Below are 144,179 nucleotides of genomic sequence, written 5' to 3' on the forward strand. Positions count from 1 at the left end.
CTGTAGCCCTAGCTTCTTTTTTCAGCACCCACCACAGTCGCACACACACATATGCAAACACCAAAAACACCCACCCTAAAACTCTAAACATTTGAGCACACTGTAGGCTCCTTTAATAACCTAAGCTGGATGCATTTAGGTAGACCCAATTATCGAATGTGTCTCATTAGAAAAGTGTAATCACACAGCGGCAAGCCATGATTTAGGATGCTTGTTAGGATGTTGATGTCAAGACAAGCTCATCTCGAGCCGTAAGTTCATTGCACCCGGTCTATGACCTCCAACTTAATCAGCTAGGCTATTTCACTGGCTCCGCTGTTCATTTGCCTTCAGCTAATAAGGCCCTAGAAAGACCTCCTGGCGGTGTGCGAATGCTGCCTTCGCTTTAGAAGCAGATGTGCTTTTAAATTATATTCACTTGTGGGGAGATTTTGACATTTTAAGATGAATAGAATTTCATTTCATTGCATGGGCTGTAGACAGCTCTATTTACCAATCAAGGTTATGCTAGACCGTGCTAGACTGTCTGTGTCGACATCATTATTGAGAACTTATTGAGGCAACATAGCCTGGCTGAATAGCTGCCAAACCCAGAAGCAGATTGTGGTCCTAAGGCTAGATCCTTGAAGTTTTCAGAGGACTGGGAAAGACAAAAGGAGCAAAAGTGCAAAGGACAAAAGTATTAAACTACTACAGACCTCAAAAGCTGCTTTAGACGAGGCATTTCTGTGCCAATTGCACTGCACATATTCATGTTTCCTGCTCTAATGGACCTGATTGAGGTCCAGAAGGGCTTAATCATTAGCTAATGATGTGACTCAAGTGAACAGAAAAACTGTGCAAGTGGGCTAAAGGCGTTACTCCCACTGGGCAATGCAGTATGGTTGGGTTACTAAGCTGAATCCAGGACCAGTCACACAATGGACCCGTGAAAGCAGACAGATCACACAAATTCTCCTCATTAGATCAGTGGCCTCAATCCTACTGGTTTGCTGTATATGTTACCCCAGCAAGATACAGCAAGAGCCCAAATAATGAGGAGGGATATTTTGGCAGTGGGAAGTACAAAAGTATTATCTACTGCCCAGGCAAGGCTTTCTGCTAGATTTTGGAGCATTGCTGTAAGGATTTGATTGCATTCAGCAACAAGTCAGGATGTTGGATGATCAGCACTCTACCTCATCCCCAACTCATCCCAAAAGCATTAAATGTCCATCATTCCAGAGTTCCACAGCTCAGTGCTGGAGAGGCCTGGCATGATGCATGGTGCCAACAGGTTCATGTTAATCACCAGAGAGTCCTGCATACATTCTATATAAGGAGTGTCCACAAACATTCGGACATATTGTGTATGTTTTTCATAAAGCAAACTCAAGCCAAAATGTAAGAGTTGTCCCTTAGCTCTCCTCCTATGGGTGAATTTTTCCTTAAAAAAGTAGTGCGGACAGGCGGCTTTGAAAGGTTGAAGCACTGTGTGTAACTGTAAGAGCGAGGAGTTACCGAAGACAATTTGCTGTACTTTGTTTCTGCATGTCTTCAGTGCCCCCCCGTGCAAATGATGCCAATTGCCCTATTCAGACAGGATTCAGCTTACATTGGGTCCTGAGGCTCTTCTCTCTTTCTCTTTCCATCTGGAGTAACCATGTCTGTTTTTCTCCCTCCTCCTCTGAGAAAGTTACAGACACAGTTACCTGCCATTTTCCTCAGAACTCATCATTTTAGTCCCATTGAGTTTCGCTCTCCATATTTTTCCAGGCAGATGTCACCTTACATCACGAAAAAAATGTTCTTGGCTGTTGCATCGTGTCGCTCCACATACATATTAAATACATATTCTACACCGAGATTCAGTACATATCAAGCACTTTCCAAATCGTGACAATAAAATGTTTCAAACTATTCAAATTGCGAAACGCTTATGAAATCAAATTGTTGTTGAAACTTGGCTTCGTACCAATCTGAAATAAGAGCCAGAGTCTCTTTGAAAGAGTGGACAGTTTTCCCAATGGGAATGGGAATGTTGGGAACGTGATCATGTGATGCTAAATGTGGTTCTAAATTTGCTTGCACTAGGTTTTTGATTGCCCTCCAGATGTGATCACAGGTTTTTTTTTAATAAATGCCAAATAGTAAACGTAACAGAATTATGAAGGTTATGAAGGTTTTATTGTGTGACAGCAACGATTTGCAAGCTTTGACATGCAAGGCATGAATATTCGCGGGCAAAGCTGTAATTTTTTACAAATACAGACATTCTCCTTGCTAAAAAAAAAAAGCCCAGTTGATTACAAATGGCTTGATTTTTCTGACCTCTTAATGCAGTAAGGTGTATTACTTAGGGGGCAGCGGTTAGAGCGCTGGGCTATCGATAACAAGGTTGTGGGTTCGATTCCCGGGCTCTGCAAGCTGCCACTGTTGGGCCCTTGAGCAAGGCCCTTTTCCCTCTCTGCTCCCCGGGCGCTGGAGTTGGCTGCCCACCGCTCTCTGTGTGTGTACTCACTGCCTCTAGTTCACTAGTGTGTGTGTGTGTGTTCACTACCACAGATGGGTTAAATGCAGAGGACACATTTCGCTGTATAGTGACAAATACATGCACCTTTTAACTACAGGGACCGCTGTGCAAACTAGTGGGGCTATTCTTTGGGTAATAGAAGTTTGTAATAACACTTTCGGCCTGCTGATAGGCCCACATAGGCTGTTAAAGGGGTTAAATCATCTAGTTAACTGAGGACCACTGCTTTGTGACATTCCTTTAGAACAGACATATTGAAAATCTGTCAACTTTACAGAGGGAAACCCTGTTTTAACGTTTAATGGAAGACAACGTAAAAAAAAAAGTCATTTGTGGGCTCTGACACTGAATATAAACAACAAGTACCGTTTATCTGAAGACAAAAGGTGTAAGAACTGAAGTACAGTGCAGGTAGACTCCGAACTTCAGACAGACACACAGCACAGCATTACTCAGGACCGGCGAGCTTTGTATGGCTCTCTCCGCTGTCAATCACAATCACCGTCCAATCAGAGCGCGGATGTGACGAACGCCTCTCATTCCATTGGATAAACGTTTTGCTTTGGGATTGGAGGATCTGGTCCTATTTTGTCTCGTTGTGTCTCGCGGTGCTCGGCGGTGTGTTCCGCTTCTCGCAGCGCTACAGCGGGCAGTGGTGTGTGTGTGTATGTGTGTGTATGTGTGTGTGTGTGAGAGAGAGAGAGAGAGAGTGTGTGAGCTTTCATTCCGGCGTTGTTGGCTGGGGTGGAAGGGACGTCGTTTTTCCTCTCTCCGGTGAAGTGCAGCCTCCGGTTTCCTGGCCTTCCACGCTGCTGTCTGCTCCTCAGGGCTCTTAGGAACAGCCCAGTGCTTCACTGCAGAGGTGAGTGGAAGCGGCTCTCAGCGCTCCAGTGTTTTTGTGGGCTCTCCTGTTTGTACTCTCAGGGCTAACACGTCGACAGTGCACACTGCCTTTGAGCTGGCATCGTTGCTCTCCCACACCTTCACCGCTGCCTGCTATCTCTAACTAACCGAAGTCGCAGATGAATCCAGCGCCGGTTGTTTATAAACAGCACCCCGGGGCTCTGTCGCCCAGGCTCAGTCGTCCTAGTCTAAGGGCTTTACTTCACAGCTTCAGACAAACTCTCGGAAAAGGCAGAACACCCCGTGTATGGAAGCCACATAGGACTAAACCAGAGGTCTGACATTAATATCAGCCTCGTATTTGTCGAGGAGGAGACGCTCCTCGTCCTCCCTCCATCCCTCCATTCAGTGTTTGCCAACAGTGACTGTCTGGTATTAGTATTGGGGGAACTTTGTGTGTGTTTGGCTTTCCAGATTCTCCCTGAACACTAAAAGACACTAAAAAAACACTTTCTGTGGGACAACAAGGGTAATAGTCAGGTTTCTGCACCCCTTTGAGGTTTTACTGCAAGTTACTGCAAGTCAAGTAACCAGTCTGCGTTAACCTCCTGTGTGTTGATGGCCTGTCTGCTGTAGTGGTGTTTGTTTTGATGGGTTTTAAAGACCTTAAAATATACAAGGAAATGTCTGAGCCCTTAAAAAAATACACTAGAGCCATAGCCTTGGCATGGTAAGCATGATCTGTCCGAAAGTATCCAGACGCACCTTCTGGTTTGGGCACCCATTGCTGACCGGAGCATTAAGTTAACCAGTCTGCATTGACCTCCTTCATCTTTGGGGTGAATATGGCCTGCCTGTCATAGTGGTGCTCGTTGGGGTGATTTTTTTTAATAAGGCTAGCGGTCCGAGCGCTCTGAGAACGTACTAAAGCCATTGATTTGTGAAGATATATATATATATATATATATATATACACACACATGTCCAAAAGTATCTAGACACACTCTCTCATTTGTGCATTAACTCCTCATACTGCTCATATGACCTCTGAAGCAAAGCTGCCGTACATTAGCCTCCATAAGATCACCATCCCCACTGCCAGCCCATGAGAGGGTGTATAGAGGGGGTAGAGAAACCCCCTGCTCTACTGTGGAGCAGTGTAGCTGTCTTCTTTGGAGTGATGGAGCTTCATCCAGTACCCTTAGGAAGGACAGCTGTGCAGTGTGTGTGATTGACATCCTTAAAACCTGTTAATACCGTAGTTTATGTAAGATAAGTAGGTGTCTGCAAGCCTTGGCATGTGTCTTACCTCTATATGTCATATTTATGAGAGATGCAAGCCGTTATGTTGCCGGTGTGTGTGTGAATGCCTCTCTCTTTTTTGCACACAGTGAAAAAGAAGCTAAAAGCAGTCACCCAGAACAAATGAGGCAAACCCAATGATAAAGTCTCCCTTTGTATCGGTTGTCCTGTGGCCAAAAATGTGACCTGTTCTGCATAATGATCAGAGTATTTAACGCTGTCAGGACTTGGCACAGAGATCTGGTCTCAGTGAATGTGATGAATGTTTGACTTTCCACAAATTGCACCGTTCAGGTCACCTCTGGATTGGAGAAAGTAGTTTTGCATAGGAATGAAAGGTCCATGAAAGTTTTAGCCACAATTATAGACAACCACTGCATCTCTAATGCCGGACTGGAACTGCGCAGTGGAGATTAGGTCTTGTCCAGCACATAGATTAGGCTGAGAGCCACCCGGAATACACAGGTCTTGCGCGGTTGCTGGGATCAGGTGCTTCCGGGAGGCAGTAGATTCATCATCTTGGAACAGCAGGGAAAATTGCCCACCATCGTTTGTTCTGCTGATAGAGCCTCAATCCTCAGACAAGCTGAGATACTACATAGTACTGAGTGTTACTGAAACAGCATTCCCTTTACTTTCGGTACCGTTGCATTGTCAGCGCATTGTTGGTTTTGTGCTCTCGATAATAGAACTCTAAGAGCTATATACTGGAAGCCCTACGGCTTCAGGAACGGTTAAACAGATGCGAACAACTTCTGCATTCATAGTGCTGACACTGACTAACTGATCATCAGTGTGATCCCGAGAATCAGCAATCAACTGCAAATCAGCCTCCATTGTGTTAGAAGGTGGCGGAAACTTCACTGTTCACGTCAAGGACGTTGAAGGAAGCTGATTTCTTCTTTCCTTTATCAGTGCAGCGTATGAGTGCGATGGAGCACCACAACTCTAGCGTGAGGAGCGCTTGGTACTCTGCAAAAATTAAATGCTTATTATGCTAATAAGAAGAATATTTAAAATATAAAATTGTTAAATATTGTAAAAACAGTACTCAACAATATATCATTGTCATCATGCTGCTAGCCATCGGCAGCCTGGGCCCCCGGAGAGCGCAATTGGCCTTGTTCTCTCTTGAGTGAGTAGATGGCCTTCTCCCCCACATCACACTAGTGCAGTGCTGGCCGTCACTGGCGTCTGCTAGCCGGTGTGTCAGAGCCAGGTATACAGCGCTTCCCTCCAGGTGCATTGGTTTTCTGGTGATATCGCATCGGCGGTAGTTCTAAAAGATGTGTGACTGGGGGGAATTTGTATGAGTTGGGTATTTCTAAAGTTCTAAATTGGGGAGAAAATTGGTAAAAATCTGAAATAAATTTATAAAAAGAAAATTGTCACGCAAAAACCTTAGTATGTCTATTGTAGTTTGTCTGAAATGTCAGTCAAATCTATACATCTATCTGATATTCCTATTTTTAGCAATAGTCTGCAGATACTGACATGATACTGATATCATTGCACATTGAGTTTTAAGCATCCACTCTAGATTCGTACCGTGTAGCGGTGGCACACTATGCCTATTTAGCCTAATTGCAGTGAAAATGAGGTCTCGCAGGCGTTTGGTAGAGTTCCACAAGTTGCCATTATGTGTTTATTTATTCATGCATGTATGTGGGCTCCTGAAAGCTGGGATATTTAAGTGGGCTGTGAAAATAAACGGTTAACATCTCTGCTACAGGCTGCCATCTTTAGCCCTGTCTACCATTACATCCATATAAGAGGATATATGATATATAATATATTGTTTGTTACAACATGAAAATATCAACAAAACCCCCAATACATCATAGTTGACTATAGCACCTCCCTGGCAATGTTCACAACCTTTATCTCCTCTGAATGGTAAGTAAAATGTGCAAAATCTTAACAAGCTCAGCAAGACAGTGTCAGCAATCTTATATTCATTACATTCTACAGCGAATGATCATCATATGATGCCTAGGTTGCACACACGTTGTGTTCGACACTGCCTGTAACCTATAGTTAGCTACCTAAGCTAACTAGCTACCTACCTGTCGTACCAATGTCTTACAAGACTTCATTTGTGTAGCTTTGACACGCTGTCTTTTGAACGTTTTCCTTTAGAAGCAGTGACTCCTTGACATTGAGTAAGAATTTGGTTTGCTGAAGTTACGTTAGCTTAGTGTCCTATCGTTGAATTGTAAGAAAATATGGTAAGGCTTGATGTTAAGAGGGTACCTAGCGTATAATCGTATTGCTTCAGTTATGATGCTCTTGTAAAAAGAAAGCACAACAGGTGGTAGGAAGCCGTGGGTCTAGACATGCCACAAACAAATAGGAACAACACCGGTAGCTGACGTGCATGTATCGCGATGTCTGATTGGTACTTTGGCAGACCTAACGTCACCTGTGCCAAGTTAAGTCCCACCCAACTCAAATCCAGTTGAATCCTGTGCCAGAAAACCATGAGCATGAATGGACGGAGACTTTATTGAGAGATTCAAGAGATGCAGACTACATTGATTCCAGCAAGGAAGCAGAAGTCTGTGCATGATTTTTCCCTCAAGACCATAATGCCACACAGAAGTTGTGGCCGTATAGGATAGTTTAGCTGAACCTGCCTTTCTTTGTTTTGGATGATCTGTAGAAAAGTCCTCCTTCTTGCGATAGCTGCAGTCTTTTGAAACGGCCATTCCTTGTTCGTCTAAACTCTCCAACCCCGAACCAACCTCGTGTTCAGTTTTAATAAACGTTCATCATGCCTTACTTTGTATTTACTGCTGTGCCAACTCTACTGTCTGCAGACAAAAACAGATGGTCAGTCCAGGCTGCTCGTCTCCAGCCTCTTCAGCTGCAGATAACGGGAAATCCTCTTTGCCTCCTCTTCAGAGTCTCAGCGGTGGAGCCCAAGGGTTAAATAGCTCAAAATGTCTCGGAACAGACTGTAACGTGTAGTAGTGTTGGGTGGTCGTTTTTGAGTTTTTTCAAGCCGGGGGATGATTTGTCCTCCAGTGTTTGACTGTTTGAGAGAAATAACTATCAGTTTTTATATACACCCATTTGTGGATTTTTAGGGAGTGCACAGAATAAATAATTGCTGAGATCAATGTTAGGACCTTGGTCCTGACTAACTTATTGGGCAAATCTGCCAGGGACAAATGAGTAATGAGTAAGCCATCTCCCAATCAGTCAGTCTTCATGTCATCTTAAATGGGTTGAGTAACACATTTAAACCATGCTCTGAAAGTTCCCTCATATCAGAAACCTTTGTCTTAAGGTGGTGTTCTTTACCTCCCTGTCATTTATTGACGTTTATCGTTGCTGTGGGGACTTGGCTGCCAATCGAGAGGTAGTTATTAAGAGGTAGGCTATATGACGGCTGCAGCAGTAATTATGGTGAGAGGTGCTTGGGAAATTTCCGATTGAGTTTGTCCATGGAGAAGTTTGAAGAGACTATAAGGACTAAGGAGACTAAATTGGTCCTTGTGTGAGCTCTTGATGAGGCCTGGGTTTAAACAGGACATTGAGAGCAGGGCTGTAATGAGCTTGTGCTGGTGGGGATACTGATGTGTAAAATGATCATGAGTGAAATAATGATGAACGCCATGTTCCCTGGTACTGTTAAACCAATAGACTATTACAGGGCATTAATGTTGATGACAATAATACTAATAATAATAATAATAATTATGCTGCACCAATAAAGACACTGTAGTAGTGTCTGCATCTGAGTATAGTACTGGTATTGACAGTACAGAACACCAATACCATGAAATACATTTTGACATGAGCAGCATGTTGCTGTTCTGGGGTTATGTTATGGTAAGCAGTAGCAAAACCTCCTGCTCCACAGTCTGTAACAGCAGTATTTTGAGAGGTGACCGACCTGCAAATGCCTGTTAAACAACTGCAGCCATATGCAGAAACCAGATGGAACGTTGTTTTGCATGTTTTGAAAGTTATCGAACAAAACCACTCAGTAAACAGCAGGTAAAACACCACTTATTGAAGTTTATCACCTGAATCCCTACAGGCGTGGACTTGAATGTTAAATTGCTTCATAAGCAAGGATTATGGATGAGTCGGTATCTTCGTTCACCATCTTCAACATGCTGTAAACAAACCTCAACCTGCTATTTCCGTAGTGTACTCTTTGCATCCTGCTTTGCCTCCTGCACTCGGCACACGGGCGACACACCATTGCCTAAACCGTGTGGAACATTTCCTGTAGTGGGAACGCATTATTACTCCAGATAATGTCCGCACCTGATTCTCTGGGCTTTTCATATGGGAGTTCATATGTGAGAACTGCTTTAGATCACATGCTTTTTTGATCACATGGTTGTGGTTTCAGTACCTACATCTGCTACGTATCCACTGTTTGGCCCTTAAGCAAGTCCCTTAACCCTCTTTCCTTCAGGGGGGCTGTACGTAGCATGGCAGATCTTGTGCTCTGACCCCTGCCTCCCAAGCTGGGATATGCAAAGAGAGAAATTTTCTCGTAGTGTACATGTATAATTACCATAAATTATTGACTTCATTAAAATTGTACCATTATTAAGAATTTCACTAACAATAAAAGGCACCTTGTAATGTCTAAGGGATGTTGCTTTCTCCAGCATGGGGATGCTGTTAGAGTCTTGGTCAAAGACGGGAGTTGAAACGGCTGTAAATATGCTATATGGCCAAATGTTTGTGGACACCCCATTTAAGAAACCTCATTCAGCTACTTTAAGTTAAGCATCGATTGCGGACACAGGTGTGCATATGCACGCACACACATACAGCTTGTCTAGTCCCTGTAGAGACGTACTGCCAATAGAATAGGACTTTCTGGAACAGATGTGATATCCTGAACCGATTGGCACCATGCCTAAAGCCAGATGTGGGCTAGAGGGGTATAAAGCACCCCCAGCATTGAACTGTGGAGCAGTGGAACTGTGTTCACTGGAATGATGGTGCTTCACCCATTACTTTTGGGATAAATGCAATCAAATCCTCACAGCAATGTTCCAACATGTAGTAGAAAGCCTTCACTGGATAGTGGAGACAGTTACTCCTACAAAAGCACAATAAACCATGAATGAGCAAGTGTCCCAGTACTTTTGTCTATATACTGTAGTATGCTAGTATGAATTGGTTTTAGACAGCCCTAGTTTGACAGTATGTGTTTCAAAATACTGAGGCAATCCTGGCTTTCGAAGGTATGGCTCCTTTAAGGACAGATGTAGACCTTTCATCCACAGCCAAGCGATAGAGCGCTTTTGGCTTGCTGTGAGTGTTTAAGCGGAGGTAGGTGCGTTGGACCGCTGTCAGCCAGTGGTCCTGTTTGTGTCTGCTTCTGCCCTACTTCTCGAGCTGCTTGAGTCAACTCAAACTGGGGAGGGGGGCGTTGTGTACAATCCTGGCACTGTAGCTCCGAGCCAAGGCCTCCTGAGGGGACTAATAATAGTCAAATGCAGGAAGTCCGTCTCGCCTGGCCCTTAGCTGGACACTTCCTGGAGCCCTTGGACACAGAAGCCACTCTGGTAATTTGGATCACTTGGATGCCCTCGATGACTGAAGAGCCAGCCAGGGAGCAGCGCTGGCAGGCCCTCCGCCAACACTGCTAATCCACTGCTGCTGCTCTTTCGCCTCTACACAGTTGTGTTTAAAGGAAACATGAGAGAGAACTTGCTGTATCCTAGCGGGGACACAAAGCACTATGAATGTAAAGGGCGCTAATGGATTTTGGGCGTCCGAGATCAATAAAACCTGGAGACAGCAAAGGTTTATGGCGTCCTTGTAATCAATATGCCAGCTGTGTAGCAGGCTTTCTTTTCTTTTTTTTTTTGGGGGGGGGTGCGAGACTGAGGACTGGTGGTTTGAGAAGGAAAGAGACTAATGTACGTTGCTGCACCAGGCAGATGTGTTTTATCTGTTAAAAGAAATTTGTCTTGCATAATGGATATTATTTGCGGCCACAATTTATCAGGGGGACAACTTTTGAAAAGGTGACCTCATTTTGCTTCAGTTCCTGAAGTTAATAGCACTGTAGCGCACAAGTGGAGTGGTGTATTAAATGGATGGCACACAGCGAGCTCTAGGAGTGTTTAGACTGTGACACTTGTGGATATGAAGCACCTCACGAACATCGCTTGTGACATGCTCAATTACCTGCTCGGTCATGTTTAACTGGCTCACAGGAGCTGGGAGTTTATCCCTCCAAAACTGGCTAATTTCTCCCCCCTAGCAGTAAAATTCTGTTAATTGAAAATTTAGAATTTTCTTTTTCACTACATTTTAAATGTACTTTATCTTTCGCATTAAGAAATATTGAATAAATATTGTTACACCACCAGATTTGTAGCACTTTTTTGTTTAGGTGCCTTGCTTAGAACTGGGCTTGGACTACAGATGTAAACTGTAGCTCATTTGGGGTATTTTTCTTTTTTGTCCTTTTTTTGGACATTTTAACACTACTTTTAACACCAAATTTAACTTGTAAACACAATTAATATAGCAATGTTAGCACTATTAGTCCTTAGGCCCTGTTGGAATGGTCCATATATGGTAGCTAAGCTATAGAAAGGTCTCATTTTAAATGTTTATTTTTGTAATAAACAACAAGTCTACCTGTCCACCTATTTGGCCTGTAGTAGTTTAACACCACCCATTCACATTAGTCCCATTACAGACTAGCCAATCAGAAACAAGCTTGCATATGTCAATCTTGAAGAAATAATACATTAATAAAGACAGCTTGTTCAATTCTGGCAGATTAGGGTTGCATTCCACTTTAACTGGGATGTCGGAATGTCCGAGTTCCAATAAGGGAATTAACTTGAATCCACACGTCTGGAAAGTCGTGAGAGCCTAACCAACCAGGAGTTCAAAATCCAAGATGGCCACACTGTACAGTAATAAAAACAGCAGTGTTATACAGTTTATTAGCATGTCTGTTATCCATCTGTGTCTCATTAAATCAGTCCTGTCCAACTACTGTCTGTGGACATGTTTTCATGGTATTTGGATGCGCAAACAGGTGGTTTCTTCTTTCTTTTTTTTCTGCGATTATATACAGCGATATTTATTGATTAAATATTAATGCAAGAATTTTCACCTGTTTTCAGTAGAAGTCAATGATCCAGCATATGATCTCAATTATGCACTCAGTGCCGGCTGGAAATAACGTGGCACGAGGACACCAGATGGTGCTCTGAACACCGTGGCTCCAACAACTTAACATTTAACTGGGTTGGGATTCAAATATTTGATACCAAAGCCATTAAAATAGTCCTGGATTGACTCTAATCCCGATTCACTGGATCAGATTGGGAAATCTCTACTTTTATTTATGAGGTTTAATGGCTTACTGATTAACTATGTTAAATTATGCTGCTTGCAGAAACGAAAAGTAAGTGAATTATGTGATTGGGAACCTAAACTGACTTTAATATGTAATTAATGAACTAAATGTTTGTTTACATTTAAGGCATTTAGCAAACGCTCTTATCCAGAGCGACTTACAAAAGTGCTTTGCTATTTACCCAAGAAAAACCTTAGCTAGTTAGAATAGTGTGGTTGGTGTGGCGCAACAGAGAACACCCCTACCTGCCAGTGAGCTACCACACCATGTGGGAGACTGGGGTTCGATTCCCGGTCTGGGTGACTATGCTGCGCTACACCAATAAGAGTCCTTGGGCAAGACTCCTAACACTACATTGGCCCTCCTCTGTAATACCAGTAACCTTGTAAGTCGCTCTGGATAAGAGCGTCAGCTAAATGCCATAAATGTAAATGTAAATAGACTAATAGTTCAAAGATACCTCTAAACTAAATGTTGGTCTGGTTTATGCTGTTCAGGACAAACAAACAAACATCCTGTAGCTGATTCTCAAAACGGTGCTACAACCTTATAGTTGGTTATATCGGTTTATATCAGTTGGTTATAATGGTTTCCCAGTAACATGCATACATGTACAAAGCTGCGTGTGTACACAATAATCAGCACAGTTTGTGTTGTGTTGTGTGTGTGTGTGTGTAAGCTGTGCATTTGTGTGTTTATTTATGATGAGTGATTGTATTACTTGACTTGGCAGTTTACCCTGTGAAACTTCTAGCCATTAGCAGTAAATCTAAAATTTCTGAAGTTCGTAGACAACATAGTCTTCAGTATTTGACGGATATTGTGATCTGCCTGCCTAATGGTGCTAAAAAAGCCTAAAGAAAAGTAGAAGCATCATCAAATAGTAATCCATGTAGATGAGATGGGAATAAAATGGCAGCATTATTCCTCTACTGCAGGGCATGTAAATTTATGATTATAGGCATTTTAAGGATAACAAAATGTGTTTGCTTCATTGGGTCCTAGAAAATACTTCCAGTACTGAATGAGCAAGATCACAAACCATTCTCAGTGCCTGTGTTAGGCTGCTTACAGTAAATGCTTTATGTGTCACTGCTGTAAAGCTGGGAAAACGCTCTTTAGGAAGTGTTTGAACAAGTTTCTGCAGTGAACTTCACTGTAAACCACTTCACACACACTAGACTTTCAAAACATGGTGTTGCAAAATTTAACCCCAGTATATGCTTATGAATTCGAATACTGCTGCTTTCCAGCAATATGCTGTTTGGCAATATCATATTTATTAGATGAGTGCACATGAATGCCAACACAGTGTCGTTTTTACGAGGGAGGAAATTGCATGCAGTGAGTCCTGACTTTCTGAAGTAAGGATATGTCTTTTAAAAACTTTTAGTTTATTCAGATGAACTACACAAACAAGCCAGACAATAAACATGCAACAATTTAATGGCATCCTGATGCTTTTCTCTGGATAAAAACATCTCTCCTAATTTTATTATTTTGTTGTGGTAATGGCTGTTCTCGTTCAATTTTTTTTGTTAAATTTTTATTTTTAATTTTGCTTTTTAATTTATCTGATTTTCACTTTTTCCTCCCATTTTGGTACTGCCAATTAACCCACCCCTAGCAATGCTCCTAACAATAGGAGTTAACACGACTCCTTTGTTACATGCATAGCCAGCCTCCTCTTTTTGAACTTCTGACGCGTTATTGCACCGGGGCCAATTCGGACACCTGTGCCGGCCAATGTTGCTTTAAGAGTAATGAGGGACGAAAGCGATGGCTACCCATCCGGAGAGAGCACGACCGATTGCGCTCTCTTGGACTCCAACCGCTGATGGCAATGCGGATTTGATCTAGTGACCCCTGGGCCTTAGTGGCAGTGCATTAGACCGAGGCTGAGGCTGAAGAATAGAATTTACTTACCTAGATGAGTCCAAGGGAGCGTGGGGGAACCCGTAAAGGGGTAAGAAATGTCTACACGAGATTTGAAAATGCATCGTCGGTGGCGATTATTTGATGCTGTATGTACTGTTGCATCAGGAGACTATCTTTGTTTTTTACAGGGTTGGTTGTTCTTGGGAGGAACTACCTCCCCCTGTATAGTGATCTCAGCAGCGGTTCAAGAGGGAATCTTCTACTCTGACGTAGTGAGTGACGAGCTGTACTTTTACACATAGAGAAGATAAAGTGAATTATTGATCCATATGACTTTCATTGGGTCACTGATCACAGCCCACTGTTAGTCAAGTGAATATTTGTTGTTTACTTTCAGGTCCACCGACCTTTCTATCACAGAACTTCCAGGGAGGAATTAAAGGCAGCACATGTATCAAACAGCTTAACCATGTCCAGAGCTCTCCGTAATTAGTACTATATGTCTAACACTATTGTCTCAGAAATGATGCTATGGGCTTTTTTTACCCTTCCTAATTTGCCTTTTTTGAAGCATCTTGTCTATAAGTATCTTGTGTGCTCATCATTGAGTATGCCTAAGTTCTGGAGAGCCGTCACAATGTTGCCTTTGTTTCCAAGCTGAAAGGATTGTTTGGACCACCAGTATAAAGGCCTTCCTAGATGTACCTTCCTTGACTGTATCATTCTCCATTACTTTTCATCTTCTGATCAATGCACCACTTGATTTTGACATGGCTAATTGTGACTGTTTTAGCATTGTGGATGGCTTGCCTTACTTGTGACCTATTTGGCTTTCCAGCTGTCAGACACCACCAACAGAATGTAGTAGAAGTGCAAATATGCAGAGGTGTTTCAACTCAGATACAGTAGAGATACACTGAGTGGTCATGACTGGTAATTGATCAGTCTAATATAACCAATATACACATTCTCTAAGGCTGTGGCCAAAAAGGCTCCTTATAGACCTTTCTTACAGTCGCTGTGTTGTCCGTCTGCACTCGCCGGCCGTTAGCATTCCTCAAAAATCTTGATGGTCTTCAGCACATGTCTGGAAGTCCCTCCAACATGGACAAAGGGCTGGTTCAAAGCATGTGTAACCCTGCACGTCTGTCTCAGCCTGTTGTTTACTGCTGCGTGGTTCTCTGCAGCAGGATCATTAAACAGTAAAATTTGGCGGGTTTAATTCTTCTACCATGTCTGTGTAAATATGAGCAAAGTTTCTGTCCCACTGTTCAGCCCTGTGTTAACCCCGATTTAGTTTCACTCTCATTTTGTTGGTTGCCTTGCTAAAAGTAGAAACAATTGATCATTCTTGGAAAGAAAGAAATTGGAATCTGCCACAATCTGAATCTGCTGGTCAAATGAAATCTGAACCAGCCAAGAAAATGAGCTCATTTCTAATCTACAGTCCCATGCAGAAGTTTCAAGTCCCAAAGTAAATAAGAATGCATCTCAGCAATAAGAGGGTTTTGGTTGTAAAAACTCCAGATCACATTAGAACAGATGCAGGTGATTTATAAATGTAGAAAAGGGGAACACGAATTCTCATTTTGGAGAAAGTTTGGAGAACAAAGCTTGTATCCAGATTTATTCGGACGTCCCTAATTTAGTTCTATTCACTAAGCACTAATTTACCAAACTGAGTGTGGGATGATGACTATTATAATACTAGACTCCCATGAGGACAGCTTATGAGATGCTTTAATGAACACAGTGATGTAAAACCACGACTCTTAGTGTGAGTGTTTTTTTTAGTATTTATTCTAATACTGGTGTTTTATTAAGGAGCTTTTCATTCTAATTCTCACAGGAGCCTAAAATGCCCAAAGTACTGCACCTTCACTTGACTCTTTTGAGCCGTGATGGAGCAAGCATCTGCTCTACAGTGGGACCTTTCTAGACGGCACTAGTCCTTCACCAATGTCACTTTAATGTCCCCTTTTCAAGTATGTATTGGTGGCTCTTGATCTGAGCACTTCTTTGCACAAAGCTCTGTCTGTTGAGTGCCCTGGCTTTGGGGCCACTTTGTCACCCTGTTACCACAGCTCTGCTCTCTGAAAGCTCCGGTGCCCTGCCAGCAACAGCTTCTAGAAACCTCCTTGCTGCTTGACAAATTACGTTCCTCGTCTGGGAGATTGTGTTCTGTCTGATTCTTAAGTCTGGTGTTCGCTGGCTGGTAATTGCTTTGTTTTAGGAGTGCTCCTCGTGTTTTACCGCAGAGTGGTTTCTGGGAGAAGCACTGATTTTCCTTGTTCAGTGCAGCTTCTGCATTTAAGGCATGTTTTGGTAGTTCATCCACTGTGCACTCTTTTGTTCCCTCGTGGGTGAATCGGTGTCATGGTCCGCTTACACAGTGTTATGAGGTCCGTGGGGGTCCTCACCGCTCAGGCTGTCTGGGATTGTTTGTCCTGGTGGTTGAGCCCCTCACTGTGTCACCCCCAAGGGCACCTCCAGCTATGGCCCAGTTCTCTCTGATGAGAACTCTGACACACACACATTTAACACACTCAGTCGTGTCAACACTGCTGCCTGCCTAATCCTACCTCAAAAGTGCAAAGCCCACCAGCCCCCTAGAAAAAAAAATCATCCTGTCCCTCCACTGGGGGAGCAAGACAAGCACGTATAATTGTGATGGTCATATACCCCCCCCAACCCCCCCCTCCCCTCCAGTAGTCTATTATCTAGTGAATGCACAAAGACAATGCTGCCCCCCCCCCCCCGCACCCCAACCTTTGCTGTTATTATTTGGCAGTTCAGCAACTGGCCAGACTTTTTTGGTGCCTGCCAGCTTTGTGAAGCAGCCAGGGAGTTGGTGATCAGACTTTGCAGACTTGGTTCTTAGAGAGAGAGGTGGGCTTCTTTCATGAGCCTGCTGTGCTCCCTGCTGTCCAATAAGCTGCCAGACATTTGACATGACTGTTGGACGTGTCTCACCCCACCTGCTCTCTTCTCGTGCCCAGCTGAGATCAGGTCTGCAAGGTTCTGGATCAGTCCCAAACCTTTCATTTTAGCACTGTTTACTGATTCATAGAACCCTCAGTGTTCTCCTTAAGAAGTTTCCCTTTTCCACATTTATCAGAGGAGAGCTCAGATGAAACGTCAAACTCAGAAGTTAAGCTTGAAGAGCAGTCGAGTCTGGAAGCCAGGTTGTCTGTCATGACAAGCAATGGAGTTGCCTTCCCCCAGTGCCCGTCCACATTCTTTGAGCCGGTGTTTGAGTCTGGACTAGTTGTTGCATTCCACAGCAATAACCATCTTCTGTTTTTTGACAAGTTTCACAGAAATAATGATGGAATTTTCTGTCATCATAACTCCTAATTATCATCACTCATGATAAAACATTGGCTGTTGAAATTCTCAGAACGCCTCAAGCTGTTATATTGATGTCTGCAGCTGTTGGCCTTTGCCTTGACCCATGCTGGGTCCTGTGGTTGTCGAAGACAGTTATCTAGAACCTTCTCAACTTCACCAAGCTTGTCACATGATGGACCCAGTGCCGCAGATTCGCCTCACGATCAGATACGACCTTGTGGATTCAGCCGTACAAAATATTCTGCAAATCCATAGTGGAATTTTAATTGTCCCATTTTTTAACTGAAAAGACTTTTTATATAACCCACACTCTCTGGTGAGCTTGTGACTATTGCTCGGCAGTGTGGTGGTTTGGTTGCTGGTCATTTATAGACAGTGTTTTATTGTTATGTTGCTGTTCTTCCTGCAGAAATGTGTTTGACAGGGGGTTTACCCTGAGCAGATCTGGAACCCATGATGTGTCCTATTTTAACTTCATTGAAAGCTAGCTCTTAGCAGGCTGGTCTTAAGCTTTCAGTTGTAGTCATACTTGATTGTTTTTCATTAGGAAACTTGGACAGCGGTTTTAACTACAGTGTTGGTGGTTTTATTTCCAGATTGTCAAATCAAAAAGTAGCCTCTTCTGCACCACAGTGCAAAATCAATGTCTGCTTCTTTTCCTCAAATGCCAACTACTCGAAAAAAACAGAGACCGTCAATCCCAACTCGACTTTGAGTCGTCAGATCAACCAGCTAGCTTTGTTAATGGGCCAAGAATTTCTTCTGATCTGCTTTGGAGACTACTGAGAGAGATAAGCACAGTCATCCCTGGAGTCTGGTGAGGTTAATGCTGCCCAGGCATGTCCAAAACACACCCTGTGTGGGTTCCTACACCTGACGTCTTGTTGCCACAGGAGCACAACCGCAAGGTCTTTGGGTTTGAGGGATCAGCTTTTGTGTTTGTCCGTTGACTTTTTGCTTGGTAACTTTAATGCTAGCCACTGAAGAGATGATTCTTCTGCAGCTACACAGGTTTGAGGTTTAAAGCCAGCTGAACGAACTTCTCTGCCTTTAAAGAAACGAGGGCATCGCCACAGTTCGGTCCTGGTAATTTGGCACCTGGTGATCGAGTTGTTAGCCTGAATGGTGGACTGTCTAGATAGGCGCTCATGGTGGTCATATCAAAGGAGAGCTTACTGGGTTGAACCTGGAGGGTTTTTTTTTTTTTTAATGACTGTGGCGCTGTGTTAGCTACGCCGAAGTCTTGACTGCTAGGCGCTATGGGCTGGTGGATTGAAAAAGGAGATTCTAAGGACTGCTTGGAGATGTGCACCCCTGGTAGGGCACGGAAATGAATGTTTGAAAGACAATGTTAACCTTTCATTCTGCTGGCTAAGCCAGCGTTCAGAGTTCTGGTGTGGAGGAGGTGTGGGGGAGATGTCCCCTGTGAAGATGTCACTGTAGTAAATGGCAGGCTGAGGAATGTTCCTTTTCTATGTGATTTTGTGCTAGCAAATTTTATACTATTACATAACCCGTGTACCCTTGCTGTCTGTCTTTTCCAATTCAGGTTATGAAGCTTGAAAAAATGCTCATTTCCTTAAACCAGGCAAGAGCCACACATGCATAAAGCTTCTGTATCTGCATTTGTTCCTTTCATATTATTGAGTCATTAGTTATGAGTGGCACATGAATACGTTAAGAGTTTTTAAATGTATTATAAAAATGTACGGTGTAAGTGCAGTTTATTGAAATAGATGCAGTCAGTATAAGCGTTCATGGGGAGGGGGGGAAACAAATGTCAACACCTAATTTCATTCTTTAAAACCATTTGTCTCTGCAAAACACCAGATCTCATTAGGAAAGCTGCAGGTAAACATAAATACATTAAAACGTATCTGGAATTTTATATTTGGGAAGTTAAATAGATCTTGTGAGCTAGTTTAAAGAAAAAGGCATGGTTCCAGATTTCTCCTGGATGCCCCCGGCCAGTTCCATCAGCAGATCACCTGATTTACTCTAATATTAATTATTTATTCTAATATTAGTGTTTTAATGAGCTGATAAGTTAAGGGACTTTTAGGTTTTATCATGGGTGCTTAAAACTTTTAATATTATAATATTAAAAAAGGTCAATTCTGCAGAAGTAGTGCAAAAACCATGGTCATTTGGTTAACAGTACAGTGGTGACCATTACCCATTTAATTATTTCTTTATTTATTATTTAATTTGCTTCACATTTAGACGTAGTGTCTAGAAAGTTTGTTTTTCAGGTAATTTACATGAATATTGAGTCAGATATCAAAATTCAGAAACTCTCAGAAAACGTTTTATTTCATAAGTTCCCGACAATTAGGCGTATTCCTGAGGGATAAGGAGATCCTCTCATGTGGAATCAGTCCTCCGTTTTCGTCCACTGGAAGAACAAACACGGGCTGGAGAGCTTTGTCCCCTGAACAGTAAAAGTGTGAGGTGGATTTCTAAGTGGCGTTCAGGAGCAGCCTGAAGAGTGTCCTCCCAGGGTGCTGCTCAATCATCTGTGTTCACTTCCCCGTCTCTCCAGCCGCAAAGCGGCCTGCTTCCCAGCAGCCTTTGTGCTTCTCAAACTCTTCACATTGATGAAGCACTTTGAGGTCAGGAGGTGCACCATTTGTCACTACTTCCACAAAAAACCTCGGGGAATAATTCCCTGCTAGTCCAACTTTCAGCTGGCGTGGAGCTTGGCCTTTCAAAGAGGAGTGTCTTTCTGCAAGAAGTATGGTAGTTAGATGGACGGAGAGATGCACGGACCTACTTTATTGATCTCCAAAGGGAACTTTACAGTATTTTCAGAGTATTTTAGCAGCAGTGCAGAGTGTAAAGTGCATAAAACCCTTAAAATAAAAAAACAAAACTTGGGTGCATGGTCCCTCACAGTCGCTGCTTACTCCCTACATAGTGCACTTTGTAGTTCTTACGAAATAAAACCTTTTACATAGTGCCATTTATATTCCGCCCTAGATAGCCTTTCTCTCTAGAAGCCATAGTGTCCTGAGTGCGCTATGTAGGGAATAGGGAGCCATTTGAGATTGACCTACACAACCACCATATCACACTCACTAGAACAAACCACTTCCACACGTGACATTTATGACTTGGTCTATTATTAACCCTGTCTATGCTCTGTCAAAGTGCTGCAGAGTCAGAATTTTGAAGAAAAGGTCATGGATAGGCTAAGGTCAGATCATTTTAAAATATATATGATCTACAAGTCGAGGATTGCACTATACACCAATCACATGTTCTTAGACTTCTTAGAGTCTTGCATGCTCTGCTCTTTTAAGGCCTATCCACAATGGACCGTGAGGGTCATGGCAAAACCTTCAGCTTTTGCCTCTTGAAGTAGTCCGTTGTGGATTTTGAGGTGTGTGTAGGTTCATTATTGTGCTGTGGAAGCAATCCTCTTTTTATATTAAGGTTACTGTGGCCTCTGTCAGAGACGACCGGGTCAGATCCTCTCCAAAACATCAGGCAGGCCTTTTGGGGTGTTCTTGGACTGCAGTGGTCAGTACCTACCAAAAGTGATCTAAGAAAGGAATGCCCATGGCTCACTGATCTACTCCATGGAGGCCCCTCCTCACAACTTACAAGACTTAAGGAATCTGTGGCTAACGTATTGGTGCCAGATACCACAGGACACCTTCAGAGGTCTTGTGGAGTTATGTTCTGGTTGATCAGTGTATGTGCTCCTGTTCTTACTTGGAAGAGATGTAGTATATTTATCTGGGCTGTAACTGATTCAGCAGTGGGGTTTGGTCCCATGTTCTTGTGTTTGTGTTTGGTTTCCTTTTTCTTTTTTCTTTTATGTATTTGTTTGAGAAACGAAGTTGTCGAGGAAACATGATTTAAGGAAGCCTTTTGCTGACAGGTTTGAAATAAAACCATCAAGAGGAGCGAGTCTCGTTCCCTGTTGTTGGTTTTCTACACACACAAGCACACAGCAGACAGTTTATTTATATATTTATTTGTTCAGTGGAATCAAATATAGTTGTTTCTGGTTGATTGTAATGAGTTCTGTTGCATGTCTTTAAAGGCCTGGCAAACCCTCTTAGAAACAGCTCAGTCTAAAATAAGCCTATGTTTGTGAGCTGCGGTAATTTTATTATTCACGTAGTAACGGCATCTGCTATGACTGAATAGTATATTTATTGCAATGTAAACATTATTAAGGGCTACAGTAAAATGACTCTCGTGGTGAGCGAGTGACCATTCAGTTGAATTGCCGTACTGTAACCTGTAGACGTAATGACTGTGTGGAAATGTGTGCAGCTGTAAAGGCAATGTTCCTCCTCTATTTTAAATTAGCCCAACCCACATTTAATGCTCCAGACACTGGGAGGGTGAAGACTGACACATGCCTTCTCCGATGCAGTGTTACCAGGCAACCAACACGCTCTGAGGAAAACGTCGGGCACCCAGCTCTGATTTATTGGCTAATACATGCCCATGCCAGTTATGTGGAGAGAGAGTACCCACTGTGTACCCATCTTTAGAGAGCAAGGCAAATTGTGCTCTCTCGGGCTTCGGCTGCTGATGAAAGGCAGCATGACCAAGGTTGCGAATCAGTGATCCTCAGATTATATTGGCAGTGCCTTAGATTGCTCTTTTGAGGTCTATCCACAGGTTTCCGATGTTTGGGTCTGGGAATTATGAGGGCCATGGCAAACAAAACCATCAGGTAGTCCAAGCCCAAAGCATCATCCATGCATCCAAGTTCACCACAGGGTCCACAGGGTCCTTAGGCTTGGAACTATATTCCATGAGGGATCTGTCTGTGCAGGTGGTCTCTGCGCAGTGGAATAGAGCATTGTCCCTCAAGAAGAATGGCTTATTCCACAGTGGTGGGTCGTGGGAGTTCACACAATATAGCATAGTCTGGGAATTCAAGGCTAATGCCAGGCTTACCCACAGAACCAGTGTACACCCACATAACTACACATGCTTGTATGCCCACACACATATGCACACACATGCGTGGTACAACAAACAAGTGCGCATTAGCACTCCCCTGCTCTCCTGTCAACTCACAATCTGGGGTTTGTTCTCACGGCATCAAAACAAGCCAAAAATGCCTACACGGCTCCTCCCACCACCCCCCATCTTCCCTTTGAAGAAGAGCAATGACTTAGCTATGTGCTAATTTAGAGCCTGCTCTGGAAACCTTCTAATTGGAGTGTGCAGGTTTTACACTGAAGAGCCGGCGAGATTTCCTTTCAATTACAGCAGTTCACATCAAAGTGTGCTCAGAAAGGTCTTTGAACGAAGGTCTCCATGGAGTCAGGCTGGTAATATCATGTTTGTGTTTACTTTATGGATTGGAGGCTCCTGGCCTGAGCTGCAGTGCCAATTGGCCTTAAATGCATAGCTGGGATTTTTCTGCCGAAGGTTCAGATGCAAGTCCAGGAGAGCCAAGATATGATCAGTGTTATAGGACTGTGGATATAGAATACTGCAGTCTTTTGTTTGTTTACTTCTTTGTTGCTTTGCATTTATTGAACCATTTCCTTTCTGCAATTATTCCAATCTACGGTTTGTTCAAAAATGTTTACAGAACAAGAGATTGGATTTAATTATGGCCTAAACAGAACATCAGCTAATAAACTACTTGTTCTTTTGTGACATTATTTGAACAAAAAAAGCCTGGTTTGAACTAATAAGTGTGGTTAACCTTTTATTAATAATATAGTTCCTAGTTTTGATGTGGCACAACAGATAACACCACTACCTGCCAGTGAGCTACCACACTATATGGGAGACTGGGGTCCGATTCCCAGTTTGGGTGACTATGCTGCGCTACACTGATACATTGAGTCGTTGGGCAAGACTCTGAACACTTTTTTTGAGGGAATTTCTACTCAAGTTCAGTGTTTTCAGTGTATACAATTATAAAAAAAGGTATACAAAAGGACTAGTAGTAATAGCGATGGTCTATAATGATATAAGGACAGTGTGTCTATTCACAACCTTTTGTTACTTCAGCAGAAAGCAAGCACCTCGAAAGCTGAGGCAGATGGGCATCAAAGGCAGAGGAAATCGTGGGGTTTCATTTCTGTCAGCCAAGAACAGAAAGCTGAGGCTGCAGTGGGAACAGGCTCACCAAAACAGCTTAGTTGAAGACCAAAACATGGCCTGGTCTGATAAATCTTGATTTCTGCCGAGGCTCACAGGTGGTGGTCAGAATTCTATGGACCTAACCTGTCTTGTGTCAACAGTCCAGGCTTGGTGGAGATGGTGTAATGGTGCGGGGAGTGTTTTCTTGGAAGCATTTGTACTGTAAATACCAAGCGGTCGTCATTTGAGTGCTGCAGCCTATTGGAGTATAGTTGCTGACCTTGTCCGTCCCTTCCTGGCCATGATTTGTCATTCTCTACTTGTTGCATCCAGCCTAATAATGCACTACGTCACAAAGCAAAAGTTTTTTTTGGGAGTAGGTCCAGAGATTTGGAGGAACTGCACAGTTTTCAACAGAATTTTTTCTAGTATCTTATGGAATCCGTCCCACAAAAACCCTCCCAATAAATAACTTGCTGAGTGTGTGCTGGAGCACACTGACAACACTGTAGATTAGGCCAAAATTGCACACTGTAACTAGACAGACCTCTTTAGCTGGCTTTCAGCTACGAGAACATAATTCTTTGCTCAGTAATATGTTGACTTATTATCCACAGTGGAAATTAACCTCCATGTAAAAGCTCACGAGTCCTCACCATCTCCCACTTCCCTGGTTGTTGTCGTGTGAATGTAAGCTCATTAACTCAACTACAGACTGACTAACTGCTTATGGACCGTAAACAGGACCGGAGCGAGATCCGTCTAGTCTGCTTCGTTTGCTCCCTGCAGATTTCTCTTTTCCCCTGTGAAATATTCCAGCATTCGAGGCAGCATTGCAGTACTGTAAGCCCAGCTCGGTGCTCTCTGACTGGGACACAGAGTTATTCACGAGCCCCTTAAGAGGATTTTCTCCCTGACGACAGCGGTGCCAGGTAGAGAGGTCAGAGCTGGGTGAGCATTAAAAGAGCAGCTTTGCTAGAGTAGAGCACTAAGGGGAGAAAAAAGGTTGAGAGAAAGTGTGTGTGTGTGTGTGTGTGTGTGGCTCAATGTTACTCTGAAGACCAGCTGGGCAAAGAAACCTGTTGTTGTTGTCTTATTATTATTCTTATTTTTCTTCTTCTTATTATTATTGAACGTTTTTGATTTAAAAAGTATTATTTTTTTCACCCTCATATTTCAGATGAATATTCATGAGAACAGTCTGTTTTTTTTTTTTTAGGGCATCTCTCATTATTAATTAGGTGTAATCCGGAGCAGCGAAAGCGTATGGCGGGAGTTTATCAGGGATTTGGAAGCGGGGCCGCGTAGAAGCCGAACGCACGGCTGCAGATTTGGCCCGTGTTTCACTGTTAGCGTTCGCATTACTGCCAGTCGAATTCGCACTGTTGCTGCCACTCAAATTTGGCCTGTGCGAACTTGCCATATGCTGAAATCTAACAGCATAGCAGAGGCTTTATATAGACGCACAGTCTTTCGTTCATATGCATTCACATGCTTTCATATCCACACACCCCCCATCCCGTTTTTATTTACTTATTTCCTCAGTGAACCATGGACTCTCATTAACATTCTGATTATTAGTTTACATGTTAGCAATTTTCCAGTCCTCTGAGACATTATACATGACTGCAAATGTCATGTCCAAACATGGGACTATTAGGCAAATCACAGCGCTGCCTTTCTGGGAGGCTGCTCTGCACAGAAAACAACAACCAATGACGTTTGGGGAGAAAGAAATGGTCATCAGCGGGATGCCTTTGTCACAGCTGTGTTGCTTCTGTGGCTAAATACTGTCGCTTTTCCTCTCCAGCCTAAATGGAACGCCGTCTCCATCTTTTCCTTTCTGTTCAGCCACAGTAAGTATATTTAGACAATTAAAGCTTTGTTGTCTTCTGCTCCTCGTCACCGTGTGTTCAGCTGTTCTAATCAAACCACGGGAGCTTTCTTCTGAAGTTCTAACTGTGAATCCATCCCAGCTTCAGCATCTGTCTAGATGCAGTGATAAATCACGGCAGTCGCTCTTCTGCATTCTGTGGGATTAGATGTATTGGGGGTGTTGGTGTTGTCTGCTGGTTGGCACTTCTCTTGTTTTTGTCATTTTTCAAACACCAGGGTTTACGTTTAATGGAGCTTTCCAAATCACCGGTGCAGCACACGCCTTGCCGTCTTGCCAACTTGTTTGAAACTGGGGTTTTTGTTTTCTTTTATTTTACCCTCTCTTGCGTTCAGCCTTGAGGGAAGGTTTGGCATGAAACCTCATTGAGCTTGTTATTAAAGTAGGCCGCGTCAAGGCTGAGTCTCGATCACTGCATTATTTTTGCCACTGATGGTGTAAATTGAAGGAATGCCTCACGTTTAATGTCTTTTAGATCCGCTGAGATGTTTGACTAAATAGCCTGAAGTCCTGAAGTCGTCGTCTTACCCCGTTCCTTTTCTTCTCATTTAATTTCAAATGGCTTTCTAAATAATGCAGCTCGTCTCCTCAGCACTTCATCCGAGCTCATGGTGTGAAGGAGTGACCTGGATCATGAGCTTAAAACCAGTTTCTGTCACAAGCAGTGTCTTTATAAGGCACACAAACACAGATACGGGTCATATTCAGCTGGGTTCTGTTCTCAGTTGGCGCAGTTAGCAGATACCTTGAAAATCCAGTGCCTAAAGAAGGATTTTATGAAGCTTGCATGAACTGAATATCAAAAAAAAAAATAATTATGATAAATCAGTGCTTTAGTGTTTATGAACGACTTGTCTGCATTTGCAAGATGACCCAAGATGTTTCTGAAGGACCTTCAATTACATTGATAAAGGCCTGTATGCCAGCACTTCTGTACCTTCACTGTTGTGCTGAAACCTTATTGGCCATCTCCATTTGGGATGTTTTTTACTAGAATGTGAATCTGACAGTTGTTCTCTACATGTGTTAAAATGTCATAATGACCAATAAAAAATGATCCCAAATGACTTGGAATAAAATATTCTGCATTGACTTCCATTGAAAGTTAAGCAGGTTCTTCCTTACTGTTTTAAACTTGCCATTTTTTAAGAGCTTTTACAAGGTTTTTGTAAAAAAGAGGCAAAGGGCAGTATTGCAATGCTGACCTCACCTCTCAGGCATTTTATAGGAATGTGCACAGGCAGTTCAACAGCCTGTTCAACAGTCCGGTGCTAGAATACAGCCATCACTGTTTTATTATTGGTTACATTCCATCATGGACTGACATGAACAATTGCCCATTTTATCTCTTTTCTCAGGCCGTTATGGAAGGTGTCACTGGAGATAACTGAACGTTTGTGTTGCTCCATAATTTCTACCCATTCTGAACAGCTTCTGATATTTGCTTACAGAACGTAATCTGGTGGTGGTATTGGTGTAAACCTGCAGCTCGGTGATCATTTTGGTCTGGTTTTTGTGTTGGAAAAAGAAAAAGAAGAGGAGGATGAGGAAGGGCTTCCAAGGAGGAGAGCAGAGGAGGAGGAGAGGGGGAGGATTGTTCACTCGTATCTGAACTGGTAGTTTTGGTGGTGGTGTTCTGGTGATTCTGGTGTTGGCGGTGTCTTTTTTTTTTTTTTTTTTTTTTTTTTTTTTTCTTCCTCCCCTCCCTCTACTGTAACTGGATTTCTGTTCATTTTTAACTCCAGGAACAGCAGTTCATAAACATACAGATCCTGGATATATCTGAGGTGGTGTTTTTACTACAGTGTTCAGTTCTTCTACACGTGTCTCTTTGGAGGTGGCGTTTAAATAAAGTAGTACTGAAGATCCCTTTGCTGTTTTCTAATCTGCAATCGGCAGCTGATTTACAGTGTGTCGACTCCAAGTCTGCTAACATGCATTTGCAGCATGATGGCGGGGGGAAGATTGCAGGAGAGATTGATGGAAAGGCTTGGTTCCGGCTGCCTGCTGCAGATCATTGTCAGCCAGTGTTTCAGATGTGCAAGAGGAGTGATGGATGTCCTGAAACAGCCTCCTCCTGTTCCACTTTCTTCTTCCTCTCTCTCTCGCTCTCTCTCTCTCTCTCTCTCTCTCTCTCATATATATGCTCTCATCTTTGTGCCACTCTAAGCTTCAGCGTCTTTCACAGCTTCCATGCATCTCTCTCTCTCTCTCTCTCTCTCTCTCTCTCTCTCTCTCTCTCTCTCTCTCTCTCTCTCTCTTCTTGTGGAGCATGAATCATAAATCCTGATATGAAAGGGAAGCCTTTGATTAGTGAATAATATTTTGCGCATATGCGCAGTTCAGATACGGGTGAATAATCCTCCCCTCCCCTCCTCCTCTTCTCTCCTCCTTGGAAGCCCTTCCTCATCCTCCTCTTCTTTTTCGTACCCGGCCCTCAGTCTTATCAGCAGCTTCGCTGAGATAGCGTGATTACGCACTGAGGCTTTTGAAGCACTCGTCATTGAAAAGGCTTTTGATTTCACACATTGGCTGCTTAATATTCCCGGCTAGTTAGGAATCTTTTCAGAAACCAACAAGGTGCTAAGGATGCGGGCCTGGCCTTTTCTTCTCTGACAGCTATGCTGAGGGCCTCACTCTGAGACCTAACATGGGGTAGGGAGGGGTGCTGTTAAAAAACCTTCCCTTAATGGCTGTGTGTTTGTTTGTGTTTGATCTTGAAATATTGGCCCAGATGACACATTTGTCTGGCTTGATGGGACATAACTATTCGTCTCTGGTTCAGTGCGCTTTGGACATCATTTTTCAAATATCTGTTGATCTCATGTCAGGCTCATATTTCATGTTTTGGTTTCTTATAGCTACCCTTGAATCCTGCTTGCAAGCCCAGCATGTGAACAGTGTCTTCTGTAGCCTAAAGTTTATCCAAAGTAATTACTGGAGTAAAATCACTACCAAAAGATAATTGCTTTAACCCCTTGAACCCTAGGTTTATTATTCATTTGTTAATTATGCGAGTCCCACAGGGTTCTATTGTAGGGCCTTTGAAACGGATGATAATTGAGAGTAGTGTCGTTATGACTGAAGAAGAACTGAAGTACATGTGCTTACATATAGGGTTGAAGAAGTTAAAGGGTTCTACAATGTCAAACTTATCTTCCGTGATATACTTGTATAACGAGAGATCCATACATGGAACTGACGTATCGGTAACCTTTGGCGCTGTTGTCTCCTCCTTCAAAAGAAAATCCAGCAGAACCAAAACAGAGCTGTAAAGGCTAGCTCAATATACATAAACCCAGACCACTATCAAAAGCCGTAGTCAAAGCTGACAGATGGATAAAACACAACAGCCACTACAGGAAGAAACTGTTGTAGAAACTGGAGAGCAGCTAATTCTCACCACACTCTGCTAGCTATGGGAATACAGATTGCTACGCGAACCAGACCTGTTGACTGTGGCTTTTCCTGTGTCAGAGTCTGTAGAAGGGAAGCGCAAGCTTGACACAAGACTACGTGGACGGCATGGAGGCTAAACCAAACTGAGGCTGAACACACTTTTAAAAGGGAAGGCAAGAGCTTCATTTTTACCAGTAAAACTTGAGAAAGCCAAACCTGGGGAAGCGAGTGGGTGCAATCACATCCCACTGAGAGGACGCAACTAGATCAGCAATGCTTGTATATGTATGTATGTATATATATATATATATATATATATATATATATATAGCGAATTATTTTTCTTTCTTTTTAATAAAAAAAGTGTGAATGTTCCAATCGGAGACAAAATAACAGGGTTGTACAAATGCTTGTAACAGCACTAGGCTTGTCTGAGCTTTTTTCACCCAACCAAAGTCAAATACTTGTTCTACGTTTCATTTAACTCTGAAGTTCGATATCGAAGCTGGGAATTACGTCACACTCAAGTTGATTACATTCGAGGTAAACCAAAATATGTCCCACTTTTCATGTCCCAGTGTCAACCTGGGACTATGCTAACAGTATTAACATTGTTAGCAATACTAGTTGATAACACATTACACAGTGTTTGGCACTAAGAAACACCATGGAAACACATCCACAGATAGAAGGAGACACACATGGATACAAGTGCTGTATTTTTAATCTAGGCTGTACTTTTATCACTGTTGCTGTACAGTGCAGCCATCTTGGATTTTGAACTCTGGGTTGGTGAAGCTTTCCCCACTTGGTGCTTTAGATGGAATTGAGGGCTTTATTTGTGGAATTATGCTCCGCTTTAGCTTTGATTAACGCTCTAGACTGAACGTGTGTGTGCATATGTGAGAATGAGACAGCGAGGGTGTTGTGCTGTATATCTGCTATCGCACTGGGTGGTTGGGAATGAGTAACGTGCTCCCTGGACTCCCTGATGCGGCGTGGGTCTGCTCAGTGCCGTCACTGAAGTATTAGCCTATGTGAACCATGCGTTCATCATCAATGAATAATCACAAGCACGCCCGCAGCCAGGCGACAGCTTTCAGCCTGGCAGCCGCTTGACTGCACGGCAGCTTGTTTGGCTTCTTGAGTTGAAGGAGCACCGCCTTGTCCTCTTCAGCCATGGAGCTTTTGAAATCCCAGCCTCTGCTCGTCCGTTTTATGTGTCAGGGATTCCGGCTGTTTATGCATCGGGAGATGCAACCGCGAGTCCAGCCTCAACCAGCTTTCAACTCCTTCGCTTTTCATGTCTCTGAGCTCCAGGGCCCGCGTGCTGCTTTTTAAAGCCCAGCTGGGGCGGCTCTGACACGGCGGCCCTCTCGCCGAAACCTCCCAGAGCCTCCCTAGAGCCAGAGACCGTCCTGAGGGTTGCCGGAGCGGCCTTTTTTCTGAGGTAGCCTAGATAAGAAGAGATCCTTTAAAAAGACTTCATTTGCATCGACTTTCAGTGCACCACACGAGCATTCATTAGTGCTCCACGGGTTTGAAGTCATGGCTTCTCCACGAAAAGGTCTCCTTTTTTAAGCTTTCCGCGAGCTGCGCTTGCTTTGAATTGATTTGTACCTTTTTCGCACTGCTTTGAGGTCTGAATAGGCTAAAACGCAAGAGACTATGGAGAAAAGAAGGGGAGCTTTGCCTTTTGCATTCTTGTGCTTTTCGCAGTGCATTGAAACGCCTCGTTTCTCCGTTTGGCAGTGGTGTGGCGTGACACATTTGCAGCTGCGTTAGTCGAGGTAGAAAATGAGCAAGGAGGAAAAGAATGCAGAATAGAGATGTGGAGATCTAGTCTAGTCTGCTGAGAGAGAAAGAAGGGAGATGGACAGGTTGAGAGAAGAGCGAGAGGTATTGAGCAGTCATGAGCGCAAGAGAGAGTCGACAGTGAAAGAGCTGCTGGAGTCAGCAGCCTCAAATCCACAGTGGACACTTGAGGCTTATCTTCATGTCGACTCAGAGAGAGAGAGAGAGAGAGAAGGATGAGTGAAGGAGGAAAGGGAGAGAAGAGTGTGAGAAGGAGAGGGAGGGTAGAAGCGAGCTTGGCGCCCAAATGTATGCAAAGCCTCTCAGAGAAGCATAGGAATTTTCCAGCCGAGCCCCATATCCATGAGAGCCGGTGACAAGCCTGCCGCATCTCCCCGACCGCAACACTTCAGCCTTTCAGCCCCTTTTTGTTGCCCTAATCCAGTGTGACGGGGCAGGCCGCTTTTTCCAGGGTCGGAAGGACCAAGCAGGGGAGGGGCAGGCGCATCATGAAGGCCACTTTTAGGACCATTAAGTGTTCAGGGCACCAAGTGACATCCATACAGGATCGCACAAAGAGGCCTTTCTCCTGTTCCTACTTCAGCAGTGTCTGCGTTCCTTTTCCTTCAGCATTATTGATGGTTCCTTTTGGGGAGATGTTGAAGAAATCAGAGCTCTGGGCTACACTTGCCCTCAAGTGCTTCTTCATGCCGTCTGGGACCATTTAGCCAGTGTCTCCTCCCAGTTCTGCTTATTTCAGGGGTGATGTAGGCCTTTCTAGACCCTTCCATATGGCCAGATGGGCCCAAATCAGATGGCGTCTGCAAGATTAAGATTTCCTTTTTTCCTGACCATCCTCACAGGCACCATATCTGGCAGACTGTTATAAATCAAGAATGAGACAGATTCAGATTCCATTTTCCTTTCAAGTGCACATCTATTATTAAAGCAGCCATATTTTATGCAGAATGGAAATTAGCTGGGAAAGAGACACTTCTTCTCTGGCTTTATGTGTTGCCAGATTGAGGGAGTTCATCAGCTGCTTGTCTACAGAGGCCATGTTTATTCCGCCCCCCTCCCGTATTTTCCTCCACCTGTTCCACTTTTTTTTTTTTCTAGGGATCAACTGATATGATGATTTTGTCTGATCCTGGTATTTATGTTCTGTCATGCTGATAAATAAACATTTTAGAAAATGTAGCGATTGGGAAAGGTAAGGGAGTAGCGTAATCTGAGTTGTGCTAGTAGCGTAGATGGTCCAGCCTTGGCTTAGTTATCAGGATGACTTTCTGCTCCCCACAGAACGTGCTCAAGCCTGGTTGACAGAAACCCCAATTAGAAGCGTTCAGATGAGAGTGACTCCTATCGAGTTCCTGCTGTTTTTGACTCCTGTGGTTCTGGATCTGTAGCCCACTTGCCAAGATAGTCTTTTCTTAGCTAGTTTAGCTACCAATCCACCAAGTGTCAGACAGTCCAGTGAAGCGGCTATTTACATAAGTGTTGGCTCTAATAACGTGTGTGAGTGAGCGAACTCGTAGCTGGCTATCTAGACTTTGGAGAAGTTAGCTTGCAGGCTCAAATCACACCCGTTTATCTGAGAGCATACAGTCAAGTGAATGGTCTTAGGAGTGTTTTCGACTGTTCAGGATCAGGTTTCCTTTGCCTGGAAGGTATTTTAGTTAAACTCAGTGTTTCTAAACGCTCAACTACGGTGGGCTTGGTTGTTCATATCCCCACACCTGTTTTTAGAGCTTGACCTCAGGAAGTAGTGCCCCCACCCTGTGGCTCTCCTTAATGCCCTTGAAACAGTGAGCGTATTTAATCATGTGCTAGATAAGCCCAGAACAGAATTTGGACATGTAATTTGTACATAGACTATAAGTTCCGCGATGTGCGGTATTACCCACCCAACCTTAGTTCCAACTCCTGTTAAGTGCCAATTTGATGGTGATGCCACAGGCATTTGTGGTTGGGACTCCCGGACAGCCTAGCTGGTCCTGCCCTTTCTTTGTGTGAATAAGATGGTTCTTCATTGTTCCCTGTGTGATTGGGGAGCCCTGTTTCACCCTGTTTGGGTGAAAACAGTAAAAAAGATTTAAATGGGGAGAAATACCACAAATAAATGAGAGGCAATGCAGTTGCCCACTGTTACCTATTGGACTGCATAAAATACTGGTAACATTTCCTTCCAGTTCCTTCCAGTATCTGTCATTCCTGTTTCTTTCCTGTGATTACATTCATATAAATTCAGCAACATGATTGCATTACCTTGTTGACTGTATGCCCAAGCCTCCTCTCTGCCTCATGGCTAATCAGCTTTTCCAACAACACAGACCCCCCCCCCCCCCCCCCCCGTCTATCTGTCCGTCTCCTCAGCTGCGGAAACAGTTCCTGGGTATCGTTGTCTGGGCTGTAGTCGAAAAACCCCCATGAATCTTTAATGCTCTTGTCCTCTGGAATACAGAAATGGAAAGATGGAGTGTGAGGTGATTCGATGTGAATGTATTCATATCCTGAAATATCACAACTGAAACGTAGAGGATGCTTCAGTCCGAAGGACGGAATCTGTAGGGCTGAAACCAAGGATGCTTGGCTCGTCTTAATCGTTTTTTTATTTAGGGAATCGTTGTGTGAATCTTCTGAGCTGATGAGCACGTTTGTGTGTGGAGCCTTGGCCATATTAAAAGTAGTAAACACCATTTCTCTTTATCCTGTTGTTAAAAGCCGTCATTTTATAGCTTCATACTTTTTGCAGGTAGTTTTCACACTTGCTTTCAGGATTTGATGGATTTAAAAAAAAAATTTTTATTCATTCCTCCCACTTGCAGTATTGCCAGTGCCACTGGGGGCAACATGGCTCTATAGCATGATGCATCCACCCCCATGCTTCACAGTTGGCAAGGTGTTCTTTGCTCACAGTCCAGTTCCTTTGCCCCCACCTGACTATTCTTAATCACAACTGGTGACGCCTTATTTAAAATGTTGTAACTGTACATTAGCTATAGAGGCCTGCTTACTTCTTAAAAAAGGTAATTTGGTCAATGGTGCTCAAACTTTTGCATAAGATTGTATGCCCATACTGGTAATTGTCAATCTTCCACTTCATTTGTATCCAAAAGTGGTATAAGTGTGCGAGCATATGGATGGGGAGTGATTTCCTCAAAGTATGTTTTGGAGACAGTCCAGATGGCCCAGCGGGGGAGATTTAGTGAGATGTTCCTCTGCAGTCTGGAACTGCTTGGTCAGAACAGCTCAATCGACACTGATGTGCTTTGCTGAGAGAGACCTTCTTGCTGTTGTATCTTTCTTCCCCCTCCCCCTTTTATGTACTGCAGCCTCTGCTGTACCATATTAACCCCTTAAACTCTAAAGCCTGTGAGAGGATCAAGACTTGGGTTCCTCACTCGTATGACTACAGTTTTGTAGTGGATCCAGCTCTGACACACACACACACATTCCCCACATACACATTCCCCACATACACACATACACACATACACACAGTACATTCTGTATTAATGCAGCAGGTTATTGCAACCATAGCATGTTCATTAAATGTTTGTGTGCTGTGTTGCTCAGACACTACTGCCAACTGTTTTTTCAAAAGTACTGTTCACTCTCCACTCAAGCCATATAAGCAACCAGGGATGCATATTGCCACCTGATATATTATATTATTTGCAACAAATAGAAATGCACAGCTATTAATACTGGACCAATGGTTAATATGTATGGCCGGAATGTTGAATTTCCCTTCTTCAATACCCCAAAGTGCAATTGATGTTTTTATCCCCCCCCTCCCAGATATGGACAGCAACTCCATCAATTTTCCTATAAAGAATATCCCCCTTTTTTTATCACTTTTTACCGGTACCACATTTTCCTTTCCAATACCAGATTTTCATGTATCTGCTGATATAGGGTCCTGATACCACTGACTTAGATACTGGATAGATGTCTATAAAATAAATCCTGATATTTATAGTGTTTCCACTATATATAAATAAAAGTGGAACACTACAAATATCAGGATTTATTTTATATCCATCTATCCAAGTAACTAAGTCAGTGGTATCAGGACTGCTTTGTTTTTTTTTCTTTTTCTTTTTTTTCAAATTCTGGTATTGACTGGTTGTCTAAACAGTTTCATGGTATCTGTGCCCTCTGTTGCTGATTTTAAATGAGATCTGAAATAATGTAAAATAACGTTTTAAAGTGATTTAAACAATTAATTCATATATTTAAATTATTGTTTTATTATATTATGCGCTGCAACAGTGAGTGCGTTTACATACACCTTATAATCCAATAACTGCAGGAAATGTCAGGTAAGTTCTGCTTTGCAACCATCCAAAAATCTTGCCGAACAAGACCTAATATAAACCCAAACTACATGTTGTGGCTTTTTTATTATTTTACATGAGAAGATGAAATATCAGCGTTGCTAAACATGGTATCATGATGTGTTTTGTCAGCATTGTTTAACACTTGAGCAGACTGAGAAATCAGAGAACTTTCTGAGTACTGCAGGTTAAGAGTATACTTGCACCAAGAAATATGATTACAGGCTAAAATCCAGCTCTCTATCGCATTTCTTACTCAGATTTCTGGAGCTTCCTTCGATCTAAGAAATCAGAGTATGCTGTTTACATGACCACTTATAAAAACCAGATAACAGCAGTGAATTTCCCCACTGCGGGACTAATAAAGGACTATCTTAATCTTAAATCTGGTCATGAATGGATTTTTGACTGCATGCCAAGTTTAATGGGCTCAATAGACCCCAAATGTTTGGCCCTATAAGAACTAAATACTGCTACAAGTACAGTGTGCTGTTATATGTATAAATAATAAAAAAAAGAGCCTAAAAGGAGCCTAAACACAGCCCTCAGTCCCCGCCCCACCGCCCCCGTCTTTCTCTTGGAAATGGCCACAGTGCTTGTTAGGGGTCCCCTACCATTCCACCTCTGGACTTGATTACTACAGCATGTAAGGTCCTGTTAGTGTGGCCACATGCGGGTGCTCTTTTACAGCTGGGTTTAAGCTCCCTCTGTCCGTCCAGATGCACATACCAGAGGGAGAGCTAGTTATCCTCAGGGGAACTGCCACGTTAGCATGCAGAGCATGCTCTCTCTCTTTCTCTGTTCATACTTGCCTGCACTACATCATTCTCTTCTGACGATCAGCACAACTTCCTCCTAAAAGTCCTCCTAAAAGTACTTGCAGGGTTCGCTGCCTGATCACGTCTGTAGTGCTGAGATCAGCGAAACAATGTAAACTAACATTATAACATAGCAGATGTTGGCAGTGGGGCAGTGGTGGCTCAGCGGTTAGAGCGCCGGTTATTGATAACAGGGTTGTGGGTTCGATTCCCGGGCTCAGCAAGCTGCCACGGTTGGGCCCTTGAGCAAGGCCCTTTACCCTCTCTGCCCCCCGGGCGCTGGAGTTGGCTGCCCACCTCCCTCTCTCTCTCTCTCTCTCTCTCTCTCTCTCTCTCTCTCTCTCTCTGTGTGTGTGTTCACGTTCACTACCACAGATGGGTTAAATGCGGAGGACACATTTTGTATGTATTTATATATATATATATATTTTTTTTATTTTTTTTTTTTAATATCCTCAATTTCAGAAGAACCAATTAATGAGCAGGTGTCCCAGTACTGTTCGTCCATGTAGTGCATGTTTGGACAATTAAAGGAGGACCATTTCATGAAAAGAAAACCTTGACAACTGTGAAGCATAGGGTGAATGTGTCATGCTTCAGGGTTGTGTTGCTGCCAGTAGCATTGGCAATATTGCATAGATGGTTTTAAGATTTCAGCAAAATCCTGGAGACAAATTTCAAACCATCTGCGAAAAGGCTGAAGCTGCAAAGAGGCCGGCTTCTTCAACAGGATAGCGATCCCAAGTGTAAGTGGACCTGTGCTCATCCCTACATATGTCTGTGCAGATGCACATACCGGAGGGAGAGCTAGTTATCCTCAGGGAACTGCCACGTTAGCATGCAGAGTGCATTCTGTCTGTCTGTCTCTCTGTCTGTCTCTCTGTCTCTCTCTCTGTCTCTCTCTCTGTCTCTCTCTCTGTCTCTCTCTCTCTCTCTCTCTCTCTGTTCATGCTTGCCTGCACTACATCATTTTCCTCTGACGGTCAGCACCACTTTCTCCTAGCAGTCGAACTTGCAGTGTTCACTGCCTGATCGCATGTCTGTAGTGCTGGAGTGGAAAGTGCGTTGGCTTTAGAAACAAGCTGTTTTTGAAGAATTTCACACTTTGAATGGGATCACAGGGTTACCGTGACGGAAAAGGTGAGTGCCGAAGAGACGGGTTTCTTGCATCAGCCTTTCTAACAAATTTTCAGTTACTTTTTTTATTTTTTTATTTTTTTAAACTTGCGGCCTGACGCCTCATTTCCGAGCACACCGGGAGCTGTTTCTTGCCTCGCCTTGTAATACAACACGTTACACACCACTTACACACTTCTGAGTAATGGCTCAACTCCGTGTGTGTGTGTGTTAAGGATTCCGTCTTGCTGCTGCAGCTGGGGGACTTGCCGTGTTCGTTCACGATCCTGAAATGAGCTTTTCTAAAGCCCGCGTGATCTACTGAAGACAGCTGGGCCGATTGAAAAGCCTGTTTAATGTCACGCTTCTTGAGTGCGCTGCCCCCCATGCCCCCCCATCCCCTCCATCCCGCCTGGAGCTCCAGAGCTTAGCTGAGTGCGACCTGCAGGAATGCCTAAATAGCCCGGCTTACATTGGTGGCCTGCTTTAATTTGGATGCCAAAGAGGCAGCTGTGCTTTTAGGAAACTGTGGTAAGGAGAGGCTGCCACAGACAAGTGCAGGTAAATAAGGTGCTAATCAGTCGTGTGCTGAAATGGAAAACGCATTTACACACAAGTACTGCAGTACCTGTGTGCCTTCCTGATGCCATAAAATGATAACATAACATTGATGTCAAGCATCTTTCAGCTCTAACTCTCTGAAAGTCAATGTAGGAAGAATTTATTTTAAGTAACTGTGGAGCTCCGATTGGTCCCAACTTTACTCTCAATTTTGGAAGAAACAAAAAATGAGCAGGTGTCCCAATACTTTTGTCTATTTGGAAAATAAAAAGGAATACTATTTCATGAAATGAGAACCTTGACAACTGCAAGGCATGGGGGTGGATCTGATATGGCACCCCTGCTGGTTAAAAAAAAAAAAAAAAAAAAAAAAAAAAAGGATCTAACATGGGAATAGCTGATAGCCATGTCAATAAAATATGCCTGGATTGACCACCAGTCTCTCGTAAGTGGTGTAAATAGTGGCCATGGTCATGTTCAGTCCATGAGTTAAGCTATGTTTACTTTGACTGTGGAAATCAGATGTGAAATTTTAATATTTGCCAAGTTCAATGAAAAGAATGAATTCGAATATGAATGTCTAGATATTTAAAAGTTTTATTATTTTATTTTATTACAAAACATTTTATTACATCTTTAAATGTATAGAATGTATAAAAGCCACAATTAATAAATCTTTTAACAGTAACAGATGGCAGCAGTAAGCCAGTCTTGTTAGTTTTTTTTAGCTCTATGGTCTTTGGGAGATTTTTGTTGGCCTCTCGCGCTTTCATTCACACTGCCACTTGTGTTTCTCTGGCCTGGGGCACAGGATCATTGGCCTGGAGCAATTTATGTAAAATTCTCTCAAAAATAATATTATAAGCTTATTTTTGTATTATTTAGACACCCATCTTGTACCTCCAGGCTGAGAACAGTTAGGTCATGACATTGTGCACTTTTGGGCACTTGGTGTTTGTAAGTGCCAGTTTATGTATTGGGGCGTACAGCACTCTTTACAAAATGCCTTTTACTGCAGTTAGGTATCTGCTTGAAATTTGTGAGCGATGACGTGTATTATGTGTAGTAAAATATAGTAACTTTAATAATACAGAGAAAAAATATTAACTAATTAAGTTTTTTTTTTTTTTTTTTTTTGCAATGTTCTCATTGGATGTCTGTGTTTCATCGACAGCTCTTATTAATGTGCCCAAACACTTCTTTCATGGCCATGTCATGAATAGCCTCGTATCAGACCGAATGTTATAAACTTTTTAATACCAGATTTCACGTGATTGCTTTGTCAATATGCCTGTATTATATAAGAAAAGATCAATACACTGTTTGCGACATGATTAAGTGCCTTTTTGAGTTGTTTTATATTGTTTAACTGCCCTCTTCTTGTGTGCTGGTGGAAGGTTATATGGTGTAGATTAATTATGTGGTGAAGAGGCTCGGGCAGGGCAAATGCATTGCAACAGATGGATCGGCGGCACATTAATGACCTGGCTGTCAGTGAGCCTGTTAATTCATCATGGAGGCAATTACAAATATGTATTTGTTTTGCACCAATCGTTTATAGTCAATTTAAAGCCTCCAAGTCAGTGTGCACTGATGTAAAGACTCACTTTGACACCCGGTCAAGATCAATCATAAGCAATTATATTAATTTAGCTCACAGAAGTATTATAATGTGTAAGTTTGTAGGTTTGGACAGAGCTCTAACCCGTGACTTGTAATAACGAAGCACTGGACATAATCCTGAGCTCCTGTGTTGTGTGATCTCTGCCGTTGCTACATTGATAACCATAACATACGGTCATACTGCCCTGATGGACTCTTTTGTGTATGGATAAGGTGAAGTTGCGGTCAGACGTTTACACAACACTTCTCATGGACATTGAGATCATGGAAATATCAAGTTTTTATTGATCTCTTTGAACTGTTCTTTTCTCTGAAGCTCAGTGAGTGACGACATGCACTATATGTCCAAATGTTTGTGGACACCCTCTCTACATTGCCTGTAGAGAAGTATTGCCAGTAAAATGGGAATCTCTGGAGCAGATAAACATATCCTATTGTCCCCATGCCTAATGCCAGGTGTGGGCTAGAAGGGTGTAGAGCCACCAGCATTGAGCCGTGGAGCAGTGGAACTGTGCTCTCTGGAACAATGTTTGGTGCTCAATCGAGTACGTTTGGGATGAGGTGGGTGGTGATCATCCAACATCCTGACCTTAATAATGCTCTTGTTGCTGAATGCAATCAAATCACAGCAATGCCCCAAAATATTGTAGAATGGCTTACCTGGTCAGTAGACAGTCGCTTCAACAAAAGCAAGATGTTTTCTTTTTTTAATACCTTTTTGATTTTAGTAGAAACAATGAATAATCAGGTGTCCCAATACTTTTGTCCATATTAGTGTACTTCTTTAACAGGAAAAGGCTAGATTTGTGCAGGTTTTCTGAAATACATCAGAAACATATATGTAAAAAAAAAAAAAGGTCAGAACTATACATACATCCACTTTTTCCATCCATAATTAATTTATTGGTGCCGAAAGGCCTCTTAACTTACTAAAGCTCATAGCTCACTTAAAGTTTACTACATTAACAAAGAAAATGCCTCTAAGAGAAATGTTTTATGGTCGGATAAAAGAAAAAGTGGTATGGTTTCAGTGACCAGAGGAATATTTAGAGGTGTAAAGAAGAGTCATTTAACTCCAAGAACACTGTACGAGCTGTGAAGCATAGTGGTGGTAGAACCATGCTCTGGATCTGTTTTGCTTCCAGAGGTACATTGCACAAAGTGGATGGAATAATGAAGGAGGACTACTTTAGAATTGGCCAGCGTAACCTCAGTCAGTCATTTAGACGGTTGGGACCTGGACACAATTGGGAGTTCCAAGAGGACAATGACTCCAAACACATGAGAACAGGTTAATGCTAAGCAGAGTTTTAAATGTGGCCTTCTCAAAACTCTGACCTCCACCCTGTCCAGAATATGTACTGTGCTTGAACTTCAGGTTCCTCCCACAACTGTCAGTCACTGCACACTTTTCTGAGTACATCATTGGAGGTGCTGGGTGATGTGACCTCAAATTAGTATTCCGGTTAATTGAGCATTTTGCTTTGATTATGATTAATGAATGATTTATATAATCTGCTCAAGTTACTCACTTCGCTCGGTGTTGGGAGTCCTCCATGTTGCTTCCGTGTTGCGGACGGGAGTCATGTGACGGATACGTGTCGTAGTATGTTTTTAAGAAGACTTTATCATTGGTATCAATACTTCTAGATGTGTACACATGTGAATCACAGTAGCTGACTATGCTTAAGGCCCTTATTTATTTATTTATGTTACAAAATGTGATTTATATGGGATTCATGTTAATTCTTAAAGGGTTTGCAGTGGATAAATAAATTACACATTTCACTTCCCAGACTTCTACATCTTAAAGTGTGTGTTGTGAAAGTGTCTACAAGCATTATATTGTTATTTTCACTTTGTCATCAGCCCTGCTTTACATAATCTCTTATTCATTCTTGAGGGCAAACACCAGTTAACCCAATCACACAGTCCAGTAAACAGCCTGAGGTGGCTAAGAAGTGACATCTTGAGTTTGGGCCAATATCTGTGAGCATTCATTCAATGGAAAAGGTTTACAGTGTTGCAGGCCTGGGTGATGAGGCGATTTAATTTGATCTTGGTGACGACTGACTGTTAACATGATGATGATGATGCTTCATGAACAGTGGTCGCCTTGTTTTGAATGGCAGAAACACGTACAAGTAGGTTGTCGTCGTAGTGCAAATCTCATTCACCATGCTTCTACTGCCTCAGAGCTGAAGTCTCCATCTTTTTTACCCCCTGAGCCCAGAATAGTGAATCGAACAGTGGGTGGGTTGCTGGTTCCATTACACCTCTTTGGACACCACCTATAGTTCTGAACTAGCGCATGCCTCTGCTGGGGGTTGTATGCGTAATTACTTCAGTGTATGAAAACGTCTGTTTGCCTCATTGCAGGTTGGGAGGAAACTCTGTGGAGCACCTGTCCAGATGGTCTAGCACAGAAGACCGATTCAGCGGCACAGGAGATGATGAGGGCTCGTACAAGCATTCACTGGTGAATGGAGCAGGGTAAGGATGCTCTGTGGGCCGTAAGTCCTACTCCTGCATTACTGTACTCATTTTAGTTTGTGTGTGTCAACCTAGCCAACGAAGAAAAATGGTCGCGCATACAGCCTCGAGCCTAGCCCCAGTCCTCTTAATCTTTTATAGATTGAGGTTCTCCAAAGGGAGCAAAGCGAAAACGAGGACTAGCCAAGACTGGAAAAAGAAAAAACTCTGTTAATTAGTACAGATTGGTGCTTTGTTGGGTTTCTCCTGCTAGAAAATGACGGGGGCTGTAGAATGGTGTAGCCCATGTGATTAAAATATAATCCTCACACTCCCTGCAGGTCCAACATGTCATCTCTCGGAAACTATTATGAATCACCTCTCCGTGCTGGAGCTTTTTTCCTCAGTGCTTGTGTGTATCTCCTGGCCTTGAAGGGCTAAGAAACACTACGTTCAGAGCCCTCTGTTAGGCTAAGCCCGGCCGAAGCTTGATTTCTCTCTCAAGTCTTGATGCAGGCGGAAGTGAACTCGCTCAGACTGTTAGTAAATGGGGTGCGCTTCGTAATGGCTCCATCGGACAGTTTGTTTCTCTCTCGCCTCTCGTCTTCAGTTGATGAGAAATGTGTTTAATCCCTCCCAGGCCGTAATATCGTAAGCTTTTTGGTAATAACAGCTTTAATCCCCTGACTCCTGATGAATTGGATGAGGGGCATTAGCTTCAAAGCAATTTTCTTTGTCCGCCCCCTGCTTGAGAAGATATTAAAAACTGTTTCATTGTGCATTACTAATTTGAAGGGACTTTTGTGGATTTTCTTTTTGTTGTTTTTTGTTTGGCCTGTAATAAAAATTGTTTTGGGCCTTATTTAGGAAAGGGATTTTTTTTCTTTTTTTTTTTATATTGGGCTAATTAAAAGATAACCACATACTCTGTAAATGTCTGGCTGAAGGAAAAAACTTGAAGGAAGGCTTTGGGCTGGTTCACTCGTCAAGTAATGTATTACGAATACTGCGCCAATACTGGTGGGTCTCTTTGAACTGCTTTGCTTATTGGTGGCATGGAAAGTTGGTCACATTCCTTTAAGATTCTGGTCCATGTTAACATGATTGCGTCACAGTTCCTGTAGATTTTTCAGGAACACTTTCATGCTGTAAATCTCCTGTTCAAACACATCCCAAAGGCGTTCAGATCTGGTGACTATTGAAGAACATCTTTTGCTTTGTGAGGTGGTGCATTATCATTCTGGGAGAAGCCGTCAGAAGATTAGAGGAGTGAATTGTGGTCTTCATGGGATGGTCAGCAACAGTACTCAGATGAGATGTGACCTTCCAGTGAAAATTGCTTGTCACACTTTGGGCCATTAATACCAAAATCTAGCATTTGGAAGCGTTTGGCTCTCTTTAATGAAATTATTGCAGTTATTGGAATAGAAGATGTGTAGAGTCACACTGTGTAGAAAAATAAGCTGTCTGAATCGCCATCAAATCAGGAGGTGCCTAGAGATTAAATACCACTACCCACACCATTACACCACCTCCACCAGCCTCAACTGTTGACACCATGTCAGTTGGGTCCAAGGAATAATACTGTTGGCACCACATTCTGACCCTACCATCAATGTGCCTAATCAAAAATTAAGATTCATCAGACCAGACTATGTCTTTGTAGTCTTCAACTGTCCAGTTTAGCCTGTACCCACTGCAGCCTCACTGCAGCTCCCGGGATGAATTTTCTTCATTGCACTATTCAGAGTAAAACTCTAGAGGCTGCTGCGCTGGAAATCCCAGGAGATCCTCGGTTCTAAAAATACTCAAGCCAGCCCCTCTGGCACCAACAGTCATGCTGAGATCATGTGTGTTTTGATGGTTCCAGTCTGATGGTTGATCATTATGGTTGAACGTTTTCTGAATCTGCTGGCCCGTATCTGGATGCTGCCACGATATTGACTGATTGGGTAATTGCTAAAATACGTCCTTCTAATAAAGTACTCTGTGGGTGTATTTAGCCTTAGTAGCAGATTATTTTGAGTTCTACATTTTTACAATAAAATAAGAGTATTCTAGTTAGTAACTCTAAAGCATTGAATGCTGAACATGCTTTTTTGAAGTCCTCAAAGATTATCTAGAGTATCTCACACTATCTGACTGATTTCTGCAGATTTCTTTTCCTGAAGAAAATATTGGAGATCACACACTAAACGTCTTGGGAATACACACAACATAAATGAGTTATAGCAGGGAACAACTGCTGCTGCTGCTGCTGCTGCTGCTGCTGCTGTATTCACTTCTGTTTTCGCTGAAACCATAAACTAAAAATGTGTTAAGGGTGAGGGATGTGTATGCAAGGTGTGATCATTGTGTGAGTTGGGAGCTCATTTGTACTCTCACCATACCTACCTTATTTAAAAGCTCTGCCACACATGGATGTAAGCTGCTTTACCTTTTCTTTATTTACTGCTAATTGATGCATTTACTTTTCATGCTCTCTCCTCATTGGCTGTTTGTGGAATCTATTGTTGACCAGTATACAGAACAGGATTAGGCCCAGAACCATTGCTCTGGCGTGGCTCAAGGATCTTTCGTTTCCATAAGGAACCGTGTTTGTAATGGAGAGTTGTGGGTATCAAGAACCTTGTAATGGTCTGAATAACCTTCACTTGAGGTTTTTCACATTCTTTATGGATCCAAAAGTGGTTCTTCTATAAAAAAAAAAACGTTTGAAGCACCTTTATGTTAAGAGTGTCAGAGAGACAATATAGGAGTGTGCTATATTCAAGTACTCTTATTCTTAATCTAACTAATGAGAACACCATTTATAAAACTGCTCATGAAGATCTACAGTTAGCTCATTGCTTTTATAGATAGCCAGAAGGCCTCAACAAAATGAGCATTTATGTCTGAATTGAATAAATCCTATAGGAATTGCAGCCTATTTTTATATATGTGCTGCATACGTCTCAGAAGATTGTGAATAATTGGACAGTGGGCTGCTCAGTGGTTTCTTGGCCAGCTGTGTGTTATTGCATAATTAGTTTCTCAAGAGATCTAACTAAATGGTCTAGGGCTGCTTCTAGATGTGGCATTTGAGCCTGGATTTGTGACGACCACAGATTTGTCAGTAGCAGTAAGATGTCAACATCAACTGCTTGCTACATTGTTGACGTTATAGGATGGTGGAAAACCGAATGTAGCATATGGTTATCTATAATAAATGTGTGTAGCGTAGCTGCAAACCGTGGTAGCAGTAGCAATCTTCTTCAAGCCTAAATGTTGTCATAGAGGAAGTATAGCAAGACAATACTAGCAACCATTTCTGAACAACAGTGTGTGATTTAGGTGTGCAGTTTGCAGAGTGCTAGATGGAGGGTATAAGCGTCTAATGCTTGGTAGCTGTATTTAGATGCTGGGTATAGGTTTCTTTTTCTTGGTGGCTGTGTCTAGATGCTGGGTATAAGCGTCTATTGCTTGGTAGCTGTGTCTAGATGGTGGGTATGGGTTTCTATTGCTTGGGGACTGTATGTAGATGGAGGGTATAAGCGTCTATTGCTTGGTAGCTGTGTCTAGATGGTGGGTATGGGTTTTTATTGCTTGGGGACTGTATGTAGATGGAGGGTATAAGCGTCTATTGCTTGGTAGTTGTGTCTAGATGGTGGGTATGGGTTTTTATTGCTTGGTGGCTGTGTCTAGATGCTGGGTATAATCGTCTAGTGTATCTAGGCTGTGTCTAGATGTTGGGTATAAGCGTCTAATGCTTGATAGTTGTGTCTAGATAGTGAGCGTTGTTTCTGTTGCTTGGGGACTGTATCTAGACTTTGGTTATAGGTTTCCATTGCTTGGGGGATGTATCTAGATGCTGGGTACAATCGTCTATTGCTTGTGGACTGTATGTAGATGGTGGGTATGAGCGTATATTGCTTGTGGACTGTATTAGGATGGTGGGTACAAGCGTCTATTGCTTGTGGACTGTGTCTAGATGGTGGTTACACTCAGCCTGTCTAGTCTCTGTAGAGAATACTCGCCAATAGAACAGGACTCTCTGGAGCAGATAGAACATGAACCTGTTGGCACTATGCCTAATGGCAGTCATGGGATAGAGGGGTATTGTTGTTGGATTTTGAGTTGGGGTGGAGATCATCCAACATTCTGACCTCACTAATGCTTTTCTTACTGAATGCAATCAAAAACTCTGCAAAGCTTCTCCAAAATCTAGTAGAAAGTCTTGTTCCCTGGACCATAGAGACAGTTACTCCAACAAAAGCAGGATAAACTTTTCTTTTTTATAATTTTTTAAATTAGCTTTTTTGGATCTAAAAAGCAGGCTGTTGTTGCTGTTTATTGTCCATATATGGACTGTATGGACTGTGGAGTTAATTATGTGTATTGAAACTGATAAACAAATTGCAACTGATCATGGTCATCTGAGAAGGGAGGAGGGATGTCTCTGTAGAAAATATCTGTGGAATAATTGTAATTTAGTCAAAGTACGAATAACCTTGAGTTAATGCTGCAATTCTCTGCCTTAATACCAGTGTCATAGTTTCATTTTGAACTCCAGTCTATTCAACAATAACCCTGTTAAAACATCAGTTGCATAAAACATGAAAAATGTTTGCCTGACATATTTACCAGTACAAAGCCATCTCATCCCTACAGCATAATGATTGGCTGTATTTACAGTACGGATGTTTTAGTAACTGCATCGACCCTCTGCATGTCCTAGTATTGAGGGAGCATGCTAGTCTCCGTGGTAGTGTGTTGAAGGGTGTGTGTGTATCGGTGTGTGGCAGCGCATCTGTTAATTTAAATGGGTATGTTGATAAGGGAGCTCATCTGAACTGCCTTTCTAATGAATATTAGTCTAAATGACGTGCAGGCACTCAAAAGAGCATTATCAGTGTGTTCGCTGTGGGTATTGCAGTCTGCTTTGCGCCACAAAGGGAAACCAGTAATAGCTTCTTGTTGGCACGGTGCTGCCAGTATTAAATTTGCCTCTCTAATGAGTCTGGTAATGTTGTTTGTGTTACCAACAAACAGGAGATGGGAGAGATTTTCAACCTTATAGATTGCAGGACGTGTAAACAGGCCCACCGATAACCTTTAAAATAGTGATGTGTTCGACTTTTCTTTGTTTAGGTCGAGGAGGGTTGCCTCATCCGGCCCCCGCCTGGCTCTGAGTGATAACAAGCCTCAGAGCAGCAGCGGAAGACGCTGATTCTCTCTGTTCCACCCACCCCTACACCCCCCCACCCCCTCCACACTGAGTCAGAGAAGTGAAAATGTCAGGAGTTTAGTTAGAGCTGACACACCTGAGCTCCGACAGCCTGACTGCCGTCCGCCCTGAGGGCACCGCTGCACCACCGGAGTGTGCTTTCATACTCTGCTGCTCTTGCCGCTGCAGACCAGTCAAATAACAACTGAGAGGAGCCTGTGAGGACCTGCTCTTGTCCTTGGTGCCATCCAGTGACATTTCCACTAGTTGAGAGCTGCTGAAGCGTAGCAAGAAGCGCTTAGATTGAAACATTGAATTCTGTTCTATTAATTGTCAGTTCGGGAGAACGTAAGTAATGCACGTAGACTTGTTGCAGAGCATAATAGCTACCTCTAGGAAGAAGTTCTTCAGCGATTCTTTAATTGAGGCAGTGGTTCTGCATAGAACCATGACTACGTGTTCCAGGTCATAGCGGCTACCTTTACAAACGGGTTCTCTTCAAGGGTTGGGAAAGGCAGTGCTTCTATATAGAACCAGCACAACTCTGGACTCTGGTCACCTGTTCCAGAGCATAACTTCTACCCCTAAAAAGAGCTTCTTCAAAGGCTGTTGAAGGCTGTGGTTCCATATAGAACCATGACAAATCAACTTGTTACTTAATGTTGGACAAGATCTTAACTGTTAATGTAATATTTCATGTAATATCATTTTTACCAATAGGTTTTATTACATTTTTGACTGTTGGGTTGAGTGTAATATGTCTGGAATTATTACATATTGGAAAAGTAAAATATTAAATTATATATACATATCTTTTTAATTATTTTCATTTATTTTATATGTCTTAAAACAAAATTCCAGTTTCATTTTTGACTTCAGTTTCATTTGTTCAGTATGCAACGTCTATAATAAAACCTGATTATTTTTAAGATAACTAATTGTGAATTATATGAACCTGCAACAATGTGTACGTTTGTGGCGAATCATTGAAATGTATTACTGGTTCTTTGCCTCGTCATGTGCACAGGTCTGTATAGCACAGCTATAGTCGATGCACCCTTTTTCATACTGTGTAGAATGATGTACTTGGTGCATATTTAGCCCCCTTCCCCATGTGCCATATTCATATCTACCCATGCAGATGGATACTATGCTTGTGTCCTGTGAATTAACATTACGAACAAATGTAGCATTTATTTATAAATGTTTACAAAACGGTTTCCAGAGTCCAAGAAATACTGTACATTATCAGATACCAGTTTAACAGTCAATTGATTTCGTGTCCCTAATGGTTTCTAAACTTTTATCTGTCTTTGGAGTCTATCCAAAATGCTGATTCTGCTAACAGATAATGACAGCAGTCAAACCCCTTCTCTCTTGAAAATGTTGTATTTTCACACTGTCCAAATGCAACCTTTCACAACTGCTGTGACCTGCTGCTGAAATGGGCTTGTGCTGAATTAGCATTGAACTCCGATGGCTCTTACGTTTCCAAACCATCCCAGACATGCTAACAATGCGGCACAGCTGCTAGTGTACAATCTTTTGGCAAACAGCCTACTGCTGAAATGAGAGACCACCATACTGGCCCTAAATAGCCATGGCTCAAAGACCAGGCTCATTGTCTCCTGGGCCTCATAATGTTTTTTTGTAAATACTGAAGTCTCTGGTAAAGTGCCGGCTTCTAAGAGGTTAACAGTGTTGTGCTGTTTTAATGAGCACAAGACGATGTATTAAACCTCAAAACTTCTGTTTCTCCAGTGACAGACAGGTTTGGAGTTTCTTTATGATATGAGAAGTTGGTACCCAGTGGTAGGCCTGTTTTGGAGTTTTAAAAATAGCAGCATATAGTTTCACCTTAGTAAAGCATTGTAACACCCTTAATTTTCGTGATGAAACTTCTGCTTTGGGATAAACGATCAGCCTGTACTCTCTGGTGAGTTTGCACTTCATAATAAAGTCCCTTAATTAGCTGGCCCTTATCTACATCTTTTATTCCCCTGAGCGAAATTGATTGTGATTGCCGTGGCGCTCCCGTTTTGCATGATAGGGTCTCCAAAACAATACAGCTGTCAACACAAGCTTCTGTATTCATACACCCGCATTCATAGCCAGAGCCCTTAGCCCTCTCTGCATTATTTCTGGGTGTATAGAGAGTGCACTGCAGGCTTGAGTGGAAGGGACAAGCATGGATTCTCTGGAGTGAATCTGTGAGACTGGTGGTGCCATCCGTGCTTGAAAGCTCTGCATTCACTGCTCCCAGTTCCCCTGTGCCAGCTCCATCCTTACACCCCCTACTGGCGGCCATTACCAGCCCACAATACCTCCCACTGTTCCCAGAACCCAGGGTGCCAGCACAGGACTGCAGCCTAGGGTGATGGAGCCATAATTTGGGGGGGGGGGGGGGGGGCTTGGTTGCATTTTTTTTTTCTTGCTTTTCCCATATGTGAACTCTGGTCTTGGGTCTTGAAGTAGTAGGGAGGGTTTAAGGTAGAAAAGGTGATTGATCGATAAGCCTGGAGAAGGCGGACCAGGGCATGAATCCGACTGATGAGTTTGCAGGGTGGGAGGGACGTGGCTGTTGACTGGTCAAGATGGTGCCTAGGAGAGTGCATAATAATAGGGTTTGTGGGCGGGGCCTGCTTACAGATTGATGTGCCTCTTTTGCAGTCGCAGTTTGCAGTTCTTTTGCACACTGCACACCAGTTCTGCTGTGGATCATGAATTGTTATGCCCGGTTGGGGATTCCCAACTGACAGGTGGCATGAAACTCAGGCTGGTGGATGGGGCTAAAGGCCATTTTACTACATAGCACAGATATTCCCTAAAACAATCTCCACACAGGCACGCTAATGCAGTCAACCTGGTAATATTTACACAGCTGCATGCTGCTGTCAGCCACTTGTAGTTCAGCTCTCTTAGTCCAATACACTGTTATACTTTAGTCCTGGTTTGCTTTGTGTTCATACGGGCAGAAAAGGGCAGATACTAGAGGAAAGTCTGCATAAGGTGGCTGTGTCCACGGGTTTTGCGTGATCCACGCTATATCTAACCACTGGGGGGGGGGGTTACGAGTGAACTAAGGAGCTGGTGCTGTATTTAGCAGAGTGGGTCATGCTGCCTTCCATCAGCAGAGTCAGAGGGAGCACAATTGGCCATGCTTTCTCAGGGGTGGGTTGGTGTCACTTCCTTCCAATGTAACTCCTGATAGCTGATAGCTCCTGAATTGCTCCATTCCTGCTATAGGGCTTTCAACCCGTTTTAGCTTGAAGTTTCTTCCCCCTTCTTCAGACTATAATTATTCATAGCTCCTAAATTAACCGAGGCTAAGCCCTCGTCTCTTCATCCCGTGTTCCAGTGCGTAAAACTCTCACTAGGACTCAGTTTTCTCTTCTATTGAGTCCACGCTGCAACTTGTTTAAATGGGCGGATTACATCTGTGTGACACAACTGTAGTTGGGTCTGATCTCGGGATTACACAGGGCTCAGCTATACCTCCTGCATATTAGTGGATTTGAATACAAATGATCCTCGAACACGGCCGCAGATGCGGCCCGCTCTCGGCTTGGGCTGCCTGGCCCGGACCATGATGTGTGGGAGCAGAGGGGGTTACGTCTGCCAGCGACCCGGCCTGGCTTCGGCTCTGTAGCGCGTGCCCTAGCGCTCACTGTCTTTCTTAGCCTCCCTCCCATTTCAGGAAGTGGTGCCGTCTGAACTCTGCCTGCTTTCCTGAGAAAGCTGTAAAAAGATCAAATTATTTATAGTCGTCGGAAAGGAGACGAGCTGCTTATCTTTCACTGTGCAGTCAGTCTGTGTGCTGCCTCGCTGCAGCCTCAGCAGAGGTGAGGATGAGATAAGCAAGAGGTGGGGAGTGAGGATGGAGAGAGTACGGCTGGAAATGAAGGAGATAGAGGAAGGGGAAAGAGGAAGAGGGTGCACTCTGTCTGGCCCGATCTTTCATCTTCCCTATATGCGATGTCATTCCACCAAATATGAGTGATCCTTTTTTATGAGGCAATATTTCATGGCTTGGGGGTCTGGCAGAGGGGAAAGCAAACTCCTTCAGAGAGAGCGCGGTTTAGAAGATGGGAATTGCGGCAGCTCAATCTTCCTCATGCACATTAATATGAGGATGCCGTGCTCTCAAACGGCACAAACTCCTGTCGTGCCTCTTGATTGTTCTACTCTTAGTTAAGCCTCAGTCACACCTTCGCTAAGCCTCCCGGGTCAATCAGTTTAATTTAGTGCGTACAGCGCTGCTTGTTTGCCTAGATGGATCAAGTCCATTGTGCGATTGATGCTCATTCTCTGGCTGCCGACCTTAGGCTCGGCTTAGCCTACGCCGTAGAGCCTTAATGATTTTCGTGCAGCCGTGCCTTTGTCATCGGCGTGTCCGCGCCGCCACAGCCGGCTCGGTAATTAGCAATGGTGGGAGGCAACGCTGTTCAAGCCTATTGATTTCTATTCCAGGCCTTTTCAGAAAGATGACGGGAGCGAGAAGCCGCCCCTGCTGATTGGCATTGTTTGCCGAGAGTTGCTGTTTTACAGTTGAGAGATGAATTCCGAGGCGCCTGAAATCTCTCCAGAGCGTTGTTCGTCTTGCCTTATCATAGTAACCGCTCTGGGAACAGTCACTGACAACTGCTGGAGGATCAGGAGCCCGGTGGGTAACTTGGGCCTGGCGTGTAAGCGGCCTCTGTCAGGGAAGTTGCTGTAATTCGGTTGCTCGTGAAAAATGATCCCGTGCTGTTGAAGACCTCTCCCCGAGACGCCTGCCAGTCTTCGTAGTCTGCATTTAGAGCAACAGATTGCTATCTCTCTCTCTCTCTCTCTCTCTCTCTCTCTCTCTCTCAAAGACAAATTTAGCAAGTCGAATAATAACTCGCTAACGCTGGCGGCTGTTCTGCAACTCTCTTGCTGTAAGCTCCTCAGTATGCCTAGCTGTGAACTCTGGGAGTCGTATGCTGAGGTGCCGGACACATCAAGTTTTTTTCCCCTTTTTTCAGAGCTCATTCATTGAGTATTCATGCAGTGAGGAATGATATTGATTGGACCTTTTAAACTATGCTTAATATAATGTAGATATGCATCCAATTCATTCAGCTGAATTACTGATTGCCTGTCAACAGCAGAACGTGAAATGCCACCAGATCGTGGGGAACAAACTGTGGTATAGTAGGATATAGGACTAACTATATATAACGTGTGTGTTCTCTCCGAATCTTCCTCAGGTGAGCCGTGAGGATGCGTTGCCTGGCGGCCCGGGTCCACTACAAGACCCTGATAGTAATCTGTGCTCTGCTGACGCTCGTCACTGTGGTCCTGTGGAACAGGTGCACCAATGAGAAGGCGCTCCGCTTCCTGCCCCGGGCACCGCTGCTCCCGCCCAGCCCCAGGGCGGACGGCCTCCAGCAGCAGCCCCAGCCCCCCGAGCCGCCGCCCGTGGTCGGAGGAGTTCGATACGAAGAGATCGACTGCCTGATCAATGACGACGTCACCATCAAAGGGCGTCGGGAGGGCAGCGAGGTCTACCTGCCCTTCAGCTGGATGGAGAAGTACTTTGAAGTGTACGGCAAGGTGGTGCAATATGACGGCTACGACCGCTTTGAGTTCTCCCACAGCTACTCCAAGGTGTACGCTCAGAGAGAGCCCTACAACCCCAGCGGAGTCTTCATGTCCTTTGAAGGGTACAACGTGGAGGTGCGGGACAGAGTGAAGTGCATCAGCGGAGTGGAAGGTACGTGGGTCCGTTCCAAAATTGAGCCTACTGTGTAGTGAGGCTTTGATAATTGTCTCTGTTAGTAATTATAGTAGTACTGTATTAGAGCTTTGGTGCCATTTGAGCATTTGCTGGTGGTCTGGGAGGACGTGAATAAAATGAGCCTAGACTGTTATGTAACAGTTTTGGGGTTTAAAAAAATAGACATTTAATTTCCTTTAAATTTAAAAATTATGCTATCTGTCCAGGCAACAACTTTGTTTTAGGTCACAGTAAACCCCACCAAAACCAAAGATTATTATTTTGAGAATATTTCAGAATGCCTCAAAATGATGAATTATGAATGCATATTTACGAACCCCAGTCTTCCACGTGGTGTAGTAGCTTACTGGCCGGTAGTGGTGTTATCTGTTGCGCCACACCAACATTGCTGCAGCGTCAATGAATTAATTGTCTTTGGTTCACAAAGTCTTCATTGTAAAAAGATTCTTTATGCTCACGACTCAAAATGTTTTTTAATGGAACCAAAAATGGGTCCACAAACCCTTTATCTCAGCACCTTTATTTTTAAAAGTGTAGAATCGCAGTTAAACACAGCAACTATTTTCAAACTTTAACCGAAATGCCAAACTCACAAAGTACCTGAAAAGCTTTGAACCTTCTTAAAAGTAGACAGCTTTTCCTACCAGCACTACAGAACCATGCAGTTCTGTTTATTCTAACTGAGCCGATCATTCTCAAAACGTGATGTGTACGGGTGTGTGGGTGGAAGAGTGAGTGTGAAACCTTGTCTTACACATTACTAAAATCTCTCTCAAATTGAACATTTTCCGACCTGAATAATACTTTTCTCTCATGAGACGCAGCCTCAGAAGAAATCATATAGACGTCCACTCGATGCAAGGGCAATTTCATGCAGTGTTGCCTGTAGGGAGTCAGTGCAGCAAGGAGCTGGCACAGAGTTTAGTTATTTATGTCTCCAGTGAATACACAAATACAGAGGTAGAAGTTAAGGGTTGTTACTTTCAGCGTTTTATTTGAGGGGAAATGAAAACTTGCTTTCAACTGCCTAAAAGTGTTGAGTTGTGGTTTTCACTGATATGTAGCTGGTTAAAGGTCCATAAAGCTCATTTATGCTCCCTTTATGTACGGATGTAACCGCCACTGTCCGCATACTTCTAGGCGTCCTTTATACTGGCATAGTTGTTAAGCAGTACATTCTCTAGAGGGCAGTGCAATAGGTTCTGACTACAAGAAGCATGGCGACAGTGGAGGAGGTTGTCAAAATGCACTTACTGCGTAAAAGACAAAAGGGGCAGCAGTGTCAATGGGGATGTCCCAATCAGGTTACTTGGCCTCCCCCTAGAGGACACCAGTGGGCCTCTAGGGGCTGATACACAATCCTTTGCTACTATATCTTCTATTTGTTTATTTGCATTATATTAACAAAACAGTTTAGAGTTGCACCTATTGCAGACACGGCTGTGCAAATGCACACACTCAGTTTTGCAAATACAGTAGGACCCTCTAGAGCATATAGAATGCGAACCTATTGGCACCATGCCTAATGCCAGGTGCATTGCGCTGTGTGGAGCTGTGTTCTCTAGAATGATTGTGCTCCATCCAATACTTTTGGGTCATCACTAATACTCTGAACACTATCAAATCCTCACAGCAATACTCCAAAATGTAAGAGAAAGCCTTCCCTGGACAGTAGAGACAGTTAGTTCAACAAAAAAATACCCTCGATACTGTAAATGAGCAGGTGTCCCAATACTTTTGTCCATATAGTGTACGTCCACCATTCCTGTTATTATATGGATACATTTCTCATAAAAAACACTTAATTCCAGTGTGTCAGGGTGAGAGAGGCAGGAACAGAGGCAAAGGGAGAGTGGAGGAGTGGATAAGAAAGACGCCTGGGCTGCTGGTGGCCATTAATAGTCATTTAGCCCCACAGTCCGATATGGGTTTTCCTGGAAGCTTAAGTAATCCACCTCTAGCCTCTCATGAGTAATGGACCATCAATGGACTTACATTAAGCAAATGAAACTGGGATTGATTCGGCTAGATTACAGGAGTTGATTGTGGTGACCCCAAACTTAATGGAGAAGCCTTTTATGCTTGTACAGACATGCATCTTCCATTTCACTGAGGTGAGTGAGCGAGAGAGATTGAGGAATTGGACCGAGGAGGGGAGGAGAAGCTGCTGAGTCCTTTGGCGTTGTCACCACGCTGGCCAAGACACCCATTTGAGCACATTTCCTCTCTGTCCCCAACTGTGGTGTAACCAAGCCGTGCGGTCAAAGCGCTCCATCACTGTACATGAACTCTGACAGCTCCCCTTTCATTTATCCATCACTGCCTGTTTAAAGCCTCTCTAGCTCTCAGTCTACATGTCTATCTCGCACGCTCTCACTCCGTCTCTGTGGTGCACTCACTCACTCACTCACTCACTCACTCACACTCTCTCTCTCTCTACCCGTCTCCCTCTGTCTAGCCTAGCTTTCAGGGGTGATTCTAGACCTGTACGAATGGGGTAGCCATTGGGTGAAAGATAGATGTAGATAAGTTGAGCTGTATTGTCATTGGTCAGTACACCACCTGCTTAATAATGGAATAGCCGCCCTTGGCTTGGATGACCTAGCGAGACGTAGTGGTATGGACTTAGTTAGGTAATGGAAGGTGTTTGTGTTAACTGCTTCACAGTGGCGTGTCAATTGCTTTGTACCACTCGCAGAAGTCGTGGCTCCCCTATCACAGCAATAGCCCATGAGGCACCACTGTTATGCTGTTGGGAGGCACTCAGTGCGCAAGATGTCCATTCTCAGTACACTGCAGCCTTAACTACAGCAAAACATCCCACGAAGCTGGAGGTTTTTGAGATGCTACCAGCCTTCGCCCACTGTCACGGGCATATCAGAATATTACAACCACCCCTGGTTTGGAATGAACTCAGGCCATGTGCCCGGGTTTGCTGCATGTATAAATAAGCGAGCACACCACTCAGTTGTAGCAGAATGCAGAATGATCATCCTGGGCAAAGGACATGATATGACGGATGTCCAGAAGGGCACGATACTAAGGTTCCAGGCGAAGGGTGGTAGCATCTCTGAAACCACTAATTTCATGAGATGTTCTACAGCCGCCGTATTGAAGGCATACCGAGAAGGGACATCTCACATTGAGTGCCTCCCAGCAGCATAACAGTGGTGCACCGTGTACTATTTATGCCTGAGGGGGGGGGTGACGACTCGGGCGAGTGATACAGCGCAATCAGCACTCCACTGTTTAGCAGTTAACCTCTATAATGAACACCTTCCATCACCTGCCACAATGTCTTGCTAGTTTCATCCAAGAGAAGGGTGGTTATTCTCACTATTAGGTAGATGATCTGAAAAGTAGCTGAATGCTACTTGGTGTCCACAAATTACTTTTTGGTTGTACATATAGTTACAGTCATTTAACAGCCAATTTCAGGTCAGTCACCCCTTGTGGCAATACTGCCATTACAGATTACCAGCTCTAGTTTCTCAAAGCCTGCTTTTACTGGTGCCTGGCATGCATTAATGTAATGCAGTGAACTTTCTTCCAGATGAGTGAGCACCCCCACAGCATCAATCAGATTTCAGGGATAGTCAGTGCCATCCCAACCACCCCTCTGGCTATGCCATTGTTGGCTGTGACTCATGCTGTTTACAATTGGCAATAAAAAGCTCCCTGTATCTGAATCTTCTCCATATACACATTTAAAAGACCAGTGAAACCATGTTTGTGATCAGATTGTGTTTGGATCTAGCAGTCCTCATCCTGAAACAGCCGAGCATGTGTTGTAATGGGATTTGTGTGCGTAAACGCAAAGCTGCCTGCTTGGCTACATTCGCTGCCTAACGTCATCCACTACTCTCAATATTGTACCAACCTGCTCAGCAAGCAAGTTATTTTAAGGCGTCTGCTCATGCATTCAAACATAGGCTTCCCAAAGCCAGAGCCGATAAAGCGTCTGCAGCCTATGATGGACGTCACACAGTTCTCTCATCAATTCTGACTGTGATTTTAATCTGAGCTTAGCAGCCACAACTGAAGCACAGCTGAGAGAGAAACAAAGTGTGTGTAACTCACTGCATCTGAAAGTGCCTTGAGCGCTCTGCACCCGCGATTACAGACCGTTTTCTAAAGCATTAAACACAGAGTAGCCTGTGTAAGCCCTGTCTACTGTGCTCCCGCACAACACACAGCAGTTAAATATTTAAAAATTTAGCCATGTTAAAGTCACAGTTGCGCTCGGTAAGCGTAAACATGCTGTCTTGATTAGATTGGGTGGTCTGATTTCATTGATTGGAGTCTCTATCTCTTGCTATCCCTCTTAGCTCTGATACATGTGAAGCGCCACTGAATGTTTCTGCCTCAAACATAATGTGATTGTACAGCTGAATATGTTGCCAATTGTGTTATGTCAATTAACACCTGACCCTTGCGCTGACTAGCATGACATGGGAATACCAGTCAGCCTGTGAGTGATGGAAGAGAAGAATGGCCAGTGATGCTGTCTCAGAGTCCTAGCAACGGATGGCTGTGGCATCATCAGAGAACAAATTTGCTCCTGATAACCTCAAGGGCCAGTGTGGCCCCCCCTCCCCACACATGTAATGCTTCTGACACTGAGAGGGTGAGGACTGACACACACGCAACCAGCCACCACCTCTTTAGGTCAAAGCACTTAGCGGAAAGTGCTCCAAAGCATCGGGTAGCAGATGCCCGTGCCAGCCAGCATCCCACTGAAGTGATGTGTGGTGAGAGAGAGAGCGCGAGAGAGAGAGAGACATCTGCCTGCTCAGAAAACAAAAATTGACTCAAGGTCAATTGTGCTCTCTGGGGCTCCGACTGCTGATGGCAAATCAGAGTTTCGTATTCAGAGTTTCGTAATCAGAGTTTCCCGCTTTGAGATGCTTTGGCCACACTTCCGGCCATGCAACTGTAATGTCCAGCAATTGTCCAATAATTTTGAGCTTGGGGAAATGCAAAATGTAAAGTAATGGCTGTAGTTTCCAAGCAATTAATGCAATGTTTTAGTTAACCCTCGTTAAGTAAAGCTGTAAGTCCACACTTCAATCACATCTTGACTGCTTGCCCCTTTCAGATCCATTGTTCTATATGACAAAATGATGTCCCTGTCCAAAAACTTATGGACATCACTGTATAGCTCTCTTGTTTTTTCTCTGCGTCCTTTATGGCCGCTCTCTCTCTCTCTCTCTCTCTCTCTCTCTCTCTCTCTCTCTCTCTCTCTCTCTCTCTCTCTCTCTCTCTCTCTCTCTCTCTCCCCCTCTCTCCCCCTCTCTCTCTCTCTCTCCCTCCCTCCACCCCATCCCCTTTTACCGGAAGACACAGAGACGCTGCCAAATGACTCGGACTGCCGCTCTCTTCTTCTCTTCTTGTTTTTTCGACTCCTGCTTTGTCCTTCACCTTCACACACGTCTTCCCCTGACTCTCTTGCCCTTTGCTTCAATCATCTGTTTGCAGGCAGAGCATTTTCACTGTGCACACCTCACACTGTGCTACCACGGGCATGCAGATGAAAGTCTAAAGGACCAATGTAAAGGTTGCCTGAGGCGCTGCCGCTTCCCAGCAACAGTATACCCCTTTTGAATAATTCAGGGGTGCATATAATAAACCAATGTTTACCAGTTTGGGGAGACACCTCTGCAGCTGATGTATTAGGAGGTTATTGAAAATCATTCCTGCTTCAGTTGGGATGAATGAATGGTGCTGTCTGAAACAGTCATCAGTTATCCTCCGATGCTGGAGACTTTCCACACAGTGTAGTAGAGTTACATCATGTACAGAGCGGAGTTGGCAGTAACCGCAGTTCAGAAAACTATGAGGAATTAATGCTCTCAGCATCCTGTCCAAGCAGCATATCTGATTCTGAGGGCATTTAAAGTATATGGACAAAAGTATTGGGGCATCTGGCTGTTCATTGTATCTTCTGAAATCAAGGGCATTTAAAATGATGTTTGCTGGAGTAGCTGTCTCTATTGTCCAGGGAAAAAGGCTTTCTACTAGATTCTGGAGGTGCATTGCTGTGGGGATCTCACTGCATTTGGTGACGAGAGCATTACTGAGGTCAGGGTGTTGGATGATCACCACCCCACCTCATCCCCCCCAACTTCCCAACTCATCTCAAGTATTGGAGGGAGCACCATCCATCATTCTAGAGAACACACTTCCACTGCTCCACAGCTCAATGCTGGGGGGCTTTATAGCAGGAGGCATGGTGCCAATAGATTTATGGTTATCTGCACCAGAGTGTCCTATTCTATTGGCTAAACTTATATATATATATATATATATCTTCCCAATATCTTTTGTTTTACTCCAATCTTTGATACACAATGATTAATATTACAGAATGCTGTATCATTGACTTTTAGAGGAATCTGGTAAATCCCTGTTTTTTAATTATTTAATTAATTTATTGATTTTTAATATCTCAATTAGAAAATATCTCAATGTCTGGTTAAAATCTTTAGGTTGCAGATGGGCGAGCGTCAAATGCAGATTTTCTTTGGAAGTGGGCGGGAGCAGAAGGAAATCTTGTGGGAGAGGGCAGGAGCAGCTCAGCCACTGTTGGCCACACTATTGTTAGTTGCTACAAGTGACCTCCAGCCTTGTATGGCATGTATGGTAGACTGCACAAACGCCTCGTTTCAAAGCTTGAAGCTTGTTCTCATGTTCTCATCATCTCGCGGGGGGAAATGCCAGAACCTTGCTAGCATAGGTCAGCATGCTCTGGCCAGCCTTCAGTCCATGCCATCATTCATCAGCATTCACAATTGAACAGTTTTCTGCCCTTTTGGCTGCATCTTTTTAAAGAGAGTACGAGAGCATTAGTCATTCACACTCCTCATGGTGAATTTCAATAGGTGCGTTCAGAGAGTGGTAAATGACCACACTTTCTCCTCCCTGCCGCACTATCTTGAAGGGGCAGGTTTGTAGCCTGATCCTTTGTGTTACGTGGAGAAATTGGGCCGCCTCTAAATGGAGATAAATCCGAGGGCTGGGCGAACGCGATGGAGTGTGAATTGCTTCAGAGCTCTCATTTCGCCCTGGCCCGGTTTGCGCGGGCACGCTGGCATGTTTTCTTGCGTTCATTACTCACGGGCCGTGGATGTGGGCCCTGCGAGCTCCTCATGGCTCTGCTGTGTGCTTTAAGAAGCTCTGCTGTATTAATTACTGCAGCAGGGCGGGTGAGGGTGTGCATCCAGGCCTTCAGGGGCCTTTTCAAGGTTGCAAAACGTTTCCTCCTGATTCTCCTCCACTGTCTGTGGCAGGGTTATTTTAAGAAGCGAGTTCTCAAAGCTTATGTATTAAAGGTGAGAAAGCTGTTCCTATTTCCTGCTTGGAGATGCGATTACCATATTTTTAGTGGGTTGGTGCATCGTAGTGGGGCCAGCACCACCTTCACAATGACAAACTGGGGTTTGATTCCCCTGTCAGGCAAGTAAGAGTCTTTGGGTGAAATTCTCCTACCTGCGTGACATGATTCCAGTGTAAGTCTCTCTATAAAAGACTGTCAGCCAAAGGCCATGAATGTAAATATTTTTAACGGCTGTTTAAAAGCAGAAAGGACCACAGTTTATGCCGTGCTTCTGTTCTTAACGAGACATAATTTAGTAGACACTAACATGGCAGGGGTGTATTTACCTCAGGGCTTTAACTGCATGAGTTCCACACTGCAGACATCTAAACCACTGTTATTGTCTCAAAATTCACTTCCCTGCAGCAGGTTATAAATACTTTCCATTTTAGAGCTTCTCATACACTGGTGCAGAAGTAAAAACAAAGGGTCAGACATAGATCTGGCTTAAAAGTCACCCACACCAATAAAACATTTGCCTGAATTTACCTGGATCTGCACATCCCTCGTTTTATTGCCAGGATTAGACTTCATTATGCATCCCTGTCCAGTAAACTACAGAATGTATATTGGCAGGAACCTGGTGGTTCAGTCTATACAGGATTTCTGTTCTCACTGTCACTCTACTTGGTCCTTTTAAAGCACAGTATTTGAATCCAAAAGATCCATAATGAATGTACTCCCAGTATCTTTTTATTAATACAATAAGTGGAAGCAATATGGCAACTCGACTGGTAGGTTTTGCAGTTGGGCTACAGTGGAAAAGTGCCTTGACACAGTGGCCAGGTTTAGCATAGGTGGGCATAGCATTTCACATGTAGGACCAGTTTACCCAGTTTATCAGCAACAGCCATGAAGTACAGCAACAAAGTGATCTGCCGATGCTCTGCTGCACTCTTTACCAGCTCAGTCAGATCTGCACCCATGTGGCTCTCCTCTTATTCACTGCTCGTTTGGAGCACATGAGATGCTAGGTACCGCTCATCAATGAGCAGTGTACATTGCTGTATCCCTTCTCCAAAGTACACAATATAGCACGAGAGCCCTGGTTCTCAACGATTGAATCCTTGGCAAAAAATTGCTAATTGCCCAGTTGTAGTTGCTGCCAACCAGAGCCAAAGTCCTTCCAGAGGGTATATTTTAATACAGAAGGTGCTGGTCAGATTTTTCACTCATCCATGTTGTCTGTCATGTTTGCCACAGACTGTCTGACGCTGGACTTCATCATTTCTGAGTTTTAGCTTCTGCATTCCCTTAGCATTCATCAATTAAAATTTAGAAAATCCATTTTGACGTTTGTGATTTAAAATGCATCTGCATCAAGATGCATCTAAGAATCTAATTGTGAGCTCTAACCCCAATGCTGTACTCAAGTGTATTGGTACCTTCTCACACCCCTAGTGCACAGTTGCCTCTGTTGGCTGTGGGTCCACTCTATGTGTGTAAGTGTGTGTATATTTACTTCATTATATTATTATATTCTATATGATCAGCAGTGGCCGCTCTTGGGCCAAGTAGGAGTGATGGTGTGGAATGGGCTGTACTCACAATTTCCCTTATGAAAATGAAGATGTGGAGAGAAACAGAGAGGGATGGGGAGAGTGTGACAGAGAGCGTGGGCAATGTTTGCCCGATCACACAAGGAGAAGCCCCAGCTGTGAAATAATGGGGTTCTGTTCCTTATTTCCAACGCGAGCTGCATTTCAGATACAAAAGCAGCACTTCATGTAGAGGTAATAAGACATTAGAGCCCTGAGCCGGGAGCTCAAGGAGATAGCCTATTATCAGAGTTGGAGTGTGAGAGAGGACACACACATACACACACGTGTGCACACGCACACTCCGGGCTGTGCTGCTAAATGAGGAGAGCCAGACGGAGAATGAGAGAAAGGAGAGGTGGATAATGAGAGAAATGGTGGGAAAAAAGTTGGAAATTCAGGATGAATGAAGAAGTGGGAGAGAGAGACGGGGAGGGGGAGAGAGAGACGGGGACCTAGACTGAGTGATAAACTCTCCTCCAGTGAACAAACTGAGGAGACTCTGAATAGAATCTAGGCCAGACACTGCTTCCATGGCCTCCATTTAACTCCTCATGTGGGTCCCACTTAGAGTGTGTGTGTGTGTGTGTGTGTGTGTGTGTGTGTGTGTGTGTGTGTGTGTGTGTGTGTGTATCTTGGAAAATGGCCTTGAGGAATGCAGTGGTTCTCATTAGGGTGTGTATGTTTGCCTGTTGTTTGGTCCATTTATCTGTGTCTCTCCTCGACTCTGTGTATTTATCTCGCTCTTGTACTCTCTTACTCTCTCTCGCTCACTCGCTCTCCCTCTTTGTGTGTGTGTGTGTGTGTGTGTGTGTGTGTGTTTGTGTGTGTTTGTGTGTGTTTGTGTGTGTTTGTGTGTGTGTGTGTGTGTGTGTGTGTGTGTGTGTGTGTGTGTGTGTGTGTGTGTGTGTGTGTATGCCCCTAATACTTCCAACCAAGTTATAAAGCAGCAGCAGTATGGCTGTGTCTTGCCCTTGGTTCAGTATTGAGCCGTGTGCTTTGGCAGCCTGTGCTGTAGAACAGAGCTCTAAAGCTGGAAGTGGAGCTCTTCCTCTGCTGACAGTGAGTGAGAGTGAATGAGATGAGGTGATCTTTCACCTTCAGCTTTCTCATCACTGTCAGCCCCAGTCTCTCTCAAAGCCCAGAGGAGCTGGTAGCGGTCAAACTCATGGGGATTCTGTGAGTTTGTTAAGACTCCACAGTCCCTATCTGCAGTACTGGAACGATGTTAAAGGCTTCTGATTGTTGGTGACGGTCAGCAGCTTCGCAATACGATCCCTTGATGCGAGACAGCAGATGTAGAACAGACACTTTTGCAAGTCATTGTTTACATTGAGATTCGTCTGAAAGGGACTGTGGGGAAATGTACTCTGCCACAGCTTCACCACAGAGTATTAATGATCTGTAATAACAGTTTTTAAACCGAGGAGGCGCATTCTGACTTGATTTGGATATTCGAGGAACCACCGAGCTTAACGAATGAGGTAAAGTAAGTAGTAACTACTGCCTTGATGGTGTTGGATGGATATTAGGTCATTACGTCATGTTAGTTTGTCATCTAGCATCAGCTAGAGTAGTTACCATCTTGCTGGCAAAAATATCCAAATGTTTGCAGACGCCCCTTCGAATAAACAGGTGCAGAAATACGGGTAAATTTAGTCCATTACCTACCCAATTTAGAAGGCCAATTTCATAATTCCTGTTCATGTGAAGGCAGCCACCATCTCTAGGCAGCCAGATCAGAAGGAAAGGAAAGCGTGGCTCCCCAGCTCTGATAGAATAGCTAAAAGGCGCATATGCTGACCAACATCACACTAGGAGTGGTGTAAAGAGGAAGTGGCATCAACCCACCCCTGAGAGAATGAGGACAGTTGTGCTCTCTCTGACTCTGGCTACTGATGGCAAGCAGCATGACCCAGGATTTGAACCAGTGAGCCTCTGCCACTCTGCGCCCCCCAAACATAAACCTGTTGACATCATGCCTAATGCCAGGTGTGGACTAGAGGGTTATAAAGCCCACCAGCATTGAGCTGTGGAGCAGTGCTCCAAAATCTAGTAGGAAACCTTCTTCCCTGGACAGTAGAGACAGTTACTCCAACAAAAGCAGGATCAACTTTTTTAATACCCTTAATTTCAGAAGAAACAGCAGGTGTCCCAATACTTTTGTCCATACAGCTGGAAAGGTTCTTTGCCCATTTCTTTGAGTAACTTCAGTCTGACTTTGGGTCGACAGACTGTGCAGTGTTTATCTCTTTGCAAATCTGATTTTTGGTTGAAGACAAAGTAAATAATGCCCCCTGTCTGTCTGTTTCTCTTATCTGTCCTCCTCAGGAGTTCCCCTGTCCACTCAATGGGGCCCTCAGGGTTATTTCTATGCCATTCAGATAGCTCAGTACGGCCTGAGCCACTACAGTAAGAACCTGACGGAACGGGCGCCTCACGTAGAGGTGTACGACACAGCAGAGGAGCGGGACAGTAGGCCAAGCGCATGGAGCGTGCCCAGAGGCTGCTCACTGACCAGGAGCTACGACAAGACCCGCTCATCATCTGTGCGCCTGTTCAACACTCCAGGTACCCATGCAGGGAATCCCTGGATCGCCCTTCTTTTTCATTCTTTTTGTGTTCTTTTCTTCTCTGTTTCTTTCTTTACTAATTTATTTTCTGCTTCTTTAATGTTTTATTCTATTTGCATTTTCTATTCTGTAACAAGGTGAACAGTGAAATGTCAAAGACTGAGTACCAGAATTCGAAACCCCTGCATTCTCATCCCGCCTCATTCTCCTTCTGAAAATCTAAACCTAACCTTGTGTCAGAAATGTATTTGTAATCCTCTTAGAATGCATTATACTGGATTATAATTTCAATATGGGATTTGTTGTTTGTTCATTTATATCTCCACATTGGTTCTGCACTTTCATGCCCTCATTTTTTCATCTTCTCCACTCTTCTCTGAACCGTGTGTTTCATCTGCTCCCTCTGGCTCTTCTTGTAATTTCCCCTCTCTGAGCCCTTTGTTCATCTCCAATCAGCAGCTTTGCATCGTATCTTATAGCCTCTCTCTCACAAAATCAATATCTGTACCCTGTTAAAACCAAAACACACACTCCCACACAGCGAGCGTAACACCAACCAGATCCTGTTCTACTGTCTTGGAAGTGCCAGCTCTCTGCCTCCTCTGTTGGCCAGCAATATGTATTTTGTTGTTGATAATACAGTGGGGCTTTTTAGCACTGAGCTAATCAATAGCCATTAGAATTAGCTGGCCTATTGTGCTGTCCAGCAGTAATTGGTGTCATCACCTAGAGCATTGATTTGAGCAGGGCCAGCTGGGACACCCTGGATCCGAGTCTCATTCTTGCTCTTGCTCTTGCGCTCTGTCTTGCACTCTCGCATTCTCAAATTTTCTTCTTGCTCTCCCTTTCTTCTGCTTTTTCACATAACTCAATCTTGTTTCTCTCTGCTTACTCCTTTCCTCTCCCTGCATCTTGATCTTTTATCGACTGGGGGGTATTCAGACAAGAGCGGTACGAAGCCACTTACTCTCTACATCGCCCTAAGTAATGGATTTCTGAGTGCATTAAACAGTCGCACAAGTACGCAGAAGCCAGACTGTCCTCCAAAAAGTCCCTAAAATGATCCCTCATCTCTCTCCTTGACTATTTTCTTTTGCCTCATTTAGGCTTTTGTTTTTTTCTGCTGAATGGCCTCTTCTTGTCTATCTGGAAGAAGCTCTGAAGCATCCTTTTTTGAGTGTGTTACAAGTTACCAGCGAAAGAAACAGCAGGCAGTAACAGATGCTTAAGTATAAATCAGGCTTATTAGGGAGAGCTGAATTTTGGATAAAGCACTGAGTGTGCATTTCAGCAGCCTTAGATTGTGGAAGAGATGAGACGGGCTGATTGAGGCTTGCCCGACTAGAATCTCGTTAATGCGATCTGCAAGGCTGTCTCTGTTCTGGAACCTTTGCTCTTGCACAAAGTATTTTCGCCTTCCTCACTCATACTAGGATCTCTGCCAAATGTGCCTTTTCTCTCCTGTGCCTTCCTCCCAGCCTAATTAACCACTGGGAGCGGTGACACATGTGAACCCGGCACCCTCAGGACTTAATTCTGATACAGTTATACAGTGAAGAAGTCTGTGATTGTGCTTTGTTAAAAAAAGTGAGGGGAAAATTTGTTAGCTAAGGTGTTTTTACAACAGAAACTCTTTACTTTTCTTTAACAGAGAACTCTGAAGGCATCTCTCTTCCTCTTGGCAACACGAAGGACTTCATCATCTCTTTCGACTTGAAGTTTGCCTCCAACGGTAGCGTATCTGTGGTCCTGGAAACGACTGAGAAAGGGCCTCCCTTCGTGATCCACTACATCACATCCTCCCAGCTCATTGCCTTCAAGGACCGCGACATCACCTACGGGATCGGCCAGCGGACATCATGGACGACGGTCACCCGAGACCTCCTCACCGACCTCCGCAAGGGCATTGGCCTGTCCAACACTAAAGCGGTCAAAGCCACCAAGACCATGCCCCGGCGGGTGGTCAAGCTGGTGCTTCGAGGCCGAGGTGCCATTGATAACATCACTATCTCCACCACTTCACATATGGCTGCGTTTTTTGCCGCCAGTGATTGGCTGGTGCGCAACCAGGACGAGCGGGGTGGCTGGCCTATTATGGTAACTCGCAAGCTGGGCGAGGGCTTCCGGCCCCTGGAGCCAGGGTGGTACTCGGCCATGGCGCAGGGCCAAGCCATGTCCACTCTGGTGCGGGCCTACTTGCTGACTAAGGATGAAACGTACCTCAAGGCGGCCATAAAGGCCACGGGCCCGTACAAGTTGCCCTCAGAGCAGCACGGTGTGAAAGCAGTGTTCATGAACAAGTACGACTGGTATGAGGAGTACCCAACCACGCCCAGCTCCTTCGTCCTCAACGGCTTCATCTACTCCCTCATCGGCCTGTACGACCTGGCCCAGACGGCGGGTGACAAGGAGGGGCGAGAGGCATCCCAGCTGTACAGCAAAGGCATGGAGTCCCTCAAGGCCATGGTGCCCTTGTACGACACTGGCTCGGGCACCATCTATGACCTGCGGCACTTCATGCTGGGCACGGCGCCCAACCTGGCCCGCTGGGACTACCACACCACACACATCAACCAGCTGCAGCTGCTGGGCACCATAGACAACTCGCCCATCTTCAGGGACTTCGTCAAACGCTGGAAGAGCTACCTGAAAGGTGGCCGGGCCAAGCACAACTAGAGCAAGGGCGAGCAAAGGTGGGGAGGATTGACACCCCCCCCCCCCACCACCACCACCCCCCAACTGGGACTTGGCCAGAAGCACCTGGTTCAATGCAGGGAGCCGAATTAGCTTGTGCAGTTAGCACTGAGGGTGAAGTCCACTGCAAACTAGCTACAGTCTGCTGCAGTTTCCAGCCACAAGCCATGGCTGACCTCTTGGGCTTTTGGGGGTTTAAAACTGAAATTGCAGCGCTTGTCATCTCTGTGCTAGAGGTTAGAGGTTCTAATTAAGTACAAATGCGACTGCTTGCGGTGTGTGAGGGTGGTTGTGGGTATGTTTGTGTGTATGTGTGTGCGCACATGCGTGTAAGGGATTGTTTGTTTAATCTCCAGGTTTGAGAGAGAGCGAGAGATGAGCCCCCTGAGATTAGCTATGTTTGGACACACTTCAGTCAGGATTAGGGATAATACAATGACTGTCAGAAGTTTCTTCCAATATTCTCTCTTTCTTGTTCTGGGAACATGTTGGAATAGCAAATAAGGCACTGTTAAATATTCAGATATTCAAAAAAACAAAGCAAAACACTTTGCTTAAAATGGAGAAAAATGAAAAAGAATGAAAGCTGTTATAAGATATAGGGTATGCAGTCATATGCAAATGTTTGGGCATCCCTGGTTACATGCAAATTACATGTAAAGACTCATGCTCTACAGGCGATGCACTATAATGCTCAATTCCTGCTTATTTGATAAACATTCAAACATTCTCCAAACTTTGCCTACGACTGTAGCTCATGGCACCAGTTGCAATAGTAGCATAATGCTGTTTTGAGGAAAAGAATTCTGCTGCCTAAGGGTAACATTAAACCTCATTAGAATTCACTGATGACAGATATGAGATACAGATAAATTGATCAAAAATGGCCTCGGTTTACCCATCCTTAATTTGATCTTGCCTCTAGTGTTTATTTGTTTGGTGGTTCAAAGGAGGGAAACACTACACCTCATTTCCATCCAACAGTATCGCTATGTCGTGCATTGGGGTCTCATCAGGTCACCCAGGCCCCATCTCGATAACAAGCCTCAGGCATTATTAAATTGAATTAAATTGCATCCTCCTAGCCATACCCTGACCTGGCCTGGTCCAGCTGGACCTTCAGAGAGTACTTCCTTTACAGTGCACTGCTCTGCGAGAAGCTCTTGTAGGTATTGCGGGGAAAATCTTGAAGCTGAATGGCCACTATTTCCTGACTGAACTGACTGGTGGACCAGGGTATGGATGGTCACAAAGGATGAAGATTTGGAAATTTCGCTTCCGGTAATTTTCACCTGCCAGCTCTGCTCTAACGACCTGGCAAGGCCCTCCTTATAGTTGAATGTGTTGAGGTGAGTTTTGATGCACAGCCATTCATAAACCACCATCATAATACATAAAAAGGCACACAACAGAATACTATTACAGTGTTGAATTCATGTTCCCTTGCTTTCTAGATAAATAAGTCTGACAGATGGAGAAGTAAAATCAGTCTCTTAAATGATATTCAGGTTGGTGGCATTTCTAGGAAGCCACCAGCTGGGTCCATGATTGAGTCTTAACCACAGCAGTTCAGATAGGAAGGTGAACTGCAGTATTAATGTAAGTCAATCAGTTTCACATTGTTTCTGTAGATCAGAATGATTGAGAGCAGATTAATACAGAGTGTGCATCTCTATGGAAAATAGCTTGGTAGCATAACTGACCATTTGCTGTCACACACTAGGGGCACCCAGCTGCCAGAGATATTTGTCCTCATAAACCTGTTGCCAACAGTCAGGAAGGCTCTACACTCTTGAAAATGAAGGTTCCTAAATGTTTACTGGCTTGGACGGTTGATTCTAGGAAAAGAAATCTTGAGATGACCTATTACCTTTCCATTATATGGAGGTTCCCTAAACTTTAAAATGGTCCCTCAGGCTCAGACCTCTCACAAATCATTTTTCAAAGCATGATCCATTTAAAAGGTTCTTTAGGGGACCGAAAGTAGAGTCTCTGACCGAAATGATCCGATCCCTACTTTATTAGGACTGTGGTATATAGACACTTCCTAATCATCATCCTCATCATCATCCTCAACAGCTGCTGTGTTTAAACCTCCATACACACAAGCTGAATTCTGAATCAGTAAAAGCTTTGCACTGTTCATGGTATAATCTATGAGCGGTATGTTGCTTAGAACCATCAGCCCACCATTAACAAACAACATGGAAAAATCATGGTGTTCAGTGACTCGTACCCATCACTAGCTTTGATGAGCAGTATTCAAGACTCGCTATTCATATTGGTCCACATTCAGCTGATGACGTGAGCTACAATCTTTATTAGAAATTACAAGAGCATTATGGGAGAAGTGTCCTCAGTCACGTTGGAATTGGAAATAGGGAGCCGTTTTGGTCACAGCCAGTGTTTTTAATGGCATTGTTCAATAGGACCCTACATGTTGCAACAGTGTAGCTGCTTGGGTAGCTTAGAACCACTTTTGGGACCCTAAAGAACCGTCTCAGTGCTGTCACACAAAAAAACGTATCTCCGAAATGGCAGCTTTACAAGAGTGTCAGTGGAAGGCAAGGTAGAAGTCCAATCGAGTCATTTTGGAGCGTTCCTGTTGGTCCATTTGTCATTCAACTTTGACACAATTATTCAGAATTTGGCAAAAAGTGCTGCTGGCTATCAGCAGTCGGAGTCAGAGAGAGCACAATTGCTTTGCCTTCTCTCTCCACATCACTCCTAATTGTTATGTTGGTCAGCACAGTCGTCTGTTAGCTGTTGTGTCCGAGCACGCTGCCTTGCAATGCTTTGAAAAGAGGTAGTGGCTGGCTGCATGTGTCCGGGGAGACGTGCTAGTGTTTGGGGCATTGCTAGTGATGGGGTAGAGTTCACAGGAACAGGGGTTAGGTGGCCTTCCAAATTTGGTAGAAAAATTCAAATTAGAAAAGATATATTTTTAAAAAGCTTTAAAGAACAATAACATAATGGTAAGGTTGTGTAGTTAAAGTTGTACGTTCTTCCTAGAATGTGTACGTATGTGGAGCCTCTTCACACTCTAAGAATCACTTTTGGTGTCTTTATTTCCGAGAGTGTAGTTTGAGGACAGAGGGATCACTTCCTATCAGTGATTTTAAGCCTCATTTGGGTTGTAGGTTGTGTGTGTGTGTATGTATGTATGTATGTGTGTGAGTGTGTGTAAACTGGTTATGCACTTTACTGGCATTGCATGCGTGTGGTGAGAACGCGTTTACAGACTCTGATCCGGTGGTTTATGCTGTCTTTGTTTTCCTCTTCTCTCAGCCTTTAGCTGGCTGTACATGAGGGACGTTTCTGGGTTAATGAGTGCAGTACTGTAGCATGAGCCATTTCCTTTTGATTATGTTTCACCATCAGTTTAGTTTTTTTTACATCAGAAACTGAATTTAAGTTCTTGGAAGGGCATTTTTGAAACATCTGTAAGGAAATTGTTACGCAGTAAACTGCAGACCACCCTGCCACTATTCAGAGCAAAGTAGACCATTTCACACATCTGATGAGGCTCAAAAGCATAGCAGTGGCCCGTGAGGGGTAGAAGCATCCTTCATTTGAAGAGAAATTGCATTATTTCCAATTTCCTGTCAAAACAATTACGGTTAGTGTTCATAAGCAATGTGAAACAAGCCCAAACGTTTAATCAGTGTCTTGGCGTCTGCCTTTTAAATATTATCTATATTTGCAATTACATTAAATTCCAGCGTTTTTCAGCCTGACCTCTTTCTGCTGCTTCAATATCATATGATTGAGGACTGCAGAGAGCATAGGACAGAAGACCTGTTTGTTTAAAAGTAGTGATACACTGATTATTATGATGTGATTTCTGGGTTGATGCAAATACCCAGTATTTGTGTGCTGATGTTAACACACAAACATTTACAAAATTCAAAAATTGGGACAAAATCTCCTGTTTTGTTTCTACTTATTTGAAGGGTTAAATTATTAATATCAATAATAGAATAATATTTAGATCATTCATAATAAAACTAATAATTTCAATAATAATACACAATATTTCACTGTTCTGGAGCCCATGAGGCTTTAAATTTTCATTAAGATTATATATTTTTTATTTTATTACTTTTATTTGCAACCCTATGATTTTGTCCCAATTTTTTGCAGTTGGGCCACATCTAAACATCTGCTGATCATGTGTTTTTTGTTTTAAACAATTTTAAACAGTTATCTTCTGAGGATGGGTGAGATGGCATTCATACTCAAAACACACTCAGACTAGAAGTCCATAGAGAACTTGCTGAAGTTTGTGAATATACGTTTATGCAAAAGGGAAGATTTTCTGATAATTTATGACCAGTGTAGTGTAGTGGTCATGGACACAGCAAAGCAACAGAGACACCGTTAATACCTGGTCACTTAATCTGTCTTGTCTATCGGGATTATATCGGTATTATGTCTATAAGACCAAATCTTATAAAAGTGCAGGTGTAAAAACTCCCAAGACTCATTTAAACCAGATACAAATCCCAACACTCAAATCCCTTCAGGAGGTGATCTGAGACTCATTTGAGCCTCATGTCTCTACAATACACATTCAACAACCAACACCCCTCCCAGTACAACCCAAACACTAGTAATAACTGCTGCACAACAAGCACATTAGTCAGGGTCTCAGTCTGACTGACTGGAAAGGCATTTGACTACTAAATATAAATGCATGTGTCTACAATCTTACCAAGATACAATCCAAATACCAGTGACCTGAAGTGACCAGGTGTAAACGGAGTCAGTGTTTCTTCAGTGTTTAGAACTTGAATGAAGGGAATGTTTAACGTTTTTTTTTTAACATTTCTTAACTTCCGTTATTCTCAGTGTTACTGTAAAATGGTACCAAGCCACTTTAATCCTAAGACCTGAAACCATCCTGAGTACTGTTAAGAGTTTTAGTTTTAGCATACATCAATCATCCATAACATACATCGATCTGCCTAGAGGCGCCACAACAAATCTGACCTTTCGAGACATCCACAAGACCTCCCGTGGCAGGAAGGTGTTCTGTGGTATCTGGCAGCAAGACATTAGCAGAAGGTCCTTTAAGTCCTGTAAGTTGTGAGGTGGGGTCTCTGTGGATTTCATCCCAAATAGGTGTTAATGACCCTGTTGCTGGATCTCCAGTTGTCCTTTCTTGGACCACTTTTGGTAGGTACTGACCACTGCATATCAGAAAAATCCCACAAGACCTGCCTGATGTTGTGGAGATGCTCAGAGACTAGATGCTCGGTTTCTAGCCATCACAGTTTGGCTTCACCTTCTGGGAGGAGCTGACCGTTCACTTGCTGCCTAATATATCCACCCATTATAGATGAAGATTATCAATTGCTGAATTTTGATAATCATGACACCTGTGAGTGGTGCTAATGTTATGGCTGATTGGTGTATTTCATGTGTTTATTCATGGAATTCAGCAAAATCCCATTGGCTTCCAAGTGTGTTTTGAGGCATGGTGTGGCAGCTGGATATTATGTTGTGGCAGGTTGCAAACTAATGGATTCATTGAATGAAAAAAAAATCCTGACTTCCCCCCGACCTAGACCTAGACCTAACCCCCCAGCCTAGCAGTGACTGAAGAAATTAAGATGTTTTCCAGAGCGTGTACATCGGAGTGTAAACTTTTGACCTTGTCACCGCATGGTCCTCAGAGGCACTGACCTCTTGACCTCAGTAGCAGCAGCAGCAGTAGTTGTAGTAGTACCCTGGTGAACTCTGCCCGCTGTCGTGGTCTGCCGGCATGCGGAGCTGCAGTGTTCTGTCTGGACATACTGCCCAGTGGCTATTTAACCTAGCAGACACCAACAGCTACATCGACCCTGTGTTGTGGTGTTGATGAAAAGGATGCTGACAGGCTGACGGGCTGAGAAGTGACGAACTGAACTTCTCAGCAAACTGACCTTTGAGTTTGATGCTTGCTGTATCTCGGGCGGGCAGTTGAGGTGGTGTGTAGAGACTCTTCGACGCCTCACTACGCTACATGGGACCTCTTTGTAAACCGACAGTCATCTTTTTTTTTTGGTTTGTTTTGTATGAGAAAGTGTTTTTTGTAGTTTTTCTTCAAGCATGTCTTTGCTAGTAGTGTTCTAGCATAACCATTTATCTCATGAATACTTCTATGCACATTTCATACTTGTCACTTAACGGGACTACATAAAAGAGAGCGCGGGGAGAACAGCAGTGTGTTCTTAAAAGGGAAAATTATGCTAAAGTTACCATGAGGGACTGTAGAGCTTGTTTTGTTTATACCAAAGTCTTTATAAAGTTTTATTTTCTTGGTTTGTCTGTGTGAAGTGCTGTGTGCTGAATTCCATGGAGAAGGACCGTTTCTTCCTCTTATTTTATTTTTTTTTATTTTATTATATCATTTTTCTTATGTTTGTTTTAATGCAGAGATGCTATGACATAAATAGGAATGTGTTGGAGGGTGTATTCTGCCTTCCCTCACAGGGGAAAATGCCTTGTAATGCTCTTTAGTTTTATATGCTTAGATTTGTATAGAGTAGCGAGGGAAACAGGAGGATATTGTAATCACAGCTGTCTATGGGGATGTGTGCAACTCTTTGGTTAGCGTTAGCGCCTCAGTGCTACATATTTCAAAGGGAAACCTAAATAGAAACTCTGGGCAGCCTCTCAGTCATGGGAAGCTGTGAGAGACTGGTTTTGAGTTGGGCTGAAAAGCAGGGCGGGGGTGTCAGCGTTACGGTAAGCTGTTTGTGGAAACAGCATTAAAGCACAACTGTAGTTTCCTCAGTTAATTTATTCTAATCGTACTTTCATGTGTTGTGTCTTTTATGATTTTGAATTTTCCCTGGACGACGTGCAACGCCTTCTGTTTGAGAGCTGCTACTGTGGTTCACTGTGTACTGTGTTGTTTTTTTTAGGGGGGTTCAGGTTTATTTTTTTTGTATTTTGTTTCCTGTTTGTTTCTTCATCTCTTCCTCGTCCTTCTACGCCTCCACTTCCTCTTCCTCCTCCTCCTTCTTGTCCTCCTCCTCTGCACGGTCCTGGACGCTGACATGTAAGGCGTCACGAGTGTGATGTATGCAATAAACCCGTTGAGCTGGACAGCAGAGACTGCGAGAGCCCGGAGAGGCTGGACAGAGTTTGCAATGCAAGCACAATGTGCACATGCCACCGTTTTTATGCAGGAAAAAAAGTTTATATAAAAGAGTTGAATCTTTGTGCTTTAACTTGCTTTTTAAAGTTGTAAAATAAAGGCATTTTTCTTACAGTGGTGTTATTTTCCGGCTGCTGTCTGCAACCAGGTTTGTTGATGTGGGAGACGAAATCAATACAAGATCAGAGTATCATGGAATTCCATGAGGAAATATAGTATTGATATAAAAAGGCCTGGGTATTGATATTACATTAATACACTAATAATATGGTTTGGAAAGCTTTCAGGTCTGGCAGTAGTTGAATAGAACATGCCCACCCACAATACACTGCTCCGACATATAGATTATAGAAGGGCCTGGAATAATTATGATGGAGTTATGTAATAAGTAAAAGGGCCGCGCCCAACAACCTCCCCTCGAAGCCCCCCAGAACTCCAGCCCATATTTCCTTGCCTCAGTCACTTCGCAACTAATAGGTTAAGGGGTTTTAATTCAAGATGATCAGATCTTGATGATGATCAGATGAACACTTCAAAATCTACTTCTCGTTGATTATAATTTGATGTCATATTAATATTGTAATATTGTCCTTTGACCTGTCTCCAAAATGTCCAACTATACAGAAGAAGCCACAAAAATTAGCTTTCAGTGGAAGTCAGTGGAACAAGATTGTATCCCGTTTTTAATTTTGGAACTTTTCTAAGTTCATTGATCGTGTAATTTTGACGCGATGGCTGTGTCCAAAGCAGAAGGTGGCTGCTTCGATGCCTTGCTCCTTGTGGTGTCATAAGTTCTTAATGGGTTTAATGACTTACGAGTGGGTTGGGTAATCTGGTATTTGAAAAATTGGTAAAAATCAAAAGGAAACAAATCAGTACGGCAAAAGTATTGTGATGAAGGTACTTATAATCGAATCGCCGCACTTTGAAGGCAACAATCCATCATGACATTACCAGGATACTGACTACTACGGTTTGTGACCTAACTGATACATTTGTCTATTACACTGATAATTTCTCATCCAAAATAAAATATTATGGGGAAATAATTGTAATTAACTCAAATTGGGACAGATTACTGCTTGTTTCCGGCATGAGGTTTTGTTTGTTTCTTTGGGTTATTTTTCTTAAGACGAGCCAGCCCTAACCCAGAAAATCATGAGATATGTAAAACAGTGAAGGATGCAAAGGGTGCATCTACACTGCCTTCACAAATCTGCAAGATGAAGGGACCTTAGCAGGCAGCATCACCAGGGTACAAACATTCGATTTGGACGTAACTCCGTACCCTCCTGCCTGGGTAGGCAGCATTTATTACATTTCAGACACGGCCAACGTAAAGAATTATTACAAACTGTCAAAACGTTTGATATATGTTGTGTAGTGGCATGTGATGCCCTTTTTTCTGTACCACACAGAGCTCTGATTGATCCATTAAATAATAGTGAAATATTCCAGGAGGATGACAAAATATAGCACCTAACAACCGGGGTTACAACTGTGGCCGTTTATGATCCGATCAGTTTCCTGTTGTTAAACATTCAGCATTTTAAAGTGAAATAATACACAAAAATAATAAGACCCTACACCTACACATAACTTCCCTTTACCCATACACTAACCACCCTCTCGCAAGCTCTTCACAGGGGTCATCAGATGGGCACCTCCCTTCGTGTTTCGCAGAATTCAATAACGTGTGTGCATAAAGCAGCCTATGTCTCTCACCATGCTACACCTGCAATCGCACACTGCCTTTCCCCACCCAACCCCGGCCCTTCTTAACCACAACCACTGACTAGATCTTTCAGCAACGTCTGACTGAAATTCCTTCACGCTGCCCTCAGCTCATCACGCGGCCTCTGAATCCAAATTCCACCAGGAAAGACGTGACAGATTTTGTTGTATTTAAAACGTACTAAGATTACTATGTTGTAATTGTACTTGCAAGTAAACTGTGATCACAAAAACATATATTATATATATTATATATATAAACAAGGTATATTTTTATAAATACGTTTCTTTAACTTTTAGTCAAAATTGGGTTCATTTTAATTTAATATGTTTCTGAAATTTTTGTTTTTTTTAAAAGATTTTTGTAAATCTTGCGAAGTGCTTTGAAAACAACTACAGTGATTCACTTGCCGTGGCACATATTATTAAATAAGTTCACTGTAAGCTGTAAGCTGTAAATCTGGATCTGTCCCACATATTACTCAACTGTTTGAGTTTGGTAAACATTTGTGATCATTTTACACATCTTTGAATTGAATCAATTCATAATAATTGAGTTTATTCGGTTGTCGTTGGTAAATGGACAGTGATTGGCCCATGCCAGCTTAAAAACAGCACCCACAAAAAATACTGCACTGCACTAATGTTGGATTTACTCATTTCACTCATACTGATGTTTCTCAACGAATCCAGTAACTGAGTCAGCTGTGCTGGGTCAGGAATATACAGAGGGTTTGTGTGTGGAATAAAACCTTTCCATTGGCTCCTGGCTCCATCTATTAACATACTGGGTGTGTCTTTCCCCACTTCGCTCACCGTCAATGTGTAGTCATTCCCTCCCAAGCTACCTTCCCCTATACGTGCACCTGCAGTCTATCTAGTGATGTAGTTGCATAGCCTTAGTGTTGAAGGTTATAGGAGCAAAGTATCACTTGTTCTGCTGCTTGGTGATTTCTTGCTGGCTGAATGCTTAAGGGATCTCTTTGCAAGTCTGACAGAGGTCTTTGAGTCTGGGTCTTGTGGCCCTTGGAGGTGTGGAACAATGTAGCTCGGCAGTTGCATTAACTAATCTCTTAACCTCCAGTGAGAACAACGTTCTGGGCTGAGAACTGGATTTACTGGCTTAATGTAAACTTTGTTTATGTAGGTTTAAGTAAATTTCTAATATTCCCAGTGAAATAGTAATGCAGGTGTAAATAGCTCTAAGCATTCTAGCACAGTTACAAAATTTTAACACAAAGTTAGGCTTTAGTGCTCTGAAATCATGATTGTGGCTACAAGTACACTTTAGTGCACTGTAGTATCCTTAAGTCCATTTTTTTGCAGAAGAAAATACTGTGTCTACATATTTATGACATTTAACTGTTTATGGGCATAATTTAAGGCGGTCCTGAGAGAATGACTTACATGCCTTTCAGATAAATCTGCTGAAATACACTGAATGAAGTCAGGTGAGATTTGAGATTTTCACTTGAGTTTGGAGGTAGGGGGCTGATAAGCTATCCGGCTACAAGGGACAACAACAATTGGTATTGACCGCTGACAGGAATCAAATGTCAAATTGACGTTTCTGTTGTAGAGCAAGATTACATTTTGGGTTGTGGTTTTGTTCCCAGCAAATCATTCATTTCCTATTATTGTGTTTGTTCCTCAAACTGGATCAGAACCTTGTTATTAAGTCTCCTGAATAGAAGCAGCAAACTAAAATCCTCTGTCCGTAATCCTCGGAATGACTTTCCTTTTCTCCTTCTTGGTGACACTAAGCAGCTTCAGTCGGTGGCGGCCTTGGTAGACGGCGAAAATCACTCTGGATAAGAGCATCTGCTAAATATGTCACTGTAGCAGGACGCTTTCTGAATCTGTTTTTTCTACTTCCCAATCCCCCGCTGTGCTTCCTCTTCCCACTGCTTCCTTTGTTCTGGCGGTTAGAGGAGTGAATAGTGTGGTTTCTTTCTTACGCTGTTAACCATTCTAGATGGATTCGATTAAACATCCCATTCTGCTCCTTGAATGCACTCACACACACACACACACACAGCACTTTCACTTTAAATAACCAAGTGGAGTGGGCTGTAACACAATAGGCTATAAACTTCGTTAGGCCTGGCCGACCCCTCCGCTGCCCTCCAAAAGCGTTTATGGACTCCAGTCCTGCCTCTCCACTGCAGCCTTCACAACAGCAGTTTTCTAAAGCCCTCTGTCTATCTGTCTGTCACTCACTCTCTCCCTCTCCCTGTTTCTTTTTATAATCTCTATCTCTCTCTCTCTCTCTCTCTCTCTCTCTATGTCTCTCCTCATCTTTATTTTTCAGTCTCCCTCTATCCATTTCTCATTTCTCTCTCCTCCCTCTTTCTTGCCCTCACACACTTCATTTCCCTAATTACTGGGACATGAAGTTTCTCCTGACCTTTTTGCACTCCCCTGGCCCCTGTGTGCTGATTGCCCACGTCACTCCCTCACTTTTCTTCCTTCTCCTCCTCCTGTTGCCTCTGATGACATTGTAGGAGTTCATGGTCCTGGACTCAGCTCTAGATTTGACCTTATTGAACTGAGCTTAATGACTAACTGATCTGATTACCACCTGTCTAGACACCACATCGTTCAGAAGGGCTATGTTTTATGTGTGTGTGTGTGTGTGTGTGTGTGTGTGTGTATATGTGTGTGTGTTTGGACGTGTCAGGAGGAAAGGGAAATTAAAACAATGATGTGGAAATAATAACACATTTTATAGAATTAGGCCTTATTTTAACCCAGAAATGCTTCATCAACCTAACCATGTTCCCCAGGTTTTGCACTGGAGCTAAAATGCTAATGCAGCTAACAAGCAATAAAAGCTTGTAGCCACCAAATGAACCCTGCTGAAGTATCCAGCTCCAGACCAGCTTTTGCTGGTGGTTGGTTTTAGATGGTCTAAGCTAGTCCTTAATTATTAAGGTGTTTGAAATGCCTGGCACCCAGGCAAAAACGTACCCTATACATGCCCCATGCTGGTAAACTGACCAGCATAGCCTCTGATTGACCAGCTAAGATCTTGACCAGCATGCAGTGAAAAAAGTGAAACGACCAACTCCTTTACTGTTTAAAGAGTATTTGTATATCGCTCTCATTTAAACACCTGATTTCCGCTTCAAACCAGTTTTGTTGAGTTTGTCTAAATGCAGGTCCAGTAATGGAGTCAGCTGTGCTGGTTCAGTATTTTGTTATTGAGTAAATATCACACTTTCCATTGGCTGTTGGCATCATTTATTTACATATTGGGTGTCCACCCCCCTTTACTCACCATCAGTGTGTAGTCGTTCCGCCCAGGCTACATTCACTGCAGCATTCATACTTGTGCAGTAATAGCAGCTGTTATGAAATGTGAATGTTTAAAACTGCACAAGAATGTAATAACAGATAGTTGTTTTCCAAATGTTTAATGTTTTATTTACTTTATTTTAATGTTATTTTTGTAAGTCAAAATGTAAGATTTAAGTCACAAATATAAAAAAAAAAAAAAATAATAAAATGAAAGAAAATCTACATTTCCCATTGGCTCCTGATATCATTTATTTACATACTGGGCGTTTCCTCCACCCTTAGTCACCGTTAGTGTGAAGTTGTTCCCCCAGAACTACATTTCCCTGCTGACAAAAGCAAAAAATGTAATAAAGAAATGATTAATAAAATAAACTAAAAATAAGTTCACCAGAAAACTTGCCTACAGGATATGTTTTTTTTTGGTTTAGTGGATTAGTTTGTCTTTAAGTTTGATTAACCACCTGTTTTACCAGCGTAAGATATGATTTCTTATAAATAATCTGCTTTCCAACCTCCTTGATCCACAAAGACCAGCTGGTTTTGAGCTGGATTTTTCAGCATGGTTGCCTGGCCTCAGTGTTGTAAGTTACCAGTTTCTGCAGTACTCAGTGTGATTATATGGTGGTTGGATACTGCAGTGTTTACTCTTGTATTATCAGATGATTATACTGTCAGCATACTGTTGGCATATTAATGGTAGTCAATTATGGAACGAATGGCTAAAACGTTCTTTTAAAAAATAAAACATTTAATAATACATCTTTTTACTTAGTTACTAACATATATTTATATCCTGATATTAATTAAAAATATAAAAATTCAATAAGATAAGATGGTTGTGGATAAGAACTAAAATATTCACACCTTTTCCATTGGTTCTTCTATTTGCATATTGGGTGTGTTTTCACTTCTCAGTCACCACCAGTGTGAAGCCATACATTTTCTTAGGTCTACATATATGCTCCGAGGTCTTTTTGGAAGCACATAAAACACCTGTCTGACAAAATACAACCAAATACAACCACATACTGCTTAATCATAGTAGTAATGTAATGTACATCTAATCAAGTTACATTAGTGTTTTCATCCTAAAACTAATCTTATATAAACATATCCAGTTTATAATTCATCACTGATGTAAGATCTTCTCCAGAGCGACTTACAAAAGTGCTTCACTGTTTATTTAGAAAACACCCTTAGCTAGTTTGCATAGACTAAGATCCAAAAGATCCCTCTAAGCTTAGACTCAACTAAACACAGATGTTTCACCTACTTTTCACCCACTTCAGTCTGTGAATGAAGACAACAGGCACCACCTCCTCATCTGTTCTTCTTTCATAGGTCTTAAAGAATGACAGGTCAAGCTGAACTATACTTGAAGCTCAAATGGCTTTTGGTACAAATCAAGTTTTGATTACTGCCATCAAGTACAGAGAAGCTGGCTCATTCTTGAATCTGATAGAGACTGCTACAGGAAACCTGCTCTTACAGCCATCAACACTGAGGCTAAGCAACCAACCATTACATAAAAAGCAGCTGCATTGCTAAAATAATGTAGCCTGGGGGGATGACTACACATTGATGGTGAGTGAGGGAACACACCTAGTATGCAAACAGATGGTGCCAGGAGCCAATGGAAAAGAAGTGTATCAAGGTTGCCAAAAAATAAGGCACATGCATCTTCAAGACTGGAAATTCATGCTGAAGCCCCAGACCGTCAGTGGCCAATAAAATTAGTTGGGGGTGTGGCCATGCCAGAAAGTAAGACATATTACAAACACCTCGTTTATTTAGGTAAAAAAAAAGCACTATGTGTGGACAGCAAAATTCAACGAGGAGTGTTGCGATGTGATGGCATGAGGTCACATGACATTTTTGGCTTGATGTAAAAATACTTTTTTATTTTGTATTTCAGTAAAATGATTGCTTTTAGGCTTTTTTCAAAGAGGAATGTTATTTGCTTTCGGACAAACTGAGCAAAAGTAGTTTGAACTGGAAATCATGTTTTCCAATTAGAATTAAAAATACACTTGAATAAATATGCATTATTAAAAAATAAGTACATGACATCCTTTCAGTCATTTCAGCTCATTTCCATTGGAGTTTGATGGTTTAGCTCAATGACTGTAGAAAACATGGACTACATGGTTCTATTCCCAACCGTTCTATAAAAATGAGGCCAAAACTGTCCATCATGTCGCCAAAGTTAGAAAGTAAAAAGTAGAACAGTAAAAGTGCAGTTCATGTAAGTTCCACTACAACTTAGCTTCTTCATGTTACATGCAGACAGTCCTCTAGCCAAGTGCAACCCTGTCCTCTAACAATGAAGCTTAATAACCTTCTAAACTGATTTCTGGGGGGAAATTAAAAAATGGGCCAGTATTAGCACAGGGAAAGCTAACTGTGGGAATTAGACACTGGAGATGGAAAGACAGTTTAGAGGAGGAAAATGAGATGAAAAATGAGTTATTGAGTCATTAAAACATATGTGAATGGGCGGATCTACTCGGTACTGCAACCAGCCAGCAGAGGCGCTAGACCTGTGGTTGCTTTACTTCTGAGAGACAGTAAATGTGCTTTAACATAGCTGAATGGTTTTAGAGACACACACATTGCAATGATCCTACAATTTAGGACTACGTGAAACGCCCTGAAACCCCTGGCAGACACCTGAGTGTCTCCAGTGTCCTCTTTTTTGAAAAAGACTAAAAGACTAACAGACTGATGCAGTTTATGGCACATATGCACGTTGCATGATGCTAGTTGCTGCACATGAGCTTCCAATTGCTTGTTAACTGCATAAGCCTCAAAGCTCCAGTGCAAAACTTAAGAACCATTTATCAGACAGTGAGCATGTCATGCTGGCCAGACTATATTTAGACTTAATAGACATAGATAAATGTCAAACCATTGCTTTAAGATTTTCTTTTCTTTTTGTAGAACATTGTGGTGATTTCGTGAGTGTGTGTGTGTGTGTGTGTGTGTGTGTGTGTGTGTGTGTGTGTGTGTGTGTGTGTGTTGCTAAGTGCATCTCTCTTGCTTCGGTTCAAGAATGAGCAGCAGCAGGCATACAGCGCTCAGATGGAATGCTCCTAGGCCTTGCTTTGTGTGGAAAACCACAGACAGACTTTATTTTATTTAAGCCTTTTCTTACTGCGTTAGTGTCTGTGTCAGTCTGATGAACCCAATGAACCTTTTGGCTCCATCAGTAAGTTAACTGGGATCTTCTGGTCCACTGTGCAGTAACAACTTGTTGGCACACCCATACAAAAAATCCTTTCAACAGATAAAAACAAAACAGTGTCATTTGCTTGTTTACTCACCATGGCTACACTGATGAGTGTATTCACAAATGAAGTGTCTTGGAACAATGGTTCATGTTGAGGTCTGCAAAATATTACCTGTAATTGGTTCTTATAGTCTATGTGATGGATGCGATCATCTCCGAAACAACAAGGCTTATATTGTTGCTCCTGGTTAGCAGTGGTGAGTACCTTCTAACAGTGATCTGAGAGGATACAAACCACAAACCAGTTCAGGGTGTTGGGTGCCTAAGGCTCAATGAGGCCATCCCATCTGGGCCTGCTCTGTATGGGACAGTGTATCTGGAGACTTTGCTAACCCATGTCTACTATCAAATGCACTTATAATGGGCACATAAGCATCAGAACTGGACCTCTACAGTGGAAGAAGGTCACTTGAAGATGAGTTGTGTTGTTTTGTACTTCAAATGAATGGTCAGGTATGTGTGTAGTATTTACATGTGAAAGAGATGATACCAGGATGCACTGTTGCAAGACAAGCTGGTGGAGGTGTGAATGTCAACTGGACATGTACCATCCACCCTTCATAACAATTGCATCTCCAATATCCAGTTATATTGCCCAAATTGTTCAGGAATGATTTGAGGAACATCATGAAGTTCACATTGTCCCACTACAGCAGTGCACCTTGAGAAGATAGCATGGGGAGAAAGACTACACACTGCCGGTGAGTGAAGCAGGGTGCGAGGGCACGCCCAATATGCAAATAGATGACGCCAAGAGCCAATGGGAAAGTTTCAAGAACTGCATGTGGGAGTGCTGTTCAAAGCCCCTAGTGCAAGACTGAGAAGCCCTGTAGCGTTCGTCTGGGTGCCTCAGTACACATGTGCAACACTTAATCAGCCAGCCACACTGTCTAATACAGAATGGCTTGTTCAGGTAACTCAGAGAATCTTGAATCCCAAACCAGGTAAAGGAAATGTAGGTAGTATTTTCACAGTGCACCCACAAATCAGCGATATAAAGGGGCTAATGAAGATGTGAGGGTTGCTTCAGGCTTCCATAGTAATTGCTCCCTGCTTGTACTGCCTGTAGTCACAACGCTGGGCTGCATTCACAACACCATCTCAGGACTACACAGATTTTCCCTGTTCGTTTCTTGCTCTTCTTTCTTGTTCTTGGTTATTTCCCGTTCACTGATTCCTTCCCTTTCCTCTCCGTTCATCCCCTAATAGGCCCTCAGAGCAGAGTTAAGCTGCTTTGCTTCAGTCACACTTCCTGATGGTTTTATTCATGTAGCTCCACCCCTTATTGTCTCTGCTCTCTCTCAGGGTCATAAACTCTGCTTTTCAGACATCTTGGGACAGGCCAGAGTGGGCAACGTTCCACCAATGGTTCGACCATATTGTTCCTGAGAGCTTGTGCTGGGGGTGTGTGTGTGTGTATGTGCATGCCCTCTGCAGAACTCAGCACCTCGTACCCTGCCTGCGTCTGGCATCCAAACTGTGGCTGCTTAATTATGCATCAAGCTGAGGGCAGACTAGGCCGGCCACACACACACACACAGTCTGGGTGTGCCCAGTCTGCAGCATGTGCAATATACACACATTCAAGAGAGCAGACTAAACACGACAGGCAATGATAAGTTCTAGTGTTTGGTGAGCTGAGCTGAAAAGGATGGAATACTACAGCAGGATGAAAGGGGACACAGTTGAGCCCCATTCCTAATGAATGTACTAATGAACAGCAGTCTGCAGTATTTAACTCATTAACCTTGACCCAAAACCTAATCCTAACCAGGAGTCTGGTTCCAACCTTAACCCAAGACCAAAGGGTATAAAAGGGAGTTTATCCTGCTTTTGTTGGAGTAACTGTCTCTACTCTCCAGGAAAGGTTTTCTACTAGATTCTACTTTGAGGATTTGATTGTATTCAGTGACACTAAGCACATTAGTGAGGTCAGGATGTTGGATCATCACTGCCCCACTTTATCCTAACTGCCCACCTCAACTCCCCAACTCATTCCAAAAGCATTAGATAGACCACTATCCATCATTCCAGAGAACTAAGTTCCACTGCTCCACAGCTCAATGCTGGGGGGCTTTATACCCCATATAGCCCACGTCTGGCATTAGGCACAGGGCCACTAGGTTCATGTTTATCTGCTCCAGAGAGTCCTATTCTATTGACAGTACTTCTCTACAGGGACTAGATAATCTATGTGTGTGTGTATTTGCACATCTGTGTCAGCTCAATGCATTCATTAGAAGGGGTGTCCACAAACATTTGGACGTATAGTGAATGTACATCATCTATAGAGGGACCTAGTTCCTAGCTGAAATATTCATTTTACAGGGGCGCAGACGTTTAAACACGGGTCCTTTCATCAGGAGGCCACAGGTTCGAGCCTGGCAAAATTTGCCTCACTCTCTGGGTTGGGTGGACTGGCAGTCCCTATCCCCCATGATAGGACATTATAGATGTGGACATCTATGAACTGATGTAACAGAATTTGCAGTTAGTGCATTGCTGAGGTATTAAGCATGTATTACCTGCTTTATTAGGTACCGTGCATAGTTTCTGATAGCCATTCTTTAGGTCTTCATCAGTGGTCAGTTTTGGCCACTGTCAGCTGGATGTTCCTGATGGGTGGACTATTCTCGGCTCAGCAGTAACACAGAGGTGAGTAAATACCAGCAATACCAGCTGCTGTGCCTCACACACACACAGTGTACCAACACCACACACACTGCCAGGCTGGAGTCACTGCTGAGCTGAAAATGGTTTACTACCCAGATAATATCTGATCAGCAGTGGTTCCATGTTTTACATTGGTGGATGAGGTTGAAAGTGTGCAGCAACAAATTGTGTAGCAACAGATGGCTATTATATGGAAGGAGGTTCTGATGAAAAAATATATGGAGTATCTGATGAAAAAAAAAGACCAATGAGTGTACAGAGGTGGATAAAGTGGGCAAACTAACAGGTCAGTGCCGTCTGTGTGGGTATATGTGTGGAAAACAGTTATTATAGCCAGTTCACCTTGACGTTTATGGACTGCAGCCTACAGCCTTTTTCCAGCTCGGGACTCTTGAACAAGCTCATCCTTTTCTGCAACAGCTTGGGTCAATTTGAGAGCCTGACTTCTTCATTATTTTAGTCCATGCCTGCTTGTTAGTGAACCACATATTGAGCATCTAATCAAAAATGCACATATAGACACAGGCTTAGGTGTTTTTATGCATTTTTGATGAGACACAGACGCTATTTTTAACTTTAGGAAGACTCCAGAGCAGCCAAAGCTCCTTTGCTGTTTCCCAGTTGTGTTTGCTCCATATGCTGTGATTGCCTACCTGTATTTCTCCCCAAGCATCGTTAAAAAAATCTGAAATCCGATTGCTGTGTGGGACAGAATATGCAAATTTACTCATTGCATTGCAGTGAAGTTTAGGTTGTACTGGGAAAGGTGCTGGTTGTTGAATGTGTCTTGGAGAGATATAACATGAAGCTCCTCAGATCAGATCACCCCTGGAAGTGACTTGACTGATGGGACTTGTGTCTGGTTTGAATGAGTCCTGGGTGTGTTTACATCTGCACTTTTATGAGGCCTGGCCTTATTCAGATTTACATTTAGCTGACGCTCTTATCCAGAGCGACTTACAAGGTTACTCGTATTACAGAGGAGGGCCAATGTAGTGTTAGGAGTCTTACCCAAGGACTCTTATTGGTGTAGCGCAGCATAGTCACCCAGACCGGGAATCGAACCCTGGTCTCCCACATGGTGGTGTTGTAACTCAATGGCAGGTGGTGGTGTTATCTGTTGCGCCACACCAACCACATCAGATGACTTGATGATACTCAAAATGCATGAAGTGACCAGGTGTAAATGGGGGCTTATTAAATATCGAATCTTATTGACTTATTTTGTTTTGTGCTGGAGCTACTCTATGTCCAAATGTGTGCGGACACCCCTTCTAATGAATGCATTTAACTACTTTTACTAAGTTGCACCCATTGCTGACACAGCTGTGCAAATCACACACATGTAGCTTGTCTAGCTCCTGTAGAAAAGTACTGTCAATAGAATAGGACTTTCTGGAGCAGATAAACATGATCCTATTGGCACCATGCCTAAACCAGCCATGGGCTAGATGGGCATAAAGTCCCCCATAAGTCCCCTTTTGTTGGAGTTACTGTCTCTGCTGTCCAGGGAAGGCTTTCTACTAGATTTAGGAGCATTTATGTGAGGATTTAATTGCAATTAGCAACAAAAGAGTTAGGGAGATCAGGAAATTAGATGATCACAAGCCCACCTCATTTCCAACTCCCCAACACATCCCAAAAGTATTGGATGGAGCACCGTCATTCATCATTGGCAATATGTCTCTACAGGGAGTAGACCAGCTGTATGTGTATACATTTGCGATGGGTGCAATTTTAAAGAAGCTGGATGCATTCATTAGAAGGGGTGTCCACAAACATTTGGACATATAGTGTACATTAACACATTAATATACGGTACTTTCTGCTAATTTGATTGAAGCATTGCAGCAGTAATTAAATAATGAAATTTGATTGACACTGATTGTTTTATATTTAGGCACCAGTGAGTGTTTTTTGCACTGGGGCTCGAAGATGCTAGTTACCCCAGAAGAACAGACACTAATGAAATACGTAAAATAAAGTCTGTCGGAGTGTTTTTTTACCATGCAAAGCCTGGGAACGTGCTGTCTGAGTGTGCATGCCTCATTCTAAATCATCACACACTTGCCATGAACTGCACTGAGTAGTTAAATAGTCTCAAATAGATTTGCTAATGTGGTTTCAGGCACTGCATAGCCCTCTTCAGATGGGATTAAATTTACATGAGGTCCTCTGTGATTGTATTTCTATCTGAATGTGGGGGTTTTAGCGGTAAGGAGATGTAAAAATTGTATACGTCCCACTGATAAAGTAATCCAGTCTGAATAGGGGTTACAACATGCTATCGTAAATGAAGATGAGACAAATTACGGTACAACGCTTACACCAGATAACTAGCTGATGTTGATAAATCATTGATTTTTTAGAATCAACATCAGGATCAAGGTCAAAATGTTGTTAGCAGTACTTTTTTAAATCATTAATGAAATGATCTTTATATTACTGTGGCAAAATGCCTGGTTGTGACTGAGGATTGTAGCTAGCTATATCCAGTTGTTAGTGGAAATGCATTACTCTTATAGCTCACATAATACCAGGCTAGTGCAACTTATAAGATAGTTTACCTAGTTTATAAGTCGCATGTGTAGCTAGCTAACATTATTGTGGATAGTACGATCTTAATTATCATGAGGGAAATGTAACTAGGTAGGTAATAAAAAACTGAAAAACTGACCACGATTTTCTATCAGAATGCACAGTGAAATATAACACTGCATTTCTACAGCCGTTAATCCCAACCTTAACCTCAACCCAAACCCCAATCCCAACCTTAACCTCAACCCAAACCCCAATCCCAACCTTAACCTCAACCCAAACCCCAATCCCAACCTTAACCTCAACTCAAAACCTAATCCCAACCTTAACCTCAACCCAAACCCCAATCCCAACCTTAACCTCAACCCAAACCCCAATCCCAACCTTAACCTCAACCCAAACCCTAATCCCAATTTTAACCTCAACCCAAAACCTAATCCCAACTTTAACCTCAACCCAAAACCTAATCCCAACATTAACCTCAACCCAAACCCTAATCCCAACATTAACCTCAACCCAAAACCTAATCCCAACATTAACCTCAACCCAAAACCTAATCCCAACATTAACCTCAACCCAAACCCTAATACCAACATTAACCTTAACCCAAACCCCAATCCCAACCTTAACCTCAACTCAAAACCTAATCCCAACCTTAACCTCAACCCAAAACCTAATCCCAACCTTAACCTTAACCCAAAACCTAATCTCAACCTTAACCTCAACCCAAACCCTAATCCCAACATTAACCTCAACCCAAAACCTAATCCCAACATTAACCTCAACCCAAAACCTAATCCCAACATTAACCTCAACCCAAACCCTAATCCCAACCTTAACCTCAACTCAAAACCTAATCCCAACCTTAACCTTAACCCAAAACCTAATCTCAACCCAAACCCTAATCCCAACCTTAACCTCAACCCAAACCCTAATCTCAACCTTAACTTAAACTCAAAACCTAATCCCAACCTTAACCTCAACCCAAACCCTAATCCCAACATTAACCTCAACCCAAAACCTAATCCCAACCTTAACCTCAACCCAAAACCTAATCCCAACTTTAACCTCAACCCAAAACCTAATCCCAACATTAACCTCAACCCAAAACCTAATCCCAACATTAACCTCAACCCAAAACCTAATCCCAACCTTAACCTCAACCCAAACCCTAATCCCAACTTTAACCTCAACTCAAAACCTAATCCTTGCATCAGCAGCAGGTCTATAACAGCGTGTTGAGGCTGTGGAGATGGTCTGTATGAGACCTGTTAGATGACCAGTGAACATCTACAGATCTGAACTTGGACTCTCCAAAACAAGTAAAACAGCTGAATTAAGTAGAAGTCTTCAGTAAATCTCTTGATAATCTACTGAATGTCCAGATGCTTCTACATGTTAATATGGTATTTCGAGTCTGATGAGTGTATATTTCATCTAAAACGGACCACTCCACGTAAGGTTTATATGCATAAAAGGTTTGTATTTATTTATACAAATGTATTTGTGCATAAATGTAAACAAATGCATTTCTATCCCATTGTGCTGACGTCTACTGATATTTTTAAAAACGTCTAAAAATGTTTACTGCAGTGATCGGACCTTTAAAAGTAGGTTTTGGGTTAAAATAATGTTGTTCCATTATTAACTCTATTATTAACTCCTGCTAGAGCAGGCCAATCAGCAAACTGTGCTGGACTCTGGCCCCTGTTCCCACCCCTGCCCCAAAGGCTGCTTTACACATGCATTTCTGGACAAGCTGAGAGATGCAGAACCGTCACTGAAAGTGAAAGAAACGTGGACTGAGATGGCACTGTACACACAAATTACTGAAATATTACGCAGCGTTTCCCAGTTCCCACGAGCATCGTCCTTCAGTTACATAGTGCAGAAATCAGCGTGCCGAGCCCAGAGTAGCAATGATAGACACTTTTCACTTTATTACAAGTCAGTGGAGCATGTTGGACAAATGCAGGACTGCACTCTGGCTCTTCTGTATGCTGGATGGAGCAGGACAGGACTGAGGGAGGAGGTGGATGAGGATGAGTGGTGTGTTGGAGCTCAGAATGAAACTGTGGGTGGAAGGAATCAATCCCTGAATTCCATTAAACTATTTTTTGCTTAGTTGCCAACTCCGACCCGCCTTGTTTTCTATCCAGGGAGGTTTTGGCTGCTGCTCTGTCTTTGTTACGGCTGTGGAAAGGCCCTGGAGATTCACAGCAAGACCAGCCTTTCAGTATTTCACCCAAATATTTGCTCGGGGGAGCTCTTCTTAGCCCACTGTAGCCTTTTTCATTGAGCTGAGAGGTATGATCAAACACGCTGCCACCCTTGCTACATTGTGCTCCTGCTGGAGGTCAGAAAGGTCAAGTGAGTGGAGTGAGGAACAGAATTTCAGCTTTTGGTTGGGGTTTTGTTTGCACTTCCCTTTGAAGTGTTACCAAGGACCAAGCATGCAAAAGCAATCTGGCTTCCCTGACAGTCAGCTGGAGACAAGGTTGAGCGCTCTGCTTCTTTGAGAATGTGGTGTTTGAAGACACTGCCGCCACATGGCTGACTCGGTCATTACTTTACACTTCAGTGTCCGTCAATTCGAAGCAGGGTTGACTGACGTGCTCCTTAGAGGCTGGGTTGTTTGAAAACACTGCCATCGTGTGGTTTGGCTTAACCATTACACTAGAAACTGGTCATGCACCTGTTTTTGCACCTGTCATATGCTTGACTTCTTAATGAAGTTAGTATTTCATTACCTTAGCTGAAAATGTAAGTTTTGAACTATATGTCCAAATGTTTGTGGACACCTGTTCTAATTATTCACATTAAGCTACTTTAAATTGCAGTACTGCCAATTGAATAGGACTCTCTGGAGCAGATAAACATGCCTATTGGCACCATGCCTAATGCCAGGTGTGGGCTATAAGGGTATAAAGCACCTCAGTATTAAGCTGTGGAGCAGGGGAACAGTGTTCTCTGGAATGATGGATGGTTCTCTATCCAATAAGGTGGGGTGGCGATTATCCAATGTCACTGAATGCAATCAAATCCTCACAGCAGTTTTCAAAAAAAAAACAAAAAAAAAAAAAAAATCTAGACAAAAGCCTTTCCTGGACAGTAGAGACAGCAGACCATTGATGCCGGAAGTTAATATTAATGAGCAGGTGTCCGAATACTAAGTTTATATGCCAAATGACAGCGACAGGATGCATGTGTTATAGACTCCCTGTACAGATAGCCTTCTTTAATTCTTTTATTATTTGTGGAAGAAATCTGGGACAATTCCTAAATGTCCCCAAAATGTCCCCACTACAAGACTCAAATTCTCAGCAACAAACACACAACCCAAAGAGGAAAAGGAAGGAATGAAAAAGCAGAGAAGCAAAGTCTTAAATCTGTCAGTCTTCCTCAACTATCACATGTAAATTCTCCTCATAGGGTTGAAAATCCCTGGCAGCGCCCCTGCCAGGCAACCCCAGCACTGAGCTCTGGAGCAGAACATTTGGACGAACCTTTGGGCATATCATGTATTTGTATCTATTTTGAGATATTTAAATGAAGTCAATGTTTTATTGGAGGATCTTTGTCCAACAACTAGCAGCTAAACCCCCGGTGATCCACAGTTTCACTTGTCTTGTCAGACAAAGCCTTTCTAATGGAAAGTGTGAACGAGGCGGGAGGGAGTCCAAACTGTGCAGGGATAAGGATCTGTGGGAACAGAGAGCCACACCACCACCCACCAACCAAATTGTTGTAGTATTCAAAACATCCTAAGTGGTGTAGATTGACATGTTATAAACTACACAACATGTCCAAATGTTTGTGGACATTCGTTCTAATCAGTGCAATAGCTACTTATAGTGGCACCCAATTCTGACACCAATGTGCAAATGCACACAAACACACCGCTTGTCTAGTCCCTGTAGAGAAAAGTACTGGCAATAAAATAGGACTCTCTGGAGCAGATAATCATCAAGCTATTGGCACCATGCCTAAAGCCAGGGGTCTCAAGCCTCCCCAGCACTGAGCTGCGGATTAGTGGAACTGTGGTCTCTGGAATGATTGTGCTCCATCCAATATGTTTGGGATAAATTGGAGTTGGTTTGGGATGAGGTGTGGTGATCATCTAACATCCTGACCTCATCAATGTTCTTGTCTTGTTGCTGAATGCAATCAAATCCTCACAGCAATGCTCTGAAATGTAGTAAAGAGTCTTCCCTGGACAGTAGAGACAGTTACACCAACAAAAGCAGGACAAACTCCTTTTTAAAAATGTGGATTTCAGAAGAAAGAATGAACAGTGAGAATGTGTCCAAATACTTTTGTCCAAATATTGTATGTATGTATACCTTCTGCTGTAAATGAGGCCAAGAACACTTTTTCAGTACTATATTGAACCGTGTCTTGGATAAATATGTACTACCCAAGTAATTTCCACATTGCGGTGTGTATTTAGTAAACCCAAGGCTGTAAACACACTCCGGGTGTTTTTCCTAGATCGGTTTTTCGAGTTCTACCACTTTGTTTTTATGATTTATTGTTAAAGTTTTCATCATGGAAACAAACTCTTTTGTTTTGGAACACAGTAATATGTTGAGTGCTCAAAACCCTCAGTGCTGCTCATGTTCTGTGCCTGTATTACTTTGTTCTGCAGACTCCAGAATAGGCAATAACTCACATGCTAATAAGCTCAGCTTATGGTGAATAAAACCCGAGAGAGAGAGAGAAATATTTAAGGCTGTGCATAAGTCAGGTGTCAGGAGCCACCGGTGTTTGCTTTCGAGGTTTTAGAGTTTGCACAAGATAACGCATCTCTATAGCAACATCATACAGACAGCACGCTGCATTCTCCATGTGTGAAACCGCAGCAGGAGCATGCAGTGCCTCAAATGCATGGTGTGTAAGAAAGAGAAAAAGAGAGAGAGAGAGAGAGAAGGCGTGGTGGAGCAAGAATAAGATTTGTTTACTTTACAGCTGCTGTCAACCTCTCTCTCTCTCTCTCTCTCTCTTTCTCTCTCTCTTACACACCCACACACACCCTCCATTCATTCATCAACTCTACCTGGGCTGGGTGAAACCGATAAGGCCATCTCTCTCTCTCTCTCTCTCTGCCTGACCGGACAGGTTTGTTCTGCACTGAGACGGCCCAGGAAATAGAGTGAGCAACCGAAAAACTGAACATGCCCACTGGCGCTGACCAGCCGCAGCCTCTCTGGGCCTTTTTCTGTCCGTGTCACTGACATCTGTTTCTGCAGGACTGTTCTGCTGCTGAGCACCAAGCTTTTCCAACTAACTCCACCGACCTGTTCAACCCGCTGCAGGTACGGGGAATGCTTTACATGTGATAGTTGAGGAAGACTGACAGATTTAAGACTTTGCTTCTCTGCTTTTTTCCTTCCTTCCTTTTCCTCTTTGGGTTGTGTGTTTGTTGCTGTGGATTTGAGTCTTGTAGTGGGGACATTTTGGGGACATTTAGGAATTGTCCCCATTTTCTTTCACCAATAATAAAAGGACAAAAGAAGGCTATCTGTACAGGGAGGCTATAACACACACATCCTGTCACTGTCATGTAAATGTCTTTAAAATTTCTAAAATGTCAATTTTACAGGAGAAGGAAAAAATGTCTTGACTTTCAGGGGAAGTCAGTGTAAAAGCATTTTGGTCCAAGTCATTTTGGAGCATTTCTATTGGTCCATTCATTGAAATTATGATACAATGTAAAGTGGCTGCTCGATTCACATTATGTAAAAAAGTGAAAAACTGTCAAACAAAATTCATCAAATGGATTCATAAAGCAATGAGTGTTTATGAAGAGCTTATTCCAGTAGTCACAAGATCAAATGAGACAGATACAGAGCAAGGTATGTAAATTATAATATTTATCATGTCAATTAAACTGATCTTGATCTGAAGCAATACACACTAAGGTGTATTATCAGTAACGACAGGGACTTCTGTACACACTAGTGGGGCTAATTCCTGATAATAGAAGACTGTAATAACACTTTAGGCCTGCTGGTGGGCCATAGGCTTTTTAAGGGGTTAAGTGTCTCTAACAACTGAGTAGTTATGCATTAATAATCCAGGTAATAACAGTGTAATTACTGGTGTTCCAGTCAGAACTACAGATGCATTACAGTAGTACAGCATGTGTAAATACATGTGCATTAGCATTAGTTTTGACTCGTTTAATTACACAAAGTGTATGTCAGTAGCTGTAACAGTGTATTCTCTCGTGTATGTGGTTATACAGGTCTAATAAGATAAGGGTAACTGTATTCATATGAAAATGCTACTTTCCCTCATACAGCTTTTGGGATGGACTTGTATAATCACATGAGTTCAAACTGAATTTGACAAATGTGTACTTACTAAGGTAATGCATCTGTGAATGCATCACCAGTATTAAAACACATTGTTCCTGCGTGGGTTGTTAATGTGTTAGTACACATAATGTGTAAAGTGGGACCATCAGTTCAGTAGAGAATAATATAATGCCACAAAGCGATCATTTCCATTCATATTTTCCATATCCTCATACAAAAAGCCTTTACCTTAGTAAACGTAGAAATACTCTTCATAACATGTCACTTAAGTATAAAGGGACTTGCTTGTAATTGCACCAAATACTTAATTATGCTTAATTATGCCTTTAACTTATTTAAGGTAAATGTATTGCAGTAAATGTATTAATGTATTACAGAACAATTGCTTTAATGATAAACAGACTGTTTATGTTTGCGACTTTCTTAATAGATATCGCATTTAAGTAGAACTTTATAGAACTGATAAATGTCATTAACTAATCCTCTTCCTAATTAGTTGGATTATTTGGGAATTACATTTACATTTACAATTACATTAAAGGTATTTAGCAGGTGCTCTTATTCAGAGCGACCTACAACTGTTCACTCAGAAAATACCCTTAACTAGTTTGTATAGAGCTTAGATACTGCTAAATACAAAAGCCAGTATGGAGACCACAGCTCGGCACTACACAGTACGCCCAAGTACTCATGGAAGAGCTGGATCCTCGGTCTGTGTTTGAAGACATCGAGCGACCCAGGGGAAGTTCGTTCCACCACTTTGGTGCCAGGACAGAAAAAAGCCTGGACGCTTGTCTTCCCATGTATCTTAAAAGATGTCGGGTCGAGCCGAGCTGTACTTGAAGGTCGAAGGGCTCTTGGTACAGATCAGCTTTTGACCGTTGCCATCAAGTATAGAGAGGTGGTCCATTCTTGGCTTTGTAGGCCAGCGTCAGGGTTCTGAAGAGAATGCAGCAGAGGATGTGAACATGGCTGAACTTAGAGACACTGAAGACAAGGAATTATGCTTTATAACATACAGTATTACAAATAGAGGAAATGCGGATAGCTGTGCCTTTAAGGCTTCACATGTAAATACACTGTAATTTACTTCAGAAACCATCTCATGTCATCTTGCGATCACTGGCATCAGCACTTGTTTTTTTGCTTTATAAAATGTTACTCATATCTTATGAAGACCCTATGAAGGTAGCCTTCATATAAGGTATTAACAAAAAAGGCAATACACAGAACAAGTCAGCATTAACGCCCCACAGAGATAGCAATACAAAAAACAGCGTGTGTGTGTGTGTTTGTGTGTATATCTTCCTTCCTCTGGCACACTAATTAGCCAGTTTTGATTCAGACTCAGGTCTCAGGTGTCTCAAGTGTAATGCAGAGCATGTGCGAGGGGGTGTATGTTTTGGGCGGGGTGTGGGGCAGGTCTAGCTGAACTGCTCTGAGTTCAGGTAAAATGTCACAGCCTCCCTGCCTCCCTGCATTTCACCTCAGTCACCTGTGGAAGCCAGAGCTGGGAACCTGAGGAACATGCTCAGCCTGATCAAACTGCCCCGCGTCTTCAACGTCCACCAAGTTCCCAAAGTAAGTTCATTCAATGCGTTTACGCAACAGCTACACTTGCATATAGATACAGCACACTGTTTGTTGCTGGTTTCATAGTGAAGGGTGGCTGGGGAGATTAGCAGACGGTTCTTCCTAACAGGTACATTGTATTACATAATCCATATGACCTTCCAGGTAGGTTCAAGCTTGTCTACAGCAGAGTAGTTCCAAGAATGATCAACATTTTAGGTAAAAGTGCTTTTCTTTCAAGGAGTTCATGCTTTTCATTCTCAACTTTAACCTGAGTGCATTTGTCTGAAAGACATTTTTGACAACAATCTGTCCAACCTGTCCAATCTAGCAACAGCTTCTATGAAATGACAGATTTGTAGATAGAGCAGTGATAAGCCAAATATGCAAGACTTTGAACAGAGATTTTAGAAAAAACTTAAAAAAACAAATATGCATAAAAAAATTAACATATTGCTGTGAATAATTAAAAGAGTAGAATATGGCACATATAACACCCTGCTTGTTTATATTCCTTAAAAATATGTCAGTATAATTAATGCCAAATAAGAATAAATTAAAGTAAGAAAATGTTCAAAATACTGATGTTTATTTAAAAATAGTTATTTGGTTTAGCAGTCAGACATTAGCAGCCAGAATACCACAGACACTGTGGAGCAGCCAGTAGTAACTAACCTAAAGACCTCATAGACCTAGAGGCAACATAAAGGTGGATCAAGGCTGGTCTTTTTTTTTTTTTTAATAAACAAATTATAAACAAAATGAACTAAATTGCGGTGACTAATTAAAAGAGTAGAATGTGACATTACTCTCTGCCTTGTTTATATTCCTTAAAAATATGTAAATAGAAAAAATGTCACATTATAATAAATAAAAATAAGAAAATGTTCAAAATACTGATGTTAAAAAGTCTGACTTTATTTAAAAATGATTAGAAAATAGTTCCCCAATTTAGCAGGAAGACTCTAGCAGCCAGAATACCACACACACTGTGGAGCAGCCAATAGTAACTGACCTAAAGACCTCATAGACCTAGAAACAACATAAGGGTGGATCAAGGTTGGTCTTTTTTTGAGGGTGGGGGGATGGGGGGAGTACAACATTTAGAGCTTTTAAAATGTAAAGAACACTTTTAGACAGACTGGGGTGATGAGACCTCTTGTTTCTGTGTTTCTTGTTTGTGTTCTGGTGAGCAGCTGCAGAAGACTACTTAATGAAAGGTGTCAAAAGTCTTCACATTCATTCCTCAGGTAGAAGTGTAGACACCAGGGTTTGAAGTATCAACTTAAGCTTTTTACTCCAGTAAAAGTGTAACAGTACTGGTTTCAAAACTACTTCAAGTATAAAAGTAAAAGTAATGGAAGGAAAACAAAGGCCAAAAGCTTAGGCCACGCCACAGGGGTCTAAAGTGCAGTACCCCACCCTCCCCAAAAACACATTTTTCTAAAAACACCATAATGATGATAATAATGATGTTCTATTAAAAAAAAAAAATGTTGGAAAATGTTGGGATGCACTAGGCTTCATGTTTCAGCTGCAGATCTCTATATTAAAGGAGCATCTATGTGCACTACTGAGCATTAACATGTTTCATGGAGCGGAAAATATGATGAGTAGTTGATAAGTATTGTAATGTTACAAAAAGTCAAACTTCAGAGGCGTGTTATCAGTAACCTTTATTGGAATGTGAATGTGAATGTGGGGCTTAGTTGAGACGTTTCACCCGAGTTCTCTTAAGTCTCTGTCACGGACATCTTCATACAAGGCTACATACGTCTGCTGTGTCCTTGCTGGAGTATTACGTGACATGTGCAGGTGCAATGGATCCCTTACAAACCAATGTGTTTTTTTGTTTTTTTTTCATGACAAGCCGTTATGAAAGCAAACGGAAATGAAATAGAAGTAACGAGGCTATTTTTAAAACGTAAGGAGTAGAAAGTGCAGATGTAAGGAGTGTAAAATGTAAGGAGTTTTAATATAATTACTCCAGTAAAGTATAGATAACCAACATTTCCACTTAAGTAGGGTAACTAAGTATTTGTACTTTGTTATTTGACACCTCTGTACTTAATGCATGTGTGTAATCTCCACTCTTTTAAGGGATTCTTCAGTAAAGGCCATGGTTCTACTCAGAATCATGACAGCTCTTGCTCACATTTGAACGTGTAAATGGTTCTTCAGACCTCTTGTAGATGCTTCCTGGGAGAACTTTAAAAATAATTCTATATTTCACAAACAGAAGGGTTCCACTAATGTTTCGCCTCACCAAACCCTTTTCCAGTACCAGAATCCTTATGTTTAGAGTGTGAGGTGAAATGTAAGCGTTAACAACTTCTTTCAAGTCCAGAAACGAGAGAAAAGGTTTGATTTTTGACATGAATACTTTCCTTTATTGGTGGCCTTAGAGAACATTATCTAGATAAGACAAATTCACTTGTACAAAAACCTCAGTGGTGTCTGATACCATTTCCAAGTTTTGAGCCTCAATAAGGTTTAGTAAGGTTTGCATGAGACTAAAGACTCTGTGTGTTTTGTTTTAGGCCTTCCAGGAGGACAGTATTATCTCAGGATATCGTCACCCTCGCAGCTCAGCCACTGACTGTGTCCTCAGCCTTTTCCAGCTGACCAATGAAACTCTCAATGTTTGGACACACTTCCTTCCAACCTGGTAAACCTAAACACACAGATGTTACTTATATTATGTTAGGATGTGCCGTCATGCAAACTTTGTACCTCAACTTTTATTATTATTATTTTTTTTTACATAATTTGGATTTGGCCGTTCTTTACATCGTTTCCAAAGTTCATTATGAATGGACCAATCGTGTGAGAAGGAAATTGTTTCCATTAAATTCAATTGAAATTTAAGAAGGAATTTCCTTCTCTTGTAGAGCTGTGATTTTGGACATACGTGTTTTTAGCATGGCAATGACAACAAGTTTTATTATTAGCAACACTTTACAGTAAGGAAAAGTCAACGGACAGTAATGTGTTGAGCCAGTGAGCAGCAACACTGGCTGTAAACCTTTTAAACTGCAGGCATTTTATTCACGTATTAAGTTATTAAGGCTTATTATTAACTACATGCTAAATGCAGGTGCCAAAAAGGTCACATTTGCTTCCCCAAAGAACCTTTCCATGGAAACTACTCAGTTTAATGGAATCTAAAAGTGACTCTTCTATGGCAGCAATCCAAAGACTGCACCTTTATTTTTAATAGCTATTTTTAAGAATTAATTATACAGTAATCAGCAGTTGACTATTCTAATAATATGTAAGTTATGTAACTGTAAAAATGAGGAACTAAAGAATGGGCTCACATTCAGACTCTTGCAGTTTTATTTTCTGCTGCTTTTTTGACACATTACGTTCTGATTACTTTTATTACTTTATTAACACAACAGCCCAAACCCAATTTTTGACAACATTATCATTTTCAACACAATCTACACTGTTAAAAGTATAAGATCCTTGAGGTACTTTAATGGGTTCTTCAGTTTGAAACTGTGGAGCAACCTCTTAACCTCTTGAATGCCTGTGTCCTCTAATGGGGACATTACATTTCTGCTTCTCTGCATCATGATACGTAATATTTTTTAAAACTTAGACCGTTTGGCCTCACATAAGGACATATTTTGTTGCAGAACTGATTTCTTATTCAAAGACTAATTTAATTTTTTATACTTAAAGTGAGAGTAGGTCTGACTAATCCCAAATTGGAGAAATTAAAAATGCACACCAAGCAAAATTCCAGGTCTCAGGAGGTAAAAGTGCTTTGATGAACTTTCAAGGAACCGATTTCTTCTTGAAGATTCTTCAAAGCAACTTAAGTTGTTTTCTTCACAGTTTCAAATTGAAGAACCTCCAAAAGTTCATCAAAGAAATGACTTTTAACAGTGTAGAAGGAAGCTGCAGATTTTTAATGGGGTCCAAACATAGTTAGTGGTCTATCATAGTTCAGCAGCCTGTCACAGTGATGGCATCTAGACTATGTAGTATAAGAATTATATGACCTATATGTCTTTTTAGTTAAAACAACTGAGACATAGCTTCTATTAAACTTCCATTGTTTAATAAAAGTGAGGACTATTTTGTAGATGAGTCTGAGAATCAGTTTTCAGTGTTTTCATGCTAAAGAACCTGTTTGTTTAGAAAGGATGTCTAAAAGAGGCTTGTTTTTTATTGTAAATTTGATTTGTTGATCAAATGTGAAACCAGGGTCAACAAGAGTCTATATAGGTCGTTTCACATTGTGAGGCACGACACTAACAATGAAAAGTGTAGAACTTTAGAATCAGCAGATTTTGTCCTGAAAATGTCAGAAAGCCCACATTTCACTCCCTTTCTACACTCTGCACGTTACACACACTGTCTCTTCTCTCAGCTATCATTTATTCCACTGTTTCCACCTTCCTCTTACCTTTCCAGTCTAATAGAAAGCATGTATACGTCTTCAGTAAATGCAACAGACAATGCGTACTGCAACTGACACTCTGTGTCCTTCAGCTTCTAAATCTGTATATACACATGCAACACACTCAAGGAACAGCACCACCAGCCTGCTCCACATTGCTTGATACCAGGGCGGATGGGATTCCATGGAAACAGCATTTAACTTCTTTGTTTGCTGCTGCTGAGGGTTAGAGTTTGAATAGAGCAGCACCCAGTGCTGGAGCTCATACCCCCCACTGAGGTTTACACTGGCTGGGCCACTCTTTAGAGATTTGGCCCGCCTGAAGACCAGCAGTAGCTCTCCTATTACTGCTAATGAGCTCCCAGCACAGCTTTCCTCTGGGTCTTCCACCACTAGTAAACACGCTGGATAGACGCTGGCTTTTGTCAGGTTTTATTCTTTAGGCCTCGCTGAATAGCAAATCATTCAAATAGATCACTCTGTTTGATTTGCAATGAATACAGTATTTACAGTAGATCACTTTTGGCTATTGGCATGTTGTTGATTTAGATGGAATTTAAAAATATATATTTTGCTCCATTTCTATTGGTTTATCGTTGAGGATTATTGGATGTAGATACTGTTGTAACAAAACCTCATGGTTATTATGAATTACAAATTCCTAATTAACAGAAAAAGATTGTTGTAACAACCCAGGCCAACCCAAAAAACACTCTTATGTGCTACTCACACAGTTGGAACGCAGGCTAGGTGGGCACCAGGTGGGCATGGGTGGGTTTGTATATACTTTGTTACTGGGACCTAGTTCGAAAAGGGCCCCATTGTTACAGCCCACCTTAATCTCATAGAAGTCCAATCTAGGCCCCATGTGTAGTGTATAACCCAGATGGGGTCCATGTTTAACCCCTCCTGATTCCATCACTGACCCTGGTGGGCATCCACATGCAGGGCAAACATGAAACCCGAGGACAAAACTTTCTGGTTCACCAGTTGGGATACCCAAACGAGCCCCACCACATGGGCATGTTAGCTGGGAAACCTGTAGGTACCAATTAGAATTAAGTACTATTTAGAATAGTCAACAATGCAGTTCAGTAGATTAAATGTCACATAGGTTTGAGGTAAGAGACAAGACAACCATATTTACCATTTGTGTTGGACACAGATGGAATCTGGCCTCTGTCTTTAACCCATCTGTGCAGTGAACACACACATACCCACTAGTGATCAAACACACACACAGTGACCTTGAACACATGCTCTCGAAGCAGTGGACAAAACCTCTCAATCATTGAGTTCAGGTGTTATATTCACTATCATTGCCAGTCCCATCAGTATAAAATCAAGCACCAAGCCATGTAGTCACCTTCCCACACATTAGTGAAAGATGCTTCTAATGAGCTCACTGAACTCCAGCGTGGTTCTGTTATAGGAGCCACCGTTTCAACAACAAGTCAGTTGGTGAAATGTCTTACCTTTTAAATATTCCACCATCAGCTATGAGGGGTATTATTGGTTTAGGAACCACAGCAGCTCAGCCACCAAGTTACAGAGTGGGGTCAGGGCGAGGGCTGAGCTCAGAGCATAGTGCAGAAAAGTCTCCAATGCTCTGCTGACTCAACAACTGCAGAGCTCCAGACCCGCTGTTAGAGCTGCAAAGGGGGACCAGCTCAATATTAACTTCATATTAATGCCTAAGGATTTAAAATGGATCTCATAACAGGTCCTATAGGTGTAATGTGTAAGTGTCTCAATACTGTTGTCCACAAAGTGTATTTACTGACTCAAAGAGAAGGAATAACCTTCTTAACTGAAATGTAATTTAATGTCTCACGATTTTAGATGATTTCAATCTTGTTGTTTTGTCATGGAATTTGTTAGACAGTGTAAAGGGCAGCTGGTGTTTCAGGTGGCTCTGACTGCTTTCAGAATGAGCTGGAAAAAAATGATGGCAAAATAACAAATGAACCTTGCCACGCACTGTCTCATACATATTAACTTCTGCCTTAGAGTTTTACCTGCAGGTTAAATATGACCAACTATGTCCTTTGTGTCCAACCAGACGTTCCACACAATGGCTTCCAATATTTTTTCCTCGTAAAATGTTTTACAGAAGCTTTTAGCGTGTGTAGGTGGGTTACTTTACAGCTTTTATAGAATCAGTTAGAAAAATATGGGTTCAGTCAAGACTTGGAGGGCTTCATTGTTCAATGTATTGCCTTCTTTTGGTGCATTAGCATTAGCCTTCCCTTGGTGCTTCCAAGGGTTCTTTGAGTGATGATATATAACAGGGATATTTTATGTATATTAAAATAAAATGCTGTACAATCCAATTGGAGAACATTTCCTTAAGCCAAAATTCAGAACATGTGGTTCTTCTATGGAATCACTTGAAATCCCTGAAGTCTGAAGCCTTTATTTTTAAGCGTGTTTGACATGCATTTGTAAAATGTTTCAAGAATTTGATCTGATTGGTCTAAACAGATGGAATCTCTACAGACATAAAAGGACATAAAAATGTAGGATTTTCAGATTTACATTAAACAAATGAGTCCTGTGTGAACAAACCACTAGATTTTACGTGATATATGCGTAAATATTGAATATTTCTTTGGATTTGTGCTCAAGCAAACTCACAAGAGGACACACAAATCAGGTCTGGTCATTAAGGCTATGTAGGAGGATAAAATGGAACCTGGTTTTCCAACAAACTCCAAAGAAATGTTTGTTTAACCTTCAAACAGGCAGAAAGGTTTGCACGCAGTGGCTCTCAATCTGCCGAGAGCAGTTTTAAACCTATTACTCAGTGACGCACAGTGCCCAGGAGTGGTTGTGAAATGTTGGCTAGTGGCCGACGGAGCGTGCCCTTGCCCAGCAACATTTCCCTCACACAATGCTATTGTGTTGACTGTGTTGCATAATTTCACCCCAGACTTCACAGCCAGCAGCACAGCCACCTACAGTGCAGACAATAGCAGGGTAAGGTACGCGTGCACACCCATCAGACAGGTGTATGTGTGTGTGTGTGTGTGTATTAGATACCTCAACTTTAACAAGTCCAGGCAGGTCAAGCGGTCTGATAGGACATGTGCTGTCAGTCAGTAGGCCTTTCTCTGGGTTTTTTTCCACGGCAGATTATTAACAATGTGTCCATGCCCACTGCTATGGTTTCAATACCAGCTCAAATGTCTTTAAGTCCTCCTAGTGATAAGCTCTCTCTCTTAGCTTAGTCTCTTTTCTGAATAATGTTCCCTTTTTTGCTTTTAGAAAGACAACTTTACAAGAGAGGGAAAAAACCTTCTTACCTTTCAATAGAAGTCAATGTAAAAGGATTTCATTTCATTTCAAGAAGTCATTTTGGAGCATTTCTATTTGTCCATTCATCAAACACTTTGGATACAATATAAAGAACAACTGCTAGAGTTACATTATGTCAAAAAGTGAAAAACATCAAAACAATTTCCGTAGCCTAAAGAATTGTGACCCATTATCAGCTATTAACACCTTTTCAACCCCCTTAAACTTTGCCGACATCCATGTACCAAGACTTGATACATAGATACGCTAAAGCTTAGGAAACGCTGGTTCTTGGCTTAAATATCTGCTTCTAGCACAAGCCTTTAACATTTGTGGAGCCTCAATAACTGACCAAAAAAACTTATACTCAGGTGTTTAATGTTCTTCTCCAAACCTACTCTTCATTTTGAGTTGTATTAAGTACTGATGCTTGTCTAAACCAGAGGCCTTTAACGCTTCTCCTGGAGAGCTACCTTCTTCAGGTGTCAACCAACTCCAACTCAAATCTGACACACCACAAGGCAGCCAGGGCTGTCCAAAACCAGTCATGAGTTGGAACAGGTGGAGTGGTTTAAGGTTGGACTGGAGCAGGACTGGAGCAGGACTGGAGACCACTGTGCTACAGAGGCTGGATTGTTTGTGGATTTGGACTTTGCATTTTTGCACTTTTGATTTTGGAGTCATGTAGTACACTGCAAAAAAGTGGGAGAACATTTTTCTTGTTCAGACAAATTTCTTGTCACAAGCTAAACACTGAGGCTATTTCACTTCACAAAAACCGTACTTCATTACTATAAGTTAAACACTCTAATAATAATTTTGCTACAATCTTAAAATGAGAAATAATAGGTAGGTTAAGCTGATTTCAGTGGCCAATAAGCCAATATGTTTCAGTGTACAATTAGTTTAGATAATTTTGCTAATTTATGCTATTTGATGTTTTTTGTTGTTTTTTCCTTTTCATGTTGTCAGTTTGGGTAGTTTTTTGTTTGCCTGTGTGCATGATGTAGGCCATAGGTGACATTTTTCACTGATCTATATAGAAAGTGTATAACATTACAAAAATCCTAGTTACAAGCATATGTATTGCCCATAGAATGAAAGGCCCTCTGTCCTTTGATGAGCACTGTAACAACAAAATCTTTGATCGTATCCAGTCTTACTGGATAGTGCTGCTATCCTGTTAGCATACTGTGCAGTCAGCTCATTTAAAATACTGCTAGATTAGTGTTAGGCCTGGCTTACGAAGCAACCTAAAGTCATGTATTTTCCAATATCTAGCAGAGTATGGTGGTGATATGCAGCTCATCCTCTAATCCTGGGAAAGAAAGTCTACAAAAGTATCCAAAGCACCACATTCTTACACTGCCTAAGTAGCTGAGCTGCCATCTTTAATTAGGGAAATATCGCTGGTATATGTAAATGTAGGGTTTTGGAATCAGCCAGTTTTACAGGCCTCTTTTGCTTATACAGGACTTGCATTTGAATGAAGACACACAGTGTTTGAGGTTCACGCTATGTCAGTTCTATGTACTGAACTCTCTTTATTCAACTCAGCCAAAAATACGTACTGTTTTTCATTCTAGGGAACCTTTCACCTCTTTTGCAAATACAGCCCCACTCATGGGATCTGAACGTTCAGCTTCAAATGTGACACAACAATTTGTCTTCAGACAACATACAGTGCATCCCTAAAACCAGATTTATTACAGATAACCAGAACGTACGTGCGGAGGGGTTAAAGAACAATCCATTAAAGGGGGTCTTCTATGGCTTCACTCCGCCAAAGCCTTTTTTTTCTCCCTTTCTGTCTGTCTTTCACACATCACTGCGTTTGTTATTCATACAGTAACTAGGTCATGCATGCACTTGCTCACAGTCCACTGACTGTTATTTTCATGCATTTTATGCATTATAGAATTCTCTCTCTTTTGTTTTCTCTCTCTCTCTCTCTCTCTCTCTCTCTCTCTCTCTCTCTCTCTCTCTCTCTTTCTCTTTCTCTCTCTCAGGTATTTTCTGTGGAAGCTGCTGACGGTGGTGTGTATGCAGGATGTGTGGAATGATGCCTATACATGGCCGTTGTTGGTCTTTCTGCTATCCTGCTGTGTGTACCCGCTGGCGTCCAGCTGTGCTCACACGTTCAGCACCATGTCCACTCGCGCCCGCCACATCTGCTTCTTCTTTGACTATGGAGCCCTCAGTTTTTACAGCCTGGGTAGGGTTAACATGCATGGACACACACACACACACACCGAAGTAAAGACACTGTGCATTTTGTACACTTTAAAGATAAAATCAGTGCGCTTTAGAGAGAGTTCATGGCAGTGCACGCTTGTCTTGACAATCAGCCTACTGCACAATTTACAGATCAGAGTGTTTAAACCTCTTTTGGGAGTCAAACCAAACAAATGCTCTATTAATAAACTACTGTTTACAGTTACAGACATGACCACTGCTTTTACTAACATCACATCTCACAAAAGCATCTGTTCCCAACACTGACGTGTATCAGTGTGTTACATGATATCTTTGTTGGTGTGTTCAGGTTCAGCTATCACCTACTCTGCCTATGTCATGCCGGATTCCTGGATGAACAGTCTGTTTCATGCATACTATGTTCCTGTCGCAGTGTTCAACACTATCATCTGCACCACCATGGCCTGCTACTCCAGGTAACATTACAGCCACAAACTGCACAATCATCCTAAATACAGTCATTTACCATCATTGAAAGACTATGGGTAATAATGGAAGCCCATTCCTGACATTGAAAAACAAACAATCCAGCACGTAAGTAAATTGCTAAGTCATTATTCTAAGATACTGTCATTATTTGAAAGTCATTCTAAGATACTAGGTTTTTATTTTGCAATACAAATTTTTTGTTTTAAGACATTTTTGAAGATTTCTCATTCTTTTGAGATGAATTCTCATTATTTTGATATGCGTTATGCTTTTAGAATGAAAGAAAATCAAACAGATTTGATTTATTGTAAATGGTGGAAACCTTTTACAATAAATATATAAAGACATATCCTGAACTGTTTCAAAACACTTAAAACTGACTAAACAGCCTCTTCATTAACTATTTGGCTATATAGAATTTTACTCCATCCAGTTCACTGAAGTTGTGTTGGGCCTATTTTCAGTACTATTGAACATTTGCTGTTAGTGTATCAAGACTGTTAGAGTTTCCAGTACAGGAATGTTAGACAACTGGAAACTGCACATAGCTGGTTATTTCACAATTACAAGTCTGAGAATGTAATCGGTTATTTACATATAACTGTCGAACAGTAGAACAGCAATCACGGGTTTTACATAGAAACACTTTACCCCTGAGAGCTATTACACACTATCATATGAAGAACAACTCAGACAGTTTGCTTTTGCTTTTATTATACTTACTGCACAACATTTCTTACATTGCCTTAACAAGCCTGAGAATGTAATCGGTTATTTACATATTAATGACAATATGCTAAATAGAACCTTTACAGTTCCATTATTTCCACCTCCGCCTTTTCATCCAGAGAAAGCAAACTATAATAAAAGCAAAATCAAACTGTCTGAGTTGTTCTTCATATGGTAGTGTGTAATAGCTCTCAGGGGTAAAGTGGTTCTATGTAAAACCTGTAATTGCTGTTCTACAGTGGGCCTGTGCTAACAGTTAGTCTCTGAATGCTTCTCTTCCCTTCCTTTCCTGTGCTAAGGCTTGGCCTACCATTTCTCCACTATAACCATGACATCACAGAAAGGTAAATTAGTCTTTTACATTAGTTTGGCTACTGTGTGGACTCGCTGGCTTCAACAGCTAATTAACACAATCATTTTTCCATTCTTTTCTGCCATCTAACTTTTTGTCTGTATTTTGTATGTTTTAATTGAGAAGTAGTACACACAGCCTAATCAAACATTGTAGCTAATCAAACATAAAACAGTAATTTCAGCAAATCTTAATGCATGATTATTCTGGATTATTCTATGCAAAAGTCTGGACAATGTAAATTGTGTAAAGACTCAGAACTACTATTATTCTGGTAAGATAGGCAAACCAAAAGCCCCACATGGCTGTCAGGAACCTGCATGAACATCAAGAGGGTGCACTGTTCCACTGTGCAGCTTTGCTTGTACAAACATAATATTTATGGAACAGTCATAAGAAGAAAACCTTACCTGTGCCTTCATCTCAAAACTTAATGTGTGAAGTGTGCTGCAGAACACCAAGAGATGCCAGATGGGTTTTGGAAACAAGTAAAATCTTTGTACTGGCCATGTTGAGTATTTGGACCTTTATTTGGACATTTCTATGTCATACAAAAGGCTGTTTTTACTGCTGCTCAAAAAATCTATATCGCTATATATATATATAAAAACCATGTTCTTTTGGTATTTTTCTCCATGGTTTGAACCTCTACACTGTGTGAATTATTCAGGAGGTACAGACCAATAGAAATGCTCTAAAATACTTGGAATAAACTTATCTTACATTGACTTCCATTCAAGGTTAAAATATCTTTGTCTTCTCCTGTGAATTCAATATTTTGGAGATGCAAATATATATACTTCAGTTAAACCCGTCTAATCAGTGTCAACTGATCAGTGTCATTTAAGCACTGACAGTATCCTCCATATGCTTGGTAAATAATATATTGTGTACCACAACAACAAAATTCTTCATGATAAGATAAAATATTGTCATATTTCATAACTACATGAAAAACTAAAGAAATCAGTGACACATGATTTTACATGTGATAGGTGACAATTTTTGGCAGCACAGTTTCATTGATACAGTGCGTCTGGTCTGTGTACTCGTGAGATTGTGTAATACTGATACTGATACTGGCTTCACCACACCCTTTATTATTCTTAGCTATAAAACTCAGTTCTTGGTAATTCCTGTTTGATGACTCAATTTTGATGGTCGATCTTGTTCTTTCCCACACAGATTTCTTGAGTGCCAGAGACCTAAGCTTGGAAAGGTGGTGCGCATTTCAGCCTTCACCTACCCTTACTTGTTCGACAACATTCCTCTCTTCTACAGAGTGAGTTTTACACCACGTGCACATTTCACACGCTGTAATGCAACAACAAAAAAAAGATCCTGAATAGGTTTGTTCTTAAAAGCCAAATCTACATCATAAAGAGAGAGAGCAAGCAATAACGCATAGCTAGCAGATTTTTTAGACAAGCGAAGCTACTCATGGCAGTTGCAACCTTAAAGATTGTGCTGAATAGTTTTTTTTTCACTTTATTAAATATTTAAACATACAGACATTTGATTTCTAATTGTTCTTAGATCTGGTTAAAACTCAGACTCATCTGCATCTACAGCCCTGCTTCTGAAGGCCTCTGAGAAGCTTCAGTTGTTGTAGTAATAAATGTTAGGATGTCCTAACTTTTCCTCACAAGAAAACCTTAATAATTTGCAATTTGCATTTCTTTCATTTTATGTGTTTATTTATAACTAAGGTTTTTACAGGGTGTCCTCGTTTCTTTCGCATGGCTGTAGAGTATTATTATGGTCCAGGGATGAACTGCAGCTTTATTTTTAATAACATGTGCAGATCTAGAGATTCTATTTGTTTTCTTTATTCTTGGATGTTGGTGTTGGTACTACACTGAGGGTCCCTATGCCAACAGACTGCCTACTGTTGTCATAACAAAGCCTCATAACTACACAATTGAAACTTTATAAGTAAACAAAAAACATCTGTAACATTAATGAATGATATTGATACTTCCACCTCGTCAGTTGCTTGAAAAGGATCAAACATTGGAGGTTCAGGTTATGTAATAAAAAAAGAGCTTTCAGTGTCAGTGTTGAAAGGAGCACAATAACACATAAATTGTTATTTATTTGTTAGTTTATTTTTGCATTTGTTTATTTTACATCAAGTAAAACCTTCAGAATGAATTGTCCAAACAAACTGGTCTAAAAGATCTAAAGTTGTGGCATCATACTTTTAAAAGGGCCAATATCCTTAATAAGAAATAATAAAAATGTTGTGTATTATTGTAAAAAAGCAATTACCTGGAAGGAGGGGGGTTGCTGATTACCTAAATAATAAATACGTATAGCTAAAACTTAAAGTTTTGGTTTTCTGAACACACATATCTTTACTTTCTCACATTGAAACACATTTAAACTACCATATAAAACATGATAAACAATGAAAAATGTGTTTATAGATCTTCCTATGTGTGGGTGAAGGCTGCACTGCGAACGAAGTGAACTCTGTCCATATCTACCACACGCTGCTGGCATTCCTGACGGGTTTCCTGTTCGCCACACACCTCCCAGAGAGGCTTGCACCTGGATGCTTTGACTACATCGGTAAGGCTGGACTTATCAGCCCAAGCCCTGCAGTCTGTGTTTGCACAACAGTAGGCAGGCTGTTACGCATCAGGGTGTGCAGTGTGTGGGTTTACCACAGTGCGGTTTGTACTGAAAATATGCCTGACTGTACAAACACACCACTGTGTGACAGAGGCTGCTGTGACACGCTGTCAGAAGAAAATGCATGTCTCTTAAATGTAAAAATATGTCTGTAAAGCATCTGTAAAGCAGCCTTTTAAAAACATATATTATATAAAGGACAGCTGCATTGAGAAATACCACTAACTTTCTGACTTCCTGTCCATTGTTCACATGACTACCCCCTGCAGGCCACAGCCACCAGCTGTTCCACGTGTGTGGGATCATTGGCACGCACTTCCAAATGAAGGCCATCGAGATGGACATGGCTCTGAGGCGGCCGTGGCTGCAGGCTCATGCTCCACCCATTACCTTCAACAGTAGTTTAGGGGCCACCATGCTCTGCATCCTCCTCAGCCTCGTGATCATATACCTCTTCAGCTGTCCACTTCTGCGGGGCCCTGCTCCCAGCAAAGGCTCCAGCAAAGGCTCCAGCATGGCGAGGAAGTGCTGCAGAGACTAGCTGCAGCTCCATGCCGCTTCTGAGGGCTCTGACCAGGTTCTGCAGAGGGCTGAGAGGAGAAGAACACTGTTGTTTTGGTTTAAACGGTTCAGTTCACTTGAGACATGCTTAAAGGATTTGTTGAGAAGGTACTGAGATTTAGTCAGGTAGTATTATACACTTACCGCTCACGTTATTAGATACACCTACCTTCTTGGTGCACCTTGTAGGTGCACAGCTCTACTTCCATGTACACAGTTTGTATTAGTCATGCTGTTGTACTTCACAGATGGTCAGTTTATGAGTATATACGCTACTATTGGCTGATAGTTGGATCGTAGTGTGGACTATTATTAACCCAGTAGCGAGACTGAGGTGTTTAAAAAAATAGTACTTGTCAGGCTCCTATCAGTGCCAGACACCCTACCTGTGCTGAGAATAGCCCACCACTCCACTGATATCTGGCCCACAGTGGTCCTGTGGCGGTTTCTTTCCACTGCTGGACGGGGGAGAGTGCGGGGCTAAACTTGGCAGCAACAGATGGGCTGTTTGGTAGGTGTTTCTGCAAAAATGGCCAATGAGAGCAGGTACAAGGGACGTGTGCCTAATAGACCTCATAGACTGGCAAAGTGTATGTAATTCACTTGAGTTTTCTGAACTATGCAGAGCCAGATATGTGTGTATGTGTGTGTGTATGTGAGTGATGTACACTCCCAAAAATGTGCTAAGAAAGGTGCTTCAAATGGTTCTCTGAGTGATGCCATAGGAGAGCCACTTTAGGTTCCATAAAGAACCAGGATGTTTGAGTGTGAAGAACCTTTAAAAGACCCAAAATAAATTCTCTTGATGTAAAGCTTCCTTATCAGCTTGAAGGTCACATCTCTATTACACAAATGGTTCTTTATGAAACCAAAAGTGGTTCCTCTATGGCAGCGCTCAAGGAACCTTTTGTAGCAGCTTTATTTTTTAGAGTGTTTATGTAGGTGCTGATGATCTCAGGGCATTGGGAGCCAGAGAAATGGTGCCTAACAAACGATCTCTTCTTATGAAGCACATTGACCATAGCAGACCTCAAATGCCACAGCAGGGTAATACAGCCAAAGAGCACAATAACACAGGCAACAAGCCAAGAAACGCTCACCCAACAGTAAACAGTGAAGGAAGGTCCACAGTCTGACACGTACGTTTCCATGACTTATCTCTTGTCATATTTTCTGCACAAAATGAGGTTTTTGTATATTGTGATACATTTTTGTATTTTTTTCCAGGAAACCCGGCTTTTGCCTTTTTTTATGTCTTATGCTATTTATACCTTGTAAATATCTTTATAATAAACAGTATTGGTACAGAGTTCTATGATGATTGATGAGGCCTTACAATAAGGTCACAATGTACAGTGTGATGCCTAGTTGTCCTCCGCTGACATCTAGAGGCTGATTATAGTACAGGCCGCTTTGTGTACTATGTTTGATTATTACAGCACAGTGAAGTCCATCTTAGACACACTGGGCCACTGGAATTCATAAAATTCGATGGTACTGGCGCAACTCCAGGTAACGAGTGATGAAGTCCGGTTCCCAGCGCTTTGTAAAACAAGTTATTTTAATCCAAATAAATGAAGTCTGCTTTAGGTAGACCTGGATACATCCCACACACTACTCTAGTATTTCAAGGTGAATATTTGGTACCATTGGAGTTGTTTGCCACTGCTGAATGTGTAGTGATTGGCCCCTGCAATCTTAAAAATGGCAAACCTGAAAAATAACAACTGCACAGATGCTGGATTTACTCATTTCTCAACAAGTCCAGGAACTGAGTCAGCTGTGCTGATGCAGTGTTTTGTTGAGTTAAACTCCCCCCCCCCCCCGTCACCATCAATGAGTAGCCGTTTCCTACAGGCTACCTTTTTCAGATAATGGCGCAGGTTTATTTGTTAGTATAATTTCTGGCCTTGTTGTTGAAGGCTGAGAAAGCAAGTTAACATGTTATTTATGCTTATACAGCAGGATTCATTTTAGTGTTAATGCAGGTGCAAACTGCTGGGCAGGCTAATGAAAGTTAGTTGAAGAATGAAGGATGAAAACTTACAAAAAATACACAGGGTTGTTCACATTAACTTAATATTTTAGGGTAAATCAAAAGGTTCTATTCTAATTACGGTAATTTTAGGCAACTTGTAAAGTTCATTAAATGTAATAAACTTAAAAAATTATATGCGAAGCTATACTTGAGTAATATTAGCTTTTTCCAAAATAGGGTTATTATAAAGTAAAAGTGGTCTTTAAAATAAATATTATGAATAAAGATTATAATAAATTATCATTTTACTTCATTTGAATGCTATTTCTGTTTTAGGTAAAGAAATACTTTGATTTATGTTAAACCAAAATGTAAGATTTTAGCTAAATCATGAAAATCATTTGAGAAAAAAAAAAGAATTCATTTAGGTGTAACAAATTACAGTAATTCTTTACGTTAAGTATCTTTTAATTCAGTGTATGCCACTCTTCTTATTTCACTGCCTACTAATGGAACATTAGTACCTAATACTGAGTAGCCCCCCTTGTGCCACCACAACAGATCTGTGAGGCGGCCTGTGATATCTGGCACCAAGACATTAACAGCAGATCCTTTAAGATCAATGAGCCTTAGGTGCCTTTTTAAACAGTTGTCCTTTCTTGGAGCACTTTTGGTAGGTGCTGACCACTGTGACCAGAAAAACCCCAACAAGATCTGCCTGATGTTTTGGAGGTGTTCTGACCCATTCGTCTAGCCATTACAGTTTGGCCCTTTGTCAAAGTGGCTCAGATTCTTATGGTTGTCCATTTTTCCTGCTTTTAACACATCACCAATTTCCAGATCTGTCTGTTCACGTGCTGCCGAAAATATCCAGCCCTCGACAGATTCCACTGTTGATGAAATAATCACTGTTTCCCACTTCAGCAGTACTAATGTTTTAGTGTGTTGTAATGGGATATATATATATATATATATATATATATATATATATATATATATATACATATATATATATATATGAGGCATAAAATACATATGTACATATATTTAGTATATAGAAATATGTCACATATCTTGTATTTCCATATCAGTGTATTTTTTTTAATATAATTACAGTTTTGTAATCACAGTTTTATAATGCATGGACTATACACACACTACAACACTTCACATACACATATATTAGCATATATGATGTGATATGTATAGGATATGGTATAAGATATGTGGCAAATTGGAGGTTCATATTCAGATATCCAAAATCCATCCAGACTCAATGCAAATGTAGTCCAAAAATAATTGAATAGGTATGAGGGCCAGTGGTCTCGCTCTCTCTCTCTCTCTCTCTCTCTCTCTCTCTCTCTCTCTCTCTCTCTCTCTCTCTCTCCCCCACACACCCACCCCATTTGCTGTGCACACTCCCTGACTGACGCTGTTTGCTCAGTCTTCTGTCCTCTGTTGACAGACGATGAGAAACGTCAAAGCAAGCGGAGACGCTCAAACACAGTCTCACACACGCTCGCATGTCTGTGTGTTTTAACGCCCTGCTGAGAAAGTCTTATTGGCTCAGATTAACTGCTCTTTCCTGTCCACTGTGTCACATTTAGAGGCGTGATGAAAAAAGTGGCAGTGGATCCTTTTATGAGAGTGTTTGTACCTGTCACTTACTCAAACACAGAGCGAGCAGCAGATTCCCACTGTGTACAGTCAGACCAAATAAATCTTCTGGGATCAAAAGGGGAATTATGTCCTTATCTTTGAATGGTGTGGCCTAATATGTAGGAATCATCTCTCAGGGGAAAAGGCAAACACAGAAACTGATTGCTTCTGTGATTCTTTATGAAATTTGTTTTGTAAACAGATGTACAGCGGCTCGGAAAAAGGTGGTACGCTAAAATGGGAGTAATTTCACATTACATTAGAAATTCATTTGCTCCATTCGGGAAATTGTATTTGGAACATTGTTGTGAGGATTTGATTGTGAAGCATTATTAAAGTCAGGCACTGGAGGATGTTGGACGATTAGCTCTGGACCACAAACATCACCATAGCTCATCTCACAGGTCTGGAATGGAGATCCATTATTCCATAGGACATGGTCCCACTGCTCCACAGCCCTTCATACCCCGCTAGCTGAAACTTGGCCTAAGGCAGGGTGCATATACGCTATTCTTTTGGAAATTGAGTGCACCCTAAAGTAGTAGAACCTTTAAATAAAGCAAAGGTTCTTTACACCTTTAAAAGGTTTTTCACACTCACAAATATGGGAAAATATACTCTCTATAGGACCAAAACTGGTTGTTCTGGTCCTTTATTTTTAAGAGTGTACTTTTACTTTTAATGAATCGGAAACCTGTGACGAGTTGGTAGTAATTCCAGTGAAGTGGGAAAAGGTCTGATGACTGGGATCTAGACTGGGGAGAACACTAAAATGTGCAGAACATCCATTATTTGTATGGTTACATGGTTAAGGCAAGAAGTGACTGACCTGAAGGTTGCACTAAACATGTAATACAAATCCTCACAGGCAGATGGCAGCATCAGACTGTACAAACATTTGGCCCGCTTTCAGAATCACATTGCTCCTGGACCTCAAAACTGATATGGCAGTTTTCTTGTTGCTATACAATGCATTGATTCTTAAATGTGGAGTATACTCCTGTAGAAAGTAGAAACTGCTCAATATCCAATCAAAATATTACATTCAGTCAACATAACTAATATTCCTCAATATTATATGATCGTTAAAAACAGACATTTTGCTAACACCTTACTGAAAGCCAGCATTTATAAGACCAAGTGAAATCTGCATAGGCCTTCAAACCACTTAAACCCTAGGTTAATTATTAAGTTATTAATCCCTGAGTTATTTAGTACCTGTTTAGTTTAGCTCATGTTGTGGTGTCCCACAGGGCTCTATTTTAGGGCCTATGAAACTGATGTTTGTGACAGTAATGTAGTTATAAGAGCGAGGAACTTAATAAAACGTCGACCTGCTGCACATACAGGGTTTAAGGGTTTAATGATGTCCTAAACTATATTAAATATACATAAACCAAAATAAAAGTCTTATTCCAAGAAGTGTCAGCTGTCATGCAGGCTGATTTTTTGTCAGTTTTGGTGAGATTTCACTTCAGAAAGTGTAACGATACTGATGCTTATTGAGTTATAAACCTTTATACATGCATAAGATTTATGCCTTATGTTGCCTTATGAATACTGACCTTCAGTAAAGTGTCTCCAATGCTTGTTTTATTTGTTTTAAACCAGTTCATGTAGTGTAACTGTCTTATATTAAGTCAAGTCAAGAGGCTTTATTGTCATTTCAGCTATATACAGAGTACACAGTAAAGCATAACAACGTGTATAACACAGTGCAGATCGAATTATTATTCATAATTCGGCTAATTCTGCTTGTTTCTAATGAATGTAACTGTTTCTTAAACACAAGCATTGTGCTTTCACAACAGATTAACTTTGGATAAAATGACTTGAAACACCTAGAAATATGTTGAGTTAGGTTCTAATATTCTTGCAACCATCTCTAATCTTTTGAGTGCAGGTAATGCAAATGAGTAATGATTTGTTTGACGTGCAGACGAATGAATGACCCTACTGCTCTAATTGCCCTCTGACTGGTGTAGGGGCTATATGTAGCCGTAAGTTGTTGGAGACTTTGTAGTTCTGTCATGTTTGATCAGTTTTGTAGTGCGAGTGGAAAGGGAAACAGCTGTCAGTTCCAGCGCGAGCCCCACAGGCGGACTGTTCTCAGAGCAGCCTATGATAATATTGACCTTCCCGGTCTGTTTACCCAGCAGTGCCTTTAAACAGAGCTCCAGCAAATATCAGCCAGGCCTGCTGCTCTTCGCAGCACTGTTTCACACACACGCATACACACACACACACACACACACACACACACACACACACACACACACACTAATTACTGCCTAAATACCCCGTTATCTCTCTGTCCTGCCTGTTAGTGTTGGAACATGGCACACAAACGTTTGGGCAATTAAACATGCACTGAGGCATTCTGATAAATGTACGCCATTAACTCCTGCATGACCCCAAATCTTTCATGTTCAAGCTTATGACTTTAGCTTGTTATTTGTTTGTTTGTTTGCTTGTTTTTTTTTTACCCCAAAGATTAAACACGGTCAATCCCAACTCCAGTCCATTTCATTTTCTATGACACAACACCCGTAAATGAACGACCTTCAGCTGACCTGCAGATAATGCAAGAAAGCCCCCTGTGTTACATAACCAACAATAACCCAAAACGCCAAAAGAGCATTCTGTACGGTACCTTACTGTAATTGCATTCCACTGTACCCCTGCTGACACTGTTCCAGCATGCTAGCCTTTTAAACCTGCCTGGTGTATGCCTGTCTCTGTGTGTGTGTGTGTCTGTGCACACACACACACGGTATGATAGATTCAAACAGGCTGTGTTTGCCTAACCCTCAGCCCACTCCACATGTGCTATCCTCAGCATTAATGGAAAATACATGAGGGCCTCCTGTCCTCCCTCCCTCCTTTCCTTGCTCCCTCGCTTCTTCCCTCTCTCCATTCCCACCTCTATCTCCTCTAATTAAACACGGTGTGTTTGGACAGCCGGCGCTGTGTGTGTTCAAAGCACACAAACAGGTTCTGAAGCTTTTGTTGGCCTCCCTCGTTTCCTGTGCCTTCATTCGGACGTGCCGTTCACCTGTTAAATCCAACGCATCCTGCGAGCGACGTCTCTCTCTCTCTCTCTCGAGAAACACTGATTATGTAAATTTCAATGCAGCTTATTCCAAAAAAAACAAAAAAACAACAAAAAAAAAAACACATATCCCAGGATTTTGAAAGAGTATTTAGAGGTAAAATCCAAACATACTTACAAGAAGGACATAATACACTATACTGTATTTTGACAACATTCTGAATCTCTAAAACGAGAACTTTACGGGAGAAGGAAAAACACCTTCTTAGCCTTCAATGGAAGTCAATGTAAAGAAAAAACGTTTCAAGTAAATTTCTAGAGCATTTCTATTGGTTCATTCATCATGAAATTGTGCCATAAGGTAATATAGTAATGTGTATATATATATATATATATATATATATATATATATATATATATATATATATATATATATATATATTAGCACTGTAGTTTAGATGCTAGATACTTACCTTGTCCTAAACTCCCTAAACTGCAGGCTTATTAGCCAGGCCTGTGCTGTATATTACCATAAAGGGACCCTACAATGTCAAATTGCATTTTCCTTGGCATGGTACATGGATGATGGATGATGAGACAAACCGTGAACCTCAAAGCACTGCTGCCTTCAAAACAAAAATCCAACATAACCAAAACAGGAAAATGAGCCATTACTTAACAGTCTTGACTTGACATAAACTCCACCCACAAATGAAAGCCCTCATAAATGCTGGCCAAACGTTAAAATGTGACATTGACGGGAGAATGTAGTGTTATTGATACAGTAGTGCAGCACATCACTGCCAGACTAGTCTTCAGACTGCTAGTTATGGGAATATGGGTTACTACGTAGCCCAGGCCTCATGACCACAGCTTATTAGACTTTATCTCCAATGTTTGCTCCTTCAAAAACAAACCAGACTTTACCTCAGCTGAACCAACCCAGAGCTAAAGCTAAAGACACCCAAAGAAAGTCAAGCCCAGAGAAGCGAGTACAGGCAAGGCTAGAAGCTAACCACCTATAGTCTCTTCAGCTTGCTAACAGCGCATTGCTCTGGGAGGACAAAAAACGAGAGGACAGCAGCACAATGAGGTAAGATTTGGGAATAATAATAATGGCAAAAAATAATAAACTAGCCAAAAAGAGTAGAGCTTTTTTCTGTGAATCAGCATGTTTCATTCTGAGGCAAAATAACAGGGTTGTACATAGGCTTGTAGCAGCGTGTCTGAGCATTTTTCGCCCTAACCAAAGTCACATACGTACTATTTTTAACATTAAACAACAACATTAAAATACTCAATAAATGAATGAGCAAAATGCTAATAGGTGGATATGTATTTTATTTATTTGTTTATTCATTTAACCTTACCCTAAAACCTCAGACTAACCCTAATCAGGATAATTAGCTGGGCATGTCAACTAATTGAGCATTTGTAGATAAACTATAGATTATCATGTGACCTCACACATAGTAAAGTCGTATCATTAACAAGTTCATATTAGGCAATAAGCTTAAAGCTCCAAGCATGGAGAGCCATAGCTCAGCACACTTTCTGTCTTCTAGCACTTCTGATTTGCTGCTTCAGCTAAGTATCTATCTGACATCGGCTTCTTTAGAAGCCTAGTTACAGCATAAATTAAGACAAAAACAAGGGCACCCATAATTACGATCTGTGTTAGGTGTATTGTGGTCTGACTTTTGTATTTAGTAGTACTAAGCTTAGAGGGATCTTTTGACTCCTAGGCGATACAAACTAGGGTTTAGCTGTTTTTCTGAATAAACAGTGAAGCACTTTTGTAAGTCTCGCTGGAGAAGAGTGTCTGCTAAATGCCTTCAATGTAAATGTTAGACACAGAAGGAATTTGGCCTCTGCTTTTAACCCATCCATGCAGTGAACACACACATACCCGGAGCAGTGGGCAGCCATTGCTGCAGTGCCCAGGGAGCAGAGCTTGCAAAAGGGGCCAACAGTGGCAGCTTGTTGAGCCAGGGTATCAAACCCACAACCTAGTCTTCAATAACCCAGGGCTCTAAGCGCTGAGCCACCACTGCCACATACTTGCCTCAGACCTCACCAAATTGTTAAATAATCCATAATAGACTGGATTACAGTTCGTTTTTTAACGTTTTCTGTAGAATGTGGAGAAATATTTTAGGCCCAGTTAAAAACAGTAGTGTACAGTATATTATTCTGAAGCCTATGCTTCTCATTTCTTACATATAACAACTTATCATTGGTCAGAAGCCACATATGCACATCTATTTCAAATGACTTAACCACTCTGTACAGTCTGAGGCGAGTGTGTGATGATTTGACTGTACAGTTTTCACGCCAACACCAGACATGTCATGGCTGATTGACTGTACAGTACACTGGCTAAGAGGAACTTTATCTAAATTAGATTTACCACCAAGTGATCACTTTAGCGTCTCTTTCACACTTAGCCCTCATCTATTTGCCTTAAATGCAGGGTGGCAGTACACACTGGCTCTTTTATAGTCCAGGGCAATCTAGGCACTCTGTACACTCCTGTACCCTCCTGTTTATCCTTCCATGAATCACACATGGCTGGATTGGGCAGGAAACAGCCAATTCAGATCATTTTCCATTTATAACTACTTCTCTACAACCACTGTGTTTATTTACTCATGCTTTTGGTACAGGCAGCCAATAGCATTTTGCCTGGTAACAGTAGGCCATGATACATTCTCAGGAGCAGCCAGCTCTGTTGGTTGTTGGATTGAATATCTCTTTCTCTCTTGTTCGCTCTCTCAGTCTCTTTTTCGTTCGCTCTAGTAAAGCAAGAAAGCCACAAGTTGTTTTTCCTGTTTTTAAAAGGCTTGTTTAAAAAGGGCGATACTTGAAAACTTTGAGGTTTCGTAGGGTAACCAAAACAGGGCAAACCACTAAGTAAATCAATTAAGTAGTCATGCTGCTGTCAGTGAGTAGAGGGATTGGATACGACTTCTAAGAAACCAGAGACTGACAGTACAGAGGAGAACATGAAAAACATGCATGAGACGTCTACAGCACAAACTACCACTAGACTCCCAGCAAAATGCTTGCATATAGAACTGGAAAAAATGGTTGTACTGCATTTTTACTAAACAATACACATTAGAAAGTTTGAGTTCTATGTAAAAGCCTTATTTTGCATGGTCCAAATTTCCCTTTTCTATTTTGAAAACAATTGCAAAAGCAGAAACTTCGAATTTTGAACATCAATTTCAGAATTTGTCTCCACTTATCAGTAAGGTAATGCATGGTTTACTGAAACTTCCTTTGCTAGAATGTAGCCATTTGTAGCCATTCATTAGTCAGCTCTTGAGCTGTGGTGCCTGTATGTCCTAATTTTCCTGGACATGTCCTCTATTTGGGATCTAAGAAAATGGTCAAACAGCTTCCCAGAGAGGCCGATTGGCTGAGAGACATGAGTGCCAATACTGCTCGATAATGCCACTTTGACCACAGCTCTTCCAGTATTACTCCACCACATACACACATAACCTTTGCAAGACAAAAAACACAAAAGCCATAACAAAGCATCAACATTATAATTATACAAGAAAAGACTGACTAGATTAATTAATAATGAGCTCATAAAATCTATTGGCTTTGAAAAAAATGTGTTTCCTTTTAAATTTGGAAGAAGAAGCTATTAATTACCAACCTTATAGCTAAATGCTAGAGACCTCACACTGTTATTCGCACAGCGCTATTCCCAAACAGAACATGAGTAAATGTTAATGTTCACTAATAGAGCTTCATGGTTTTAGAGGTATTTTACTCACTCCCACTCTCACACACACTGCTACAGACCTACAACTTAGCCCTCTGGCCGCATTCTAACCATGGCGCATGCCTGTATGCTCTTGTTTTAGAAAAAAAAAAAAAAAGGTCACTCTACATGAACTACAAAACAAGACAAGCCGACAGGAAATGAAGTTTCAACTGTTTGGATACCGCAGCCACAAATGCAGGGGTTATGGTGTAGGCCCCCAACTATATATATATATATATACAGTCATGCCCAAAAGTATTCATACCCCTGGCAAAGTTTGACTTAAATTTACTTTTATTTAACCAGAAGTTATATTCTTGCCTTGAAACGACACAGGCATCTCCCAGGAGATAACACGATGATGTACAAGAGGCATCATTGTGGGAAAAAGTATTTCTCAGCTTTTATACACATTTGAACAAAAAGTGGCATGTCCAAAATTATTCATACCCTTCTCAATAATTAATAGAAAAGCCTTTATTGGCTATTACAGCAATCAAACGCTTCCTGTAATTGCTGACCAGCTTTTTTGCATGTCTCCACTGGTATTTTTGCCCATTCATCTTTAGTGATGAGCTCCAACTCTTTGAGGTTCGAGGGTCTCCTTGCCATCACCCTGATCTTTAGCTCCCTCCACAGATTCTCAATTGGATTCAAGTCAGGACTCTGGCTGGGCCACTGCAAAACATTAATGTTTTTGTCTGCTAACCATTTCTTCACCACTTTGGCTGTGTGTTTTGGGTCATTGTCGTGCTGAAATGTCCACTGGTTCCCAAAAAACTGACATTTTTATTTTTTTATCCTTTTATCCAGAGTCTTCCTGGAATCATTGGACCTGGACAAGGTGCCAGTCCATTTACACCTGAATGACCACTGTCACTATGCCTCCCATTTCAAAATGAACACCCAATCATCTACCTACCTATCTACCTGCTTTCACTGTCAGACAAAAAAGCCCCAAACCCCCAAAATAGCAGCTTTGCAGGAGCAGGAAAACAATGGAAGTCAATGCATTTTGGAGCATTTCTATTGGTCCATTCATCATAAAACTGCAGCACAGTCAAATGGTTTGCTGATCTTCAGCGGTTCTATATGTAAACATTACTTTTACTAAAGAACCCTCGAGGAACCCCAATGTTTAAGCTTGTACCAACAGTTTCACAGATTAAAAGGGATATACCATATGAACTGTCACCAACTGCGCCATCAGCTTTGAGATTTAGCAAACTCTAAATCTGGAAATACCATAAGAAGTGACCGACTGCTTCTAATCTTTTCCAGTCTGATACCTCAAGGAGATTTTACAATCTTCCCAGCGGTGGGTGAACGATTTGGACGTTTCAGCGCAGCTTTGAAGCGAGTGAATAGAATATAAATGACATGATTACGTAATTTTCAATCTGCAGCCGCAGCAATATTCTATTCTACGAAAAGACCCATATGCTATGGACTGCATGGTACCCTACTCTGCCGAGAATATTAAAGAGTTATTAAATTAATCTGTGCTTAGTGGTGCATGTTATTGCCGAGGACAGATTTGCGGCGAATGAAGCTGTTAGGCTGTGGCTAAGCCGATTTATTAAGGTTGCCTGGAATCGCAAAATAAACCTGATAACCTGTTTTATTTTGCAGAATTAAAGTGAACACTTGCTGCTTGTGAAAGCTGCTTAGAACCTGCCCTTGTTTGTCAGCTTTTAACAGTATATAACCTTTTTTTCTCCTTTGCGCAAAAGGGACAAATCGAGGGACAAATTAGGGAAAGAGGGTGGCTGATCCAAGTCAATTTCCAACTGATTGAGAGGACTCAGAAAGCTTGCTGTCATTACGAATTGTACAGTATTTGCTCAGCGGTCATTGCACTAGATGGTTGTGTGGTTGGTGTGGCACAGCAGATAAAACCACTACCTGCCAGTGAGCTATTACACCATGTGGAAGACCAGGGTTCGACTCCCAATCTGGGTGACCGTATGCTGCTCTACACCAATAAGAGTCCCTGGGCAAGACTCCTAACATTACATTGGCCCACCTCTGTAATACCAGTAACCTTGTAAGTCGCTCTGGATAAGAGCATCAGCTAAATGCCATAAATGTAAATGTAAATAACATTCCACAAGAATTATTTATTCATGGGTGGAAAGAGAGAGCTTGTATGCAAACTGTTGTATTATCTTCAGAGTGGAAAGCAGACAATGTGAAATATTCATGTGACCCAGACTAATGCTCAATGCTCAACTAATGCTAATGCTTTTTCAGTTGTTTTTTTTTTTTTATAATTATTGCATCCATTACCAGCCAATTATAAAATATATTTAGCATTTCAACAAGTTTTCAGTACATATTAGTTTAGTTTCTTTGCCAGTTTGTGAAAAGGAACAGGTTTTTAATGTCCACACATTTTACCTGAGTCCTCGTGAAGTGTCAAACTTTTAAAGGTGCCTCAGAATGGAAAACTGTAATTGATATTACCTTGATATACTTGAATAATGAGCGAGGCTAAAAAGGGCTAAACGAAGGGCTGACCAGTGAAAGCACCACTGTGAGTGTCTGTCCAAAGGCCAGGAAAAGGGCTGAAAGTGGTGCGCATTGGCCCGAAGAGAGCCGACAAAGCAAGTGGGTGCTTACCTGGTACTAAACTAAATGATAACCCTAGCAGACCCTACCATCATCTCTTCAGCTAGTAAACTGCACCTGATCACCAAGAGAACCCAGACCGAACAGCAATACAATCTGGAAAAAAAAATGTTTTTCTACAATTCTTATTACAGGTATAAAAGAAGGCTAGGCTAGGCTAGGTTATGCTCTGCAGCTACTGTGAGCCATCACAGAGATGCAGACTAGCCAATAAAAGCAGAACTTTCCACAAGTAGTAAAATAAACTGGCCTAATTACAAGGCTTGTAAAATAACAGGGTTGTAAATGAGCTAGTAAGCATTTTTGGCCCAATAGTAAGGTAAAGAATTTTGTCAAAAAGTTTCTACTTGCTGAGACACAACTAATCCATCATATGGGTTGTGTCTATGCCAACAGCATATTCAATTGTGATTGGTCACAACTGAGATTAAATAAAACAATGATGTAGCTGCGTTGTTAAAAATTGTGTGTAACATGCAAGACAGTCAGCTGATTGATGTCGGAATAAATCTGAGTTTGATCTGTTTGATCCAGGAACTATAAATTCTGACTTGTAGCAGCACTTTTTTCTCTGGCACAGTCACAGACATTACACTGCCTGAGGAACGTTTCGATGCTCCAGCATTAGCAGCACGTTAGCACAGTGATATGACCAGTGGCCTCAATGCCTTGAACTGATGAATGAAGGACCTGTGCAGGCCTAACAGTGGCCTGGTTCTCAAACCTTGGCCTATGAGCACAGTGTCGAGGGCTGTGGGCCTCCAGAGAGTGTGTGGGCCGTCCGTGCTCTCTGACATCACTCAGTACCTGGATCACTGGGGTTAGAATGCGCTGATCCGCTGCTGGAATTCAGCCTCATTTAGCCGAATCCATGCCAGCAGTGTAAACACTTAATCCAGCGTGAGATTTTTCGGGGCCCTTTGGGTCAACAGTTTAGCTCTTTATGTTCTTTTTTTCTTTTTTCCTCCGTCTCCTCCACCCCTATCTTGTTCTAAACAAAGTCTGCTTTCAATTACTCCTGTGAAATTGCTTTACAGGGTCCATGCACGATTGAATATTCATTATGTTAAACTAGGCCCTTTCTTTGTATATAAATCCATATTAGATTTGGCTGGCGGCCGGCCCGAAGCCACGTGAGATAGATTCCTTATGTTAAAGTGAAAAGAAGAAAAAACACGAACTCCTTAGCAGCTCTTTTCTCTGGAGGGTTTATTTGTTTTTGTTCTGATGTAAATGACGACTTGTTGATATTTTTCCTACCCTTTTCCTCTTTTCTCCCTCCCTGCCTCGCTCTCTTCTTTGGCCGCCCTGGCCCAGGCACACATGGATCCTTTCAGCGAGGGGAAATGTTGGAATTTGCAGTAGGCATGGGAAAAATAAACAAGCGTGTCGGTCAGTCCTGCAAACCAGGGACCGGCACTTCTCTGAAAAGTGAAAAGAGGGGGAAAAAAAGAGAAAGAAGAAAGAGAAATCTGCCCAAGCACTCCACGCCTGGCAAGGGAAAAGGAGAAAAATGAGTGAAGGAGAAAGAGGGCAAACCTATTTTTTTTTCAACTAGGGCCAGCTTCCGTGAAAATATTTATCCATCTTTTTCCTTTTTTTTCTCGCCGCCAAGCAAAATTTACCTGGGGATTGAGAAGCTGACCTCTAATACCACATGGAAGGCAAACAGTGGATTCCTGTGAGGGCTCTGGCTGGGCCGAGCAGGCCGAGAGCCTGTTTGTTTGCCTGGTAATGGCACAGGCGATTCAGACTTGTTTTCGCCCAGCAGGTATTGCATGCTTCTAATAAACTGGGTGTAATACCGCATGAAAAATACATAAACAAGCGGCCCAGGAGGCGCTGCGGTCCAATACAACCTCTTCCAAAGCTACAGGCTGGTCTGAGCCAAGTAATAATATACTACCATATTTGTTTTTAATCCAAACAGGCTGGAAAGTGCACTCGTCAGTATGACGCTGCGTTCCTGAGCCCCAGCCCGGGCTGATCTGGGACCTGCCATGGCCGCCTGTAATAAGGGAAGGAATCCATGAAATTCTTCTAAGGATCAGAAGGGACTGAAAGCTCTATTTCACTTCTGAGGCCAGCAAAAACCAAGGAGATTTAATACAGCCCTGATATCTGAAAAATTCAATACTACACTGATATCTGAAGAATGTTTTAAAGAAAAAAGCTCTGTGATCCTTTTTGAAGTTTTTACAGACCAAGAGCTACCATGCTCCATCACTGTTCATTAAAAACTAGCCCTTAGAAATGATAGGTTATCCCGTATTCCCTACATTTACATCTGAATGTTTTCAGATCCACAGATTCTTACAAAGTTGGAGCTTCTATCTCTTCTAGTCAAATTTAGTAAAAATGATAACACTGCTGACACTGCTTGGATTATTGTGTTGCCTAGTATAGCCTATATATTATTTTAAGACTAATGGTTTTGGCAAATCTCTAGTGGTGTGTTATAAGGGTTGTTGGTGTGGACATAGTACTAGAATCTAATTGTAGGACTAGCAGCATTTAGCATCATCATACAAGTGGGTTTTCCCACTTTCCCTGATTGAGTTTAGACAATTGTGGTCGGATTTAAAGGCTGAGGTCTAATAGTCCAGATTCACTACTGATATAAGTGATGGGGGAGAGGGAGGGCCAGACCTAGATAGAGTGAAGCCAATTATGCTTTATTGAGCTGTTACCACATATGAACTCTGTAAAATGTCCAGAAAATCAGGTCTGCTACACATACATATTCTCCCCCATCACATGCAAAACAAAATACATATACATGCATACAAAATACATGCAATGGCCAGCACTGCACTGGAGCGATGTGTGGAGAAATGCCTGATGGCTAGCAGCATGACTGGGATTCGAACCAGCAATCCTCTGGTCATAGCGCCTCATAATAAGTCAGCAGAGGGCGAGGGACCAAGGTGAGGGCTCACATACAAGCTCTTGCAGTTTCTGAACTGGGATTCGAACCAGCGATCTTCTGGTCATAGCCACAATGCCTCATAATAAGTCAGCATAGGGCGAGGGACCAAGGTGAGGGCTCACATACGGGCTCTTGCAGTTTCTGAACTTAATACAGTATTTGTCAAGTGGCTGAGTTTTTTTTCACAGCTTCCAGAAGAGCATTAAGAGAGCATTAAACACATCAGTCTGCAGACCCCAGGCCGAGCTGTCTAACATTCCAGTGGTTCATGGCCTGATATTGAGCGGACCACGCAGCGGAGTCACACTCCAGTTGTATGGACTGGTCGGTGTGGAAATAGATGGACACTTTTACAGCATGTGGGACACCTCAACAAATTTCTCCTACTCTAGATCATTAAATAGGCTGTTAAATGAGTATTGTACAAACACATGTGGTTTGGGAAGGCAGGGGGATGCTTTGCTAATAAGCAGACTCTTTATGAATAACCCTAATCCCTAATATCCCCTACCCTTTTTTCAGAACTAGCCAGCTGTAATAACAGAATTTCCACTGAAATGCTTACTTAACTGCAGGCTATGTATGCAATTACCCCATGCCAAACTGTTATTATTATAATCCCTATTATTATTAGGCATGAATGAATATACATGATGAATATAATGTCCACGGAACAACACAGGAAAAACAGGTGATGGCAGAGAACCATTTTGTGGAACCAGCTGAGCCTAACCGGACAGAGAACAATAGAGGGCCAAACACTTTCCCCATCACAGGACTTAATCTGATCGAACACTGAGAGAAGGTTATGTTAAAGGGGCTTGCAGAGTCAATTAAACTAATGGCTAGCTACAGAAGCTGAGGTGTGTGTGTGTGTGTGGAAAAGGGTGATGGAGGTTGGCCTGTCCTTGTGATTATAGCTGTTAATGAACATTTTAATCAACCAGCCAAACCTTCAATTAACCACTCACTCCGAAAAATGTGGATAGAAGAGTGTAAGTGTGTGTTTGTCCTGTTGCTGTCTCACTTACCTTTGAAAGAAGATTGATTGACAGTTCAGAGTACATCTTTAAAGCAGCATTTTGCTTTGTTTTTAGCATTTTTTGCTAATGGGTTCCCCCTACAGGTGGGGAGTGTGATTCACAAATTGCATGGCGAGCACCTCCCTCATGAACAGCAGTGGACATGCATTTGTTGACAAGCTGAGAAGTACAGAACTGGCATCTGAAGGTATGTCACGGGTTTTTCCACAAGTATGACTCAGGTTATGCCACGTTACACAGTTCTGGAGAGAGGTCTAGTGCAGCTCCACCAAAGTTATCGCAGCATTCCAGCCCAGAGTGGCAATGACAGAGATGCCCTTCTCCCTATTACAGTCAGTAGAGCATCAACAAATTGATTAGGCTGTTATTTTAAGGTAAAGCAGCTACATAATATCGCTTTAGGGGTGTGTTTTAGCCTGGCCTTCTTTTTGAACCAGGTAGAATACAGGCTGACCAACCAACACAGATGATTTACATATGTAATACATCAATAAAATAAAAATAAATGACTGTAGGTCTTATACAGATTTTGACTGCATGGTATTCAATGGTATTACCTGACTCATCTCTCTTATTCACTGTTACCTGTAAGAACATGTGTCTGACAGTCTGGGCTTTAGGGTATTTTCTGTGACTTGGTGCAAATTTCATGTGACTCACTGAGTTTCCGTCAAAAATAGTTCACATTAATCTGGTGAGCTACGTCTTATATTCCATAAGCCTCTGAACAAACCATAACCAAACCCAAGGTGGAGGAGACTGTAGATATTTAAACAACGTTCAGTGATCTCCTCTTGAACTTCAAGTGTTCGCTGTGTTTGTCTATTTTAAGGATCCCAAGCCCACAACTAGCATAAAAAAGATGAGAAATTCAACAGTAAATTCATAACCACTCACAGTAACAAAGCACAAAGCTACACTATATAGACAAAAGTATTGAGATGCCTGGTCATTTCTACTAGATTCTGGAGCATTGCTGTGAGGATCTCAGTACATTCAGTGACAAGAGCATTAGTGAGGTCAGGATGTTTGATGATGATCATCGCACCACTTCATCCCCAACTCCCCACCTCATCCCAAAAGTACTGGATGGAGCATCAACCATCATTCCAGAGAACACAGTTCCACTGCTCCATAGCTCAGTTCTGGGGGGCTTTATACCCCTCCAGCCTATGCCTGACATTAGGTATGGTGAAAATCGATTAATGCCTGTTAATCAGTAAATGCCTGTTAATCAGTAAATGCCTGTTAATCGGTGAATGTCTGTTAATCGTTTAATTACTAGCAGCTGGGTCATGCAACAGGACAATGACCCAAAGCACATAAGCAAATTTGCTCGTGCGCTACCTTTTAACAGTACTATGGGAGCAACCATGTAAACAATTACTTGGGCAATAACCTAAGTTAGTATATATTAATCTCCAAATGACATTTTATGTCAAAATGAGCTTTAAAGGTAGTTATGAAATTCTGACAATGTGACTGACCACTGAACAATAGAAAACTATATAACATACCAGCAGATAACACCCATAAAACCAATGGCCTGAGAAAAGCTAACATGTTCCAGCTTTTACAAAATAATATAGGCTTGGATGGGCGAACAGCAACACTTTGTTTAGTTGTAAAGGAATCAGAACAGAAATATATAAATAAATCAATACCAAATCATGTTCTGTATTTTATTTGACTCCCTACAGATAACACTGATTGTAATATTGAAGTGAGCTCAAGTCTTTTTCAGTGGCAATAAAGTCTTCCTGGCTTCCTCAGATTAAAAACATGACAGAATCAAAGCTTCACCAGAGCTGCTAGTTAATGATATGTATGACTGGGTAAAACAGTAAAATGTGACCCTTATATCATTTGATAGACGAGTTGGGCATAGGTGGGACTAACAAACAACATAGCCACCAACCAGGAGGAAGATGAATCTCTTAAATGTCTGGAAAAACAAACAGACATAAAGTACACTTAAAAAAATCAACTTGAGTGGAAATTACTGTTTCTATTTGTAATCCTGCCACACTCTCTTTTGCATAATTAATCCATACACAAATTGGTTGTACCTTTTCCACAGCTGTCAAATGATGAATTCGAATGCAGCTGTATGAGCTCTGTTTCTCAGATGAAAATGAATGCTAGCTTAGTCTCTTGGTTATGTTTAGTGGAAACCCTGATAGGACAGCCAGTCATTGCATAAATGCATAGACACTTCCGAGAATTTCCAATCAGAGCATGACAAAATTGAATTTTGTGCCACATAATTAACCTTGGGAGGAAAAACCGACTGAAATCTATTATGTAAGTGATTAAAAGAACTCAGGTAAAACTAAACTTGATTAGGCTGGAGTAGGAAAAAAACACAGCCATGGTCAAACGTCTTAGAGGACCAGACATATTCAGACAGTTATTGGAGTTCAAACGCTTCTCAATTTGAGCCATTAAATTGCTGTGTGCACAACGCAATTAAACTTCCCGGGGAAACACCACCTTTCTGCTTGAATTCACAGTGTTAATTAGTCAGTGTCTGGGTTTTTAAAAAATGAATTATTGCTATGCCTTATCAGCACTGTGGCTGAGTGAGTATTATGGGATGGGAGCTGGGCCTAAGCTGTGTGTGTTCCATGCAGAGGAACGCATGGACTAGGTGAATGATAACAGAGTTAGCATGATACTAATGGGTTTCACACAGTAATACTCAGCCATTTAAAATGAAAATGAGGTGGCTGAGGTAGACTTTAAATAGCGGCAGATTAACAACTGAATCTATTCATTGTGGATGATGAAAACCCCCACTTCTGATATGCGAACATTACGCCATGTGTGAAGTCGCAATATAATTGTGTTCTGTGTTTCTGATTCATTTTACAGAACCAGTTCTTTTAAACTGTTTGTTTCAGTTAATTAAATGTCCAATTAAATCGTTACATTTTGGTGTGAGGGGGTGGAGGTGCTATAGAGAATACTGACTTGACAGCATTCAGCGATTCTCTATGAACACTAGTATACACCCCAGTATATATTAGAGCCAGAGCTACAGAAACAGCTGGTAACAGACCTGTCTTATATTGCTGCTGTCCAATAAAAAAACATGTATCTCCATTTGTGTCCATTTTTAATTTTCTCCATGGTTTAAACCCTGTAGCTGCTCTGTACACTGTGGAAATAGTTCTGGATGAATAGACCAATAGAAATGCCCCTTCTCCTGTAAAGTCACCATTTTGGAGATACATGTTTTTCATTGGACAGTGAGGATATACTCTGTAGCTGGACTATATCCTGTCCAGGATGCTAATGCTAACAGGCCTATAATCCAATCTTTAACTGGATTTCAATGCTTCCAGTTCAGTAAGTCTGACCTGGCTCAGGACAGGGATCGGGGAGTGCTGAGAGGGCTGCAGCTCCCCCAGACTTCAGGATTGTTGAACTGCAACTGCTAAAAACATTGAAAAGCTTAAAATTTATAAATTATACAGTAAAGAATTTTATGTTTGTGTGTTTTATGTTGAAGCCATATGCTTTAAAAGGTACAGGGACCATTTCTCTCTCTCACTGAGTGCTTTGTGATAATTGAAAGATTGTATATACAATATGGTTAACTACTAAGTACACTTTTTTACTCTATTCAGATGTTCGTAGAACAATCCATCCACTAAGCATGGAGATCTGTAGGATATCCCAAAAGAATGACATTGACTCATCCACAAACACTAAACAAATGAATATTAGATTAATGATTAAGTAATAATACTTCATTAATAATAATAATATTAATTGGAATGTAATTACAAAAAAATTACGAAACAAAAAAAAGGAAGGTATATGTCGCATCTCATAAACTTGTGTATCATCCAGAATCATTGGCTGATTGAGTCCAGTTCACAAGTGGTACAAATGAAATTTCCCAGTTTCCGACACCACTTGAACACAACCTAGGTTTTAAATCTCTGTGACTGGCTAAAGCCCTACCTCACATCATCTCCTATTGGCTGACGCATGGGTACATCAGACTATGCTCCGCTCTGATGGCATTTTATAATGGACAACAGAGCATAATGTTGATGCCTTGCCATGTGGTGGTGTATGTCATTCATCAAAGCACTGCTTTCATTGAAATGAATGACGAACAGAGGCATTTTGACCCATACTAAGCATTGTGTGAATGCCACCTACTGCTGCCAAACCGAAACGCGTAATAGCACACCAGGACATGTTCTTTTTGTTGTAAATGATCAAACAAACAAAAGTCAATGGCATTTCCTGCGGCATGACGTCAGCTCATGAGTCTCAATAGGTCACATTAAAATGAAGCCTACTTTACCTCCATTTGCACAATCTCCACATTTAACCCATCCACAGAAAAGAACACACATGCTCACACAAGCAGTTAGGGGTTAGGTACCTTGTTCAAGGCCACTGCAGCCATGGCCGGCAGTCCTTGTGATCCAACCAGCTATCTTTCAGTCCCAAGCCTGCTTTTGGGCCACATCATGCCAAGTTAACTGCTTATATGTGCTACTTTGCGTTTTGCTTTCAATTGTGAAAGATGGCCAACAATTCCTTCACAAGTTGGACTCTCAATTCACTCCCACCTACTCAGCAGATAACTTAGCCACACAGAGAACTATATGTCTATAAAGGAAATAGCAACAGCGCCAATTAGCAATATAAAAAGACATCATACATGCTGACTGCTGGCTACTTGCTTCCGCTTCTTATTACGCCATTAGCATGTATGCCTGAGCTATTCCTTTTAGAGCCAAGTATGTGTTAGAGTGAGCATGCATGCGTGTGTGTGTGTGTGTGTGTGTGCACTTGCATGTGCGCGTGTGTGCATGTGTCTCGTGGGTTCATGGCAGGTCGCCCACTGTCAGAGCTGACCTTTCCAGCGGCCGCAAACAGCCAGCTATCATCTATCAGGATCTTAACTTTCGCTCCGTGCTCAAACACTCGCAGGAGAGCAGTCACTGACATTAAAACTCAATTAGCGGCCCACTCTCTAAATAATACAGCAGGAAAGTGCATTACCCACACAGCCCGCGCCCACAGCCACACCAGCACACTACATCTCAATATGTCAGCTACAACTGCTCCTGGGTGGAGAGAGAGAGAGAGAGAGAGAGAGAGAGAGAGAGAGATAAAGACATGGAATGAGGAAGAGAAATAAAGAGGTAGAGAGAGAGAGACAAAATTAATGTGATGGAGAGAGAGAGAGAGAGAGAGAGAGAGAGAGAGAGAGAGAGAGAGAGAGAGAGAGAGAGAAAGAGAGAGAGATCATACCCAAATACATACAGATGAGCTTTCCCTATTAAGGAATTCTCATTCAGAGGGCTGATGTGAAGCCATTTCCCTTTGTCTCTGTCCAGGTGCACATGGAAGAAACAGAGATGTGCCAATCTTCAGATACTGAGAGAGAGAGACAGCGAGAGAGACAGAGAGAGAGAGAGAGATAGAGACAGAGACAGAGACAGAGAGAGAGAGAATAATAAAGACGAGCTCTCTCCATTAAGTAATTGTCATTCAGTGAGGTGATGTCTCTCTATCTCTCTCTCTGTCCAGGTGCATGCTAACGGGTCATTAGCTGGCTGCCTTTTCTCACCCCGGGCTCGGGTTGCTATCGCTGTAATCTTATACAAGCAGCAGTCTAAGCACGCATCTACTGGACTACACTACACCACTCTAGGATTCATTTACTGAGCGGAGGCAGGTTTAAATGCAACACAATACACTCGAGCGGGGCTCTATGTGTCCTAGGTGTTAAGTGCTGTCTACATCCAGTTCCTCTAAGGGTGCAGGGTTTCCCTTGAACCTTTTCAGGTGAAACACCGTGCATCACCCCTAGCATCTGGTGTGGCATCAAATGACCTTGATTTCTTTATTTATTAAAAGCTGAATAAGGAATAGTTTGAGGAGGAAATTTGCACATTTGCACAATTTCCTTCCCTAAATGTAATCGACCAGACATGTTTAGGGCTTCTGTTGATTAGCTCTGGTGCTATGAGGGTAATTTTCATGAGCACATGACATTCTTTTCAATGGGATTTAGCCCCGACTTGCAGAGTGTGGAAGAAAATACACATTTTGCTGAAGAACTGGATGACCGGATGAACTTGGTTTTTGTGACTCGGCTGTTTGTGTTTGTTCGCATTTGGTCATTCAACATTCGGCAGTTGGCCATGACTTTCGAACTGACATGCAGATGCACACCCACTGAAACTCAGCTCCCGCTTCCCTGGTTAACACAGCTCACAGCTCACTGATGCTGCTGTTTAGCTCGCTTTTTTTGCTAAGCGGTGCCATCGATCATGACATTGTTTTGGACGGAGAGGACTTACTTATTGCCAAAAACCTCAAAGTGCACATTAGACACTGCCCTGGGGAGAGGCAGTCCTATTATTGGTGTTTTGCCAGCTTATATGAGGTGAAGCTAACCTTTTTAAAAAGCTGCTGGTGGTGCTGCCAGGTTGGTCTCCATTTTCTGTTTTTTCTTTAGCAATTCAGAAACGGCTTTTTTTCTGGCGTGAGGCAACATCTGCCTGGAAAAATAGAGATGTGAATCCAGATGGGTCTACAGTTATCAGACGATCCAGTGTCCAGTGGAAGACAGTCTGTAATTCAGTCTGTAATTATCTCAGAGGACGATCGTGACACAGTCAACCTGAATGGGAATAAACTCACAGAGAAGCCCCTTTAAAAAAGAGAATGACCCCAGGACCCCATGTAAATTTCCTTCTGTATGAATAGGACTTAAAACATGCAAGTCTTCATCAATCCCCATATTTCAAATAATGAAGGTCTGCTGTTTTGTTGGGTGGTGTTTGACTGGTGAGACACAGACAGGTACTTTTCCAAATATAAACTGACTGTTGTGGTTCGTCCTAGAACAGTTGGTCGGTGTGCTATTGCTTTCATATAATAATAATGACAATTTTAAAACATCTAAAATCAATGCACATGTTATCTTGCATTTTAAAAAATTACACAACATGCACATGTAATTATGACATTGCAAGGGGCACTTCAGCTCTGTAAAACATGGTGTACCGTACTGTACTGTACTATACCGTACCGAGTATGTAACTATCCATCATAATCATCTCACTTTTGTAATTTGTTAAAATTTGTAGAAGAAAATTAGCTAACAGGCTAATCTCCAAGTTAGCTCCTCAGCTGAGTGAATAATAATTAATTATTATAATTAATTAATACTGACCTAAATCACCCTGTTATACATAGTTTTACAGAAAAGCTGTGGATGGCGCTGTGCTGTAGTGAGTTTGTAGCTAATGAGCTGTTGATAATGTTAACTTTAGCTTTTTATGTTTTTTTTTAGCTTTTTAACTTAAGCTAATTTAGCTCCGAGCTAAGCACAGAGATCGTCCCACTACTGTCCGCCACGGCAGTTCCACACTGTGTTTAGCCGGTAAGTTTGCCGGTAAGTTTGAATAGAATTATTTACTTTGCATTTTAACTGGAAATGGCAGGAATTTAGCTAACATTGCAGTGCTAGAAGCACCAAAAGAGAGGAGGTTTGGTGATCAGGCCTCTGGTCTAACTCCCATATCGCAAGGCAATGCGAATTGCAAATGTCAAGTGACCACAACTTAATGTAGCCAACAATTAGCACTGCCCAAACTGCAAGCCTTATTCATTACACACTTGCCTCAAATTCTGTAAGGTCCCATATTAATGAAAACTATTTTGTCTTGCTTTTTTTTTAAATAAAAGTGTTTACTCGACTGTGTAAACACTGCTGAAAAACCCTACCATTCACTCGTCAGTCCATTCTATTCATATATGACAACTAGGCTGCAAAAACAGCCCATACAAAAAAAATAATTTCAGACACCAAATATTGCTGATGTCTTGAAGTGTCTTGAAGTGTCTTGTAGTGCACCTAGCTAACCCCTCCAAGATAATTGTAAAAGCTTGTTGTCAGAATTAGTGCTCCTCATCTGTCCTCTACCAATATACTCCAATCTGTTTTGGTATATGCTAAAAAAGTCAATAGCTAGCTAGCTGTGTGCAATAATAGATGCAGCTTATTATGAAGGTCTATATAGGCTAAACAGGGTCAGTCTTTGCCTTTGGTCAGACACAAGGCTGTCTATAATAGGGTGTTGAGATTAATGTGCTCTTCCTTTGAGCAGAAGCCGCCTCAGCGAAACCCCTAAACTGCGGAGAGATTAGCTACAGACCTGGTTTCCCCTATAGCCCCTGAACACATTCATCCGTCCTTGTTTCCTGAGCTGTCTCACCATCAACACAGAGAGCCATGAAACAAACCATTGTGCTTGGGCTGGCATCATGCCTTCAGTTATACGCGCTGGTAAACAACTCTGGGGTTGGAGGCTTGTCGTAATTCCCTGTGCTGCGGACTAATGGCTTCACGCTCACTGATCGGGACACCAGCTCTGGTGCGAGACGGCTTCAGCCGCTGCCGCCATAAAAAGACAAAGACAATTACGGCGATTGTTGTTAAGCTAGCTCCCCCATCGTCAAGGCCGAGACTTGGATTACTTGGGGCAACGGTGCCAACAACAATGAAAGCTCAGGGATGTTTTCAGCACAAGTGAAGGAAAGCATTGTTAGGGGATAATCATTACAGTCGGAGTGGGCCTACGGGCTCTCTCTCTCTCTCTCTCTCTCTCTCTGTCTGTCTGTCAGTCTTATTCTCTCTTGCTCTCATTTACTCTCTCTCTCTCTCTCTCTCTCTCTCTCTCGATCCTTTCCTCTGTCTCTCCTCCCTCTCTTCCTGACTGATCTCTCTCTTCTCTCTTCCTCTCTCTTTGTCTTTTTCTCTTCCTCCTCTTTGTCTTTGTATCTCTCTCTCTCTCTCTCTCTCTCTCTCTCTCTCTCTCTCTCTCACAGTTTTTGGAGCATATGAAAGGAAGAGGTCGAGATATGCAGATCTGGTGGCTGAGGTGAGAGAGTGTGGGTGGTGGGCATATATTAGACCAGCAGAGATAGGTGTCAAGGGTTTTGTAGCAAACTCTGCCACATTTCTGCTGGTTGAATTTGTATTCAGAGACCACGTGCTGGGGGCAGCCATGAAGGAACTGTCAGAAGTAGCTGAAAGATCTAGTCAGAAGTTGTGGGTAAGGAGGCCTGTGGTTGGGTGAGGAAGGACAGTGTGAGATTGAATGTGCAGGCATAGTGTTGTTGAGGTTGTGCATAAAATACACATGGAACTGGTGGCACTGAGCTTGCGTTAACTGTGCCAGTGGGGCCACGTACAGCCTTAGTCACCAGGGAGGCCAGTGTGGAGTTACATCAATGTAGGTTGTGTAGAGTCCACATGGATCTGCTAGCACTGAGCCTGCGTGTGGGCTAGTGGGGGTTTGGAATAGGATTAAGGGGAATGGGCTGGGCCCCATGTGTAACCCCAATTATTAGGTGCAGGATTTTGTCTTTTACTCCCTCTCTCCCTCTTTCTTCATAGTCTGTTGCTACCCCTCTCTGTACCTTACTTAATCTAGCTGTACCTTTCTCCCCTCTGTCTCCCCTCCCTCTCATCCATCTCTCTTATTCTCTATCTCTCCCTCTCTCTTTCTTACTCTCAACCACTTTCTCATATATTTTTTTCTTTTCTCTCTCTCTCTCTCTCTCTCTCTCTCTCTCTCTCTCTCTCTCTCACACACACACACACACACACACACTTTCACAATATTTTGCTACACTATATGTCTAAATGTTTGTGAACGCCCCCTTTGGGTAATGCATTCAGTTACTTTAGGTTGGACCCATTCCTGACACAGATGTGCAAGAACATACACACACACAGCTTGTCTAGTCTCTGTACTGTAGAGAAGGTCCCTGGAGCAGATAAACTTGAACCTATTGGCAAAATAGGTGGAGCAGTGGAATTGCGTTCTGTGGAATGATGGTGTTGCTCCATCCCAAACTTTTGGAATGTGCTGGAGACTTGGGGATGAGGTGCGGTGGGGATCATTCAACATCCTGACCTCACTAATGCTCTTGTCACTGAATCAATGCTCCAAGATCTCATAGCAATGCTCCAAAATCTAGTAGAAAGCCTTCCATAGAGACAGTTACTCCAACAGAAGAGGGATAAACTAGCTCGTTTTAATACCCCTGATTGCGGAACAAGTAATTAATGAGCTGGTGTCCCAATACTGTTGCCCTTAAAGTGTATCTCGCTGTCTTTTTCCTCAATCCATCGTTCTCACTCGCTCCCTGTACCTTTCCAAAACAGGAACCATTAGCAGCAACAGCGTCTCCTCCACCCAGAACCACGTCAAACCAGCATCTCCATTATTCACAATGCGCGCAACACAAAATGCTAACAGTAATCATAACAATCACAGGACGGATAAACCCAGCACGGCAAACAAATGCCACTGTGAGGGCCCTCCTCTGTTCCCGGCCCATTTAAGGCCTGATTGAGCTGCATGTTTGGGCCTGACTGTGGCAGGGCGCTTCGCTGGAGCATTTAAGCAGGCGTGGAGCTCTGCAGTGGCCCTGGCTGCCTGCGAGCGAAACACCTAATGCGATTTACGGCCACCGCCGCTTTGAAGCTCCTCCAGCTGCTGCCATGCTAATTGTTCTGACAGGGAGAAGCCTGGCTGTGCCATCTCGAGCTTTACCGCTTTAAACCCTGGATCTGACGCTTTACCACCCACCCCCCAACCAAATGTTTGGCCGTCGTTTCCGAAGGCTGTGGCCGAACGTCCCGAACAACAGCAGCAGAAGCAGCAGCGTACCTCGAGAGCTCCCTGAGCATTCGGGGAATGGGTTTTTGGCACAGGACGCGGCGTGCTGATCCAGGATGCTCTTTAGTGTATGGATTAAGGAGTGTTGAGAAATCCCCCGCTGAATGCTCCGAGCCTGTTTGCGCTAGAATCAGTGAATAAGTGACTCATTTATCGCGTGAAAAGAGGAAATCATCACATTTCATCTGTTATTGTGGCCTGAGTGGCTGATAAAAAAGCTCTCACACACAAAGCAACTTGAGTCGGTTTTAAGAGTGGGGCCTGCTTTGGAAGCTGATTTACAACCTGCTTGTGTTTGAGATAGAGCGTGTGAGCGGGTGATAAGAGTGTGTATCAGAGGGGGGAGAGAGAGAGAATGAGAGACTATCACCATGGCCCTCGAGCAAGCAACACATCATTTACCCAAGGTAAAGCTCTTGGCTCCTGGTAATCTTTAGTGCAGGCGTGATAATGTTAATAGCCATTTGATTACAGAGGAATTGTCAGCTTGTACAAGAAACATCTACTATGACCCTGAGTAACATATCAGTTGAAGAGGCAAGGTCTAGTGAGCAGCCAATAAAACAACGCAAGCATATGTAAATACACACACACACACACACAAACACGCCCAAGATAAAACATCTTAAAGCCGCCCAACTTAATTATTCTAGAAAAAAGAAAGAAAGAAAGAAAGACAGACAGAAAGAGTCATCGGCCGTAATTGCCAGGATACACACGTGCATACGCACAATGACGCAAGGCTCAGGGATTAGAATGCATTAGCAAAGCTCTGACATCCAGGGGTCTTCGAGTTCTTCGAGGGCTCTCAGAGCTCGAGCCCCTGAGCCTCGGCTGAACACAGTGCTCGGAAATGGAGAGAGCCCTTTGTTTCTCTCTTCTCCTAATGCAGCTGGAAATGAAAGCAGTAATTTCAGCCTCCACTCAGCCGGCCTCCGCAGCTCAGGAGCAGAAGCGGGGAGAGAGAGGGAGAGAGAGAAATGGCAAGCAATGCTTCAAGAGCTGAGGCCAATGGGAGTTACTGTGCTGAGAAATCTGTGGTGTATGTGTATGTGTGTGTGTGTGTGTGTGTGTGTGTGTGTGTCTGCCACACTGGAGGACCTTCTGATGAAGGTCTTACACATCTAATTCAAGTGACAGCAGATGTCAAGGTACAACTGGAAGCAAAAGTTCTTAGTATTTATTGTCAAATATAGTGTCAAAGCCTGAGGGGGCGAGAGAACCATGCTGGTTTGCCATCAGCAGCCGGAGTCCCAGAGAGCACAATTGGCCAAGCTTTTTTCAGGCGGGCAGGTAGTGCTCTCTCCCCTCGTCACTCTTAAGCAATGTTGGCTGGCACAGGCTGTCTGAGGGCTGGTATGGTGGAGCTGTTTGGGGATGCCGCATCAGTGGCAATTTAAAAAGCAGTGGTGGCTGGCTTCACATGTATCGGAGGAGACATGTTAAGTCCCTACCCTCATTGTGTCTGGAGCATTGCTAGTGCTAGAGGGAGCTACGGACCGGTGGATTCATTGGCAGTACCAAATTGGGAGTGAAAGGGACAAAATTCAATTCAATAAACACATCATTTTAAAAAGAAGGGGTGTCCATATATTTGTGGGCTCCCAGGATGATGCCTTTTTATGATAATACTATTATTATTGTTTCTGCTCATACTGCTAAGCATATCAGTGATTGTATAAGTACACCTGTGCATCACAATGGACTTGTGTGGTGTTCAGGTATACTATATGTCCCAATGTTTGTGGACACCCCTTCCAATGAATGTATTCATTCAATGTAATCTACTTTAACCCATTGCTGACACAGATGTGCAAATGCACACATACACACAACTAGTCCCTGTAGAGAAGTACTGCCAATAGAATAGAATAATTAGGTTTAGGATTAGATTTAGAAAAGAAGTATTACATATAAAATGGTGTGCAAATGTTTTGACACCCCATTCAAATGTAATTTGATTTGATATTTTCTTAAGTGACAATAAATGCATTAACAATTAACAAACCCCTACAGGAATTTAGATATTTTTGCAGCCTTATTTGTGTGCATTAGTTGAATTTAACATAATGGATGAAATAAAACATTTCCTATTACTTTTACATTTGTTTTATTTTTTATGTTAATATATGTTATATATGTTAATTTCAGCAAATAAATTGTGGGAATATATTCAAAGGTTCCAAAGTGTGTTCTCTGTAGAAAATTGGAAAATATTCGTACTTAGAATTAATTAATTAATTATACATGCATAGAAACATGTACCTAAAAATACATAACTGTCTCTAATAATATATCAACATTTAAAGATGAATGGTATATTTTTTCACATGAAAAGTTGATAACGCTCATATATTTTTTCTGTACTGTTGCCATTTTAGAGTGATAATACATAGAAATTTGTATTCTGTCATCATATAGTAAACAAACTTCTGCATTTTTAAATGTGTATATGTTATATTCATTGCCCCTTGCTCGACAGAATTGGCACGAGTCTATTTAATCATGGGCTACAGGAACCAGCTGCCGTTTCCCAGGGGATAGGCCTGATTTCCGGCTAGTCTGTGTCCTGGCATACACTCTCTCACACTCCCTCACTCCCTCCCTCCGCCCCTCTTCCCTTCACTGCAGCCGTCTCACCTCAATCAATACCTACATCAAAGAGCCTGGAGGAGGTGGCCACGTTCTTTGAAGCTGTTTGCGCAGCGCCAGGTTTGCACAGCTAACATCAGGACTCCAACACGGCTGTTTGCCTTGTGCTACCTGCGTATGTTTACCCAAACACCTAGTGGATTCTAATAGAGAACAGACTTCAGCCCCTCATCCTGCCTTACCCCACTCCCCCCCCCCCCCCCTCCACCTTCCCTCTTACTTTAGTTCTTTCTCCCGAGAATCCATAAACCGATCAATAGGCCTGATGACTTTGCCAAGCTGGTATTTTTTCTCGTATGCTGACTCCTGCCAACGCTAATATTTACCTAGCGTTTTATTGGCAGGTGCTTGTTGGAAAAGTTGGAAAAAAGGCAAGCAAGGTTCTTAATAAGGACACATAGATTTTCTAGTAGTAGCCAAATGAGATAGAGCTGGGTATTTGTCACACAGGAGAGGACGTGCTGGACGAAATCAGTTCTGCTGACCTGCTTTTACTGTATTGTGTGTTAACCTTCGGCTAGACACGTTCAGAGGTCAGGCCTGTATATGAGATGGAGCAGTGTGACGAGACTTTGGCCCATGTGAGGAACTGTTTAGTCATCGCCTTAGTGTTTGCTAACTGACTTGCCTTTTAGGGCCAGTTTGTTCAGAGGGCAGATAAGAAAAGCAATGAAAATGAATGACTGGATGAGAGTGGCCAGCCTCTAAGCCTTTCGGTTAAACAGTCATCATGACAGAAATCTCCAAAGCAGTGATCACATAATCCGACATAATAGTCCGAGCAAATAATTACCACTGATCACTGCCATTCCGACATGGTACGTTTATAGTACCAGTCGAATCTTCTTAACTTCAAGGGCCGTTCATTTAATGAATTTTATTCTACACTGTTTTGGTCCCGTCATTAAATCACTTTTATATGGTAACTAAGGACAAAAAAAGTGCTCAGTTTTGGGTTAAATGACTGCAAGTGTGCTCTACCCAGTAGATGGCAGTACTGTCCATCAGAGACAATCAATCATGTCACCTCTGTTCCAATCAATCTCCCTCCATTCCTCTGTTTATGACCCATGGAAGACACAGTGTTGCTTTATGGACAATAAAGATCATCTTAGGAAATGCGTATTGTGCTCCTGCGATGGCAGGTGATAAGATACTGGTTTTGTTGCTTGAGTAAATGAGTGGCCAAGGCAGTGCTTGTCTGTTTAAGCTTATAAACTGGTTATCAGCTCAGACGAAACTGCCAAGGTTATTCACCCCCTCCACTGCCACACTGAACCTAATAGTGAAATAACCCTGATAATGTTGAAGGCTGATGTCATTGGAATCAGGCAATTAAGACATAAAGCAACACAAATGCCCATTTAGGCCAAATTCTCAAATAAAAATCCAATCACTGGAAATCTTTATTGGATTTTATTGGATAAAATACACTGTTTGTGTCACTTCGTTGGCATGGCTACAGCTGGTTACTGTCAGTCCTACGGCCATCAGGTACTCAAGTTATTACACAGAAGATGATCCTCTTACATAAAGGGGAAAAGGAGTGAGAAAAACAGGAGATTCCAAAGAAACAGAAAAAATGAGCCTCCTAACAACCATGCAAGGCCCTGGACCTGTTGGAACCACAATTAAACAGCACCTAAAGATTTCTTCTGTGAAAGAGAGAAAAATATCAAGCTTCATGGGAGGACAAAAGGATGTGGAGCTGGTGAAGAAGATGTTGCTGAGAAAAGGAAACAGGCAAAGAAAAGACGTTCGGTTGGTAAAATCAAACACAAAGCTGCTGGTCTTCTCTGAACAGTGGACTGAGCACCCCATTTGGCACACCTTAACATCACTGATCATGCTTGGGATGACTTGAAAATAATTCTCCAGATTCTGAGACTGAACGTTTAGGGGTGTGGAAAGACTCCCACTGGAGTCTCCTGAAAGAGGCTCTAATGAAGGTTAAGGGTGGACACAATAAATACTGAAACGTATGATATTAGATTTAGTTGTTGAGGCTTCTGTGTAATGTTCTGTTAAATACATGCATAGGTAATATCATGCTGAAACTTGTCATTGGGTCGATCTGGAATTGGGTCGATTATGTTATACTCAGCAACTGGAGAGTTGTCCAAATCGGCTCAGGCCAATTCCAATATTATACTCGGCAACCGGACAGTTGGCAAAAGCGACCCAGGCTGATTCCCAAACTACACTCGGCAACCATGGTGTTGGCAGAAGTGGCTCGCACCGATTAGCATATTATACTAAGCTTATAGATAGATAGATAGATAGATAGATAGATGGATAGATGCCTTATTGATCCCAAAGGGAATTAATTAGCCAGTAGCAGTTACACAATACAGCACAGTAATACAATACAATAATAAGGGTGGTACAGTATTCCCATACTACACTCGGCAACTGGGGTGTTGGGAAAAGTGGCCCAGGCTGATTACCATATTTTACTCGGCAACTGGACAACTGGCAAAAGCGGCCCATGCCAATTCCCATACTACACTCTGCGACTGGGGTGTTGGCAGAAGTGGTGTTGATTTTCATACTCGAAAACTGGGGTGTTGGCAAAAGTGGCTCGGGCTGATTCCCATATTATACTCAGCAACTGGACAGTTGGCAAAAGTGGCTCATGCCAACTTCCATACTACACTCAACAACCGGGGTATTGACAAAAATGACTTTAACGGATTCCCATACATGCTGACATTACATTTATTATTTATATTTATTATTATTATTATTATTATTAATAATAATAATAATAAAATTAATAATAATAATAATAATAATGTTGCTCTACAGTATGATTTGTTGACATAGCAACCCTCATTTTGGCAGCAACTGACAAAGGCCAGATAAGCATGACAATAGGCCTTCCTTATGTTACTATTTGAATAATTACCGTCAACGGAACCTCAGGGACCACCTGCTTGTTGTGACCTCACTTCCTGTTCTGCTTTCCCAGTAGACCCGGGTGAGTGTTGGGTGACTGGTGGGAGAACAGAGGGGGGTTGCAGAGCTGTTATTTTACTGCTGCTCTAATGCTCCCCAAACAGTATTTTGAATGGCCAAACTCAATAGTGGCAGTGTTAGGCAGCAGACTGAGTCAATATTGGCCGAGCACACAGAGGAGGAGGGGTTGCTATGTGTGTAACTGTGTGCTAAGTGTACTCTCCCTCTGAACCCTGCCCGCGGCGACAGCAACAATGAAGACGAGCATTTGGGGGGTGGTTTGGGGGGCTGGTGGGTCATGAATACCCTTTTCTGCCTGGGTCGCTTCCCTGTTTGAGAGAGTGATATATTCCTTTTTGTCATCAGCGTTCACTGCTTTGTATGTCATGCTTATTGTTGGCCCGGCATTCTTACCGTTATCTTGGTTGTGTCAATATTGCCCAACTCGTGCTTAGACACAGCAGTGCAGCAGGCCATGTGTCAAGGTCTTCGTCTCTCTTTCCTACTTTTATGAGAAAGCTGGCTTCGAGAAAACACACAAGGACAGAAAAGCCAGTTTACTGAAGCATTGTGCATATGAACAATGGCTTTGCCAAATGGAGTAAAGAGTAAGCGATTGGAAGAGATTGGTTAAGTCTTCATGTATAGCAACTGTTTCGGTCCAGGATGGGCTTCCCTTTGTTTGGATGACTAATTGTGTCTTCCTTTATGAGCATATGAATTATTCTTCTTTTAATCAATATAGTCCTGATACCGATACATGAATAAAGCCTTGAGGGTCTACAGTGACCACCCTGTGGAAGCCAATTACCTGCAGAATTGTACCCTCTGTTTTTCAGTGGACTTGGAACATGACAGGGAACACACTTCCAATATGCTTAATGCTGAATAAATTACACTGTATGGACAAATGTATTGGGACACCTGCTCATTCATTGTTTCTTCTGAAATCAAAGGTATTAAAAAAGTGTTGATTCTACTTGATTTTGGAGCGCTGCTCTGAGGATTTGATTGCATTCAGCGA

The 144,179-nt window shown here is 42.2% G+C and overlaps 2 protein-coding genes across 4 annotated transcripts; both read left to right on the forward strand.

Annotated features, from left to right (window-relative positions):
- Window positions 1–3,211: 3,211 nt before the first annotated feature.
- On the forward strand, window positions 3,212–73,746 carry glceb (glucuronic acid epimerase b). Of its 2 annotated transcripts, none has more exons than XM_072671500.1 (5): window positions 3,212–3,374; window positions 41,246–41,379; window positions 51,776–52,281; window positions 63,550–63,789; window positions 65,443–73,746. In XM_072671500.1, the coding sequence occupies exons 3-5, from the start codon at window positions 51,789–51,791 to the stop codon at window positions 66,465–66,467; spliced, it is 1,758 nt and encodes a 585-aa protein (XP_072527601.1). In that variant the 5' UTR covers window positions 3,212–3,374; window positions 41,246–41,379; window positions 51,776–51,788; the 3' UTR covers window positions 66,468–73,746. The 2 variants fall into 2 exon arrangements, with proteins under 2 accessions (XP_072527601.1, XP_072527600.1); XM_072671499.1 differs by having other exon boundaries at window positions 41,246–41,359.
- Window positions 73,747–92,289: 18,543 nt separating this feature from the next.
- Window positions 92,290–110,999, forward strand: paqr5b (progestin and adipoQ receptor family member Vb). 2 transcript variants are annotated; one of them, XM_072671290.1, is made up of 9 exons: window positions 92,290–92,481; window positions 94,978–95,067; window positions 97,599–97,726; window positions 104,779–104,984; window positions 105,315–105,441; window positions 106,483–106,527; window positions 107,721–107,817; window positions 108,965–109,109; window positions 109,442–110,999. In XM_072671290.1, the coding sequence occupies exons 2-9, from the start codon at window positions 95,014–95,016 to the stop codon at window positions 109,711–109,713; spliced, it is 1,074 nt and encodes a 357-aa protein (XP_072527391.1). In that variant the 5' UTR covers window positions 92,290–92,481; window positions 94,978–95,013; the 3' UTR covers window positions 109,714–110,999. The 2 variants fall into 2 exon arrangements, with proteins under 2 accessions (XP_072527391.1, XP_072527392.1); XM_072671291.1 differs by lacking the exon at window positions 106,483–106,527.
- The last annotated feature ends 33,180 nt before the right edge of the window (window positions 111,000–144,179 follow it).

The sequence above is a fragment of the Salminus brasiliensis genome, chromosome 25 (genome assembly GCF_030463535.1).
Source record: "Salminus brasiliensis chromosome 25, fSalBra1.hap2, whole genome shotgun sequence".
In the NCBI taxonomy this organism is placed as follows: domain Eukaryota; kingdom Metazoa; phylum Chordata; class Actinopteri; order Characiformes; family Bryconidae; genus Salminus; species Salminus brasiliensis.

Bases quoted from the DNA above. Each gene is read 5' to 3' on its own strand.
- glceb (XM_072671500.1), top strand. From the start codon at position 51,789: ATGCGTTGCCTGGCGGCCCGGGTCCACTACAAGACCCTGATAGTAATC. The intron at 52,282-63,549 runs GTACGTGGGTCC...TGTCCTCCTCAG, and splicing joins GTGCATCAGCGGAGTGGAAG to GAGTTCCCCTGTCCACTCAA. The intron at 63,790-65,442 runs GTACCCATGCAG...TTTCTTTAACAG, and splicing joins GCGCCTGTTCAACACTCCAG to AGAACTCTGAAGGCATCTCT.
- paqr5b (XM_072671290.1), top strand. From the start codon at position 95,014: ATGCTCAGCCTGATCAAACTGCCCCGCGTCTTCAACGTCCACCAAGTT. The intron at 95,068-97,598 runs GTAAGTTCATTC...GTTTTGTTTTAG, and splicing joins ACGTCCACCAAGTTCCCAAA to GCCTTCCAGGAGGACAGTAT. The intron at 109,110-109,441 runs GTAAGGCTGGAC...TACCCCCTGCAG, and splicing joins TGGATGCTTTGACTACATCG to GCCACAGCCACCAGCTGTTC.